Source organism: Oncorhynchus nerka, linkage group LG5 (genome assembly GCF_034236695.1).
Source record: "Oncorhynchus nerka isolate Pitt River linkage group LG5, Oner_Uvic_2.0, whole genome shotgun sequence".
Lineage (NCBI taxonomy): Eukaryota > Metazoa > Chordata > Actinopteri > Salmoniformes > Salmonidae > Oncorhynchus > Oncorhynchus nerka.
In genome coordinates, this window is record NC_088400.1 from 2,202,766 (window position 1) to 2,319,216 (window position 116,451).

General features: G+C 45.1%; 3 protein-coding genes and 1 pseudogene across 8 annotated transcripts; 3 read left to right on the forward strand and 1 right to left on the reverse strand.

Annotated features, from left to right (window-relative positions):
* Positions 1 to 8,859: 8,859 nt before the first annotated feature.
* LOC135571746 (tumor necrosis factor ligand superfamily member 13B-like) lies at positions 8,860 to 24,525 on the forward strand. Of its 6 annotated transcripts, none has more exons than XM_065018269.1 (6): positions 8,860 to 10,400; positions 10,597 to 10,732; positions 12,867 to 12,929; positions 13,158 to 13,270; positions 22,652 to 22,787; positions 23,941 to 24,525. In XM_065018269.1, the coding sequence occupies exons 1-6, from the start codon at positions 10,218 to 10,220 to the stop codon at positions 24,054 to 24,056; spliced, it is 747 nt and encodes a 248-aa protein (XP_064874341.1). In that variant the 5' UTR covers positions 8,860 to 10,217; the 3' UTR covers positions 24,057 to 24,525. The 6 variants fall into 6 exon arrangements, with proteins under 6 accessions (XP_064874341.1, XP_064874343.1, XP_064874345.1 ...); XM_065018271.1 differs by having other exon boundaries at positions 8,861 to 10,400; positions 10,597 to 10,723; XM_065018270.1 differs by having other exon boundaries at positions 8,862 to 10,400; positions 12,870 to 12,929.
* A 726-nt stretch (positions 24,526 to 25,251) lies between these two features.
* Positions 25,252 to 28,435, forward strand: LOC115125080 (transforming growth factor beta activator LRRC32-like; annotated as a pseudogene).
* Positions 28,436 to 35,761: 7,326 nt separating this feature from the next.
* On the reverse strand, positions 35,762 to 38,784 carry LOC115117516 (transforming growth factor beta activator LRRC32-like). Its single transcript, XM_029645989.2, has 2 exons — positions 38,624 to 38,784; positions 35,762 to 38,123 (listed from the first exon to the last, which is right to left on the reverse strand). The coding sequence occupies exons 1-2, from the start codon at positions 38,729 to 38,731 to the stop codon at positions 36,216 to 36,218; spliced, it is 2,016 nt and encodes a 671-aa protein (XP_029501849.1). The 5' UTR covers positions 38,732 to 38,784; the 3' UTR covers positions 35,762 to 36,215.
* Positions 38,785 to 53,860: 15,076 nt separating this feature from the next.
* Positions 53,861 to 111,721, forward strand: LOC115125068 (transcriptional regulator ATRX-like). The gene is given in 30 exon segments (XM_065018275.1): positions 53,861 to 54,025; positions 61,672 to 61,775; positions 62,644 to 62,791; positions 64,108 to 64,217; positions 71,954 to 72,021; positions 73,932 to 74,426; positions 74,531 to 76,710; positions 79,833 to 79,902; positions 84,499 to 84,623; positions 84,749 to 84,934; positions 85,933 to 86,168; positions 86,354 to 86,539; positions 87,187 to 87,352; positions 88,422 to 88,491; positions 91,951 to 92,075; positions 92,201 to 92,386; positions 93,384 to 93,619; positions 93,805 to 93,879; positions 93,881 to 93,988; positions 94,831 to 94,996; positions 96,990 to 97,059; positions 99,884 to 100,008; positions 100,134 to 100,319; positions 101,291 to 101,505; positions 101,691 to 101,876; positions 103,098 to 103,239; positions 105,818 to 105,927; positions 106,932 to 107,078; positions 107,412 to 107,589; positions 107,675 to 111,721. Coding segments are annotated over 29 exon segments (6,555 nt in total). The 5' UTR covers positions 53,861 to 54,025; positions 61,672 to 61,712; the 3' UTR covers positions 107,872 to 111,721.
* The last annotated feature ends 4,730 nt before the right edge of the window (positions 111,722 to 116,451 follow it).

Genomic DNA, 116,451 nt, shown 5'->3' on the forward strand with positions numbered 1-116,451 from the left:
ACCACTGCATCTCTATCTGTATTTCAATGTAAAGCATCTCTGTAATAATACTTCCTGTATAATATAAACTGACTTGGGATCATTAACTCTGGGACTACTGCATCTCTGTAATAATACTTCCTGTATAATATAAACTGACTTGGGATCATTAACTCTGGGACTACTGCATCTCTTTAATAATACTCCCTGTATAATATAAACTGACCTGGGATCATTAACTCTGGGACTACTGCATCTCTATCTGTATTTCAATGTAAAGCATCTCTGTAATAATACTCCCTGTTGACCTGACTTTATGCTGAAAAACCTGAACGGACCCAGGAGAACAAACAATATAGCTTAGTTATAGAAATAATGGAGTGTCTTACCATTCTCCATGGTTGATCCTCTTGCCTATTCTTTGAAGGTGGAAGGAGCCACAGTTATACACCTGAGCCTACTTAATGCACAACACCATCCATCAGTCAGATTGATACATGAGTGTGTGGGTTATAGGGTGTCTAATTGTTCTAAACTTTTTCAATATGGGTGATTTAAAATAGCCTGTTTTGTTTTTGCACAGACATCACACCCTTACCTAAACAGCACCCTCACCTGAGAAGTAGATATCAAAGGGAGAGAAACTGAATTGAATAACTGCAGTTATACAAAGAGCCTTTGGTTGTGCATAGCATAATCTATGGTGTTGCCAGGGAACAGCACCCTCTTTGAAGAAGTAGCACACATTGTAGGATTTTTAATGAATTTATTTGCAAATTATGGTGGAAAATAAGTATTTGGTCAATAACAAAAGTTTATCTCAATACTTTGTTATATAACCTTTGTTGGCAATGACAGAGGTCAAATGTTTTCTGTAAGTCTTCACAAGGTTTTCACACCCTGTTGCTGGTATTTTGGCCCATTCCTCCATGCAGATCTCCTCTAGAGCAGTGATGTTTTGGGGCTGTTGCTGGGTAACACGGACTTTCAACTCCCTCCAAAGATTTTCTATGGGGTTGAGATCTGGAGACCTTGAAATGCTTCTTACGAAGCCACTCCTTCGTTGCCCGGGCGGTGTGTTTGGGATCATTGTCATGCTGAAAGACCCAGCCACATTTCATCTTCAATGCCCTTGCTGATGGAAGGAGGTTTTCACTCAAAATCTCACGATACATGGCCCCATTCATTCTTTCCTTTACACGGATCAGTCGTCCTGGTCCCTTTGCAGAAAAACAGCCCCAAAGCATGATGTTTCCACCCCCATGCTTCACAGTAGGTATGGTGTTCTTTGGATGCAACTCAGCATTCTTTGTCCTCCAAACACGACGAGTTGAGTTTTTACCAAAAAGTTATATTTTGGTTTCATCTGACCACATGACATTCTCCCAATCTTCTTCTGGATCATCCAAATGCTCTCTAGCAAACTTCAGACGGGCCTGGACATGTACTGGCTTAAGCAGGGGACACGTCTGGCACTGCAGGATTTGAGTCCCTGGCAGCGTAGTGTGTTACTGATGGTAGGCTTTGTTACTTTGGTCCCAGCTCTCTGCAGGTCATTCACTAGGTCCCCCCGTGTGGTTCTGGGATTTTTGCTCACCGTTCTTGTGATCATTTTGACCCCATGGGGTGAGATCTTGCGTGGATCCCCAGATCGGGGGAGATTATCAGTGGTCTTGTATGTCTTCCGTTTCCTAATAATTGCTCCCACAGTAGATTTCTTCAAACCAAGCTGCTTACCTATTGCAGATTCAGTCTTCCCAGCCTGGTGCAGGTCTACAATTTTGTTTTTGGTGTCCTTTGACAGCTCTTTGGTCTTGGCCATAGTGGAGTTTGGAGTGTGACTGTTTGAGGTTGTGGACAGGTGTCTTTTATACTGATAACAAGTTCAAACAGGTGCCATTAATACAGGTAACGAATGGAGGACAGAGGAGCCTCTTAAAGAAGAAGTTACAGGTATGTGAGAGCCCGAAATCTTGCTTGTAGGTGACCAAATACTTATTTTCCACCATAATGTATGTACATGTGTAGCATGTGACAATAACAGGATCATATCAAGGACAGCATCACAAACAAATACCACTTGAAGCTTGATGATGAGTTGATCATTTGAATCAGCTGTGCTGAGGAAAAAACAACAATGTGCCTCTTTGATATATCATAGCTCTCTTTATCTGAGGACAGAAAATCTCACAAGAAACAGACTTCAAATTACACCACACTGAATATTCGTTAGTATTATCTCTCTCCTCACTTCTAGGAACAGGAACTACACACAAGTACCTGGCCTTTCCAGAATAGCCTCCTCTCTCATTGACAGTTGGGGCTGCTATCCTTTCACCCTCCATGGTCGTTAACTAGCTACCTCCTTTCACCCTCCATGGTCGTTAACTAGCTACCTCCTTTCACCCTCCATGGTCGTTAACTAGCTACCTCCTTTCACCCTCCATGGTCGTTAACTAGCTACCTCCTTTCACCCTCCATGGTCGTTAACTAGCTACCTCCTTTCACCCTCCATGGTCGTTAACTAGCTACCTCCTTTCACCCTCCATGGTCGTTAACTAGCTACCTCCTTTCACCCTCCATGGTCGTTAACTAGCTACCTACAAATGCATTTGGAGTTTGTTTTTTACAGTGATAAATACATCTATCTGCTGATATTTAATTCACTTGGCTAGCTACCTATACAGTATTTGATGTTGGCTAGATAGCTAATTTGAGTTAGCCTGCACTGTAGCTAATAATACATCCGTTTTTGTTTTGTTTTTTCATTGATAAATACATCAAGATCGCTAGCTGGTGATATTTAATTCACTTAGCTAGTGTTAGTTGATGTACTGTTACTAGAGGAGAGAAACCAAGTTGAGACGCTGGACCAAGTGGATAAGGTATGATTCAAGGCAGGTTTATTAACAGGTAGAGATGTCTGATACAAAGCGTGCACGGACCTTGTCATTTGGCTCAGAGGGAGTCAGCTGAAAAGGGTCCCTAAACAGAGTGTGCAAAGGAATTTGTACACAGAATGACTGTAGGTTGATTCTTGTAGTTCTGTCATCTGACTGGTTGGTGGAGGTTGGAGGCAGGTCTTGTCCGACCCTTTGCCGGTGCCCCATTGGTGCTTCTTGAAGACGTCGGATCCTGGCCCCTGCTCAGTTGACTTGAGTGTGGGGTGTGTGTGCGTTGAGATGTCTGTGTGTCTGTGTGTGTCAATGAGTTGAGATAAGGGGAACTGGAACTGACAGTGGTGAAAGAAGGGGTTTGTGTGTCCAGGGATGTCAGTTGAAATGAGTGTGGGGTGTGTGTGCGTTCGTGCGCTATACTGTACGTGCGTGTCAATGTGTGTGTCAAGAGGCCATGAGACAGGGGAAGATAGGGGACTGACAGTTGGCGCTTCAGGCCAGGGAGTTTCCCTGCTTTGGCAGGGATGCATGAGCTAACTTCAGTCAGACAGATGAGTTTGGTACTCTACAGTTGCTTATGCGGTTAGAATCTGCTTTTGACCTGGACAGAATGTGTCTGTGTTAATGCAGAAGTATGTTTTGAGCAATAGCCCCCTAAGTCTCAGTCATGGGATGTGTTTTAGTTATCTGGTTCCAGGCAACTCTGCTAGGCTATGAGTAAATAATATATGTTATGATATACTACACTAGCTAACATTATCTATACAGTATGTGAAGTTGGCTAGATAGCTAGCTAGCCAACTAGCTAACATACACTCACCCCATTCCGCACAAATGTGCGTAACCGCGACATTCATTCGAGGCTGCAAAGAAAACTAATGGGACTGTAGCGACTGTGTTGACTTCAAAATCTGCGGTGTGAACTACATTTCTATTCAAGCGTTGATCGATAATGGCTCTATAGTATTGGAGAAAAGTTGAAAAAACGGACCCCTCCGACGCCATATCGTGACAGGTCATGGCATAACGTACAGCACGCGTAAAGCAACTAATTCTGTCTTATAGCCTCTCTCCACCAGGTGTAGTACTTCTCTCACCGTTTAAAAACAAGACAGGGACAGGGTAAGGGGGGGTACCTAGTCATGTTTTGCGTCATCACTGCAAGCAATCAGGACTCTCAAATGACAATGTTTACTTCTGAAGATCACTTTAGCACCGCCCTAAAAACCTGATTCAAATTCGACACAAACCTTCAAATAGGTATGTAATGACACATTATATCAACTCTTTATAGTGATTTATTTACATTTTAGAGCCGATAATGTCACGCCCTGGTCTAAGTATTTAGTGTTTTCTTCATGTATTGGGTCAGGCCAGGGTGTGGCATAGAGTTTTTGTATTGTGGTGTGTTTTGTCTTGGGATTTTGGAATGTGTGTATAGTGGGATTGTAGCTTAGTGGGGTGTTCTAGGAGAGTCTATGGCTGTCTGAAGTGGTTCTCAATCAGAGGCAGGTGTTTACCGTTGTCTCTGATTGGGAACCATATTTAGGCAGCCATATTCTTTGGTTGTATTGTGGGTGATTGTCCTGTGTGTCTTGATGTCCTGGTTAGAGGTTAGTAGACACTTGTATAGGCTGTTTTCGGTTTTCGTTTTGTAGTGTTAGTGTTTTGTTGTGTGTTACGTTTGTTTATTAAAGATGAATCACAATAGACACGCTGCAGTTTGGTCCGACTCTCCTTCACCATTAGAAAGCCGTTACAGATAAGGTGAAAAGTTGGACAGATCGAGTGAAAAAAAAGCCGTTTTCCCACACTACTTATAGCTAACATTTTGGTTAAATTTAGCTACTTCTGTGGCTTGAGACTGCCAGCTAACAGTAAACGGACAGGGGGGAGTATGCCAAACCACCCTAAAAGAGGGTTAGCCCCCCCTATCCATGAATCTCTAGAGACGTCCCTGGTTGTTAGTATTGTAATGAAACAGGCAGGAAGCTTCTAGCCTGAAGTACTACAGTGCTACAGACCGTACTACTACTACTACAGTACTACAGACCGTACTACTACTACTACAGTACTACAGACCGTACTACTACTACTACAGTACTACAGATCGTACTACTACTACTACAGTACTACAGACCGTACTACTACTACTACAGTACTACAGACCGTACTACTACTACTACAGATCGTCCTACTACTACTACAGTACTACAGACCGTACTACTACTACTACAGTACTACAGACCGTACTACTACTACAGTACTACAGATCGTACTACTACTACTACAGTACTACAGACCGTACTACTACTACTACTACAGACCGTACTACTACTACTACTACAGTACTACAGACCGTACTACTACTACTACAGTACTACAGATCGTACTACTACTACAGTACTACAGATCGTACTACTACAGTACTACAGATCGTACTACTACAGTACTACAGATCGTACTACTACTACTACAGTACTACAGACGTACTACTACAGTACTACAGACCGTACTACTACTACTACAGTACTACAGCAGATCGTACTACTACTACTACAGTACTACAGACCGTACTACTACTACTACAGTACTACAGACCGTACTACTACTACTACAGACCGTACTACTACTACTACAGTACTACAGACCGTACTACTACTACTACAGTACTACAGCCCGTACTACTACTACTACAGTACTACAGCAGATCGTACTACTACAGTACTACAGATCGTACTACTACTACTACAGTACTACAGACCGTACTACTACTACTACAGTACTACAGACCGTACTACTACTACTACAGACCGTACTACTACTACTACAGTACTACAGACCATACTACTACTACTACAGACCGTACTACTACTACTACAGTACTACAGACCGTACTACTACTACAGACCGTACTACTACTACTACAGTACTACAGACCGTACTACTACTACTACAGTACTACAGACCGTACTACTACTACAGTACTACAGATCGTACTACTACTACTACAGTACTACAGACTGTACTACTACTACTACAGTACTACAGACCGTACTACTACTACTACAGTACTACAGACCGTACTACTACTACTACAGTACTACAGATCGTACTACTACTACTACAGTACTACAGACCGTACTACTACTACTACAGTACTACAGACCGTACTACTACTACTACTACAGTACTACAGCAGATCATACTACTACAGTACTACAGACCGTACTACTACTACTACAGACCGTACTACTACTACTACAGTACTACAGACCGTACTACTACTACTACAGTACTACAGACCGTACTACTACTACTACTACTACAGTACTACAGCAGATCATACTACTACAGTACTACAGACCGTACTACTACTACTACAGGCCGTACTACTACTACAGTACTACAGACCGTACTACTACAGTACTACTACAGACCGTACTACTACAGTACTACTACAGACCGTACTACTACTACAGTACTACAGACTGTACTACTACTACTACTACAGTACTACAGACCGTACTACTACTACTACAGTACTACAGACCGTACTACTACTACTACAGTACTACAGATCGTACTACTACTACTACAGTACTACTACAGATCGTACTACTACTACTACAGACCGTACTACTACTACTACTACTACAGACCGTACTACTACTACTACAGTACTACTACAGATCGTACTACTACTACTACAGTACTACTACAGATCGTACTACTACTACTACAGTACTACAGACCGTACTACTACTACTACAGTACTACTACAGATCGTACTACTACAGTACTACAGCAGATCGTTGTCCCCACTCTGCCGTGAAACACCTGATTCAGATCATCATAGTGCCGAAGACCAGTTGATTACTTTCACTTTTCCCAAAATAATGCTTTCCTGAGCCCCCTGATAAAGACAGGAGGCCATTTTAGCCAGTTCTTGTTCTAGCCAGTCAAATGTTTTTATTCACTGTAGCCTTGGTTCTCTAATCTGAAAGATGAACACGTCTTTATAAACAGGAAGGATACTGCGCTGACACATACTGTGTGTATTAGCAATGTATTTATTCACACTGCGTTTGAACACAGCTGCACCATGTCACACATGCATCAGAGTAACGGGCCTTTCGTTCCGTTATCATGCTGATGTTGTTCTGAGTTACTGTGTGAATGGGTACCCATTGAAGTCATTCAATTCATTTGTTTATATGTCTCTGTACACATCAAATGGGATATTCTTTTGGAAAACAACATCTGTAGGGTGCCTGAATTCTCCCAGCCTGTGGTATTGATTGGTAGAGGTTAGCAAAGGGTCTGAATACTTATGTAAATAAGGAATACCTATATTTCTAAAAACCTGTTTTCTCTTTGTCATTATGGGGTATTGTGATGTCATTATGGGGTATTGTGATGTCATTATGGGGTATTGTGATGTCATTATGGGGTATTGTGATGTCATTATGGGGTATTGTGATGTCATTATGGGGTGTTGTGATGTCATTATGGGGTGTTGTGATGTCATTATGGGGTATTGTGATGTCATTATGGGGTGTTGTGATGTCATTATGGGGTATTGTGATGTCATTATGGGGTATTGTGATGTCATTATGGGGTATTGTGATGTCATTATGGGGTATTGTGATGTCATTATGGGGTGTTGTGATGTCATTATGGGGTGTTGTGATGTCATTATGGGGTATTGTGATGTCATTATGGGGTATTGTGATGTCATTATGGGGTGTTGTGATGTCATTATGGGGTATTGTGATGTCATTATGGGGTATTGTGATGTCATTATGGGGTGTTGTGGTGTCATTATGGGGTATTGTGATGTCATTATGGGGTGTTGTGATGTCATTATGGGGTATTGTGATGTCATTATGGGGTGTTGTGATGTCATTATGGGGTGTTGTGATGTCATTATGGGGTGTTGTGGTGTCATTATGGGGTATTGTGATGTCATTATGGGGTGTTGTGATGTCATTATGGGGTATTGTGATGTCATTATGGGGTGTTGTGGTGTCATTATGGGGTATTGTGATGTCATTATGGGGTGTTGTGATGTCATTATGGGGTATTGTGATGTCATTATGGGGTGTTGTGGTGTCATTATGGGGTATTGTGATGTCATTATGGGGTGTTGTGATGTCATTATGGGGTATTGTGATGTCATTATGGGGTATTGTGATGTCATTATGGGGTGTTGTGATGTCATTATGGGGTATTGTGATGTCATTATGGGGTGTTGTGATGTCATTATGGGGTGTTGTGATGTCATTATGGGGTGTTGTGATGTCATTATGGGGTGTTGTGATGTCATGGGGTATTGTGATGTCATTATGGGGTGTTGTGATGTCATTATGGGGTGTTGTGATGTCATTATGGGGTGTTGTGATGTCATTATGGGGTATTGTGATGTCATTATGGGGTGTTGTGATGTCATTATGGGGTATTGTGATGTCATTATGGGGTGTTGTGATGTCATTATGGGGTGTTGTGATGTCATTATGGGGTATTGTGATGTCATTATGGGGTGTTGTGATGTCATTATGGGGTATTGTGATGTCATTATGGGGTATTGTAATGTCATTATGGGGTATTGTGATGTCATTATGGGGTGTTGTGATGTCATTATGGGGTGTTGTGATGTCATTATGGGGTATTGTGATGTCATTATGGGGTATTGTGATGTCATTATGGGGTATTGTGATGTCATTATGGGGTATTGTGATGTCATTATGGGGTATTGTGATGTCATTATGGGGTGTTGTGATGTCATTATGGGGTATTGTGATGTCATTATGGGGTGTTGTGATGTCATTATGGGGTATTGTGATGTCATTATGGGGTGTTGTGATGTCATTATGGGGTATTGTGATGTCATTATGGGGTATTGTAATGTCATTATGGGGTATTGTGATGTCATTATGGGGTGTTGTGATGTCATTATGGGGTATTGTGATGTCATTATGGGGTATTGTGATGTCATTATGGGGTATTGTGATGTCATTATGGGGTGTTGTGATGTCATTATGGGGTGTTGTGATGTCATTATGGGGTGTTGTGTGTAGATTAATGAGGATTCATTTTTATTTAATCCATTTTAGAATAAGGCTGTAACATTTTGAAAAAAACAGAATGGGTCTGAATACTTTCTGGATGTGAGTCTGGGAGTTTCACAATCAACTGCAAACTCACTCTGCTGTCTGCCCTAATCTGAACTCTGCTGTCTGCCCTAATCTGAACTCGCTCTGCTGTCTGCCCTAATCTGAACTCGCTCTGCTGTCTGCCCTAATCTGAACTCTGCTGTCTGCCCTAATCTGAACTCGCTCTGCTGTCTGCCCTAATCTGAACTCACTCTGCTGTCTGCCCTAATCTGAACTCTGCTGTCAGCCCTAATCTGAACTCTGCTGTCAGCCCTAATCTGAACTCTGCTGTCAGCCCTAATCTGAACTCTGCTGTCTGCCCTAATCTGAACTCTGCTGTCAGCCCTAATCTGAACTCTGCTGTCAGCCCTAATCTGAACTCTGCTGTCAGCCCTAATCTGAACTCTGCTGTCAGCCCTAATCTTAACTCACTCTGCTGTCTGCCCTAATCTGAACTCACTCTGCTGTCTGCCCTAATCTGAACTCTGCTGTCAGCCCTAATCTGAACTCTGCTGTCTGCCCTAATCTGAACTCTGCTGTCAGCCCTAATCTGAACTCACTCTGCTGTCTGCCCTAATCTGAACTCACTCTGCTGTCTGCCCTAATCTGAACTCTGCTGTCAGCCCTAATCTGAACTCTGCTGTCTGCCCTAATCTGAACTCTGCTGTCAGCCCTAATCTGAACTCTGCTGTCAGCCCTAATCTGAACTCTGCTGTCAGCCCTAATCTGAACTCTGCTGTCTGCCCTAATCTGAACTCTGCTGTCAACCCTAATCTGAACTCTCTGCTGTCTGCCCTAATCTGAACTCTGCTGTCTGCCCTAATCTGAACTCTCTGCTGTCAGCCCTAATCTGAACTCTGCTGTCAGCCCTAATCTGAACTCCCTCTGAACAGGATATAGAGGGTGCCTCCCCGATGCACCCTTCACACTTTATAGTTCACTACTTTTGACCAGAGCCAATTCTACAGAAACAATAACAGTGGCTGTCTTAAAAAAATACTTCCTCATTTATGTTTTGATTCTGAAACGGAAACACATTCTAAGCTTCCGGGGTCAACAAAATGTTAGTATGCTTCCCAAATGCCTATAGGCCCTGAGCAAAAGTAGTGCGCTAAATAGGGAATAGAGTTCCATTGGGAACTACACCCTGTCAGTGTGTTGTGAGGGCATATCTCTATGCCTAACCATGCTGTACCATGCTTTACTATTAGTCTCCACATTAACTGTGTCGTTTAGCTTCTTCCTTGTATACAAAGTAGCAGTTCTAGAAGACGACATCAACAAACTCAGAGGAGATATTTCAAACCTAAAGCCACATTCTAAAGAATCCCCAGACGGGATGATAACTGGTATGTCCAGAACATGGGAGGTATGTGATTTTAAATTCTATATTGGGTATCAGTTACTCCACAGTCTTATGTTCTGAGGATAGCTTGTATAACATAGGGATCAGTTACTCCCACTGTTGTTTATAAACTCTAAGGAACATAATGTTTATTACATTGTCTTATGTTCTGAGGATGACATGTAAAAATGAGATACTTTGCCTTCTGTTTTCTTGTCAGAGATCAAAGCAAGTGGCTTCCCTAAATTCCCAGCAACAGAGACAGACAGCGAAAGACTCTCAGACTCTGTGTTCCTCGACAGCATCCTCTCTGAGAATGAAACGGGAGCAGGCCGGCTGTAGTGGAGGTACAGTAGGTATGAGTTAGTGTCATTGAGCATTTAGGTCGTTGAGGACGGTTCATGTTTTTATTTTTACATTTACATTTAAGTCATTTAGCAGACGCTCTTATCCAGAGCGACTTACAAATTGGTGCATTCACCTTATGACCTCCAGTGGAACAGTAGTGCATCTAAATCTTTTCAGGGGGAGGGGGGGGTGAGAGGGATTACTTTATCCTATCCTAGGTATTCCTTAAAGAGGTGGGGTTTCAGGTGTCTCCGGAAGGTGGTGATTGACTCCGCTGTCCTGGCGTCGTGAGGGAGTTTGTTCCACCATTGGGGGGCCAGAGCAGCGAACAGTTTTGACTGGGCTGAGCGGGAACTGTACTTCCTCAGTGGTAGGGAGGCGAGCAGGCCAGAGGTGGATGAACGCAGTGCCCTTGTTTGGGTGTAGGGCCTGATCAGAGCCTGGAGGTACTGAGGTGCCGTTCCCCTCACAGCTCCGTAGGCAAGCACCATGGTCTTGTAGCGGATGCGAGCTTCAACTGGAAGCCAGTGGAGGGAGCGGAGGAGCGGGGTGACGTGAGAGAACTTGGGAAGGTTGAACACCAGACGGGCTGCGGCGTTCTGGATGAGTTGTAGGGGTTTAATGGCACAGGCAGGGAGCCCAGCCAACAGCGAGTTGCAGTAATCCAGACGGGAGATGACAAGTGCCTGGATTAGGACCTGCGCCGCTTCCTGTGTGAGGCAGGGTCGTACTCTGCGGATGTTGTAGAGCATGAACCTACAGGAACGGGCCACCGCCTTGATGTTAGTTGAGAACGACAGGGTGTTGTCAGGATCACGCCAAGGTTCTTAGCGCTCTGGGAGGAGGACACAATGGAGTTGTCAACCGTGATGGCGAGATCATGGAGCGGGCAGTCCTTCCCGGGAGGAAGAGCAGCTCCGTCTTGCCGAGGTTCAGCTTGAGGTGGTGATCCGTCATCCACACGGATATGTCTGCCAGACATGCAGAGATGCGATTCGCCACCTGGTCATCAGAAGGGGAAAGGAGAAGATTAATTGTGTGTCGTCTGCATAGCAATGATAGGAGAGACCATGTGAGGTTATGACAGAGCCAAGTGACTTGGTGTATAGCGAGAATAGGAGAGGGCCTAGAACAGAGCCCTGGGGTACACCAGTGGTGAGAGCACGTGGTGTGGAGACGGATTCTCGCCACGCCACCTGGTAGGAGCGACCTGTCAGGTAGGACGCAATCAGCGTGGGCCGCGCCGGAGATGCCCAACTCGGAGAGGGTGGAGAGGAGGATCTGATGGTTCACAGTATCGAAGGCAGCCGATAGGTCTAGAAGGATGAGAGCAGAGGAGAGAGAGTTAGCTTTAGCAGTGCGGAGCGCCTCCGTGATACAGAGAAGAGCAGTCTCAGTTGAATGACTAGTCTTGAAACCTGACTGATTTGGATCAAGAAGGTCATTCTGAGAGAGATAGCGGGAGAGCTGGCCAAGGACGGCACGTTCAAGAGTTTTGGAGAGAAAAGAAAGAAGGGATACTGGTCTGTAGTTGTTGACATCGGAGGGATCGAGTGTAGGTTTTTCAGAAGGGGTGCAACTCTCGCTCTCTTGAAGACGGAAGGGACGTAGCCAGCGGTCAGGGATGAGTTGATGAGCGAGGTGAGGTAAGGAGGAGGTCTCCGGAAATGGTCTGGAGAAGAGAGGAGGGGATAGGGTCAAGCGGGCAGGTTGTGGGGCGACCGGCCGTCACAAGACGCGAGATTTCATCTGGAGAGAGAGGGAGAAGAGGTCAGAGCACAGGGTAGGGCAGTGTGAGCAGAACCAGCGGTGTCGTTTGACTTAGCAAACGAGGATCGGATGTCATCGACCTTCTTTTCAAAATGGTTGACGAAGTCATCTGCAGAGAGGGAGGAGGGGGGGGGGAGGAGGATTCAGGAGGGAGGAGAAGGTTGCAAAGAGCTTCCTAGGGTTAGAGGCAGATGCTTGGAATTTAGAGTGGTAGAAAGTGGCTTTAGCAGCAGAGAGAGAAGAGGAAAATGTAGAGAGGAGGGAGTGAAAGGATGTCAGGTCCGCAGGGAGGCGAGTTTTCCTCCATTTCCGCTCGGCTGCCCGGAGCCCTGTTTTATGCCACCTTAAGTGACTCACTAACTTTTCTGTCAGTAGTTCAGCAGTCGTCGTTTCTGCAGCTGTCAGCCAACACAAAGGAACAGCCATTTGTTAGAGGTAAATACTTTACTCATTTTTCAGTTTTTGTTTCAATCTCCATCACAAGCTAGACGTGTTCTAACAACCTTAACAAAACAACAACAAAACAACAAACAACCTCAGCAAGGAGTTAGGATCTCTTGGTGTAACAGATAATTGTGTTGGGTTGTTAGTCGCTGGTTCATGTCCCAGATGCCCCCCCCCCCCCCCAACAAATTTGTGACTTATGTTATTTTTCTTCCCCAGGAAATGTGACAGTGATTCCTTGGATAGTTGCCTTGCATCAAGGGGAGGCCATCTCTTCCACTGGAGACAGAATCATCATCCAACAAGGAGGCTTCTTCATAGTGTTTGGCCAGGTATATTGTCACCCCTTTGTCTTGCATATCAATGTACTTAATGCAAGGGAGATGGTTCGGTCACCATGCTAACCTTGAGGCCCTGGGCTTGGGAGATGGTTCGGTCACCATGCTAACCTTGAGGCCCTGGGCTTGGGAGATGGTTCGGTCACCATGCTAACCTTGAGGCCCTGGGCTTGGGAGATGGTTCGGTCACCATGCTAACCTTGCTTGAGGCCCTGGGCTTGGGAGATGGTTCGGTCACCATGCTAACCTTGCTTGAGGCCCTGGGCTTGGGAGATGGTTCGGTCACCATGCTAACCTTGCTTGAGGCCTTAGGCTTGGGAGATGGTTCGGTCACCATGCTAACCTTGCTTGAGGCCCTGGGTGTGGGAGTTGGTTCGGTCACCATGCTAACCTTGCTTGAGGCCTTAGGCTTGGGAGATGGTTCGGTCACCATGCTAACGTTGCTTGAGGCCTTAGGCTTGGGAGATGGTTCGGTCACCATGCTAACCTTGCTTGAGGCCTTGGGTTTGGGAGGTGGTTCGGTCACCATGCTAACCTTGCTTGAGGCCTTAGGCTTGGGAGATGGTTCGGTCACCATGCTAACCTTGCTTGAGGCCTTAGGCTTGGGAGATGGTTCGGTCACCATGCTAACCTTGCTTGAGGCCTTAGGCTTGGGAGTTGGTTCGGTCACCATGCTAACCTTGCTTGAGGCCTTAGGCTTGGGAGTTGGTTCGGTCACCATGCTAACCTTGCTTGAGGCCTTAGGCTTGGGAGATGGCTTGAGGGCTTGGGAGATGGTTCGGTCACCATGCTAACCTTGCCTTAGGCTTGGGAGATGGTTCGGTCACCATGCTAACCTTGCTTGAGGCCTTAGGCTTGGGAGATGGTTCGGTCACCATGCTAACCTTGCTTGAGGCCTTAGGCTTGGGAGATGGTTCGGTCACCATGCTAACCTTGCTTGAGGCCTTAGGCTTGGGAGATGGTTCGGTCACCATGCTAACCTTGCTTGAGGCCTTAGGCTTGGGAGAGTTGGTTCGGTCACCATGCTAACCTTGCTTGAGGCCTTAGGCTTGGGAGTTGGTTCGGTCACCATGCTAACCTTGCTTGAGGCCTTAGGCTTGGGAGTTGGTTCGGTCACCATGCTAACCTTGCTTGAGGCCTTAGGCTTGGGAGATGGTTCGGTCACCATGCTAACCTTGCTTGAGGCCTTAGGCTTGGGAGATGGTTCGGTCACCATGCTAACCTTGCTTGAGGCCTTAGGCTTGGGAGATGGTTCGGTCACCATGCTAACCTTGCTTGAGGCCTTAGGCTTGGGAGATGGTTCGGTCACCATGCTAACCTTGCTTGAGGCCTTAGGCTTGGGAGATGGTTCGGTCACCATGCTAACCTTGCTTGAGGCCTTAGGCTTGGGAGATGGTTCGGTCACCATGCTAACCTTGCTTGAGGCCTTAGGCTTGGGAGATGGTTCGGTCACCATGCTAACCTTGCTTGAGGCCTTAGGCTTGGGAGATGGTTCGGTCACCATGCTAACCTTGCTTGAGGCCTTAGGCTTGGGAGATGGTTCGGTCACCATGCTAACCTTGCTTGAGGCCTTAGGCTTGGGAGATGGTTCGGTCACCATGCTAACCTTGCTTGAGGCCTTAGGGTTTGGGAGATGGTTCGGTCACCATGCTAACCTTGCTTGAGGCCTTAGGTTTGGGAGATGGTTCGGTCACCATGCTAACCTTGCTTGAGGCCTTAGGCTTGGGAGATGGTTCGGTCACCATGCTAACCTTGCTTGAGGCCTTAGGCTTGGGAGATGGTTCGGTCACCATGCTAACCTTGCTTGAAGAGGCCTTGGGTTTGGGAGATGGTTCGGTCACCATGCTAACGTTGCTTGAGGCCCTGGGTTGGGAGTTGGTTCGGTCACCATGCTAACCTTGCTTGAGGCCTTAGGCTTGGGAGATGGTTCGGTCACCATGCTAACCTTGCTTGAGGCCCTGGGCTTGGGAGATGGTTCGGTCACCATGCTAACCTTGCTTGAGGCCCTGGGCTTGGGAGGTGGTTCGGTCACCATGCTAACCTTGCTTGAGAACCTGGGCTTGGGAGATGGTTCGGTCACCATGCTAACCTTGCTTGAGGCCTTAGGCTTGGGAGATGGTTCGGTCACCATGCTAACCTTGCTTGAGGCCCTGGGCTTGGGAGTGGTTCGGTCACCATGCTAACCTTGCTTGAGGCCCTGGGCTTGGGAGTTGGTTCTGTCACCATGCTAACCTTGCTTGAGAACCTGGGCTTGGGAGATGGTTCGGTCACCATGCTAACCTTGCTTGAGAACCTGGGCTTGGGAGATGGTTCGGTCACCATGCTAACCTTGCTTGAGGCCTTAGGCTTGGGAGATGGTTTGGTCACCATGCTAACCTTGCTTGAGGCCCTGGGAGGCCTTGGGAGATGGTTCGGTCACCATGCTAACCTTGCTTAAGGCCCTGGGCTTGGGAGATGGTTTGGTCACCATGCTAACCTTGCTTGAGGCCTTAGGCTTGGGAGATGGTTCGGTCACCATGCTAACCTTGCTTGAGGCCCTGGGTTTGGGAGATGGTTCGGTCACCATGCTAACCTTGCTTGAGGCCTTAGGCTTGGGAGATGGTTCGGTCACCATGCTAACCTTGCTTGAGGCCTTAGGTTTGGGAGATGGTTCGGTCACCATGCTAACCTTGCTTGAGGCCTTAGGCTTGGGAGATGGTTCGGTCACCATGCTAACCTTGCTTGAGGCCTTAGGCTTGGGAGATGGTTCGGTCACCATGCTAACCTTGCTTGAGGCCTTGGGTTTGGGAGGTGGTTCGGTCACCATGCTATGCTAACCTTGCTTGAGGCCTTAGGAGGCCTTAGGCTTGGGAGATGGTTCGGTCACCATGCTAACCTTGCTTGAGGCCTTAGGTTTGGGAGATGGTTCGGTCACCATGCTAACCTTGCTTGAGGCCTTAGGCTTGGGAGATGGTTCGGTCACCATGCTTGCTTGAGGCCTTAGGCTTGGGAGATGGTTCGGTCACCATGCTAACCTTGCTTGAGGGCTTGGGAGATGGTTCGGTCACCATGCTAACCTTGCTTGAGGCCTTAGGCTTGGGAGATGGTTCGGTCACCATGCTAACCTTGCTTGAGGCCTTAGGCTTGGGAGATGGTTCGGTCACCATGCTAACCTTGCTTGAGGCCTTAGGCTTGGGAGATGGTTCGGTCACCATGCTAACCTTGCTTGAGGCCTTAGGCTTGGGAGATGGTTCGGTCACCATGCTAACCTTGCTTGAGGCCTTAGGCTTGGGAGATGGTTCGGTCACCATGCTAACCTTGCTTGAGGCCTTAGGCTTGGGAGATGGTTCGGTCACCATGCTAACCTTGCTTGAGGCCTTAGGCTTGGGAGTTGGTTCGGTCACCATGCTAACCTTGCTTGAGGCCTTAGGCTTGGGAGATGGTTCGGTCACCATGCTAACCTTGCTTGAGGCCTTAGGCTTGGGAGATGGTTCGGTCACCATGCTAACCTTGCTTGAGGCCTTAGGCTTGGGAGATGGTTCGGTCACCATGCTAACCTTGCTTGAGGCCTTAGGCTTGGGAGATGGTTCGGTCACCATGCTAACCTTGCTTGAGGCCTTAGGCTTGGGAGATGGTTCGGTCACCATGCTAACCTTGCTTGAGGCCTTAGGCTTGGGAGATGGTTCGGTCACCATGCTAACCTTGCTTGAGGCCTTAGGCTTGGGAGATGGTTCGGTCACCATGCTAACCTTGCTTGAGGCCTTAGGCTTGGGAGATGGTTCGGTCACCATGCTAACCTTGCTTGAGGCCTTAGGCTTGGGAGATGGTTCGGTCACCATGCTAACCTTGCTTGAGGCCTTAGGCTTGGGAGTTGGTTCGGTCACCATGCTAACCTTGCTTGAGGCCTTAGGCTTGGGAGATGGTTCGGTCACCATGCTAACCTTGCTTGAGGCCTTAGGCTTGGGAGATGGTTCGGTCACCATGCTAACCTTGCTTGAGGCCTTAGGCTTGGGAGATGGTTCGGTCACCATGCTAACCTTGCTTGAGGCCTTAGGCTTGGGAGATGGTTCGGTCACCATGCTAACCTTGCTTGAGGCCTTAGGCTTGGGAGATGGTTCGGTCACCATGCTAACCTTTGCTTGAGGCCTTAGGCTTGGGAGATGGTTCGGTCACCATGCTAACCTTGCTTGAGGCCTTAGGCTTGGGAGATGGTTCGGTCACCATGCTAACCTTGCTTGAGGCCTTAGGCTTGGGAGATGGTTCGGTCACCATGCTAACCTTGCTTGAGGCCTTGGGTTTGGGAGATGGTTCGGTCACCATGCTAACCTTGCTTGAGGCCTTAGGCTTGGGAGATGGTTCGGTCACCATGCTAACCTTGCTTGAGGCCTTAGGCTTGGGAGATGGTTCGGTCACCATGCTAACCTTGCTTGAGGCCTTAGGCTTGGGAGATGGTTCGGTCACCATGCTAACCTTGCTTGAGGCCTTGGGGCCTTGGGAGAGATGGTTCGGTCACCATGCTAACCTTGCTTGAGGCCTTAGGCTTGGGAGATGGTTCGGTCACCATGCTAACCTTGCTTGAGGCCTTAGGCTTGGGAGATGGTTCGGTCACCATGCTAACCTTGCTTGAGGCCTTAGGCTTGGGAGATGGTTCGGTCACCATGCTAACCTTGCTTGAGGCCTTAGGCTTGGGAGATGGTTCGGTCACCATGCTAACCTTGCTTGAGGCCTTGGGTTTGGGAGATGGTTCGGTCACCATGCTAACGTTGCTTGAGGCCTTAGGCTTGGGAGATGGTTCGGTCACCATGCTAACCTTGCTTGAGGCCCTGGGCTTGGGAGATGGTTCGGTCACCATGCTAACCTTGCTTGAGGCCCTGGGCTTGGGAGGTGGTTCGGTCACCATGCTAACCTTGCTTGAGAACCTGGGCTTGGGAGATGGTTCGGTCACCATGCTAACCTTGCTTGAGGCCTTAGGCTTGGGAGATGGTTTGGTCACCATGCTAACCTTGCTTGAGGCCCTGGGTTTGGGAGATGGTTCGGTCACCATGCTAACCTTGCTTAAGGCCCTGGGCTTGGGAGATGGTTTGGTCACCATGCTAACCTTGCTTGAGGCCTTAGGCTTGGGAGATGGTTCGGTCACCATGCTAACCTTGCTTGAGGCCCTGGGTTTGGGAGATGGTTCGGTCACCATGCTAACCTTGCTTGAGGCCTTAGGCTTGGGAGATGGTTCGGTCACCATGCTAACCTTGCTTGAGGCCCTGGGTTTGGGAGATGGTTCGGTCACCATGCTAACCTTGCTTGAGGCCTTAGGCTTGGGAGATGGTTCGGTCACCATGCTAACCTTGCTTGAGGCCTTAGGCTTGGGAGATGGTTCGGTCACCATGCTAACCTTGCTTGAGGCCTTGGGTTTGGGAGATGGTTCGGTCACCATGCTAACCTTGCTTGAGGCCTTAGGCTTGGGAGATGGTTCGGTCACCATGCTAACCTTGCTTGAGGCCCTGGGCTTGGGAGATGGTTCGGTCACCATGCTAACCTTGCTTGAGGCCTTAGGCTTGGGAGATGGTTCGGTCACCATGCTAACCTTGCTTGAGGCCTTAGGCTTGGGAGATGGTTCGGTCACCATGCTAACCTTGCTTGAGGCCTTAGGCTTGGGAGATGGTTCGGTCACCATGCTAACCTTGCTTGAGGCCTTAGGGGGAGATGGTTCGGTCACCATGCTAACCTTGCTTGAGGCCTTAGGTTTGGGAGATGGTTCGGTCACCATGCTAACCTTGCTTGAGGCCTTAGGCTTGGGAGATGGTTCGGTCACCATTAACCTTGAGGCCTTAGGCTTGGGAGATGGTTCGGTCACCATGCTAACCTTGCTTGAGGCCTTAGGTTTGGGAGATGGTTCGGTCACCATGCTAACCTTGCTTGCTTGAGGCCTTAGGCTTGGGAGATGGTTCGGTCACCATGCTAACCTTGCTTGAGGCCTTAGGCTTGGGAGATGGTTCGGTCACCATGCTAACCTTGCTTGAGGCCTTAGGCTTGGGAGATGGTTCGGTCACCATGCTAACCTTGCTTGAGGCCTTAGGCTTGGGAGATGGTTCGGTCACCATGCTAACCTTGCTTGAGGCCTTGGGCACCATGCTAACCTTGCTTGAGGCCTTAGGCTTGGGAGATGGTTCGGTCACCATGCTAACCTTGCTTGAGGCCTTAGGCCTTGGGAGATGGTTCGGTCACCATGCTAACCTTGCTTGAGGCCTTAGGCTTGGGAGATGGTTCGGTCACCATGCTAACCTTGCTTGAGGCCTTAGGCTTGGGAGATGGTTCGGTCACCATGCTAACCTTGCTTGAGGCCTTAGGCTTGGGAGATGGTTCGGTCACCATGCTAACCTTGCTTGAGGCCTTAGGCTTGGGAGATGGTTCGGTCACCATGCTAACCTTGCTTGAGGCCTTAGGCTTGGGAGATGGTTCGGTCACCATGCTAACCTTGCTTGAGGCCTTAGGCTTGGGAGATGGTTCGGTCACCATGCTAACCTTGCTTGAGGCCTTAGGCTTGGGAGATGGTTCGGTCACCATGCTAACCTTGCTTGAGGCCTTAGGCTTGGGAGATGGTTCGGTCACCATGCTAACCTTGCTTGAGGCCTTAGGCTTGGGAGATGGTTCGGTCACCATGCTAACCTTGCTTGAGGCCTTAGGCTTGGGAGATGGTTCGGTCACCATGCTAACCTTGCTTGAGGCCTTAGGCTTGGGAGATGGTTCGGTCACCATGCTAACCTTGCTTGAGGCCTTAGGCTTGGGAGATGGTTCGGTCACCATGCTAACCTTGCTTGAGGCCTTAGGCTTGGGAGATGGTTCGGTCACCATGCTAACCTTGCTTGAGGCCTTAGGCTTGGGAGATGGTTCGGTCACCATGCTAACCTTGCTTGAGGCCTTGGGTTTGGGAGATGGTTCGGTCACCATGCTAACCTTGCTTGAGGCCCTGGGTTTGGGAGATGGTTCGGTCACCATGCTAACCTTGCTTGAGGCCTTAGGCTTGGGAGATGGTTCGGTCACCATGCTAACCTTGCTTGAGGCCTTAGGCTTGGGAGATGGTTCGGTCACCATGCTAACCTTGCTTGAGGCCTTAGGCTTGGGAGATGGTTCGGTCACCATGCTAACCTTGCTTGAGGCCTTAGGCTTGGGAGATGGTTCGGTCACCATGCTAACCTTGCTTGAGGCCTTAGGCTTGGGAGATGGTTCGGTCACCATGCTAACCTTGCTTGAGGCCTTAGGCTTGGGAGATGGTTCGGTCACCATGCTAACCTTGCTTGAGGCCTTAGGCTTGGGAGATGGTTCGGTCACCATGCTAACCTTGCTTGAGGCCTTAGGGTTTGGGAGATGGTTCGGTCACCATGCTAACCTTGCTTGAGGCCTTGGCTTGGGAGATGGTTCGGTCACCATGCTAACCTTGCTTGAGGCCCTGGGTTTGGGAGATGGTTCGGTCACCATGCTAACCTTGCTTGAGGCCTTAGGCTTGGGAGATGGTTCGGTCACCATGCTAACCTTGCTTGAGGCCTTAGGCTTGGGAGGTGGTTCGGTCACCATGCTAACCTTGCTTGAGGCCTTAGGCTTGGGAGATGGTTCGGTCACCATGCTAACCTTGCTTGAGGCCTTAGGCTTGGGAGATGGTTCGGTCACCATGCTAACCTTGCTTGAGGCCTTAGGCTTGGGAGATGGTTCGGTCACCATGCTAACCTTGCTTGAGGCCTTAGGCTTGGGAGATGGTTCGGTCACCATGCTAACCTTGCTTGAGGCCTTAGGCTTGGGAGATGGTTCGGTCACCATGCTAACCTTGCTTGAGGCCTTAGGCTTGGGAGATGGTTCGGTCACCATGCTAACCTTGCTTGAGGCCTTAGGCTTGGGAGATGGTTCGGTCACCATGCTAACCTTGCTTGAGGCCTTGGGTTTGGGAGATGGTTCGGTCACCATGCTAACGTTGCTTGAGGCCCTGGGTGTGGGAGTTGGTTCGGTCACCATGCTAACCTTGCTTGAGGCCTTAGGCTTGGGAGATGGTTCGGTCACCATGCTAACCTTGCTTGAGGCCCTGGGCTTGGGAGATGGTTCGGTCACCATGCTAACCTTGCTTGAGGCCCTGGGCTTGGGAGGTGGTTCGGTCACCATGCTAACCTTGCTTGAGAACCTGGGCTTGGGAGATGGTTCGGTCACCATGCTAACCTTGCTTGAGGCCTTAGGCTTGGGAGATGGTTCGGTCACCATGCTAACCTTGCTTGAGGCCCTGGGCTTGGGAGTTGGTTCGGTCACCATGCTAACCTTGCTTGAGGCCCTGGGCTTGGGAGTTGGTTCTGTCACCATGCTAACCTTGCTTGAGAACCTGGGCTTGGGAGATGGTTCGGTCACCATGCTAACCTTGCTTGAGAACCTGGGCTTGGGAGATGGTTCGGTCACCATGCTAACCTTGCTTGAGGCCTTAGGCTTGGGAGATGGTTTGGTCACCATGCTAACCTTGCTTGAGGCCCTGGGTTTGGGAGATGGTTCGGTCACCATGCTAACCTTGCTTGAGGCCCTGGGCTTGGGAGATGGTTCGGTCACCATGCTAACCTTGCTTAAGGCCCTGGGCTTGGGAGATGGTTTGGTCACCATGCTAACCTTGCTTGAGGCCTTAGGCTTGGGAGATGGTTCGGTCACCATGCTAACCTTGCTTGAGGCCCTGGGTTTGGGAGATGGTTCGGTCACCATGCTAACCTTGCTTGAGGCCCTGGGTTTGGGAGATGGTTCGGTCACCATGCTAACCTTGCTTGAGGCCTTAGGCTTGGGAGATGGTTCGGTCACCATGCTAACCTTGCTTGAGGCCTTAGGCTTGGGAGATGGTTCGGTCACCATGCTAACCTTGCTTGAGGCCTTAGGCTTGGGAGATGGTTCGGTCACCATGCTAACCTTGCTTGAGGCCTTAGGCTTGGGAGATGGTTCGGTCACCATGCTAACCTTGCTTGAGGCCTTAGGCTTGGGAGATCGTTTGATTCCATAAAGTGGGCCACAACTGGGTAAGTAAAGTTTTTACACCTAATGGTGCTACGACGCTCTGAGATACGTACTTTTAATTCACGCTTTGTTTTACCCACATCATTTTTACCACAAGGACAAGTTATAAGATAAATAACTGCCTTAGTGGAGCATGTAATAACACTAATAACACAATTGGGATCTGTTTCCCTGTTTGTGGGTGTTTGAAGGATCGACGTTTATAAGTGCCATTGCATTGAGCACAGCCTTTACACTTGTAGTTCCCATCCAGTAGAGGCGCAAATAGACGTTGTGCAGGGATATCGTAGGGGTGGTAAATCAGAGTTTACCAATTGATCTCTGAGGGTTCTGCCCCATTACGATGACTTCATGGTTCGTCCTGTTGTTTCCCAGGTGTTGTTCCAGAGTCCAGGCACCATCATGGGTCACATAGTGCGTAGTCGAGGAACCGATCAGAGATCCACAGAGCTGCTCCGCTGTCTACAGGAGATGCCCCAGACCAACTGTGCCAATACCTGCCACACTGGAGGTGAACCCAACACCTGTGGTGTTTCCACTAGTGGGATACCCTTTGGTGGTACTTCCATCAACATTGTGAAAATGGGAGTTGAGTTGTAGTGGACAAAAATATTTATCATGTATGATACTATAAATACCTCAAGTGACTCGTAATGAGACTCAACAATTTGCATATTAAAATGTTGATCTGACTACATTAAGAAAATAAGCAATATATAAGAGACTGTAGTTGAGTTACAGTAATAGAACACTATAGTTACAGTAATAGAACACTATAGTTACAGTAATATAACACTATAGTTACAATAATAGAACACTATAGTTACAGTAACAGAACACTATAGTTACAGTAATAGAACACTATAGTTACAGTAATAGAACACTATAGTTACAGTAATAGAACACTATAGTTACAATAATAGAACACTATAGTTACAGTAATATAACACTATAGTTACAATAATAGAACACTATAGTTACAGTAACAGAACACTATAGTTACAGTAATAGAACACTATAGTTACAGTACTAGAACACTATAGTAGAGATACAGTAATAGAACACTATAGTTACAATAATAGAACACTATAGTTACAGTAATAGAACACTATAGTTACAGTAATAGAACACTATAGTTATAATAAAATAACACTATAGTTACAGTAATAGAACACTATAGTTACAGTAACAGAACACTATAGTTACAGTAACAGAACACTATAGTTACAGTAATAGAACACTATAGTTACAGTAACAGAACACTATAGTTACAGTAACAGAACACTATAGTTACAGTAACAGAACACTATAGTTACAGTAATAGAACACTATAGTTACAGTAATAGAACACTATAGTTACAGTAACAGAACACTATAGTTACAGTAACAGAACACTATAGTAGAGATACAGTAATAGAACACTATAGTTACAGTAATAGAACAATATAGTTACAGTAATACAACACTATAGTTACAGTAATAGGACACTATAGTTGAGTTACAGTAATTGGACACTATAGTTACAGTAATAGCAGATTATTGAATGCAGTTGGTACGAAGAGACACTTCTGGGGCTGTGCTGTCCTGCAGAGTTACGTCCATGACTCTCTGTGTACAGTGTCTCTATGAGGTCTTCTTGTGTATGATTGTCTGTCCTGTCTCAGGCATGGTGAAGCTGGAGAGAGAAGACGAGCTGGAGCTGGTGATCCCAGATCGACCCCAAGCCCAGGTCTCCATGGACGCAGACTCAACCTTCTTTGGCATCATACGGCTGAACTGACAACCAGGAGACAGAAGTCACCAGCAGGAGGTGTGGGACTTGATGTCATGAACAGGATGATGTCCTCCTCTGACAGGATGATGTCCTCCTCTGACAGGATAATGTCCTCTTCTGACAGGATGATGTCCTCCTCTGACAGGATGATGTCCTCCTCTGACAGGATGATGTCCTCCTCTGACAGGATGATGTCTTATTGTTGTAACAACTTTCATCCATGGAGAGTTTCATCCATGGAGAGTTTCATCCATGGAGAGTTTCATCCATGGAGAGTTTCATCCATGGAGTGTGGAAGATGGCTGGGAGCAGAAATGTTATTTTTCTGAACTACTTTTACCTGATTAATCTGACAATATGAAATCGATCTTGAATGCTGTTGTGCTGAGTACAGGTGGTGTCCAGCGGACATTAAATGTTTGGTTTCCATATGTGTCAATAGTTGAAGTGTAATAAAGTATTCTGGTTGTCCTGATCCACCAGGTTGGTTGTGTACCACGCATCATCAACGTAGGGGTCTTCCTCTGTGTGTGTGTGTGTGTGTGTGTGTGTGTGCTGTCATCACAGAGTATTTCTGTGTGTGTGTGTGCGCTCTGTCATCACAGAGTATTTCTGTGTGTGTGTGTGTGTGTGTGTGTGTGTGTGTGTGTGTGTGTGTGTGTGCGTGCGCTCTGTCATCACAGAGATTTCTGTGTGTTTGTTGATACCTTTCAGGGTTTCCTTCCTCCCACTCTCCTTTCGTTTATTTATTCTTCCTTTCTATTTCAGAAAGGCTTCTGTTTTCCCAGGACTATAGCAGGAACAAACAGAGGATAAATATACCTGGCTCGGAGGGCAGATGTTCCACACCGGTTGACATAATATCTAATCTAATGACACGCTCATTTGGATGATCAATCATGTGATGTGTCTAAATCATGTTTAATGGTTATTTTGAATGCCACAGCCCATTTGTATTGTATTTAAAAATATATATATATTCTATAAAAGAGCTTATTTTTCTACACTAAATAACAAACGTGTCAATAATAAGATGTGTAATTTGTGTCCGTCTCCAGACTTGTAGATGTGTATCTCTGTGGTTTAACAACGTGTCATGAGTAATGAGTTCGTTGACTTAACAGAAGGTCCACAAAGCGTATCTGGTGTCCACAGCCTTTTTCGTCTCCTCTCTTTTTTTTATGACCGTCAGCTATAAATGGCTGAGAGGGGTGTTTGAGGACTGATGTAGCTCAGTGTCGTGTCGTTAGGACAGAGACAGGAGAATGAGCAGACCTACAACATTCAGCTTAGTGCTACTGCTGTACTGCTCTCTGTCTCACAGTCTCACACAGTTCAACACCGTGACTGGAAGGATACCTGATGACCAACAGGTAGGCGGGAGACAATCCTTTCAATATAAAAGTCAGAGAAGTTGATTTAATGGAGCTGATTCAATTAACCATCTCACCTGATGAGTAACCTTGCCTGAGACCTGAACACTTGTGTTCGCTCTCTGAGTAAATGTGAAGGGTTTAACTCAGAGGAATAACATGTTCTTGTGGCAGGCGGGAGACCAGTGTTTAAACCCAGTTGGTCTCACCTCTGACACGTGAACACAGAGCTCAGTAACACTGTACTGTCATGGCGTCTTAGGCTGATATTACATCTGTGGAATTCAACTGTTGAGTGACAGGTTTTGGTCACTGGAAGGCTTTTGGTTTGCTGAAATAGCGTGTCAAACAGACATTGTTATTTTGACGATGGATAGTACATTTCTGCTTCATTTTTATACATCAAAACACTTTATATTTCTGCTTCATTTTTATACATCAAAACACTTTATCGACGGTGTTGAAAGCTTTGTAGTTTCTCTCATCTTTCTCGTTTCAAGGAGACGACTTCCTGGAGGTTCAGGAAGCTATCATCTGTTCCTGAGGGGCTGGACGTGAGGCTGAGGGAGCTGGATCTGTCCAACAACGTTATAAGACATATAAACAGCCAGAGTCTGGCTCTTCCATCCCTACTGAGACTGGACCTCAGCTACAACCAGCTAGAGATCATATCTGAAGGGGCTTTCAGAGATGTGGCCCAGCTTCAAGAGCTGAACTTGGCCAGGAATGCATTGAGCCACAATGTGGACAGTACCAGCCGAGCTCTTGGGTCTCTCCACAGACTGAGGAGGTTGGATCTCTCTCTGAACGGTCTGGATGATGAGACGGCGGGCCTTTACCTTCGTGACAAATCAATTCTAGAACGCCTAGATCTCACGGGCAACGGTTTGACGCGACTCACACCCAAGCTGTTTGCAGAGAGCCTGAGCGTGAGAAGCATTCGCATCGAGAACAATCTGATCACGGCAATAGAGGAGGGAACGTTTGAACCGTTGAAGAAACTCAAGATCTTAAATTTAGCCAGAAATAATCTAGTCTACATCTGTGATTTTAAACTCCATCAGGTGAAACTCTTGAATCTTAGCAGGAATTCCATAGAGTTCTTTGTCACCCGTGAAGACGGTCACCCCTACGAGCTGGAGATCTTAGATCTGAGCTTCAACAACCTCCTCTATTTCCCCATGGTCCCCAAGACCAACCGGTTGAGATACCTCCACCTACAGAGCAACATGGTAGGGACCTTAGAGACAGACACCTTAATATCACAGGCAGACTCGCTGTACAGAGAACTAACAAGTGGAGATGAGGTAAATGATGCTGTAGACAACAACAACATATACTCTAACTGGAAACTGATGCCGTTAGTTTACATGGACCTCAGTAGTAACCACTTCAGGTCTCTACCTGTGGAGACTCTGAGCCATCTGACGTCTTTGGTGACGCTGAACCTCAGCAAGAACTGTCTACAGGACATCAGCTATAACACAACGAAGGGCAGCCATGTTGGAGGCCACCACCAACCTTCCTTGACCTTTCCGTCTCTACGCTACTTCGACCTGCAGAACAACGGTCTTCGACAACTCTCCACCTTCTTCCTGGAAGCCCTACCAAACATAGAGACATTAAACCTGAAGGAGAACTCTGTGAGGCCTTGCGATCCAAAGGACCAACTGGGACCATCTGAGACAACGAGAGTTAGTCTTAATAGGATGTCCCCTTGTGTTTCCTTCTGGAATATCAAAACTCTGACAAGTCTAGATCTCCAAGACAACGGGATCAAAACACTCCATCAGAACACATTTGAAGGAACCCTTTGGTTTCTCTCAACCTGGCCAGTAATGTAGATATACTCTTTGATATTGGCGCTCTAGAAGGGTTGCAGAGTAGTCTCCAGTCTCTGAGTATCAGTGGGAACAGCATGACAACCTCTGCCTTGTCTCTGCCTTGTCTGAAAGCATTGAGACGACTCAACATGTCCAACAACAACGTGACGTCCTCCCAGGCATCATCAGCTGTTCTCCTTTGACGGAGCTTGACCTGAGAAATAACGGGCTAACGTCTATGAATGAATCTGTGGTTGATCGTTTGTCTCTATATCTTGATGTGTTGTATGTCAGTGGCAACTCTTTCAACTGCTGTGACACCAACTGGCTCAAAGCCCTAAACAAAGAGAAAGTGAATATTCCGGACCTTGACCATGCTGTGTGCCTCAGTGTCAATGGTACTCTGTTGACTGGCCTTCTGCCTAACCATTCACTGCACTGTTCATTGGAACTTAGCCCAAAGATAACAGAACCAAACCTTGGGCAAATAATAATAATACTTTTGTTTGTGTCGACAGTATTGATAACATTAGTTGTATTTGTGAAGAAGGTTTGTTGCAACACGGGGTCATTAATTGTGTAATGATTGTGCATGTAAAACCAAGAGCTGTGTTCGAATACCCATACTAACATACTGTATACTACATACTTAATGTGTATATACGACATATTATTAGTTCATGTTAGTATACTGGAAATTACATACTTAGTGTGTATATTATATACTATTTGTTCATTTTAGTATACTGTATATTACATACTTGTGATATACTATTAGTTCATGTTAGTATACTGGAAATTACATACTTAGTGTGTATATTATATACTATTAGTTCATTTTAGTATACTCTTGCTCCCGTGACATATTACTAGTTCGACCTACTGAAGATGGAGGGGACTACCTGAGAGTGTGCTCTTGGTGTAAATTCAGAGGGGACACTGGACGCTCTTGCCGAGGAGTAGGCTTGCTGGTTGACGTTGGCTAGCTACTTCCAGAAACAAATGAGAGCACCTCACTCTGACCGTTTTACCCACCCTAGCAGAGCTGCTTTCATGTTATCCAGAGCGTTGGTGACTGTAACTGTGCTGCTGGCAACAATTTAATTATGCTTTTTTCTCGCCAACGTTTATCGTAACGTAACTTCTTTGAAAAGTCATGACTTTATTAAATTGCTCAACATTTCCGCTCTCCTATGACATCGGCTGCATACTTTCCACTTTCATTTTCTGAAGAATTACATTACGGGACCAAAAAGCACGGAAATAGTGTCCACTGCTTGTATACCATGACCAATAAGCATACTACATACTCAAATGCCGTCACAAATAGTATGGTTAGTTTGTATGAGTATTCGAACACAGCTGTTTCGTTGTTGTTGGAAGTTATCTGCAGCTATTCAGCTATTAGGTTTACTCCAGGTTATAACATCACTGTTTTAGACTATTAGGTTCCAGGTTATAACATCACTGTATTAGACTATTAGGTTTACTCCAGGTTATAACATCACTGTATTAGACTATTAGGTTCCAGGTTATACCATCACTGCATTAGACTAATGCCCACATCTCAGAGGTTGTTGTGGCTAAATATGCCACGCTAACATGTGTCCACTGATAGCCTAGGGATACATTCTGATCCATAGACACCATACTTCCTTAATGTCAGTCTTTCAACCACACATCAAGTCATGTCACTCTGATAGTAATGAGCTCGTCTCCAGGCTGAGAGAGAGAGAGAGAGAGAGAGAGAGAGAGAGAAGTTTATCATCTACTTCACTTGCTTTGGCCATGTTAACATATGTTTCCCATGCCAAAGTTGAGGATGAGAAGCTGAAGTTGCACATGCTGGTCCCTTTTCACGGTGCATTTCTCCTCTCCTGTCTGTTGGTTTTTAGTAATGAAGCCCCGAGTATGTCACAGAAACGTCCATTGATATGCTCAAGGACTGGTGGGTTCTGAAAAATGTGGATGTTTTCAAACAGGAGCTGCTGGTAGTAAATGCTGCACATGCATGGGCAACCATCATAACATGCCCCATTAACCAATCAACCATCATAACATGCCCCATTAACCAATCAACCATCATAACATGCAACCTAGAAGCTGAGGAAGGAGCAAAACACCATAAATACACAGAGGAATGTATATACTTTTTCAAAAAGCATTCTCTGAATTTGGGGCACGGCCCCATTAACCAATCACCTCTGGTTCAGTTCTCATAACATCTTTGGTTGAGTTGAGTGGCGACCTTCAGGGCAGGTGAGACAGAGCTGTTTAGCTAACAAAAATATACACTGCTCAACAAAATAAAGGGAACACTTAAACAACACAATGTAACTCCAACCTGTTAGTCCTCTAGCGTTATGGTAATGAGCTGCATGCGGGACTATGAGGTTAAACAACACAATGTAACTCCAAGTCAAATCAAACTGTCCACTTAGGAAGCAACACTGATTGACAATACATTTCACATGCTGTTGTGCAAATGGAATAGACAACAGGTGGAAATTATAGGCAATTAGCAAGACACCCCCAATAAAGGAGTGGTTCTACAGGTGGTGACCACAGACCACTTCTCTGTTCCTATGCTTCCTGGCTGATGTTTTGGTCACTTTTGAGTGCTGGCTGTGCTTTCACTCTAATGGTAGCATGAGACGGAGTCTACAACCCACACAAGTGGCTCAGGTAGTGCAGCTCATCCAGGATGGCACATCAATGCGAGCTGTGGCAAGAAAGTTTGCTGTGTCTGTCAGCGTAGTGTCCAGAGCATGGAGGCGCTACCAGGAGACAGGCCAGTACATCAGGAGACGTGGAGGAGGCCGTAGGAGGGCAACAACCCAGCAGCAGGACCGCTACCTCCACCTTTGTGCAAGGAGGAGCAGGAGGAGCACTGCCAGAGCCCTGCAAAATGACCTCCAGCAGGCCACAAATGTGCATGTGTCTGCTCAAACGGCCAGAAACAGACTCCATGAGGGTGGTATGAGGGCCCGACGTCCACAGGTGGGGGTTGTGCTTACAGCCCAACACCGTGCAGGACGTTTGGCATTTGCCAGAGAACACCAAGATTGTCAAATTCGCCACTGGCGCCCTGTGCTCTTCACAGATGAAAGCAGGTTCACACTGAGCACATGTGACAGATGTGACAGAGTCTGGAGACGCCGTGGAGAACGTTCTGCTGCCTGCAACATCCTCCAACATGACCGGTTTGGCGGTGGGTCAGTCATGGTGTGGGGTGGCATTTCTTTGGGGGGCCGCACAGCCCTCCATGTGCTCGCCAGAGGTAGCCTGACTGCCATTAGGTACCGAGATGAGATCCTCAGACCCCTTGTGAGACCATATGCTGGTGCGGTTGGCCCTGGGTTCCTCCTAATGCAAGACAATGCTAGACCTCATGTGGCTGGAGTGTGTCAGCAGTTCCTGCAAGAGGAAGGCATTGATGCTATGGACTGGCCCGCCCGTTCCCCAGACCTGAATCCAATTGAGCACATCTGGGACATCATGTCTCGCTCCATCCACCAACGCCATGTTACACCACAGACTGTCCAGGAGTTGGCGGATGCTTTAGTCCAGGTCTGGGAGGAGATCCCTCAGGAGACCATCCGCCACCTCATCAGGAGCATGCCCAGGCGTTGTAGGGAGGTCATACAGGCACGTGGAGGCCACACACACTACTGAGCCTCATTTTGACTTGTTTTAAGGACATTACATCAAAGTTGGATCAGCCTGTAGTGTGGTTTTCCACTTTAATTTTGAGTGTGACTCCAAATCCAGACCTCCATGGGTTGATACATTTGATTTCCATTGATAATTTTTGTGTGATTTTGTTGTCAGCACATTCAACTATGTAAAGAAACAAGTATTTAATAAGAATATTTCATTCATTCAGATCTAGGATGTGTTATTTTAGTGTTCCCTTTATTTTTTTGAGCAGTGTATAGAGAGGGTTAAATAGGGCCGGACCACTGGAATGTGTGTTTTGATGTTTCTATTGGATCTGGTTTTAATTGGGATTTCCCAGCATCCCTTGAGATAGGCTGGGGCAGAAACGTTACCCTTTCCTATGTCTGTAGGAGTTGATCAACCAGGGCCGTCAGAAGGTGATGGAGTATATATATTTTTCTTTCTTTTTGTTTGTTTGTTTTGTTGTTGCCTGTTTTGAATGTTATTTTTATTTTATTTATTTATTTATTTTATTTTAATACGTTTCAGTGTCATATCAGTTTGCAAACAATGTAAAAAAAAGGGGGGGAAAGACTTACTACACATATGAACATCTTCTTGTTTTCTAGAGTAAGGCAGCTCCAAAACGCAGGTGTTCCAGCTCAGTGATCTCTATAGAGGTGGGGCAGATAGAGGAAAATACGGAGCGTAGGGGGTTTGGTAATGTTCTCTAGTTGCGTCGTGATTGGCTCAGTGTTCTGTCACTCATGGGGACACTACGTCGCCGCAAAATCTACAGGGAGAGTTTGAAAATTCAAGCCTCTTGGGTGCTGCCATAGATTTACATTAGAAGGGCCCATCCAAGAAGACTCGATGTCATTGGCCACAGATAAAATGATGTCAAATCACATTATATCTACAGTAGCTTTGATTGGACTGATCATGTCAACATCATACTTTCCAAATCTTAGCTTGCAGTCCTCATCATCAATCATGTAGACAATCTTCTGGCAAATCCTCTTCAATCCTTGTCATATGAAGATAAATTATTTTTGTTCCTTCCGCCAGTTTTGATCCTTTATATTGGGCAGACAGACACCTCCTCCCGCTGCCACCTGCCTCCTCCAGTATTGATCCTTTATATTGGGCAGACAGACACCTCCTTCCGCTGCCACCTGCCTCCTCCAGTATTGATCCTTTATATTGGGCAGACAGACACCACCTCCCGCTGCCACCTGCCTCCTCCAGTATTGATCCTTTATATTGGGCAGACAGACACCACCTCCCGCTGCCACCTGCCTCCTCCAGTATTGATCCTTTATATTGGGCAGACAGACCAGTTTCCTACTTCCTCCCGCTACCACCTGCCTCCTCCATTTTGGGGTAATGCTGTAATCAATTGGTTGTACTCTTGGATTGAGCAGACCTTCCCGTATAATTCTGATAACTCCATGAAAGACATAACTCTACCATTCCAATTTACAATATAATTGAACTGTTAAGACAAATGAGTGAAGAGGTGTGGAGTCAGGCGCAGAGAGCAAAAGATGTGGGAAAAACACGCTTTAATGTCCAGGAAAAATAACATGAACAAAAGTAGGAAAACAAATTATCAGAAATAATAACGGACAGCGCGAAACCCGGAAATACAAAATACACTCAAACACAGAACAGACGAACAAGCCCGCACGAAACAGATGCGGGCTGAACAAACTTATATAACCCCACCCTAACAACCAAACAAGAAACAGGTGATACCAATCAGACAAAACCAAAGGAACACAGAACAACGGATCGGTGATAGCTAGTAGACCGGCGACGACGACCGCCGAGCGCCACCCGAACAAGAAGGGGAGTCACCTTCGGTAATATTCGTGACATTAACAACAAAATACCTTATTCAAACATATTTGTTCTATCTTTTCAGGGGGATGAAATTGAAACTGTAGCCAGCTCTGCAATGCTTGTTTGAAAAAGAGAGATACTTTGAAAAAAGCATAATTTTCAATTAATTCGAAAATGAGACATGGCAATCTGCCTTTAGCCAGTTTTAGATACATGTAATCATCAAATATTGTAAGAGCATTTATTGTTTGCTTATATGCACCCTTTATTTATCCTACAGTTCTGACTTGGTGTACAGGGAGAAGACTAATAATGGCCCATGTTCTTAATTCTGTCGCTGTACATTTCAGAAGTGCTTGAACAAATAGTTATATTGACTACGTCCATCCTAGCGTGCTCATTAATGTCTTCATTGAAATTCAGCCTCATCTGCTCGTCATCTCCTTATGCCATAGTTCATACATCTCAATTGTCAGTAGAAACCACATTTGTTTAAGCAAGTCAGCCATATCAGCTATGTTTTTTTAAAGGCAGTAAATGAGGCTGAAGGAACTGTTTCACTGCCAGACGAGGCTCCGCTGAGGCTCATAGGGTAGCAGTGGTAAGGATTCACTCCATGGTGCTGAAAACAAGGCTCCACTGATAGCCAGGTGTAGCGGTGGTAGGGATTCACTGCATGGTGCTGAAAACAAGGCTCCACTGAGGCTCATGGGGTAGCAGTGGTAAGGAGTCACTGCATGGTGCTGAAAACAAGGCTCCACTGAGGCTCATGGGGTAGCAGTGGTAAGGAGTCACTGCATGGTGCTGAAAACAAGGCTCCACTGAGGCTCATGGGGTAGCAGTGGTAAGGATCCCCTCCAAGGTGCTGAAAACAAGGCTCCGCTGATAGCCAGGTGTAGCGGTGGTAGGGATTCACTGCATTGTGCTGAAAACAAGGCTCCGCTGATAGCCAGGTGTAGCGGTGGTAAGGAGTCACTCCATGGTGCTGAAAACAAGGCTCCACTGATAGCCAGGTGTAGCGGTGGTAAGGAGTCACTCCATGGTGCTGAAAACAAGGCTCCACTGATAGCCAGGTGTAGCGGTGGTAAGGAGTCACTCCATGGTGCTGAAAACAAGGCTCCACTGATAGCCAGGTGTAGCGGTGGTAAGGAGTCACTCCATGGTGCTGAAAACAAGGCTCTGCTGTTGTGACAGCTTTATGTAGATCCTAACAGTTTGTGGGCACCGTTTGTTAAAGTTATAGTGTAATTAATGTATTGTTTAGTGTTGTGCAGTGGCTTTTGGGGATTGTGCCCCACCAAGATTTATAAGCTAAAATCGCCCCTGAGTGAGTCTGATCAGTCACCATAATGCAGCTGCCGTTGAGTCCTGTGTGGCTTCCCACTGATCTCTGTAGCTTGGTTTCCATGCCGACAAATTTTCATGGGAATATTATAAAATCCGCATAAAGAAAAGATGCACTTTTTCCCAACAGTGGTGTGTTTCCAAAACCAGTGCGTGATGACAGTATGGGGATGAGGTAGTTGGATGGGCTAATTACAGATGGGCTGTGTACAGGTGCAGTGATCTGTGAGCTGCTCTGACAGCTGGTGCTTAAAGCTAGTGAGGGAGATGTGAGTCTCCAGCTTCAGAGATTTTTGCAGTTCGTTCCAGTCGTTGGCAGCAGAGAACTGGAAGGCAATGCGGCCGAAGAAGGAATTGGCTTTGGGGGTGACTAGTGAAATATACCTGCTGGAGCGCGTGCTACAGGTGGGTGCTGCTATGGTGACCAGTGAGCTGAGATGAGGCGGGGCTTTACCAAGCAAAGACTTATAGATGACCTGGAGCCAGTGGGTTTGGCGACGAGTATGAAGCGAGGGCCAGCCAACGAGAGCGTACGGGTTGCAGTGGTGGGTGGTATAAGGTGCTTTAGTGACAAAACGGATGGCACTGTGATAAACTGCATCCAATTTGCCGAGTAGAGTGTTGGAGGCTATTTTGTAAATGACATTGCCGAAGTCAAGGATCAGTAGGATGGTCAGTTTTACGAGGGTATGTTTGGCAGCACGAGTGAAGGATGCTTTGTTGTGAAATAAGAAGGCGATTCTAGGTTTAATTTTGGATTGGAGATGTTTAATGTGAGTCTGGAAGGAGAGTTTACAGTCTAACCAGACACAGAATATGTGGACAACTTCAAATACCTAGATCAAAACCGTCCAGAGTAGTGAGGCAAGATGGGCGGGCAGCGATCGGTTGAAGAGCGTGCATTAAGTTTTACTTGCGTTTAAGAGCAGTTGGAGGCCACGGAAGGAGAGTTGTATGGCATTGAAGCTCGTCTGGAGGTTAGTTAACAGTGTCCAAAGAAGGGCCAGACGTATACAGAATGGTGTCGTCTGCGTAGAGGTGGATCAGAGAATCACCAGCAGCAAGAGCGACATCATTGATGTATACAGAGAAAAGAGTTGGTAGGCCTAATAATAGAGATGATATGATTATAATAATTTCTATCTGAACTTTCGACAATGTTGTTCTCTACTGAACACAACCCGGGTCAGACACACTTTACAATGACAGAGAGAGGTGAGATAGAACAAGATAACCAAACCAGGTTATCCCAGTCCTGTGGTGTGTGAATAATGGAGGAGGTAAAACAGAACCACTTCTAGCACTCTCACCTGTTTAATAAGGATCCCACCTTTTTTAGGGTGAGTAAAACGGTCAGAGTGAGGTGCTCTCATTTGTTTCTGGAAGTAGCTAGCCAACGTCAACCAGCAAGCCTACTCCTCGGCAAGAGCGTCCAGTGTCCCCTCTGAATTTACACCAAGAGCAAACTCTCAGGTAGTCCCCTCCCTCTCCGGTAGTCCCCTCCCTCTCCGGTAGTCCCCTCCCTCTCAGGTAGTCCCCTCCCTCTCAGGTAGTCCCCTCCCTCTCCGGTAGTCCCCTCCCTCTCCGGTAGTCCCCTCCCTCTCAGGTAGTCCCCTCCCTCTCCGGTAGTCCCCTCCCTCTCCGGTAGTCCCCTCCCTTTCCGGTAGTCCCCTCCCTCTCCGGTAGTCCCCTCCCTCTTCAGTAGGTCGAACTAGTAATATGTCACGGGAGCAAGAGTATACTAAAATGAACTAATAGTATATAATATACACACTAAGTATGTAATTTCCAGTATACTAAAATGAACTAATAGTATATAATATACACACTAAGTATGTAATTTCCAGTATACTAAAATGAACTAATAGTATATAATATACACACTAAGTATGTAATTTCCAGTATACTAAAATGAACTAATAGTATATAATATACACACTAAGTATGTAATTTCCAGTATACTAAAATGAACTAATAATATATAATATACACACTAAGTATGTAATTTCCAGTATACTAACATGAACTAATAATATGTAGTATATACACATTAAGTATGTAGTATACAGTATGTTAGTATGGGTATTCGAACACAGCTCTTGGTTTTACATGCACAATCATTACACAATTAATGACCCCGTGTTGCAACAAACCTTCTTCACAAATACAACTAATGTTATCAATACTGTCGACACAAACAAAAGTATTATTATTATTTGCCCAAGGTTTGGTTCTGTTATCTTTGGGCTAAGTTCCAATGAACAGTGCAGTGAATGGTTAGGCAGAAGGCCAGTCAACAGAGTACCATTGACACTGAGGCACACAGCATGGTCAAGGTCCGGAATATTCACTTTCTCTTTGTTTAGGGCTTTGAGCCAGTTGGTGTCACAGCAGTTGAAAGAGTTGCCACTGACATACAACACATCAAGATATAGAGACAAACGATCAACCACAGATTCATTCATAGACGTTAGCCCGTTATTTCTCAGGTCAAGCTCCGTCAAAGGAGAACAGCTGATGATGCCTGGGAGGACGTCTACGTTGTTGTTGGACATGTTGAGTCGTCTCAATGCTTTCAGACAAGGCAGAGACAAGGCAGAGGTTGTCATGCTGTTCCCACTGATACTCAGAGACTGGAGACTACTCTGCAACCCTTCTAGAGCGCCAATATCAAAGAGTATATCTACATTACTGGCCAGGTTGAGAGAAACCAAAGGGGTTCCTTCAAATGTGTTCTGATGGAGTGTTTTGATCCCGTTGTCTTGGAGATCTAGACTTGTCAGAGTTTTGATATTCCAGAAGGAAACACAAGGGGACATCCTATTAAGACTAACTCTCGTTGTCTCAGATGGTCCCAGTTGGTCCTTTGGATCGCAAGGCCTCACAGAGTTCTCCTTCAGGTTTAATGTCTCTATGTTTGGTAGGGCTTCCAGGAAGAAGGTGGAGAGTTGTCGAAGACCGTTGTTCTGCAGGTCGAAGTAGCGTAGAGACGGAAAGGTCAAGGAAGGTTGGTGGTGGCCTCCAACATGGCTGCCCTTCGTTGTGTTATAGCTGATGTCCTGTAGACAGTTCTTGCTGAGGTTCAGCGTCACCAAAGACGTCAGATGGCTCAGAGTCTCCACAGGTAGAGACCTGAAGTGGTTACTACTGAGGTCCATGTAAACTAACGGCATCAGTTTCCAGTTAGAGTATATGTTGTTGTTGTCTACAGCATCATTTACCTCATCTCCACTTGTTAGTTCTCTGTACAGAGAGTCTGCCTGTGATATTAAGGTGTCTGTCTCTAAGGTCCCTACCATGTTGCTCTGTAGGTGGAGGTATCTCAACCGGTTGGTCTTGGGGACCATGGGGAAATAGAGGAGGTTGTTGAAGCTCAGATCTAAGATCTCCAGCTCGTAGGGGTGACCGTCTTCACGGGTGACAAAGAACTCTATGGAATTCCTGCTAAGATTCAAGAGTTTCACCTGATGGAGTTTAAAATCACAGATGTAGACTAGATTATTTCTGGCTAAATTTAAGATCTTGAGTTTCTTCAACGGTTCAAACGTTCCCTCCTCTATTGCCGTGATCAGATTGTTCTCGATGCGAATGCTTCTCACGCTCAGGCTCTCTGCAAACAGCTTGGGTGTGAGTCGCGTCAAACCGTTGCCCGTGAGATCTAGGCGTTCTAGAATTGATTTGTCACGAAGGTAAAGGCCCGCCGTCTCATCATCCAGACCGTTCAGAGAGAGATCCAACCTCCTCAGTCTGTGGAGAGACCCAAGAGCTCGGCTGGTACTGTCCACATTGTGGCTCAATGCATTCCTGGCCAAGTTCAGCTCTTGAAGCTGGGCCACATCTCTGAAAGCCCCTTCAGATATGATCTCTAGCTGGTTGTAGCTGAGGTCCAGTCTCAGTAGGGATGGAAGAGCCAGACTCTGGCTGTTTATATGTCTTATAACGTTGTTGGACAGATCCAGCTCCCTCAGCCTCACGTCCAGCCCCTCAGGAACAGATGATAGCTTCCTGAACCTCCAGGAAGTCGTCTCCTTGAAACGAGAAAGATGAGAGAAACTACAAAGCTTTCAACACCGTCGATAAAGTGTTTTGATGTATAAAAATGAAGCAGAAATATAAAGTGTTTTGATGTATAAAAATGAAGCAGAAATGTACTATCCATCGTCAAAATAACAATGTCTGTTTGACACGCTATTTCAGCAAACCAAAAGCCTTCCAGTGACCAAAACCTGTCACTCAACAGTTGAATTCCACAGATGTAATATCAGCCTAAGACGCCATGACAGTACAGTGTTACTGAGCTCTGTGTTCACGTGTCAGAGGTGAGACCAACTGGGTTTAAACACTGGTCTCCCGCCTGCCACAAGAACATGTTATTCCTCTGAGTTAAACCCTTCACATTTACTCAGAGAGCGAACACAAGTGTTCAGGTCTCAGGCAAGGTTACTCATCAGGTGAGATGGTTAATTGAATCAGCTCCATTAAATCAACTTCTCTGACTTTTATATTGAAAGGATTGTCTCCCGCCTACCTGTTGGTCATCAGGTATCCTTCCAGTCACGGTGTTGAACTGTGTGAGACTGTGAGACAGAGAGCAGTACAGCAGTAGCACTAAGCTGAATGTTGTAGGTCTGCTCATTCTCCTGTCTCTGTCCTAACGACACGACACTGAGCTACATCAGTCCTCAAACACCCCTCTCAGCCATTTATAGCTGACGGTCATAAAAAAAAGAGAGGAGACGAAAAAGGCTGTGGACACCAGATACGCTTTGTGGACCTTCTGTTAAGTCAACGAACTCATTACTCATGACACGTTGTTAAACCACAGAGATACACATCTACAAGTCTGGAGACGGACACAAATTACACATCTTATTATTGACACGTTTGTTATTTAGTGTAGAAAAATAAGCTCTTTTATAGAATATATATATATTTTTTAAATACAATACAAATGGGCTGTGGCATTCAAAATAACCATTAAACATGATTTAGACACATCACATGATTGATCATCCAAATGAGCGTGTCATTAGATTAGATATTATGTCAACCGGTGTGGAACATCTGCCCTCCGAGCCAGGTATATTTATCCTCTGTTTGTTCCTGCTATAGTCCTGGGAAAACAGAAGCCTTTCTGAAATAGAAAGGAAGAATAAATAAACGAAAGGAGAGTGGGAGGAAGGAAACCCTGAAAGGTATCAACAAACACACAGAAATACTCTGTGATGACAGAGCGCACGCACACACACACACACACACACACGCACACACACACACACACACACACACACACACACACACACACAGAGGAGGACATCATCCTGTCAGAGGAGGACATCATCCTGTCAGAGGAGGACATCCACTAGAGACAGCATCCTGTCAGAGGAGGACATCATCCTGTCAGGGGAGGACATCATCCTGTCAGAGGAGGACATCATCCTGTCAGAGGAGGACATCATCCTGTCAGAGGAGGACATCATCCTGTCAGAAGAGGACATCATCCTGTCAGAGGAGGACATCATCCTGTCAGAGGAGGACATCATCCTGTCAGAGGAGGACATCATCCTGTCAGAGGAGGACATCATCCTGTCAGAGGAGGACATCATCCTGTCAGGGGAGGACATCATCCTGTCAGAGGAGGACATCATCCTGTCAGAGGAGGACATCATCCTGTCAGAGGAGGACATCATCCTGTCAGATGAGGACATCATCCTGTCAGAGGAGGACATCATCCTGTCAGGGGAGGACATCCACTAGAGACATCATCCTGTCAGAGGAGGACATCATCCTGTCAGAGGAGGACATCATCATCATCATCATGTTTCACGGCAGAGTGGGGACAACGATCTGCTGTAGTACTGTAGTAGTACGGTCTGTAGTAGTACTGTAGTAGTAGTACGGTCTGTAGTAGTAGTAGTAGTAGTACGGTCTGTAGTACTGTAGTAGTACGATCTGCTGTAGTACTGTAGTAGTACGATCTGTAGTACTGTAGTAGTAGTAGTAGTAGTACGATCTGTAGTACTGTAGTAGTAGTAGTACGATCTGTAGTACTGTAGTAGTAGTAGTAGTACGATCTGTAGTAGTAGTAGTAGTAGTACGATCTGCTGTAGTACTGTAGTAGTACGATCTGTAGTACTGTAGTAGTAGTAGTACGGTCTGTAGTAGTAGTATTACTGTAGTACTGTAGTAGTACGATCTGTAGTACTGTAGTACTGTAGTAGTACGATCTGTAGTACTGTAGTAGTAGTAGTACGGTCTGTAGTACTGTAGTAGTAGTTGTACGGTCTGTAGTAGTAGTAGTGCGGTCTGTAGTACTGTAGTAGTAGTAGTACGGTCTGTAGTACTGTAGTAGTAGTAGTACGGTCTGTAGTACTGTAGTAGTAGTAGTACGGTCTGTAGTACTGTAGTAGTAGTAGTACGGTCTGTCGTACTGTAGTAGTATGTACAGTCATGGCCCTGATTAAGCGAGTTAAGCGTGAAAATGGAATGTTATTCTTTTTTTATTTTCTCCCCAGTTTCATGGTATCCAACTGTTAGTAGTTACTGTCTGGTCTCATCGCTACAACTCCCGTACGGGCTCGGGAGAGACGAATCGAGAGCTACTGTATATATATATAATAAAACACACACATTATATATATATATAACACCGTAACATTTTAACTGTACATTTCTAGTCAGGTAACAATCTACAGGCTCTATATAATTGTATTTCTATACCTTCCTCCTGTGGCTCCGCCCGGTTGCGGCTGGAGGGGTCTCCCCCTCGGGAGCTGGTGTTCCACTCCTTAATCACCTCGAGAGCGTCACTGTCTGAGTCACTGTCCTTCTTCCTGGCCTTCCCCCGCGTCTTCTTCCTACAGGGGGGCAGAGCAACGTTGTATATTACAGTATGATAAGACAGTCAGGATGTATATTACAGTACGATAAGACAGTCAGGTTGTACATTACAGTACGATAAGACAGTCAGGTTGTATATTACAGTACGATAAGACAGTCAGGTTGTATATTACAGTACGATAAGACAGTCAGGTTGTATATTACAGTACGATAAGACAGTCAGGTTGTATATTACAGTACGATAAGACAGTCAGGTTGTACATTACAGTACGATAAGACAGTCAGGTTGTATATTACAGTACGATAAGACAGTCAGGTTGTATATTACAGTACGATAAGACAGCCAGGTTGTATATTACAGTGCGATAAGACAGTCAGGTTGTATATTACAGTACGATAAGACAGTCAGGTTGTATATTACAGTACGATAAGACAGTCAGGTTGTATATTACAGTACGATAAGACAGTCAGGTTGTATATTACAGTACGATAAGACAGTCAGGTTGTATATTACAGTACGATAAGACAGTCAGGTTGTATATTACAGTACGATAAGACAGTCAGGTTGTACATTACAGTACGATAAGACAGTCAGGTTGTATATTGCAGTATGATAAGACAGTCAGGTTGTATATTACAGTACGATAAGACAGTCAACAGTGAAAGGTTGTATATTACAGTATGATAAGACAGTCAACAGTACAAGGTTGTATATTGCAGTATGATAAGACAGTCAGGTTGTATATTACAGTACGATAAGACAGTCAGGTTGTATATTACAGTATGATAAGACAGTCAGGTTGTATATTACAGTATGATAAGACAGTCAGGTTGTATATTGCAGTATGATAAGACAGTCAGGTTGTATATTACAGTACGATAAGACAGTCAGGTTGTATTTTACAGTACGATAAGACAGTCAGGTTGTATATTACAGTATGATAAGACAGTCAGGTTGTATATTGCAGTATGATAAGACAGTCAGGTTGTATATTACAGTACGATAAGACAGTCAGGTTGTATATTACAGTACGATAAGACAGTCAGGTTGTATATTACAGTACGATAAGACAGTCAGGTTGTATATTACAGTACGATAAGACAGTCAGGTTGTATATTACAGTACGATAAGACAGTCAGGTTGTATATTACAGTATGATAAGACAGTCAGGTTGTATATTACAGTACGATAAGACAGTCAACAGTGAAAGGTTGTATATTACAGAGGTCGACCGATTATGATTTTTCAACGCCGATACCGATACCGATTATTGGAGGACCAAAAAAAGACGATAACGATTAATCGGACGATTTTTAAAAGATTTATTTGTAATAATGACAATTACAACAATCCTGAATGAACACTTATTTTAACTTAATATAATACATCAATAAAAATCCATTTAGCCTGAAATAAATCATGAAACATGTTCAATTTGGTTTAAATAATGCAAAAACAAAGTGTTGGAGAAGAAAGTAAAAGTGCAATATGTGCCATGTAAAAAAGCTAACGTTTAAGTTCCTTGCTCAGAACATGAGAACATATGAAAGCTGGTGGTTCCTTTTAACATGAGTCTTCAATATTCCCAGGTAAGAAGTTTTAGGTTGTAGTTATTATAGGAATTAAAGGACTATTTCCCTCTATACCATTTGTATTTCATATACTTTTGACTATTGGATGTTCTTATAGGCTCTTTAGCATTGCCAGTGTAACAGTATAGCTTCCGTCCCTCTCCTCGCCCCTACCTGGGCTCGAACCAGGAACACAACAGCCACCCTCGAAGCATCATTATCCATTGTTCTACAAAAGCTGCGGCCCTTACAGAGCAAGGGGAACTACTTCAAGGTCTCAGAGTGAGTGACGTCACCGATTGAAATGCTATTAGCGTGCACCCCGCTAACTAGCTAGCCATTTCACATTGGTTATACCAGCCTAATCTCGGGAGTTGATAGGCTTGGAGTCATAAACAGCTCAATGTTCTGAAAGAGCTGCAAAACCTGGACCCGTATAAATCAGCTGGGCTTGACAATCTGGACCCTCTATTTCTGAAACTATCCGCCGCCATTGTCGCAACCCCTATTACCAGCCTGTTCAACCTCTCTTTCATATCGTCTGAGATCCCCAAGGATTGGAAAGCTGCCGCAGTCATCCCCCTCTTCAAAGGGGGAGACACCCTGGACCCAAACTGTTACAGACCTATATCCATCCTGCCCTGCCTATCTAAGGTCTTCGAAAGCCAAGTCAACAAACAGGTCACTGACCATCTCGAATCCCACCGTACCTTCTCCGCTATGCAATCTGGTTTCCGAGCCGGTCACGGGTGCACCTCAGCCACACTCAAGGTACTAAACGACATCATAACCGCCATCGATAAAAGACAGTACTGTGCAGCCGTCTTCATCGACCTTGCCAAGGCTTTCGACTCTGTCAATCACCATATTCTTATCGGCAGACTCAGTAGCCTCGGTTTTTCGGATGACTGCCTTGCCTGGTTCACCAATTACTTTGCAGACAGAGTTCAGTGTGTCAAATCGGAGGGCATGTTGTCCGGTCCTCTGGCAGTCTCTATGGGGTGCCAGAGGGTTCAATTCTCGGGCCGACTCTTTTCTCTGTGTATATCAATGATGTTGCTCTTGCTGCGGGCGATTCCCTGATCCACCTCTACGCAGACGACACCATTCTATACACTTTCGGCCCGTCATTGGACACTGTGCTATCTAACCTCCAATCGAGCTTCAATGCCATACAACACTCCTTCCGTGGCCTCCAACTGCTCTTAAACGCTAGTAAAACCAAATGCATGCTTTTCAACCGATCGCTGCCTGCACCCGCTTGCCCGACTAGCATCACCACACTGGATGGTTCCGACCTTGAATATGTGGACACCTATAAGTACCTAGGTGTCTGGCTAGACTGCAAACTCTCCTTCCAGACCCATATCAAACATCTCCAATCGAAAATCAAATCAAGAGTCGGCTTTCTATTCCGCAACAAAGCCTCCTTCACTCACGCTGCCAAGCTTACCCTAGTAAAACTGACTATCCTACCGATCCTCGACTTCAGGCGATGTCATCTACAAAATTGCTTCCAACACTCTTCTCAGCAAACTGGATGCAGTTTATCACAGTGCCATCCGTTTTGTCACTAAAGCACCTTATACTACCCACCACTGCGGTTGTATGCTCTAGTCGGCTGGCCCTCGCTACATATTCGACAGTCGCCAGATCCACTGGCTCCAGGTCATCTACAAGTCCATGCTAGGTAAAGCTCCGCCTTATCTCAGTTCACTGGTCACGATGGCAACACCCATCCGTAGCACGCGCTCCAGCAGGTGTATCTCACTGATCATCCCTAAAGCCAACACCTCATTAATCGGACCGCCTTTCGTTCCAGTACTCTGCTGCCTGTGACTGGAACAATTGCAAAAATCGCTGAAGTTGGAGACTTTTATCTCCCTCACCAACTTCAAACATCAGCTATCTGAGCAGCTAACCGATCGCTGCAGCTGTACATAATCTATTGGTAAATAGCCCACCCATTTTCACCTACCTCATCCCCACAGTTTTTATTTATTTACTTTTCTGCTCTTTTGCACACCAATATCTCTACCTGTACATGATCATCTGATCATTTATCCTCCAGTGTTAATCTGCAATATTGTAATTATTAGCCTACCTCCTCATGCCTTTTGCACAGCCTAATTGTATATAGACTCCCTTTTTCTCTACTGTGTTATTGACTTGTTAATTGTTTACTCCATGTGTAACTCTGTGTTGTCTGTTCACACTGCTATGCTTTATCTTGGCCAGGTCATTGCAAATGAGAACCTGTTCTCAACTATATATCCTGGTTAAATAAAGGTGTTCTCAACTAGCCTACCTGGTTAAATAAAGGTGTTCTCAACCGGTAGTTACCTGGTTAAAGTGTCAGCCACACTAAGGTACTAAACGACATCTCAACTAGCCTACCTGGTTAAATAAAGGTGTTCTCAACTTAGCCTACCTGGTTAAATAAAGGTGTTCTCAACTAGCCTACCTGGTTAAATAAAGGTGTTCTCAACTAGCCTACCTGGTTAAATAAAGGTGTTCTCAACTAGCCTACCTGGTTAAATAAAGGTGTTCTCAACTAGCCTACCTGGTTAAATAAAGGTGTTCTCAACTAGCCTACCTGGTTAAATAAACACTCCTTCTCCTCCAACTAGCCTACCTGGTTAAATAAATGTGTTCTCAACTAGCCTACCTGGTTAAATAAAGGTGTTCTCAACTTGCCTACCTGGTTAAATAAAGGTGTTCTCAACTAGCCTACCTGGTTAAATAAAACATGTTCTCAACTAGCCTACCTGGTTAAATAAAGGTGTTCTCAACTAGCCTACCTGGTTAAATAAAGGTGTTCTCAACTAGCCTACCTGGTTAAATAAAGGTGTTCTCAACTAGCCTACCTGGTTAAAATAAGGTGTTCTCAACTAGCCTACCTGGTTAAATAAAGGTGTTCTCAACTAGCCTACCTGGTTAAATAAAGGTGTTCTCAACTAGCCTACCTGGTTAAATAAAGGTGTTCTCAACTAGCCTACCTGGTTAAATAAAGGTGTTCTCAACTAGCCTACCTGGTTAAATAAAGGTGTTCTCAACTAGCCTACCTGGTTAAAAAAGCTGTTCTCAACTGGCCTACCTGGTTAAATAAAGGTTTCTCAACTAGCCTACCTGGTTAAATAAAGGTGTCTCTACCTCAACTAGCCTACCTGGTTAAATAAAGGTGTTCTCAAGCCTACCTGGTTAAATAAAGGTGTTCTCAACTAGCCTACCTGGTTAAATAAAGGTGTTCTCAACTAGCCTACCTGGTTAAATAAAGGTGTTCTCAACTAGCCTACCTGGTTAAATAAAGATGAAATTTAAAAAAATGAAAATTTAAAATAAAAATGCTTGAAGCGAAGAAGAGCTGCTGGCAAAACACACGAAAGTGCTGTTTGAATGAATGCTTACGAGCCTAATGGTGCCTACCATCGCTCAGTCCGACTGCTCTATCAAATATCAAATAATAGACTTAATTATAACATAACACACAGAAATACGAGCCTTAGGTCATTAATATGGTCGAATCCGTAAACTATCATTTCGAAAACAAGACGTTTATTCTTTCAGTGAAATACGGAACTGTTTCGTATTTTATCTAAAGGGTGGCATCCACAAGTCTAAATATTCCTGTTACATTGTACAACCTTCAATGTTATGTTATAATTATGTAAAATTCCGGCAAATTAGTTACGGTCTTTGTTAGGAAGATGGTCTTCACACAGTTCGCAACGAACCAAAATATTGTATTTTTTATTTTGTATTTAATAAAATGCAAATTAATTACTTAAAAATCATACAATGTGATTTTCTGGATTTTTGTTTTAGATTCCGTCTCTCACAGTTGAAGTGTACCTATGACAAAAAAAATGACAGACCTCTACATGCTTTGTAAGTAGGAAAACCTACAAAATCAGCAGTGTATCAAATACCTGTTCTCCCCACTGTATAGTGCATATTGAAAAGTATTCAGAACCCTTGACTTTTCCCACATTTTATTACATTACAGACTTTTCTAAAAACTATAAGAATCCCTCACTCTGAGACCTTGAATTACATAACAATAACCAGGTTATATACAGGTTAATGTGCAGTGGTACAGGTTAGTCAAGGTCATTTGTACATGTAGGTACGGGTAGATGATAGATGATAAACAGCGAGTAGCAGCAGGGTAAAAACAAAGGGGGGGGGTATGTAAATAGTCTCTGTGTTCATTTGATTAATTGTTCAGCAGTCTTATAGCTTGGTTGTCGAAGCTGTTAAGGAGCCTCTTGGACCAAGACTTGTCTTGCCGTGCGGATGCAGATACAACAGTCTATGACTTCGGTGACTGGAGTCTTTGACAATGTTTTGGGTCTGCCTCTGACACCGCCTGGTATAGAGGTCCTGGATGGCAGGAAGCTTGTTCCCAGTAATGTACTGTAATGCACACTACCCTCTGTAGTGCCTTATGGTCGGAGGCCGAGCAGTTGCCATACCAGCCAGTGGTTCAACCATGCTCTCGTTGGTGCAGCTATAGAACCTTTTGAGGATCTGGGGATCCACGGCAAATCTTTTCAGTCTCCTGAGGGGAAATAGGTTTTGTCGTGCCCTCTTCCCAACTGTCTTGGCGTGCTTGGACCATGTCGGTTTGATGGTGATGTGGACACTAAGGAACTTGAAGCTCTCAACCTGCTCCACTACAGCCCTATCCATGAGAATGGGGGTGTTCTCGGTCCTCCTTTTCCTGTAGTCCACAACCATCTCCTTTGTCTTGATCACGTTGAGGGAGAGGTTGTTGTCCTGGCACCACCCAGCCAGGTCTCTGACCTCCTCCATATTGGCTGTCTCATCATTGTTGGTGATCAGGCCTACCACTGTTGTGTCATTGGCAAACTTGACGATGGTGTTGGAGTCGTGCCTGGCCATGCAGTCATGAGTGAACAGGGAGTACAGGAGGGGGCTGAGCACGCACCCCTGATGAGCCTGTGTATTGAGGATCAGCGTGGCGGATGTGTTGTTACCTACCCATACCACATGGGGGCGGCCCATCAGGAAGTCCAGGATCCAGTTGCAGAGGGAGGTGCAGAGGGAGGCTGTAGTCAATGAATAGTATTCTCACGTAGGTGTTCCTTTTGTCCAGGTGGGAAAGGGCAGTGTGGAGTGCGATTGAAATTGAGTCATCTGTGGATCTGTTGGGGCGGTATGCAGATTGGAGTGGGTCTAGTGTTTCTGGGATAATGGTGCTAATGTGAGCCAATATCAGCCTTTCAAAGCACTTCATGGTTTCCAATGTGAGTGCTACGGGTTTGTAATCATTTAGGCAGGTTGCCTTAGTGTTCTTGGGCACAGGGACTATGGTGGTCTGCTTGAAACATGTTGGTATTACAGACTCAATCAGGGACATGTTGAAAATGTCAGTGAAGACATCTGCCAGTTGGTCAGCACATGCCCGGTGGATGTGACTATGACTAACAGGGACTATGTTCAGGGCAGGGTACTGGGCCCCGTGGCCCGAGTGGCTGAGGTCCTTGATGATCTTCTTGCCCCCGATGATGCATTGGGTTGACCGGACCAGCCTCTGGAGATCCCGGAGGTTGCTCTCAATGGTGCATCTACTAGAAGTTCTTGAGGGTCTTAGGGGCCTCCAAGGGTGTCGGGGGGGAAACGCATTTCCAATTCACACATGCTTATAATACACATGGGAACATGTGTGAAATAGGATGAATATAAGCATCCATCTAATTATTATTGGGGGGAAAACTAAAGGCTGATCGGGGAGGATCATGTAGAACACTAGTAGAGATATAGGTGCCAGGGGATAGAACACTAGTAGAGATATAGGTGTCAGGGGATAGAACACTAGTAGAGATATAGGTGCCAGTGGATAGAACACTAGTAGAGATATAGGTGCCAGTGGCTAGAACACTAGTAGAGATATAGGTGCCAGTGGCTAGAACACTAGTAGAGATATAGGTGCCAGTGGCTAGAACACTAGTAGAGAGATATAGGTGCCTGTGGATAGAACACTAGTAGAGATATAGGTGCCAGTGGCTAGAACACTAGTAGAGAGATATAGGTGCCTGTGGATAGAACACTAGTAGAGATATAGGTGCCAGTGGCTAGAACACTAGTAGAGATATAGGTGCCTGTGGATAGAACACTAGTAGAGATATAGGTGCCTGTGGATAGAACACTAGTAGAGATATAGGTGTCAGGGGATAGAACACTAGTAGAGATATAGGTGCCAGGGACAGAACACTAGTAGAGATATAGGTGCCTGTGGATAAAACACTAGTAGAGATATAGGTGTCAGGGGATAGAACACTAGTAGAGATATAGGTGCCAGGGGATAGAACACTAGTAGAGATATAGGTGCCTGTGGATAAAACACTAGTAGAGATATATGTGCCTGTGGATAGAACACTAGTAGAGATATAGGTGCCAGTGGCTAGAACACTAGTAGAGATATAGGTGCCTGTGGATAGAACACTAGTAGAGATATAGGTGCCTGTGGATAGAACACTAGTAGAGATATAGGTGACAGGGGATAGAACACTAGTAGAGATATAGGTGCCAGGGTGTCAGGGGATAGAACACTAGTAGAGATATAGGTGCCTGTGGATAGAACACTAGTAGAGATATAGGTGCCAGGGTGTCAGGGGATAGAACACTAGTAGAGATATAGGTGCCTGTGGATAGAACACTAGTAGAGATATAGGTGCCAGGGTGTCAGGGGATAGAACACTAGTAGAGATATAGGTGCCAGGGTGTCAGGGGATAGAACACTAGTAGAGATATAGGTGCCAGGGGATAGAACACTAGTAGAGATATAGGTGCCAGGGTGTCAGGGGATAGAACACTAGTAGAGATATAGGTGCCTGTGGATAGAACACTAGTAGAGATATAGGTGCCTGTGGATAGAACACTAGTAGAGATATAGGTGCCAGTGGATAGAACACTAGTAGAGATATAGGTGCCTGGGGACAGAACACTAGTAGAGATATAGGTGCCAGTGGCTAGAACACTAGTAGAGATATAGGTGCCTGTGGATAGAACACTAGTAGAGATATAGGTGCCAGTGGCTAGAACACTAGTAGAGATATAGGTGCCTGTGGATAGAACACTAGTAGAGATATAGGTGCCAGGGGATAGAACACTAGTAGAGATATAGGTGCCAGGGTGTCAGGGGATAGAACACTAGTAGAGATATAGGTGCCAGTGGATAGAACACTAGTAGAGATATAGGTGCCAGGGTGTCAGGGGATAGAACACTAGTAGAGATATAGGTGCCAGTGGATAGAACACTAGTAGAGATATAGGTGCCAGTGGCTAGAACACTAGTAGAGATATAGGTGCCTGTGGATAGAACACTAGTAGAGATATAGGTGCCAGTGGCTAGAACACTAGTAGAGATATAGGTGCCTGTGGATAGAACACTAGTAGAGATATAGGTGCCTATGGATAGAACACTAGTAGAGAGATATAGGTGCCTGTGGATAGAACACTAGTAGAGATATAGGTGCCTGTGGCTAGAACACTAGTAGAGATATAGGTGCCTGTGGATAGAACACTAGTAGAGATATAGGTGCCTATGGATAGAACACTAGTAGAGAGATATAGGTGCCTGTGGATAGAACACTAGTAGAGATATAGGTGCCTGTGGATAGAACACTAGTAGAGATATAGGTGCTAGTGGATAGAACACTAGTAGATATATAGGTGCCTATGGATAGAACACTAGTAGAGATATAGGTGCCTGTGGATAGAACACTAGTAGAGATATAGGTGCCAGTGGATAGAACACTAGTAGAGATATAGGTGCTAGGGGATAGAACACTAGTAGATATATAGGTGCCTATGGATAGAACACTAGTAGAGATATAGGTGCCTGTGGATAGAACACTAGTAGAGATATAGGTGCCTGTGGATAGAACACTAGTAGAGATATAGATGCCTGTGGATAGAACACTAGTAGAGATATAGGTGCCGGCAAGAACAAGTCCAAGATATCTTCAGAGAGGTTTATTAAAGATAAATGTTCACCACAGCACACTCCTCTGTAATGATGGCTCACAGTGAGAGTGAAGAAAATAATAACCATTACATGTGGGAGAGAATTAGGCACTCAAACTATTCATTATGCCAGGTGTTAATGCAACAGGGCTGTAATAACTGAGGACAGCTCTGATTGGGCACTGGGAATACGGTGGATGATTTCCACTGAGCTGATACAGTGTTCTCCCTCAGTGAGCGACAGAACACACCGACAGGATTTCTCAGAACATGGTTGTTGATGTTATCTGGGCCAATGACTTTGTTGACTGATATCCGTTTTAATACCCTGCCAACATTTGCTTCCTATATTCCTATATAACCTTTACCTTGTGATAAAGATAACAGTTTACACAACTCCGTACTGAAGTCCAGACTCATTTTTATATATTTGTTATTTCCCTCCATCTTGTTTATTGTTTTTATTTTATTTTTTTGGTACATTTGACCCTTTTTTCTCCCCAATTTCGTGATATGCAATTGGATATAGTTACAGTCCCATCGCTGCAACTCCCGTACCAACTCGGGAGAGGTCGAAGGTCGAGAACTATGCGTCCTCCGAAAACACGACCCCGCCAAGCCGCACTGCTTCTTGACACACTGCTTAACCCGGAAACCAGTTGCACCAAACACCGCACAGCTGGCAACTGAAGTTTGCGTGCATGCGCCCGGTCCGCCACAAGGAGTCGCTAGAGAGCGATGGAACGAGGACATCCCAACCGGCCAAACCCTCCCATAACCAGGACGACGCTGGGCCATTTGTGCTTCATGGATCTCCCATTTGCGACACAGCCTGTGATTGAACCCGGGTCTGTAGTGACGCCTCCAGCTCTGCGATGCAGTGCCTTAGACCTCTGCACGACTCTGGAGGCCAGCCAGAATCTCAAATCTGCAATGAAAATAGTTCAGTCTCTCTGCAAACTCAATGCAATTTTATTTTGAATGGACATTGAGCTCAGTGTGGTTGGTTGCTAGTCCAGAGTAGGTTTTTAGGCTTTCCAAGCATCTCTCTCAATAGTGTGTCCTGGTTTTATAACATACTTTTTGTAGGCCTACCTGAGGGGACAGGACAGGCTCTGAGTGAGGAATACGTAGGCCTACCTGAGGGGACAGGACAGGCTCTGAGTGAGGAATACGTAGGCCTACCTGAGGGGACAGGACAGGCTCTGAGTGGGGAATATGTTGGCCTACCTGAGGGGACAGGACAGGCTCTGAGTGAGGAATATGTAGGCCTACATGAGGGGACAGGACAGGCTCTGAGTGAGGAATACGTAGGCCTACCTGAGGGGACAGGACAGGCTCTGAGTGGGGAATACGTAGGCCTACCTGAGGGGACAGGACAGGCTCTGAGTGGGGAATACGTAGGCCTACCTGAGGGGACAGGACAGGCTCTGAGTGAGGAATATGTAGACCTACCTGAGGGGACAGGACAGGCTCTGAGTGAGGAATATTGTGCTGCCATCCTGTTAGAAGGTAACAGATTATTTTATTACAATGGTTAAATTGGATTTTCATTGTGTTCAATGGTGTTATTTGCCCCCTAGTGGCGCTTTCTGGTACTTAGAAAGACAACGCAAACGGGAAGTTCAGAATTTGTTTTGCACGCATAGAAGCAGCTACAAACAACGCTACGGTGCAGGTCTTTCAATGTAGTTATTTCTTGTCACGCTTCAGCCTTGGAAAAATATTTGTTTGTAAGTTCGATTCAAGCATTTAGCTAATGATGATAATCTTGTTATTGATAGAGTTGCTTACATATCAATGTTGGTTGCATTTACTCACAAATTGCAATGCCTTTAATGTATGTCGTTAGCTGTATTACTTTGCTCATGCGTCATGCAAACGAATTGTAAAATATACAATACTGTAGTTTTGTTACTGTTTCTAGTGTAATATGCTTTGTTATTCTACATAGATGGTTATACATTATTTGAGTAATAAAAGGAGCAATTACCATATGGTTAACAATTAGCTATATGGTTTGGCATCATGCCAGATGCATGGTACCTTAGCGCGTGCTTTGTATTTATGCAACTTCAAATGTTTAATGTACAGCTACAGTATGTCGGTGTGAATTGAACACTAAAGTATATTCTTTTCTGTATTTTGCAGTTTCACAACATAAACGTTTTCAATATATTCATTCAAGAAAAGTCACGCCTTGGGAGTTTTATTGAAGACTTAGTTGTTAGCTATCTGTCTAGTTTTGCATGGGAACGCAACTCAAGGGCAGAATAAATATGTTTGGCCTACCTGAGGGGACAGGACAGGCTCTGAGTGGGGAATATGTTGGCCTACCTGAGGGGACAGGACAGGCTCTGAGTGGGGAATATGTTGGCCTACCTGAGGGGACAGGACAGGCTCTGAGTGGGGAATATGTTGGCCTACCTGAGGGGACAGGACAGGCTCTGAGTGAGGAATATGTTTGGCCTACCTGAGGGGACAGGCTCTGAGTGAGGAATATGTTTGGCTACCTGAGGGGACAGGACAGGCTCTGAGTGGGGAATACGTAGGCCTACCTGAGGGGACAGGCTCTGAGTGAGGAATATGTTTGGCCTACCTGAGGGGACAGGACAGGCTCTGAGTGAGGAATACGTAGGCCTACCTGAGGGGACAGGCTCTGAGTGAGGAATATGTTGGCCTACCTGAGGGGACAGGCTCTGAGTGAGGAATATGTTTGGCCTACCTGAGGGGACAGGACAGGCTCTGAGTGAGGAATACGTAGGCCTACCTGAGGGGACAGGACAGGCTCTGAGTGGGGAATATGTTTGGCAGCGCAATAGACTAAAGTTTAGAGTCTAGTACAATAGAGTTTACTAAGCAATAGAGTTTAGAGTCTAGTGCAATAGAGTTTACTAAGCAATAGAGTTTAGAGTCTAGTGCAATAGAGTTTACTAAGCAATAGAGTTTAGAGTCTAGTGCAATAGAGTTTAGAATTCAAGGCAGACTAGAATGCAGCCTGCCTCTATTTATTTTATTTATTTCACCTTTATTTAACCAGGTAGGCTAGTTGAGAACAAGTTCTCATTTGCAACTGCGACCTGGCGGGAGGGTCGGGTATGGGAGGCTCAGATTATCAGAGAAAACAGTGTCATTTCCATGTGGCATTTCCATTGTGGAACGTGTGAATTAATCAAAAATAAAACCAGCGCAAAGAGGTGGGACACAAAAAAAATCGCCAGTAGATTGAGAGAATACGATTCACACTAAGCCTATGGAAACGCTCACATTTATTTGGCCAATCAGAAAGTCATAATTTCCTCACTCAACAACCAATAGGACAACAGATAGGATTTGGGCTAGATGCGCCATTTTAGTGCGTCTCAAACCATCCGGTAAAATGGCGCCTTTGCTTTGTCTCCACTATTCAATATTTTAAAATTTTTCTAAAATACAAATTACTGAGAATTATCTGTTTTACATCTCCGGGACGACGTGCCAAGAACTACACGTGTCTCAGTCATTTAAGAAATGACAAAAGAGTACAGTAGGTATTATCTTTTCCTCAAAGCAGTTACGCAGCGGAACCTGCTCGGTTTCCCACGGTACCAACGTAGCTAGCTACACTATGAAAACGGCTACTGCTGTTATAACGGAGGATTTATAACCTAGCTAGCTAACTCAACCACTATTACTAAGTTAGTATTTTTTTTGTGGAAAAGGTTGTAAAACAAAACATGTCAGCGGGTTTTGGTCGATTTCCACTTGTGTTTTGGCCCGGAATGTATAAGCTAGCTACCTAGCATGCTAACTAATGTGGGATCTGACATATCTGGCGAGGGGGATAAACTGATGCATTTCGTTGCATGTCTCTGAATGCTCTGGACCATTGAAACGGTATTGCAGGGTTGTCCGGGAATCTGATGTCTGAAATGTGGACATAGTGCAGAGATGTTGGATTTGTATATATGCAGTTTGATCACATTTTTCTATTGTGTTATTGACTATGTTTATTACATGTGTGTCTCACTGCTTTGCTTTATCTTGACCAGGTCCCAGTTGTAAATGAGAATTTGTTCTCAACTGGCCAACCTGGTTAAATAAAGGTGAAATCAGATAATAAATGTTTGTTTACCTCGACTAACCTGCACCCCCCCACATGGACTCGATACCTGTACACCTTGTATATCGCCTGGTTCTTGTTGTTTCACTTTTTTTTAGGTGGTTTATTTAGTAGATATTTTGTTTAACTCTTATTTTCTTAAAACGTTGTTAACCAAAACATTGTTGGTTAATGGTTTGTAAGTCAGCATTTCTCGGTAAGGGTCTAAACTGTTTTGATAAGAGTCAGGTTGACTTAGTGCACAGACACTCCGGTTAGTTAGTTCGCCTTTGATGGGAAGATGCCCAGTTTTTGTAGTATGTTTTTCTTCCGGTTTGCCTGATTTTTGTACTCTGTTCATGTCAGAAAGCAGACAAGGTCCAGGTTAGTTCATTCGCACCAGACAGGAAACCGATGCTCAACAGAAACGCACGATGGAGATGAAAAACGTCCATAAATAATGTTGGACTTAAACCTTTAGGTCGCACACACACGGGCCTTTTCTCTTTACAGCGAGCTGTTGTAACTGCATTTTTAGCCCAAATAGCTACCTAACATTAGTTGGTTTTAGTAATAATATGAATAGTTTAAAAAAAAATCACTTAGGCTACTGTTCATCAGTCACTTTATTCTTATGTTTTGGGATCCTGAGTGGTGCAGCGGTCTAACATGCGCTTCCGCATGAGACATCGTCCCCTTGAGACACCGTCCACATGTTGAGGTTTTCCACCCACACAGGTTGAAATATCAAAATGAACTCTGAATCAACTATATTAATTTGTGGACGGGTCGAAAAGCATTAAAAAAAAGCATGAAACATTTATGGAAATGTAGCTAGCTAGCTAATTTGTCCTGGGATATAAACATTGGGTTGTTATTTTACACAAGGTCCTCTACTCCGACATAAAAGGGTAAAACAAGTTTGTTTCTAGTCATCTCTCCTCCATCAGGCTTCTTCTTTGAACTTTATATGGCAGTAGTCAGGTTACTCATTGATTCAGTACTGGTACTCTGTGTATATAGTCAGGTTACTCATTGACTCAGTACTGGTACTCTGTGTATATAGTCAGGTTACTCATTGACTCAGTACTGGTACTCTGTGTATATAGTCAGGGTACTCACTCAGTACTGGTACTCTGTGTAATAGTCAGGTTACTCATTGACTCAGTACTGGTACTCTGTGTATATAGTCAGGTTACTCAACTGGTACTCTGTGTATATAGTCAGGTTACTCATTGACTCATACTGGTACTCTGTGTATATAGTCAGGTTACTCATTGATTCAGTACTGGTACTCTGTGTATTAGTGAGGTTACTCATTGACTCAGTACTGGTACTCTGTGTATATAGTCAGGTTACTCATTGACTCAGTACTGGTACTCTGTGTATAGTCAGGTTACTCATTGACTCAGTACTGGTACTCTGTGTATATAGTCAGGTTACTCATTGACTCAGTACTGGTATCCTGTGTATATAGTCAGGTTACTCATTGACTCAGACACTGGTACTCTGTGTATATAGTCAGGTTACTCATTGACTCAGTACTGGTACTCTGTGTATATAGTCAGGGTACTCTGTGTATATCTGTGTATATAGTCAGGTTACTTTGACTCAGTACTGGTACTCTGTGTATATAGTCAGGTTACTCATTGACTCAGTACTGGTACTCTGTGTATATAAAACTCATTGACTCAGTACTGGTACTCTGTGTATATAGTCAGGTTACTCATTGACTCAGTACTGGTACTCTGTGTATATAGTCAGTTACTCATTGACTCAGTACTGGTACTCTGTGTATATAGTCAGGTTACTCATGTACTTACTCTGTGTATATAGTCAGGTTACTCATTGACTCAGTACTGGTACTCTGTGTATATAGTCAGGTTACTAATTGACTCAGTACTGGTACTCTGTGTATATAGTCAGGTTACTAATTGACTAGTCAGGTTACCCTGTGTACTAGTCAGGTTACTCTGTGTATATAGTCAGGTTACTCATTGACTTCAGTACTGGTACTCTGTGTATATAGTCAGGTTACTCATTGATTCAGTACTGGTACTCTGTGTATATAGTCAGGTTACTCATTGACTCAATATAGTCAGGTTGTTATTAGTACTGGTACTCTTGTACTAGTCTGGTACTCTGTGTATATAGTCAGGTTACTCATTGATTCAGTACTGGTACTCTGTGTATATAGTCAGGTTACTCATTGATTCAGTACTGGTACTTGTGTATATAGTCAGGTTACTCATTGACTCAGTACTGGTACTCTGTGTATATAGTCAGGTTAAACTCAGTACTGGTACTCTGTGTATATAGTCAGGTTACTCATTGACTCAGTACTGGTACTCTGTGTATATAGTCAGGTTACTCATTGACTCAGTACTGGTACTCTGTGTATATAGTCAGGTTACTCATTGACTCAGTACTGGTACTCTGTGTATATAGTCAGGTTACTCATTGACTCAGTACTGGTACTCTGTGTATATAGTTGACTCAGTACTGGTACTCTGTGTATATAGTCAGGTTACTCATTGACTCAGTACTGGTACTCTGTGTATATAGTCAGGTTACTCATTGACTCAGTACTGGTACTCTGTGTATATAGTCAGGTTACTCATTGATTCAGTACTGGTACTCTGTGTATATAGTCAGGTTACTCATTGACTCAGTACTGGTACTCTGTGTATATAGTCAGGTTACTCATTGACTCAGTACTGGTACTCTGTGTATATAGTCAGGTTACTCATTGACTCAGTACTGGTACTCTGTGTATATAGTCAGGTTACTCATTGACTCAGTACTGTGTATATAGTCAGGTTACTCATTGACTCAGTATACTCTGTGTATATAGTCAGGTTACTCATTGACTCAGTACTGGTACTCTGTGTATATAGTCAGGTTACTCATTGACTAGTACTCTGTGTATATAGTCAGGTTACTCATTGACTCAGTACTGGTACTCTGTGTATATAGTCAGGTTACTCATTGACTCAGTACTGGTACTCTGTGTATATAGTCAGGTTACTCATTGACTCAGTACTGGTACTCTGTGTATATAGTCAGGTTACTCTGTACTCTGTATATAGTCAGGTTACTCAGGTACTCTGTGTATATAGTCAGGTTACTCATTGACTCAGTACTGGTACTCTGTGTATATAGTCAGGTTACTCATTGACTCAGTACTGGTACTCTGTGTATATAGTCAGGTTACTCATTGACTCAGTACTGGTACCCTGTGTATGTAGTATTATAGACTCAGTACTGGTTCTGTGTATATAGTCAGGTTACTCATTGACTCAGTACTGGTACTCTGTGTATATAGTCAGGTTACTCATTGACTCAGTACTGGTACTCTGTGTATATAGTCAGGGTCAGGTTACTCATTGACTCAGTACTGGTACTCTGTGTATATAGTCAGGTTACTCATTGACTCAGTACTGGTACTCTGTGTATATAGTCAGGTTACTCATTGATTCAGTACTGGTACTCTGTGTATATAGTCAGGTTACTCATTGACTCAGTACTGGTACTCTGTGTATATAGTCAGGTTACTCATTGACTCAGTACTGGTACTCTGTGTATATAGTCAGGGTACTCTGTGTATATAGTCAGGTTACTCATTGACTCAGTACTGGTACTCTGTGTATATAGTCAGGTTACTCATTGACTCAGTACTGGTACTCTGTGTATATAGTATATATTGACTCAGTCAGGTTACTCATTGACTCAGTATTACTCTGTGTATATAGTCAGGTTACTCATTGACTCAGTACTGTGTATATAGTCAGGTTACTCATTGACTCAGTACTGGTACTCTGTGTATATAGTCAGGTTACTCATTGACTCAGTACTGGTACTCTGTGTATATAGTCAGGTTAGTCATTGACTCAGTACTGGTATCCTGTGTATATAGTCAGGTTAGTCATTGACTCAGTACTGGTATCCTGTGTATATAGTCAGGTTAGTCATTGACTCAGTACTGGTACTCTGTGTATATAGTCAGGTTACTCATTGACTCAGTACTGGTATCCTGTGTATATAGTCAGGTTACTCATTGACTCAGTACTGGTATCCTGTGTATATAGTCAGGTTACTCATTGACTCAGTACTGGTACTCTGTGTATATAGTCAGGGTACTCTGTGTATATAGTCAGGTTACTCATTGACTCAGTACTGGTACTCTGTGTATATAGTCAGGTTACTCATTGATTCAGTACTGGTACTCTGTGTATATAGTCAGGTTACTCATTGACTCAGTACTGGTACTCTGTGTATATAGTCAGGTTACTCATTGACTCAGTACTGGTACTCTGTGTATATAGTCAGGTTACTCATTGACTCAGTACTGGTACTCTGTGTATATAGTCAGGTTAGTCATTGACTCAGTACTGGTATCCTGTGTATATAGTCAGGTTAGTCATTGACTCAGTACTGGTATCCTGTGTATATAGTCAGGTTAGTCATTGACTCAGTACTGGTACTCTGTGTATATAGTCAGGTTACTCATTGACTCAGTACTGGTATCCTGTGTATATAGTCAGGTTACTCATTGACTCAGTACTGGTACTCTGTGTATATAGTCAGGTTAGTCATTGACTCAGTACTGGTATCCTGTGTATATAGTCAGGTTACTCATTGACTCAGTACTGGTACTCTGTGTATATAGTCAGGTTACTCATTGACTCAGTACTGGTATCCTGTGTATATAGTCAGGTTACTCATTGACTCAGTACTGGTACTCTGTGTATATAGTCAGGTTACTCATTGACTCAGTACTGGTATCCTGTGTATATAGTCAGGTTACTCATTGACTCAGTACTGGTATCCTGTGTATATAGTCAGGTTACTCATTGTGTATTTATTATTACTTTTATTATGTTTTTTTCCCTTTTCTATTATTTCTCTTTTCTTTCTCTTCATTGTTGGGAAGGGCCGTCAGCCAGCATGTCACTGTTAGTCTAAATCAAATCAAATTTATTTGTCACATACACATGGTTAGCAGATGTTAATGCGAGTGTAGCAAAATGCTTCTACACCTGTTGTTGATGAAGCATTTCACTGTTAGTCTTCACCTGTTGTTTAGGAAGCATTTCACTGTTAGTCTACACCTGTTGTTGATGAAGCATTTCACTGTTAGTCTACACCTGTTGTTGATGAAGCATTTCACTGTTAGTCTACACCTGTTGTTGATGAAGCATTTCACTGTTACTCTACACCTGTTGTTGATGAAGCATTTCACTGTTAGTCTACACCTGTTGTTCACGAAAGCATGTGACAAATAACATCTGATTTTAACTATCTAGTTACTGCCCATGGTTGCTAATTTCACATGTTCACACTATAGAAACAATGGCGGAAGCCCGATTTTTGTTGAAACAGTAGGCCTAGCTAATCTGGTTTATTTAGGTCCCGTGTAATAGAGCCAAAGTTCCACTCAAACTCCCATTAGTGCTGCTGGGCTGCTCCATTAGTGCTGCTCCATTAGTGCTGCTGGGCTGCTCCATTAGTGCTGCTAGGCTGCTCCATTAGTGCTGCTGGGCTGCTCCATTAGTGCTGCTGGGCTGCTCCATTAGTGCTGCTCCATTAGTGCTGCTGGGCTGCTCCATTAGTGCTGCTGGGCTGCTCCATTAGTGCTGCTGGGCTGCTCCATTAGTGCTGCTGGGCTGCTCCAATAGTGCTGCTCCATTAGTGCTGCTGGGCTGCTCCATTAGTGCTGCTGGGCTGCTCCATTGGTGCTGCTCCATTAGTGCTGCTGGGCTGCTCCATTAGTGCTGCTCCATTAGTGCTGCTGGGCTGCTCCATTGGTGCTGCTGGGCTGCTCCATTAGTGCTGCTGGGCTGCTCCATTAGTGCTGCTCCATTAGTGCTGCTGGGCTGCTCCATTGGTGCTGCTGGGCTGCTCCATTGGTGCTGATGGGCTGCTCCATTAGTGCTGCTGGGCTGCTCCATTAGTGCTGCTGGGCTGCTCCATTGGTGCTGCTGGGCTGCTCCATTGGTGCTGCTGGGCTGCTCCATTAGTGCTGCTCCATTAGTGCTGCTGGGCTGCTCCATTAGTGCTGCTGGGCTGCTCCATTGGTGCTGCTGGGCTGCTCCATTAGTGCTGCTGGGCTGCTCCATTAGTGCTGCTCCATTAGTGCTGCTGGGCTGCTCCATTAGTGCTGCTGGGCTGCTCCATTAGTGCTGCTCCATTAGTGCTGCTGGGCTGCTCCATTAGTGCTGCTCCATTAGTGCTGCTGGGCTGCTCCATTAGTGCTGCTGGGCTGCTCCATTGGTGCTGCTGGGCTGCTCCATTAGTGCTGCTGGGCTGCTCCATTAGTGCTGCTCCATTAGTGCTGCTGGGCTGCTCCATTGGTGCTGCTGGGCTGCTCCATTGGTGCTGATGGGCTGCTCCATTAGTGCTGCTGGGCTGCTCCATTAGTGCTGCTGGGCTGCTCCATTGGTGCTGCTGGGCTGCTCCATTGGTGCTGCTGGGCTGCTCCATTAGTGCTGCTCCATTAGTGCTGCTGGGCTGCTCCATTAGTGCTGCTGGGCTGCTCCATTGGTGCTGCTGGGCTGCTCCATTAGTGCTGCTGGGCTGCTCCATTAGTGCTGCTCCATTAGTGCTGCTGGGCTGCTCCATTAGTGCTGCTGGGCTGCTCCATTAGTGCTGCTCCATTAGTGCTGCTGGGCTGCTCCATTAGTGCTGCTCCATTAGTGCTGCTGGGCTGCTCCATTAGTGCTGCTGGGCTGCTCCATTGGTGCTGCTGGGCTGCTTGTTGAGTACTGTACTCAACAGTTAACAGTAGTTATAATTTAGATTCTAGCCTTGCTGTTAGTGAACTTAGTTTCTAACAGCCAACATTATATCTAGTGTTGCATCTGAATTCGCACCCTATTCCCTAAATAGTGCACTACATTTGTCCAGGGCCATAGGGAACAGGGTGTCATTTGGGACAAAGCCCTAGATCTTGATTAAGATCAGGCTGTTTTGCTTTTACTTACAAAAAGGAAAGAGCCTCTAACCTGGTAATTTAGTCCGCTCTTCATCTCCCCCGTCCTTTTAAATGGTCTAATTTCCGACCTAATAGTGGGATTTCTTGTTGTTGGCAGGTTAAATGAGTAGAACCTCAGCTGAATCTACAGACCAAATGATGGAGCGGGAAGTAGGTCAACTTCCCATTACAGACCAGATGGAGGAGGAGGAGGAGGTGGAGGTAGGTCAACTTCCCATTACAGACCAGATGGAGGAGGAGGAGGAGGTAGGTCAACATCAGATTACAGACCAGATGGAGGAGGAGGAAGATGAGGAGGAGGAGGAGGAGGTAGGTCAACTTCCCATTACAGACCAGATGGAGGAGGAGGTAGGTCAACTTCCCATTACAGACCAGATGGAGGAGGAGGAGGTAGGTCAACATCAGATTACAGACCAGATGGAGGAGGTGGAGGTAGGTCAACTTCCTATTACAGACCAGATGGAGGAGGAGGTAGGTCAACTTCCCATTACAGACCAGATGGAGGAGGAGGAAGAGGAGGAGGTAGGTCAACTTCCCATTACAGACCAGATGGAGGAGGAGGAAGTAGGTCAACTTCCCAATACAGACCAGATGGAGGAGGAGGAGGTAGGTCAACATCAGATTACAGACCAGATGGAGGAGGAGGAGGTAGGTCATCAGATTACAGACCAGATGGAGGATGGAGGATGAGGAAGAGGAGGAGGAGGTAGGTCAACATCAGATTACAGACCAGATGGAGGAGGAGGAGGTGGAGGAGGTAGGTCAACATCAGATTACAGACCAGATGGAGGAGGAGGAGGAAGGTCAACATCAGATTACAGACCAGATGGAGGAGGAGGAGGAGGTAGGTCAACATCAGATTGTCTATTTACCTGCTCACCTTTTCAGATGTATCCACCTGTGAACTTCATGAATGTCTTACCAGAGCTGGTTGAACGTAGTGCACTAGATAGGGTGCCATTTGGGACACAGCTGGACTGTAGCTTCTGTAGCAGATAACAGGACGATCACTCAGGGTCTATTCTGAGGTTTTTCATTAGACTCATGTTGACTCTTGTTTACTCCTCAGCCTGGGAGCTCAGCAGAGACTGAGAGACCCTCCTCTTCTCACACCAAGAGGAAGCCTGCTGTTACAGCCAAGCACACCGGAGGGAATGAGTCTGACACCTCGGACGAGAGTGGACAGGAAGATGGCGCCTCTGACAACCCCTCAGATGGTAAGGTCTTCCACGACCTGGGGCCAGCACGTGTTTTAATGCCTCTTCATATCATTGTGGAGCCAGAAGGTGCATTTCTACACTTTGTGGATAATACTGTTGCTGGTCTATTCTGAGTTGATGTTCAAGGTAGATAATACTGTTGCTGGTCTATTCTGAGTTGATGTTCAAGGTAGATAATACTGTTGCTGGTCTATTCTGAGTTGATGTTCAAGGTAGATAATACTGTTGCTGGTCTATTCTGAGTTGATGCTCAAGGTAGATAATACTGTTGCTGGTCTATTCTGAGTTGATGCTCAAGGTAGATAATACTGTTGCTGGTCTATTCTGAGTTGATGTTCAAGGTAGATAATACTGTTTCTGGTCTATTCTGAGTTGATGTTCAAGGTAGATAATACTGTTGCTGGTCTATTCTGAGTTGATGTTCAAGGTAGATAATACTGTTGCTGGTCTATTCTGAGTTGATGCTCAAGGTAGATAATACTGTTGCTGGTCTATTCTGAGTTGATGTTCAAGGTAGATAATACTGTTGCTGGTCTATTCTGAGTTGATGTTCAAGGTAGATAATACTGTTGCTGGTCTATTCTGAGTTGATGTTCAAGGTAGATAATACTGTTGGTCTATTCTGAGTTGATGTTCAAGGTAGATGATACTGTTGGTCTATTCTGAGTTGATGTTCAAGGTGGATGATACTGTTGGTCTATTCTGAGTTGATGTTCAAGGTAGATAATACTGTTGCTGGTCTATTCTGAGTTGATGTTCAAGGTAGATGATACTGTTGTTCATATATGTTTTTAAAAATGTTTTGAGTTCATATTCAAGGTTTATGTGGTGGTGAAAGAGCACTTGTTGAGAGTTATGAGTCCTGGTCTAAAGTAGTGCACTATATAGGGAATAGGGCCCTGGTCTAAAGTAGTGCACTATATAGGGAATAGGGCTCTGGTCTATAGTAGTGCATTATATAGGGAGCCATAGGGCTCTGGTCTAAAGTAGTGCACTATATAGGGCTCTGGTCTAAAGTAGTGCACTATATAGGGCTCTGGTCTAAAGTAGTGCACTATATAGGGCTCTGGTCTAAAGTAGTGCACTATATAGGGAATAGGGCTCTGGTCTAAAGTAGTGCACTATATAGGGAATAGTCAGATAAACGGTTTGAATCCTCCCAACGTTTAATAAAAGGTTTTGACCAGGAATGTGTCTTCCTTCAGCCTAATATCCAGACCCGCTGCCAGTTTAATGAAATCATTCAGTTTGGGATTGATATTGGATGTAAACTAAACCTGTTGGTCTCTCGGTCTTCCTCTGTTTATATCCAGATACCACTTTGCAGGAGAGGATAGACTGCACCGCCTGTGGACAGCAGGTCAACCACTTCCAGCGCCACTCAGTGTTTGAACACCCGATGCTCCATGTGCTCCTCTGCAAGGTAGATACACCTGCAACACCCTCTCTGTCTATCTTCCATCTGTCTATTTGTGTCCTATCGGGCTCTACATCTATCTGTCTCTCTATCAAATTCTGTCTGTCTCTATCAAATTCTGTCTCTCCATCTGTCTGTCTGTCTCTCTATCAAATTCTGTCTCTCCATCTGTCTGTCTTTCTCACATACCCTTTCCTCTCTAGTCTGTGATTGTGGCATGATTGTCTCTGTCTGTCTCTCTCCCTCTCTGTCTGTCTGTCAAGCTTAGGACCAAAATACGCCATTAGAAACACATTGGGATGATTTTGAACAGATTTGGGCGAGAGTGAAACCTCTCACTTCGTTTCCTCCTCTGTTTACACACTCACACTAAGCCCCTGCCACTCACACCAAGCCCCTCCCCCTGCCACTCACACCAAGCCCCTGCCACTCACACCAAGCCCCTCCCCCTCACACCAAGCCCCTGGCTACTCACACCAAGCCCCTCCCCTCACACCAAGCCCCTCCCCTCACACCAAGCCCCTGGCCCTCACACCAAGCCCCTGGCCACTCACACCAAGCCCCTCCCCACTCACACCAAGCCCCTGGCCACTCACACCAAGCCCCTGGCCACTCACACCAAGCCCCTGGCCACTCACACCAAGCCCCTGGCCACTCACACCAAGCCCCTGGCCACTCACACCAAGCCCCTGGCCACTCACACCAAGCCCCTGGCCTATCACACCAAGCCCCTGGCCTATCACACCAAGCCCCTGGCCTATCACATCAAGCCCCTCCCCCTCACACCAAGCCCCTGCCACTCACACCAAGCCCCTGCCACTCACACCAAGCCCCTGGCCTATCACACCAAGCCCCTGACACCAAGCCCCTGGCCTATCACACCAAGCCCCTCCCCCTCACACCAAGCCCCTGGCCTATCACACCAAGCCCCTCCCCTCACACCAAGCCCCTGGCCTATCACACCAAGCCCCTGCCACTCACACCAAGCCCCTGGTTACTCACACCAAGCCCCTGGTTACTCACACCAAGCCCCTCCCCCTCACACCAAGCCCCTGGCTACTCACTAACACGTGGGCTTGTTCTTGAGAGATTGTTTATGAGACCGGTGTTCATTTACTACAACAGTGCATCATGCATTGTTCTGGTTCAATTTACGATATATCGTTGAACACATCGGAATCGACCGATATTAGCTAACCGATGTCTAGTTTAACGCCGATGTGCTGAACCGATGTCAAAGCTGAAGTGCGTACCTATATAACGTAGAGGACGGTGGTACCTATATAACGTAGAGGACGGTGCGTACCTATATAACGTAGAGGACGGTGCGTACCTATATAACGTAGAGGACGGTGAGTACCTATATAACGTACCTAGAGGACGGTGCGTACCTAGAGGACGGTGCGTACCTATATAACGTAGGTAGAGGACGGTGCGTACCTAGAGGACGGCGCGTACCTATATAATGTACCTAGAGGACGGTGCGTACCTAGAGGGCGGTGCGTACCTATATAACGTAGGTAGAGGACGGTGCATACCTATATAACGCAGGTAGAGGACGGTGGTGCGTACCTATATAACGCAGGTAGAGGACGGTGGTGCGTACCTATATAACGCAGGTAGAGGACGGTGGTGCGTACCTATATAACGCAGGTAGAGGACGGTGGTGCGTACCTATATAACGTAGGTAGAGGACGGTGCGTACCTATATAACGTAGGTAGAGGACGGCGCGTACCTATATAACGCAGGTAGAGGACGGTGGTGCGTACCTAGAGGACGGTGCGTACCTATATAACGTAGGTAGAGGACGGCGCGTACCTATATAACGCAGGTAGAGGACGGTGGTGCGTACCTATATAACGTAGGTAGAGGACGGTGGTGCGTACCTATATAACGTAGGTAGAGGACGGTGCGTACCTATATAACGTAGGTAGAGGACGGCGCGTACCTATATAACGTAGGTAGAGGACGGTGCGTACCTATATAACGTAGGTAGAGGACGGTGCGTACCTATATAACGTAGGTAGAGGACGGTGGTGCGTACCTATATAACGTAGGTAGAGGACGTAATGACGCCATGTAAAATGTTCTATACGTTCAACACAGCATTCCTGAACTAGCCCACAATGTCTGCTGTGTGGATCAAGCCGTCAACATGTTGAACCCTCATTTGAAAGACTAACAACTCAAAGGCGAAATCCATTCAAGCCAAGATAATGGAATTCATTGCCCTTGACAATCAACCGTTCTCTGTCGTGGTTGGTGTTGTCTTTCGCTGACTCTTCGTCACCGGTACACACTACCAAGTGCGCTATTTTTTCAGATGTTGCTCTACCGGAGTTACACATTAATAGCGTCACATACTATGGAACGCCGTTTGGGTCTTTGCGTGTCAAAAAAGATCCAGTAGCTCTGTCAAAGCTGTACTAAAAAGATCCAGTAGCTCTGTCAAAGCTGTACTAAAAAGATCCAGTAGCTCTGTCAAAGCTGTACTAAAAAGATCCAGTAGCTCTGTCAAAGCTGTACTAAAAAGATCCAGTAGCTCTGTCAAAGCTGTACTAAAAGATCCAGTAGCTCTGTCAAAGCTGTACTAAAAGATCCAGTAGCTCTGTCAAAGCTGTACTAAAAGATCCAGTAGCTCTGTCAAAGCTGTACTAAAAGATCCAGTAGCTCTGTCAAAGCTGTACTAAAAGATCCAGTAGCTCTGTCAAAGCTGTACTAAAAAGATCCAGTAGCTCTGTCAAAGCTGTACTAAAAGATCCAGTAGCTCTGTCAAAGCTGTACTAAAAGATCCAGTAGCTCTGTCAAAGCTGTACTAAAAGATCCAGTAGCTCTGTCAAAGCTGTACTAAAAAGATCCAGTAGCTCTGTCAAAGCTGTACTAAAAAGATCCAGTAGCTCTGTCAAAGCTGTACTAAAAAGATCCAGTAGCTCTGTCAAAGCTGTACTAAAAAGATCCAGTAGCTCTGTCAAAGCTGTACTAAAAAGATCCAGTAGCTCTGTCAAAGCTGTACTAAAAAGATCCAGTAGCTCTGTCAAAGCTGTACTAAAAAGATCCAGTAGCTCTGTCAAAGCTGTACTAAAAAGATCCAGTAGCTCTGTCAAAGCTGTACTAAAAAGATCCAGTAGCTCTGTCAAAGCTGTACTAAGAAGTCTGCGAACACTCTGTAAACACCGGCCACGAACGATGTGTTTACAACACCACGCTGGTAATAAAGCATTATTTGTTCAACCACAACTTCTGGGGTAGCTAGCTTTAGCTTGGTACCTAGCTAGCTTTAGCTTGGTACCTAGCTAGCTTTAGCTTGGTACCTAGCTAGCTTTAGCTTGGTACCTAGCTAGCTTTAGCTTGGTGCCTAGCTAGCTTTAGCTTGGTACCTAGCTAGCTTTAGCTTGGTACCTAGCTAGCTTTAGCTTGGTACCTAGCTAGCTTTAGCTTGGTACCTAGCTAGCTTTAGCTTGGTGCCTAGCTAGCTTTAGCTTGGTGCCTAGCTAGCTTTAGCTTGGTACCTAGCTAGCTTTAGCTTAGTACCTAGCTAGCTTTAGCTTGGTAGCTAGCTTTAGCTTGGTGCCTAGCTAGCTTTAGCTTAGTACCTAGCTAGATTTAGCTTGGTGCCTAGCTAGCTTTAGCTTGGTGCCTAGCTAGCTTTAGCTTGGTGCCTAGCTAGCTTTAGCTTGGTACCTAGCTAGCACCAATACAACCAGCCTGACAACAATGACCAGTAGGAACTGCAGTCATTTTCATTATTCTTACCAATGATTTAGGTATTGTTGTTCGCCTATTGAAATTGAATTTCAGTTCGTGGAAAGATATAACGTTATAAACAGCCAGCTAGCGAGGCTCTGCTAGTCTGGGTTATGTGTTGTGAAGCTAGCCCCAATAAGGATTATGCAAAATAGTGGGATTTGTGTTTTGACTTCGCAATAAAAGTATGTAAATGACAGTGATGCAAATGAATACAAATAGTAGAATTATGCCATACTCTTATTTTGAAGGCTAACCGCAAATTCCACTTGTGGCTAATCTTTATTGTGGCTAGCTTCACATAGATGGGTCCAAACCACCATTAATCAAATAAGAACTGTCTCATAAATTAGGGTTATTTTAGATGACACCTAGCTATATAGTCACCTAGCTATATAGTCACCTGTCTATATAGTCACCTATCAATATAGTCACCTAGTTATATAGTCACCAAGCTATATAGTCACCTATCAATATAGTCACCTAGCTATATAGTCACCTAGCTATATAGTCACCTAGCTTATATAGTCACCTAGCTATATAGTCACCTAGCTATATAGTCACCTAGCTATATAGTCACCAAGCTATATAGTCACCAAGCTATATAGTCACCAAGCTATATAGTCACCTGCTTATATAGTCACCTAGCTATATAGTCACCTAGCTATATAGTCACCTAGCTATATAGTCACCTAGCTATATAGTCACCTGTCTATATAGTCACCTGTCTATATAGTCACCTGTTTATATAGTCACCTGTCTATATAGTCAACTAGTTATATAGTCACCTGTTTATATAGTCACCTAGCTATATAGTCACCTAGCTATATAGTCACCTAGCTATATAGTCACCTGTCTATATAGTCACCTGTTTATATAGTCACCTGTCTATATAGTCACCTGTTTATATAGTCACCTGTCTATATAGTCACCTGTTTATATAGTCACCTGTCTATATAGGCACCTGTCTATATAGTCACCTGTCTATATAGTCACCTGTCTATATAGTCACCTAGCTATATAGTCACCTGTTTATATAGTCACCAAGCTATATAGTCACCTGTCTATATAGTCACCTAGCTATATAGTCACCTAGCTATATAGTCACCTAGCTATATAGTCACCTGTCTATATAGTCACCTAGCTATATAGTCACCTGTTTATATAGTCACCAAGCTATATAGTCACCTGTCTATATAGTCACCTGTTTATATAGTCACCTAGCTATATAGTCACCTAGCTATATAGTCACCTAGTTATATAGTCAGACCACCATCTAAATACATTTGGGTTATTTTATACCTAGAACGTTGTTTGCCTCCATCAGCTAGCTAGCTTTCTTTATGACCATCACTGTAGGTGCAAGAGACAACTTTACCAGCATCATAGCATACAGTACGTATCGATGAATCGTTGTGACACACGAGTGATAATCAATAACCACGTATTAAATAATAATCAATAACCACGTATTAAATAATAATCAATAACCACGTATTAAATAATAATCAATAATCAATAACCACATATTAAATAATAATCAATAACCACGTATTAAATAATAATCAATAATCAATAACCACATATTAAATAATAATCAATAACCACGTATTAAATAATAATCAATAACCAATAACCACGTATTAAATAATAATCAATAACCACGTATTAAATAATAATCAATAACCAATAACCACGTATTAAATAATAATCAATAACCACGTATTAAATAATAATCAATAACCACGTATTAAATAATAATCAATAACCAATAACCACGTATTAAATAATAATCAATAACCACGTATTAAATAATAATCAATAACCACGTATTAAATAATAATCAATAACCACGTATTAAATAATAATCAATAATCAATAACTACATATTAAATAATAATCAATAACCACATATTAAATAATAATCAATAATCAATAACCACGTATTAAATAATAATCAATAACCACGTATTAAATAATAATCAATAACCACATATTAAATAATAATCAATAACCACGTATTAAATAATGATCAATAACCACGTATTAAATAATGATCAATAACCACGTATTAAATAATAATCAATAACCACGTATTAAATAATAATCAATAACCACGTATTAAATAATAATCAATAACCACGTATTAAATAATGATCAATAACCACGTATTAAATAATAATCAATAACCACGTATTACATTTACATTTACATTTAAGTCATTTAGCAGACGCTCTTATCCAGAGCGACTTACAAATTGGTGCTTTCACCTTATGACATCCAGTGGAACAGCCACTTTATAATAGTGCATCTAGGTCTTTTAAGGGGGGAGGGGGAGAAGGATTACTTTATCCTATCCTAGGTATTCCTTAAAGAGGTGTGGTTTCAGGTGTCTCCGGAAGGTGGTGATTGACTCCGCTGTCCTGGCGTCGTGAGGGAGTTTGTTCCACCATTGGGGGGCCAGAGCAGCGAACAGTTTTGACTGGGCTGAGCGGGAACTGTACTTCCTCAGTGGTAGGGAGGCGAGCAGGCCAGAGGTGGATGAACGCAGTGCCCTTGTTTGGGTGTAGGGCCTGATCAGAGCCTGGAGGTACTGAGGTGCCGTTCCCCTCACAGCTCCGTAGGCAAGCACCATGGTCTTGTAGCGGATGCGAGCTTCAACTGGAAGCCAGTGGAGGGAGCGGAGGAGCGGGGTGACGTGAGAGAACTTGGGAAGGTTGAACACCAGACGGGCTGCGGCGTTCTGGATGAGTTGTAGGGGTTTAATGGCACAGGCAGGGAGCCCAGCCAACAGCGAGTTGCAGTAATCCAGACGGGAGATGACAAGTGCCTGGATTAGGACCTGCGCCGCTTCCTGTGTGAGGCAGGGTCGTACTCTGCGGATGTTGTAGAGCATGAACCTACAGGAACGGGCCACCGCCTTGATGTTAGTATTAAATAATAATCAATAACCACGTATTAAATAATGATCAATAACCACGTATTAAATAATGATCAATAACCACGTATTAAATAATAATCAATAACCACGTATTAAATAATGATCAATAACCACGTATTAAATAATAATCAATAACCACATATTAAATAATAATCAATAATCAATAACCACGTATTAAATAATAATCAATAACCACGTATTAAATAATGATCAATAATCAATAACCACGTATTAAATAATAATCAATAATCAATAACCACGTATTAAATAATGATCAATAACCACGTATTAAATAATAATCAATAACCACGTATTAAATAATAATCAATAACCACGTATTAAATAATAATCAATAACCACGTATTAAATAATAATCAATAACCACGTATTAAATAATAATCAATAACCACGTATTAAATAATAATCAATAACCACGTATTAAATAATGATCAATAACCACGTATTAAATAATGATCAATAACCACGTATTAAATAATGATCAATAATCAATAACCACATATTAAATAATAATCAATAACCACGTATTAAATAATAATCAATAACCACGTATTAAATAATAATCAATAACTACATATCTTTATGAACATGTTAAATTATTAGATAACGCCGAGATTCATATTCAGGTCCTGATTGGTCAACAAGCTTATTTAACACGTCAAATAGTGTATATTTTGTTTGTGTGTGTAACCTTTATTTAACTAGGCAAGTCAGTTAAGAACTAATTATTATTTGCAAAGACGACCTACACCGGGCCAAACCTGGATGACGCCAGGGCCAATTGTGCGCCGCCCTATGGGACTCCCAATCACAGCCGGATGTGATACAGCCTGGATTCAAACCAGGGACTGTAGTGACGCCTCTTGCACTGAGATGCAGTGCCTTAGACTGCATCCAAACTATTTAACTGTACTAAAATGCTTCAAAGGCTGCTAAAACTTTATCGGTTATCGGTATTGCTTTATTTTGACAAGGACAATATCGGTATCAGCCAAAAACGTAATATCTGTGCATCACTGTTGTTTCCTCTTCCTCTAGTCGTGTTATAAGTATTACACCAGCGATGACATCAGTAAAGACGAGGACGGCATGGACGAACAGTGCAGGTAGGTCCCCTCACAGAAACATGGACGAACAGTGCAGGTAGGTCCCCTCACAGAACACAGAAACATGGACGAACAGTGCAGGCAGGTCCCCTCACAGAAACATGGACGAACAGTGCAGGTAGGTCCCCTCACAGAACACAGAAACATGGACGAACAGTGCAGGTAGGTCCCCTCACAGAACACAAACATGGACGAACAGTGCAGGTAGTTCCCCTCACAGAACACAGAAACATGGACGAACAGTGCAGGTAGGTCCCCTCACAGAACACAGAAACATGGACGAACAGTGCAGGTAGTTCCCCTCACAGAACACAGAAACATGGACGAACAGTGCAGGTAGTTCCCCTCACAGAACACAGAAACATGGACGAACAGTGCAGGCAGGTCCCCTCACAGAACACAGAAACATGGACGAACAGTGCAGACAGGTCCCCTCACAGAAACATGGACGAACAGTGCAGGTAGGTCCCCTCACAGAAACATGGACAAACAGTGCAGGCAGGTCCCCTCACAGAAACATGGACGAACAGTGCAGGCAGGTCCCCTCACAGAAACATGGACGAACAGTGCAGGCAGGTCCCCTCACAGAAACATGGACGAGCAGTGCAGGCAGGTCCCCTCACAGAAACATGGACGAACAGTGCAGACAGGTCCCCTCACAGAAACATGGACGAACAGTGCAGACAGGTCCCCTCACAGAACACAGAAACATGGACGAACAGTGCAGGTAGGTCCCCTCACAGAAACATGGACGAACAGTGCAGGCAGGTCCCCTCACAGAACACAGAAACATGGACGAACAGTGCAGACAGGTCCCCTCACAGAAACATGGACGAACAGTGCAGGTAGGTCCCCTCACAGAACACAGAAACATGGACGAACAGTGCAGGTAGGTCCCCTCACAGAACACAGAAACATGGACGAACAGTGCAGGCAGGTCCCCTCACAGAAACATGGACGAACAGTGCAGGCAGGTCCCCTCACAGAAACATGGACGAACAGTGCAGGCAGGTCCCCTCACAGAACACAGAAACATGGACGAACAGTGCAGACAGGTCCCCTCACAGAAACATGGACGAGCAGTGCAGGCAGGTCCCCTCACAGAAACATGGACGAACAGTGCAGACAGGTCCCCTCACAGAACACAGAAACATGGACGAACAGTGCAGGTAGGTCCCCTCACAGAAACATGGACGAACAGTGCAGGCAGGTCCCCTCACAGAACACAGAAACATGGACGAACAGTGCAGACAGGTCCCCTCACAGAAACATGGACGAACAGTGCAGGTAGGTCCCCTCACAGAAACATGGACGAACAGTGCAGGTAGGTCCCCTCACAGAAACATGGACGAACAGTGCAGGTAGGTCCCCTCACAGAACACAGAAACATGGACGAACAGTGCAGGTAGGTCCCCTCACAGAACACAGAAACATGGACGAACAGTGCAGACAGGTCCCCTCACAGAAACATGGACGAACAGTGCAGGTAGGTCCCCTCACAGAACACAGAAACATGGACGAACAGTGCAGACAGGTCCCCTCACAGAAACATGGACGAACAGTGCAGGTAGGTCCCCTCACAGAAACATGGACGAACAGTGCAGGCAGGTCTCCTCAAACGGTCGCCATTGTTCTAGCTGCCGTAAGGTCCCTGTTCTACTGCTTGAGTATTGCCACCTCTTGTACAATATTGGCTCTCGATTATGAGTACCTACTTTCGAAGAGTCCCGGCACCTATTTTAGTCCACGCCAAGGGCTACGTCCCAACTGCCACCCTATTCCCTATATAGTGCACTATTTTTGTCATTTTTTAGAATGATTCATTGCTTCCCAACAACAGCTGCAAATCCCAATTAAGATACGTCACGTTTTGAAGTTGACTTTCCTCGCTATCTTAACTACGCCCCAAGGTGGTGTGCTGAAGGTGGCAACCTGATCTGCTGTGACTACTGCCACAACGCCTTCTGTAAGAAGTGTGTCCTGCGTAACCTGGGGCGCAAGGAGCTGTCCATGATCACCGATGACGACAGTAAATGGTCCTGCTATATCTGCAGCCCTCAGCCTCTCTCAGACATCGCCTCCAACTGCGCCAACATCTTGACCAAGCTGGAGAGCTTCTGGCGCACGGGATGCAAGAAAGAGAGGAAGGAGGTGAAAGGGCACAGTAAGGGTAAAGGTCACCACCACCATGGTAAAGCTGTGGTGAACGGTAAGGAACATTCAGACGGGTCAGGGACCCTCACCTTCTCCTTTAAGACCCTGAAGGTCCTCAAGGAGCTGGTGAAGAGGACCAAGAAGCTGATTGAGACGACCACAGGGCTCAACAGCACCTTCATCCAGCAGGCTGAGGAGGAGCAGGGAGCAGGAGGAGGTGGCAGCGGGACCAGACACCTCAAGGCCTTCAGGTATCCTAACACATGTTAATATTATGACTGCTACAAAGTAAGTGAGGCAACCCAATTCTGTTCTTTTGCCTAATCTATCCATTCATCCATCTATCGCTCTCTAGGTCTGTTCTGGCTGATATGAAGAAGGCCCATGCTGCCCTAGAGGAGGACTTGGAGTCACGGTTCACTTCCCAGGACCAGGGGATGCAGAACGGGGATGCTGTTTCCAACACCCATGATGGCCACGATCAGATTGACAACATGGTTGAGGATGGACAGGAGGCAGAAGAGGATAAAATGGCCGACACTGAGGATGGGGAGGAGCTAGAGGAGGATGGGGGCTTGTCAGAGGACGCAGAGATGGAGGGGAGCCCCGCCCCCGCACCTCAGGACCACTCGGACACAGAGACAGACAGCCAGGCCAAAGACCAGACAGCAGTGGAGGAGGATGAAGAAGAAGAGGAGGAGGAGGGTGACCGGGATAAAGACATTGTGTCCGTCGGTCCGGCCGTCCCTGACGAGCTCTTCCAAATGGTAGAGAGTCTGGCGGACTCCGCAGCGTTAAAGCCCAGCAACGACGCCATGGAAACCACCGCTGCTAGCCAATCCGAGAGCCCCGCCGCCGACTCAAACAGGAAGTCACTTAAAACCCATAAGGAGAAAGCCATGCCCAAGGTGAAGAACCTGATCGTGAAGCTGACGCCCGTTCCAGTGGTTACCACACGCACCACCAGGTCTATGAGCAAGGATGGAGGGAAGGAGAAGGAGAAGAGTAAGGATGGAGGCAAGGAGAAGAGTAAGGATGGAGGCAAGGAGAAGAGTAAGGATGGAGGCAAGGAGAAGAGTAAGGATGGAGGCAAGGAGAAGAGTAAGGATGGAGGCAAGGAGAAGAGTAAGGAGGAGGTGGAGGAAGGTGGGGGCTCTGAGGAGAGGAGTAAGGATGGAGGCAAGGAGAAGAGTAAGGAGGAGGTGGAGGAAGGTGGGGGCTCTGAGGAGAAGAGTAAGGAGGAGGTGGAGGAAGTTGGGGGCTCTGAGGAGAAGAGTAAGGAGGAGGTGGAGGAAGGTGGGGGCTCTGAGGAGAAGAGTAAGGAGGAGGTGGAGGAAGTTGGGGGCTCTGAGGAGAAGAGTAAGGAGGAGGAAGGTGGGGGCTCTGAGGAGAAGAGTAAGGAGGAGGTGGAGGAAGGTGGGGGCTCTGAGGAGAAGAGTAAGGAGGAGGTGGAGGAATGTGGGGGCTCTGAGGAGAAGAGTAAGGAGGAGGTGGAGGAAGGTGGGGGCTCTGAGGAGAAGAGTAAGGAGGAAGGTGGGGGCTCTGAGGAGAAGAGTAAGGAGGAGGTGGAGGAAGGTGGGGGCTCTGAGGAGAGGAGTAAGGAGGAGGAAGGTGGGGGCTCTGAGGAGAAGAGTAAGGAGGAGGTGGAGGAAGGTGGGGGCTCTGAGGAGAAGAGTAAGGAGGAGGTGGAGGAAGGTGGGGGCTCTGAGGAGGACAGCCGCCGATCCAGCCGCACAAAGACCACACCCCTCAGGAAGTCACCGGACGGGAAGAACAAGATGGCCGAATCCTCTCCGGAGAACAGTGACTCAGAGGGCAAGAGTCCCAGCAGGCTGAAGAGTAGAGCCAAAGGCAGCTCGGAGAAGGAACGTGAGGAGGAGGTGCAGCAGAGCAATGCCTCATCCAAGGTGACCGCTGACCCTGACTCTGACGAGGTTCTGGACATCCTGCTCCAGACTGCAGCGGCAGAACACAGCTCGGACGAGGATCCGCAGCAGGACGCCGATGGTAACCAGGGCAACAGGAGCTTCAAAAGGTGCCTGTTCAAACTCAGCAAGAAAGATGGAGAGGAGGAGGAGAATGACAAGGTGAAGACTGACAAGAAGCTGGCGGCCAAACGCAAACTGAAAGCTGACGATTCAGACAACTCAGAGTCCGACTCAGACGAAGACGCGAAGAAGAAGAAGAAAAAGAAGTCCTCAGCTTCTGCCAAAAAGACATCCAAGAAGAAGGGCTCGGACGGCTCCTCCGACTCGGACCTGGAGATGAAGGGACTCAGCAAACTGGCGACGGGGAAACGGAGGAGCAGCCGTGTGAAGAAGGAAAGAGAGGAGAAGGAGAACAAGGGCGGAGATCGGAGGCGGTCATACGAACTGAAACGCAAAGCCAGAAGTAGAGGAGCCAAGCAGCAAGATTCATCGTCTGATGACGAGGAGGGAGGAGGGTCTGGAGAGGAGAGTGGAGACCAGCAGAAGATTAAACCCATCGTGGAGGAGACGGTGGTAGCAGGGAGGGGAACCTTCCACCAGTCCTCAGGTGAGTAGAGCTGTTGTTTCTGGAAGCGGTATATTGAGCTCTCTGTTTCTACAAGGCAGACGGTACACTGTGTTGTCCATACAACTCGACCTAAACTCTACTGATTTAACACCTGACCTCTGCAGTGTTTTCCACAAGTACATAGAGTAGCCAGCCAGGCGCCCCCGGGGTCTGAGGCTTGACCCCCCGGGGTGTGAGGCTTGACCCCCGGGGTCTGAGGTTTGACCCCCAGGGTTTGACATTTTTTGGCCAAAGAGTTTATTTCTGAAGATTCCATCCGAAATAGACAGTGAAATGATTTCATACCTTATCGAGTTTACCTCCCAGATTGGAAACATTAGTTGTGGTTTTGTGCAGAACAGGGCTCTCCAACCTTGATTCCTGGAGAGATACCCTCCTGTAGGTTGTAACTCGAACAGGATTCAGATTATCAACCAGTTCATTATTAGTCAGTTGCGCTTGATTCGGGTTTGAGTGAAAACCTACAGGCCTGTAGCTCTCCAGGAACAGAGATAGAGAGCTCTGGTAAAGAAAGACTATAATTTAAATGAATTCAGTTTATTGTTAGTTGTTTTGAATATGATCTGGGCCTATATGATCAGGATTATTTTCTAAATTAGACTCAATTAAACCTTCTCTTGAGTTTAAGTGTCTTTAATTCATATCTTGTAGTAAAAGTTGCCCACATCATAAAAATAATTAATTAATTTGAAATGATCATTAGTTTGGACCCTATAAAATGTTTATTTTTTATTTTTGTCGGATTCCATTTAGTTATTTCCCAAATTCCGTTTTCTGGTGTCCGTTTTCTGGTTACTGTTTAACCTCTTGAAACTAGGGGGCACTATTTTCAGTTTTGGAAAAATAACGTTCCCAAAGTAAACGGGCAATTTTTCAGGACCAGATAATAGAATATGATTGACAGATTAGGATAGGAAATACTCTAAAGTTTCCAAAACTATAAAAATATTGTCTGTGAGAATAACAGAACTGAACTGATATTGCAGGCGAAAGCCTCCTGAAAAATCCAATCAGGAAGTGACTCTTATTTAGAAACCTCTGCGTCCCTATTGAGCAGTGAAAGGGATATCAACCAGATTCATTTTTCTATGGCTTCCCTAATGTTCCCTAACTGTTAGTTTAATGAACAATGTATTAAATTAGAAATGAATTAAGTAGCCCACATCATAAAAAATAAAACAATTAAGGTTTCATCATTTTCAGTGTTATCATTCTGATTTTTCCTAATTCATGTGATGATAGTAAAATGTGTTTTTTATTTTGTCTGATTCCATTTTATTTTCCAGGTTTCTGTTTTTTTAAATCACGCTTTTAAAAATAGAAAAACAACAAATTGGATGTTTTAAGTCCACAACAATGAACCTCATCAGGAGATATCTGGGAAAAACCTGATCCATTCAAATGTTTGGGTGGTGTTGGCCTCAAATTCAATGGTACAGGAGGCTGTTTATGGAGAATCTAGTTAGAGGCTGTTTATGGTGAATCTAGCTAGAGGCTGTTTATGATGAATCTAGCTAGAGGCTGTTTATGATGAATCTAGTTAGAGGCTGTTTATGGTGAATCTAGCTAGAGGCTGTTTATGGTGAATCTAGTTAGAGGCTGTTTATGATGAATCTAGTTAGAGGCTGTTTAGCGGCGAGCCTAGCGAGAGGCTGTTTATGGAGAATCTAGCTAGAGGCTGTTTATGGTGAATCTAGTTAGAGGCTGTTTATGATGAATCTAGTTAGAGGCTGTTTAGCGGCGAGCCTAGCGAGAGGCTGTTTATGGTGAATCTAGTGAGAGGCTGTTTAGCGGCGAGCCTAGCGAGAGGCTGTTTAGCGGCGAGCCTAGCGAGAGGCTGTTTAGCGGCGAGCCTAGCGAGAGGCTGTTTAGCGGCGAGCCTAGTGAGAGGCTGTTTAGCGGCGAGCCTAGCGAGAGGCTGTTTATGGTGAATCTAGCGAGAGGCTGTTTAGCGGCGAATCTAGCGAGAGGTAGCGAGAGCCTGTTAAGCGGCGGGCCTAGCGAGAGGCTGTTTAGCGGCGAGCCTAGCGAGGGGCTGTTTAGCGGCGAGCCTAGCGAGGGGCTGTTTAGCGGCGGGCCTAGCGAGGGGCTGTTTAGCGGCGGGCCTAGCGAGGGGCTGTTTAGCGGCGGGCCTAGCGAGGGGCTGTTTAGCGGCGGGCCTAGCGAGGGGCTGTTTAGCGGCGGGCCTAGCGAGGGGCTGTTTAGCGGCGGGCCTAGCGAGGGGCTGTTTAGCGGCGAGCCTAGCGAGGGGCTGTTTAGCGGCGGGCCTAGCGAGGGGCTGTTTAGCGGCGGGCCTAGCGAGGGGCTGTTTAGCGGCGGGCCTAGCGAGGGGCTGTTTAGCGGCGGGCTAGCGAGGGGCTGTTTAGCGGCGGGCCTGCGAGGGCTGTTTAGCGGCGGGCCTAGCGAGGGGCTGTTTAGCGGCGGGCCTAGCGAGGGGCTGTTTAGCGGCGGGCCTAGCGAGGGGCTGTTTAGCGGCGGGCCTAGCGAGGGGCTGTTTAGCGGCGGGCCTAGCGAGGGGCTGTTTAGCGGCGGGCCTAGCGAGAGGCTGTTTAGCGGCGGGCCTAGCGAGAGGCTGTTTAGCGGCGGGCCTAGCGAGAGGCTGTTTAGCGGCGGGCCTAGCGAGAGGCTGTTTAGCGGCGGGCCTAGCGAGAGGCTGTTTAGCGGCGGGCCTAGCGAGAGGCTGTTTAGCGGCGGGCCTAGCGAGAGGCTGTTTAGCGGCTATGTGAAACAGGATAAAGAAAATAAATGTGCCAGAAAACAAGTGGATTTTCACTCGTCATGACCATTTACGTTACATTCTAATTCACCAGCATGCTCTGTAAGGAAATTAAACTGCAACCACAGTGTGCAGAAATTGTACCCGGGGGCGGGACGTCTCATCTCTCGCTTTGTGACGGACAGGACTATTCTATCAATAGATGGCTAGCAGATGCATATTGTTCTATATAGCAGGAGACGGTCTGACAGACTGGCAAACTACGACTTTTAAATGAAAAGTATCCTAGTTTATCTGAAGTGGAAAATGTAGCTGATTAACTGACGTCCGTCTCTTATGGGAAAACACGGTCTCTAACCCCTGACCCTTCTCTGTGTGTCTGAAGGAGATGAAGGTAACCATGACGCTTCTCAGATGGCCGACGAGGAGGACGATGATGATGAGCCTGAGAACAGGTATTTAAAAGTATTTTCATTCAAGACAAACCAAATATGTCCTGAACTGCATGCTTCTCAACCAGCTGACGAACGTCCTTCAATCCTTTTTCTTATTTCCTTTACTTACTTACGGGATGGCTGCTGTTTTACAGGCTCCTAACCAGTTGTGTTTTTTCACATTGTAACTTATTTCTCTTATGATCGAAAAGAGCTTCTGGATATCAGAAGAGCGATTACATTCCTCGACTGGACAAAGACTTTTTAATGAGTCCGACGCAAAGGATATACTGCTTTTCCGAGAACGGCCCAAATCCTCATAATTCGTGTTAAGAAAAGATGGAGGTACAGGGGGTGAAGATCTGGGTGCCTTGTGAGAATTCGTCTGCGAGTGGTTAATCCGCCTCTACCATCCTTCCTATTGGCCAACGTGTAATCACTGGAGAATAAACTGGATGAGCTCCGTTCAAGACTAGCCTACCAACGGGACATTCAAAACTGTACCGTAATTTCCGGACTATAAGCCGCTACTTTATTCCCACACTTTGAACCTCGCGGTTTATACAATGACGCGGCTAATTTATGGAGTTTTCCCGCTTTCACAAGATTCATGCCGCCGCCAAAAAACTAAGCACCGTCACATAATGTGACGTAAATCGAGCTCAAACTTCCCATCATTCTGATTACGGTAGTAATTTTGTCACCCTCATCATGGCAAAGACACGGAGAAATGCATATGATGCAGCTTTCAAGTTGAAGGCGATCGATCTGGCTGTTGGAAAAGGAAATAGAGCTGCTGCTTAGCCTTAACCTCTTCAACCTATGGGGGCGCTATGTCATTATTGGATTAAAAAAACGTGCCCGTTTTAAGCGCAATATTTCGTCACGAAAAGATACTCGACTATGCATATAATTGGCAGCTTTGGAAAGAAAACTGCAAAGATATTATCTGTGAGTGCCACAGAACTACATGCGAAACCAAGATGAAACCTCAAACAGGAAATGAGCAGCATTTTTGAGGCTCTGTTTCCCATCGTCTCCTTATATGGCTGTGAATGTGCCATGAATGAACCTGAGCTCTCTGCCGTTCGTCCAAGATGTCTGCAGCATTGTGACGTATTTGTAGGCATATCATTGGAAGATTGACCATAAGAGACTACATTTACCAGGGGTCCGCCCGGTGTCCTGTGTCGAAATTATTGCGTAATCTCTAGGTCCATGTGGGTTCCATTTCTTCAGAAGAGAAAGTAAAATGCCACGATGGATTTATCGTCGATAGATATGTGAAAAACACCTTGAGGATTGATTCTAAACATCGGTTTGCCATGTTTCTGTCGATATTATGGAGTTAATTTGGAAAAAAGTTCACGTTTTAATGACTTAATTTTCGTTTTTTTTCTTACCCAAACGTGATGGAGAAAACGGAGCGATTTGTCAACACAAATAATCTTTTTGTATAAATTGAACATTTGCAATCTAACTGAGTCTCCTCATTGAAAACATTGAAGTTCTTCAAAGGTAAATTATTTTATTTGAATGTTTTTCTGGTTTTTGTGAAAATGTTGCTTGCTGAATGTCGGGCATAATACTATGCTAGGCTATCAATAGTGTTACACAAATGCTTGTTTTGCAATGGTTGAGAAGCATATTTTTGAAAATCTGAGATGACAGTGTTGTTAACAAAAGGCTAAGCTTGAGAGCAAATAGATTTTTTTCATTTCATTTGCGATTTTCATGAATAGTTAACGTTGCGTTATGCTAATGAGCTTGCGGATATACAGCCTTGTTAGAATAACCTGCACCCTGCATATTGACTCGGTACCGGCACCCCCTGTATACAGCCCTGTTAGAATAACCTGCACCCTGCATATTGACTCGGTACCGGCACCCCCTGTATACAGCCCTGTTAGAATAACCTGCACCCTGCATATTGACTCGGTTCCGGCACCCCCTGTATATAGCCCTGTTAGAATAACCTGCACCCTGCATATTGACTCGGTACCGGCACCCCCTGTATATTGACTCGGTACCGGCACCCCCTGTATACAGCCCTGTTAGAATAACCTGCACCCTGCATATTGACTCGGTACCGGCACCCCCTGTATACAGCCTTGTTAGAATAACCTGCACCCTGCATATTGACTCGGTACCGGCACCCCCTGTATACAGCCCTGTTAGAATAACCTGCACCCTGCATATTGACTCGGTACCGGCACCCCTTGTATATAGCCTTGTTAGAATAACCTGCACCCCCTGTATACAGCCCTGTTAGAATAACCTGCACCCCCTGTATACAGCCTTGTTAGAATAACCTGCACCCTGCATATTGACTCGGTACCGGCACCCCCTGTATATAGCCCTGTTAGAATAACCTGCACCCTGCATATTGACTCGGTACCGGCACCCCTTGTATATAGCCTTGTTAGAATAACCTGCACCCCCTGTATACAGCCCTGTTAGAATAACCTGCACCCCCTGTATACAGCCTTGTTAGAATAACCTGCACCCCCTGTATACAGCCTTGTTAGAATAACCTGCACCCCCTGTATACAGCCTTGTTAGAATAACCTGCACCCCCTGTATACAGCCTTGTTAGAATAACCTGCACCCCCTGTATACAGCCTTGTTAGAATAACCTGCACCCCCTGTATACAGCCTTGTTAGAATTGTTTTTTTTAGTAAATATCTTAACAAACAATGCAATTCAAGACAGAGTTAAGGGCTTGTAAGTAAGCATTTCACTACACCTGTTGTATTCAGCATTTCACTGAGGTCTACTACCCCTGTTGTATTCAGCATTTCACTAAGGTCTACTACACCTGTTGTATTCAGCATTTCACTAAGGTCTACTACACCTGTTGTATTCAGCATTTCACTGTAAGGTCTACTACACCTGTTGTATTCAGCATTTCACTGTAAGGTCTACTACACCTGTTGTATTCAGCATTTCACTGTAAGGTCTACTACACCTGTTGTATTCAGCATTTCACTAAGGTCTACTACACCTGTTGTATTCAGCATTTCACTAAGGTCTACTACACCTGTTGTATTCAGCATTTCACTGTGAGGTCTACTACACCTGTTGTATTCAGCATTTCACTGTAAGGTCTACTACACCTGTTGTATTTAGCATTTCACTGTGAGGTCTACTACACCTGTTGTATTCAGCATTTCACTGTAAGGTCTACTACACCTGTTGTATTCAGCATTTCACTAAGGTCCACTACACCTGTTGTATTCAGCATTTCACTAAGGTCCACTACACCTGTTGTATTCAGCATTTCACTGTGAGGTCCACTACACCTGTTGTATTCGGCATTTCACTGTGAGGTCTACTACACCTGTTGTATTCAGCATTTCACTGTAAGGTCTACTACACCTGTTGTATTCAGCATTTCACTAAGGTCTACTACACCTGTTGTATTCAGCATTTCACTAAGGTCTACTACACATGTTGTATTCAGCATTTCACTAAGGTCTACTACACCTGTTGTATTCAGCATTTCACTAAGGTCTACTACACCTGTTGTATTCAGCATTTCACTGTAAGGTCTACTACACCTGTTGTATTCAGCATTTCACTGTAAGGTCTACTACACCTGTTGTATTCAGCATTTCACTGTAAGGTCTACTACACCTGTTGTATTCAGCATTTCACTGTAAGGTCTACTACACATGTTGTAGTCAGCATTTCACTGTAAGGTCTACTACACCTGTTGTATTCAGCATTTCACTGTAAGGTCTACTACACCTGTTGTATTCAGCATTTCACTGTAAGGTCTACTACACCTGTTGTATTTAGCATTTCACTGTGAGGTCTACTACACCTGTTGTATTCAGCATTTCACTGTGAGGTCTACTACACCTGTTGTATTCAGCATTTCACTAAGGTCCACTACACCTGTTGTATTCAGCATTTCACTAAGGTCCACTACACCTGTTGTATTCAGCATTTCACTGTGAGGTCCACTACACCTGTTGTATTCGGCATTTCACTGTGAGGTCTACTACACCTGTTGTATTCAGCATTTCACTGTAAGGTCTACTACACCTGTTGTATTCAGCATTTCACTAAGGTCTACTACACCTGTTGTATTCAGCATTTCACTAAGGTCTACTACACATGTTGTATTCAGCATTTCACTAAGGTCTACTACACCTGTTGTATTCAGCATTTCACTAAGGTCTACTACACATGTTGTATTCAGCATTTCACTAAGGTCTACTACACCTGTTGTATTCAGCATTTCACTAAGGTCTACTACACCTGTTGTATTCAGCATTTCACTGTAAGGTCTACTACACCTGTTGTATTCAGCATTTCACTGTAAGGTCTACTACACCTGTTGTATTCAGCATTTCACTGTAAGGTCTACTACACCTGTTGTATTCAGCATTTCACTAAGGTCTACTACACCTGTTGTATTCAGCATTTCACTAAGGTCTACTACACCTGTTGTATTCAGCATTTCACTAAGGTCCACTACACCTGTTGTATTCAGCATTTCACTAAGGTCTACTACACCTGTTGTATTCAGCATTTCACTAAGGTCCACTACACCTGTTGTATTCGGAGCATGTGACCAATAACATTGATTTAAATTTCTTCCTCGATAGAATTGCCAAGAAGATGCTGGCCCAGATCAAGGCTAACTACTCTTCAGGAGCAGAGGAGAGCTCTGACGAGGACGGAGAAGAGAAGCAACAGAAGAAGGGGAAGGGAGGAGAGGAGCAGGAGGAGGGTGAGCTACATTCACTTTTTCATTTCATACTCGTTGATACAGTGATTCTGCAGTGCCTCTTTCCACCACTAATGGTTTATGGCACTAGACTAGATGTAGAAATAACTGCTTGTTCCCCTCAACAGACGACGATGATGATGATTATGAAGGGGGCTCTGGCTCTGATGTGGACGTGAAGACGAGTGTGGGGCGTCGCCACCGGCTGCTCCGCCACAAACTGACGCTGTACGAAGTGGAGTCGGGACAGGAGAAGGAGAAACCAGCCAGCAAGGGGAAGAAGAAGAAGGAGACCAAGAGGACCAGACGGAAAGGTATGAGGGCTGTCTGGCTGGCTGGCCTGGTCTCTAGCTGGCCTGGTCTCTAGCTGGCCTGTCTAGGCATACCTATGGAACAGAATGAAAGTCCTACTCTGCAATCTGATGACTGTTTTCAATCAACTCTACCTCCAGCCTTTCTCTCTATCCCCCTCTTTCTCCCTCTCCCCTTAACTTCTTGACGCTACCTTTAACGGGATAATTGTCATCAACAACCACATAGTGCCACATTCTAATAATATTACTAAAAAGATTTATATTCATGAAATCACAAGTGCAATATAGAAAAACACAGTTTAGCCTTTTGTTAATCCACCTGTCGTGTCAGATTTTGAAAATATGCTTTACAGCGAAAGTAATCCAAGTGTTTGTGTATCGATCGCTCGACAAAACATTATGAACACCTAGCTTGGTCACGAAAATCAGAAAAGTTAATCGTTTACCTTTGATGATCTTCGGATGTTTTCACTCAAGAGACTCCCAGTTACACAATAAATGTTCCTCTTGTTCCATAAAGATTATTTTTACATCCAAAATACCTCAGTTTGTCTGGCACTAGCTATACAATGAAGCGATGTTATCTTTATCGCAAATTTTTCAAAATACAAGCCTGAAACTAAACACTGTTGACACTCGAGGAAGCGATAGGAAAAGGAATCTGGTTGATATCTCTTTAAAATGGAGCAAAGGCAGGCTATTTAAAATGGAATTTTCAAAATAGAAGCCACTTCCTGGTTTGATTTTCCTCAGGGTTTCACCTGCAATATCAGTTCTGTTATACTCACAGACAATATTTGGACAGTTTTGGAAAATGTAGTGTTTTTTCTATCCTAATGTGTCAATTATATGCATATTCTAGCATCTGGTCCTGAGAAATAGGCCGTTTACTTTGGGAACGTTATTTTTCCAAACATAAAAATGGTGCCCCCTAGCTTCAAGAGGTTAATTAACCTCTCCCTGTCTTCTCTTCCCTCTTCCTCCCTCCACCTCTCCAGTGGGTAGTGATGACTCAGCAGACCCAGACTTTAAGGAGTCAGCTAGCAGCAGTGAGTCAGGAGTTAGTGAGGAGATCAGTGAGAAGGAATTGTCGTCAGAGGAGGAGTCTGAGAAGGAAGGCAGTAGACACAGGAGGACCACGCGCTCCTCCGTGAAGAAGAAGGAGGAGAGGAGCTACGCCCAGAAGAAGAAACGGCGCCGCGTCAAGGCCCAGGATTCTTCATCCGACGACAAGGTATAGGGAAGGAGAGGATTTTCTCCTTACTCCTAAACAATTCTATATTTGTGAATTTGGTCTGGAATTCATTGATTGGTCGATGTTTGATTGTTACCACATCATAGGTCACAATGTGTGATTGGATTGGTCAGTTGACCCCTGGGGGTTGAAGTTGAGAGGTTAACCCTCATTCTCTCCTCCAGAGCGGGTCAGGAGAGGACGGCTCGGGGAAGGAGGATGGAGACACTCCTAAAGGACAGAGGAAGAAGATCAGAAAAATCCTCAAGTACGACGAGCTGAGGACGGAGACGAGGGATGCCCTGAAGGAGGAGGAGGAGAGGAGGAGACGCATCGCTGAGAGGGAACAGCTCAGGGAGAAACTCAGAGAGGTAAAAAGTCAACTGTGTGTGCGTTGTTGTCATGGCATCTGCTAATGGGATGGAAATGAAGATGGACTCAGTCTATCAATGAGTCAACTACTACTTCTGCCCGATGGTTCGCTAAGGAGCCAGATGGATGTGTGGTCCAATGTGGTTCAGATAAGAGCATGGTACCAGCTATGCCATGTTTCCACGGTGATCACATAGATGTACTGAATGGGCTCTTTGAATAGAGTGGAAGTCGCTTAGCATTTCCTTAGTATTACGGTTTTAATGCTTGTGGACTAGAAGATCAGCTGCCCTAAACTCCTAGGAACATAACCTGTCCCAACCAGCAGAACAGTCTCCCAGCTGCCCTAAACTCCTTGGAACATAACCTGTCCCAACCAGCAGAACAGTTTCCCAGCTGCCCTATACTCCTAGGAACATAACCTGTCCCAACCAGCAGAACAGTCTCTCAGCTGCCCTAAACTCCTAGGAACATAACCTGTCCCAACCAGCAGAACAGTCTCTCAGCTGCCCTATACTCCTAGGAACATAACCTGTCCCAACCAGCAGAACAGTCTCCCAACTGCCCTATACTCCTAGGAACATAACCTGTCCCAACCAGCAGAATAAATGTATGTATTTGTATGTGCAGACTGTAATGCTTTTAGACTCTACATGTCCCTCCCGATCAGGTACTCGTGGTGGAGGAGGCGTCCGCCGTGGCTCGTCCAATCACAACCAAGCTGGTGCTGGATGAAGACGAGGAGACCAAGGAGCCCATGGTGCAGGTTCACCACAATCTGGTCACTAAGCTCAAACCACACCAGGTCGACGGTGAGAGACGTGTTGTTGTAGTAGTGGAGCCCATGGTGAAGGTGGAATAGTAGTAGTAGTAGCAGCAGTAGCCTGGCGAGAGGCTGTTTAGCGGCGAGCCTAGCGAGAGGCTGTTTATGGTGAACCTAGCGAGAGGCTGTTTATGGCGAACCTAGCGAGAGGCTGTTTATGGCGAGCCTAGCGAGAGGCTGTTTAGGGGCGAGCCTAGCGAGAGGCTGTTTAGCGGCGAGCCAAGCGAGATGCTGTTTATGGCGAACCTAGCGAGAGGCTGTTTAGCGGCGAACCTAGTTAGAGGTTGTTTAGCGGCGAACCTAGCGAGAGGCTGTTTAGCGGCGAGCCTAGCGAGAGGCTGTTTAGCGGCGAGCCTAGCGAGAGGCTGTTTAGCGGCGAGCCTAGCGAGAGGCTGTTTAGCGAGCCTAGCGAGCCTAGCGAGAGGCTGTTTAGCGGCGAGCCTAGCGAGAGGCTGTTTAGCGGCGAGCCTAGCGAGAGGCTGTTTAGCCGCGAGCGTAGCAATACCATGGACATATAATCACGCTGTATGATTTATAAACGGCAAAGGCGTATAGGAGATCAACTTTATTCAGTTCTACACCTTTTATAAAAGAGTCAACACTTGCTGGTCAGTTGTCAAATCACAAATAGACTACCGTGACGCCGTGACTCCGAGTGGTTTGCTATGTGAAACAGGACAAGTGGATTTTCACTCGTCATGACCATTTACGTTACATTCTAATTCACCAGCATGCTCTGTAAGGAAATTAAACTGCAAGTCAGTGTGCAGAAATTGTACCCGTGGGCGGGACGTGTTACCGTGGGCGGGATGTGTTACCGTGGGCGGGACGTCTCATCTCTCGCTTTGTGACGGACAGGACTATCCTATCAATAGATGGCTAGCAGATGCATATTATTCTATATAGCAGGAGACGGTCTGACAGACTGGCAAACTAAGACTTTTAAATGAAAAGTATCCTAGTTTATCTGAAGTGGAAAATGTAGCTCATTAACTGATGTCCGTCTCTTATGGGAAAACACGGTCTCTAACCCCTGACCCTTCTCTGTGCGTCTGAAGGAGATGAAGGTAACCATGACGCTTCTCAGATGGCCAATGAGGAGGACGATGATGATGAACCTGAGAACAGGTATTTAAAAGTATTTTCATTCAAGACAAACCAAATATGTCCTGAACTGCATACTTCTCAACCAGCTGACGAACGTCCTTCAATCCTTTTTCTTATTTCCTTTACTTACTTACGGGATGGCTGCTGTTTTAGGGGCTCCTAACCAGTTGTGTTTTTTCACATTGTAACTTATTTCTCTTATGATCGAAAAGAGCTTCTGGATATCAGAAGAGCGATTACATTCCTCGACTGGACAAAGACTTTTTAATGAGTCCGACGCAAAGGATATACTGCTTTTCCGAGAACGGCCCAAATCCTCATAATTCGTGTTAAGAAAAGATGGAGGTACAGGGGGTGAAGATCTGGGTGCCTTGTGAGAATTCGTCTGCGAGTGGTTAATCCGCCTCTACCATCCTTCCTATTGGCCAACGTGTAATCACTGGAGAATAAACTGGATGAGCTCCGTTCAAGACTAGCCTACCAACGGGACATTCAAAACTATACCGTAATTTCCGGACTATAAGCCGCTACTTTATTCCCACACTTTGAACCTCGCGGTTTATACAATGACGCGGCTAATTTATGGAGTTTTCCCGCTTTCACAAGATTCATGCCGCCGCCAAAAAACTAAGCACCGTCACATAATGTGACGTAAATCGAGCACGCTCAAACTTCCCATCATTCTGATTACGGTAGTAATCATGGCAAAGACACGGAGAAATGCATATGATGCAGCTTTCAAGTTGAAGGCGATCGATCTGGCTGTTGGAAAAGGAAATAGAGCTGCTGCTTAGCCTTAACCTCTTCAACCTATGGGGGCGCTATGTTATTATTGGATAAAAAAAACGTGCCCGTTTTAAGCGCAATATTTCGTCACGAAAAGATACTTGACTATGCATATAATTGGCAGCTTTGGAAAGAAAACTGCAAAGATATTATCTGTGAGTGCCACAGAACTACAGGCGAAACCAAGATGAAACCTCAAACAGGAAATGAGCAGCATTTTTGAGGCTCTGTTTCCCATCGTCTCCTTATATGGCTGTGAATGTGCCATGAATGAACCTGAGCTCTCTGCCGTTCGTCCAAGATGTCTGCAGCATTGTGACGTATTTGTAGGCATATCATTGGAAGATTGACCATAAGAGACTACATTTACCAGGGGTCCGCCCGGTGTCCTGTGTCGAAATTATTGCGTAATCTCTAGGTCCATGTGGGTTCCATTTCTTCAGAAGAGAAAGTAAAATGCCACGATGGATTTATCGTCGATAGATATGTGAAAAACACCTTGAGGATTGATTCTAAACATCGGTTTGCCATGTTTCTGTCGATATTATGGAGTTAATTTGGAAAAAAGTTCACGTTTTAATGACTTAATTTTCGTTTTTTTTCTTACCCAAACGTGATGGAGAAAACGGAGCGATTTGTCAACACAAATAATCTTTTTGTAAAAATTGAACATTTGCAATCTAACTGAGTCTCCTCATTGAAAACATTGAAGTTCTTCAAAGGTAAATTATTTTATTTGAATGTTTTTCTGGTTTTTGTGAAAATGTTGCTTGCTGAATGTCGGGCATAATACTATGCTAGGCTATCAATAGTGTTACACAAATGCTTGTTTTGCAATGGTTGAGAAGCATATTTTTGAAAATCTGAGATGACAGTGTTGTTAACAAAAGGCTAAGCTTGAGAGCAAATAGATTTTTTTCATTTCATTTGCGATTTTCATGAATAGTTAACGTTGCGTTATGCTAATGAGCTTGCGGATATACAGCCTTGTTAGAATAACCTGCACCCTGCATATTGACTCGGTACCGGCACCCCCTGTATACAGCCCTGTTAGAATAACCTGCACCCTGCATATTGACTCGGTACCGGCACCCCCTGTATACAGCCCTGTTAGAATAACCTGCATATTGACTCGGTACCGGCACCCCCTGTATATAGCCCTGTTAGAATAACCTGCACCCTGCATATTGACTCGGTACCGGCACCCCCTGCATATTGACTCGGTACCGGCACCCCCTGTATATAGCCTTGTTAGAATAACCTGCACCCTGCATATTGACTCTGTACCGGCACCCCCTGTATATAGCCTTGTTAGAATAACCTGCACCCTGCATATTGACTCTGTACCGGCACCCCCTGTATACAGCCCTGTTAGAATAACCTGCACCCTGCATATTGACTCGGTACCTGCACCCCCTGTATACAGCCCTGTTAGAATAACCTGCACCCTGCATATTGACTCGGTACCGGCACCCCCTGTATACAGCCCTGTTAGAATAACCTGCACCCTGCATATTGACTCGGTACCGGCACCCCCTGTATATAGCCTTGTTAGAATAACCTGCACCCCCTGTATACAGCCTTGTTAGAATAACCTACAGCCTTGTTAGAATTGTTTTTTTTAGTAAATATCTTAACTCTGTCTTGAATTGCATTGTTTGTTAAGGGCTTGTAAGTAAGCATTTCACTACACCTGTTGTATTCAGCATTTCACTGAGGTCTACTACCCCTGTTGTATTCAGCATTTCACTACACCTGTTGTATTCAGCATTTCACTGAGGTCTACTACCCCTGTTGTATTCAGCATTTCACTGTGAGGTCTACTACACCTGTTGTATTCAGCATTTCACTGTAAGGTCTACTACTGTTGTATTCAGCATTTCACTGTAAGGTCTACTGCACCTGTTGTATTCAGCATTTCACTGTGAGGTCTACTACACCTGTTGTATTCAGCATTTCACTGTAAGGTCTACTACACCTGTTGTATTCAGCATTTCACTAAGGTCCACTACACCTGTTGTATTCAGCATTTCACTAAGGTCTACTACACCTGTTGTATTCAGCATTTCACTAAGGTCTACTACACCTGTTGTATTCAGCATTTCACTAAGGTCTACTACACCTGTTGTATTCAGCATTTCACTAAGGTCTACTACACCTGTTTTATTCAGCATTTCACTGTGAGGTCTACTACACCTGTTGTATTCAGCATTTCACTAAGGTCCACTACACCTGTTGTATTCAGCATTTCACTAAGGTCTACTACACCTGTTGTATTCAGCATTTCACTGTAAGGTCTACTACACCTGTTGTATTCAGCATTTCACTAAGGTCTACTACACCTGTTGTATTCAGCATTTCACTAAGGTCTACTACACCTGTTGTATTCAGCATTTCACTAAGGTCTACTACACCTGTTGTATTCAGCATTTCACTGTAAGGTCTACTACACCTGTTGTATTCAGCATTTCACTGTAAGGTCAACTACACCTGTTGTATTCAGCATTTCACTGTAAGGTCTACTACACCTGTTGTATTCAGCATTTCACTGTAAGGTCTACTACACCTGTTGTATTCAGCACTTCACTAAGGTCTACTACACCTGTTGTATTCAGCATTTCACTAAGGTCTACTACACCTGTTGTATTCGGAGCATGTGACCAATAACATAGATTTAAATTTCTTCCTCGATAGAATTGCCAAGAAGATTCTGGCCCAGATCAAGGCTAACTACTCTTCAGGAGCAGAGGAGAGCTCTGACGAGGACGGAGAAGAGAAGCAACAGAAGAAGGGGAAGGGAGGAGAGGAGCAGGAGGAGGGTGAGCTACATTCACTTTTTCATTTCATACTCGTTGATACAGTGATTCTGCAGTGCCTCTTTCCACCACTAATGGTTTATGGCACTAGACTAGATGTAGAAATAACTGCTTGTTCCCCTCAACAGACGACGATGATGATGATGATGAATGGTGCTCTGGCTCTGATGAGGACGTGAAGACGAGTGTGGGGCGTTACCACCGGCTGCTCCGCAACAAACTGACGCTGTACGAAGTGGAGTCGGGAGAGGAGAAGGAGAAACCAGCCAGCAAGGGGAAGAAGAAGAAGGAGACCAAGAGGACCAGACGGAAAGGTACGAGGGCTGTCTGGCTGGCTGGCCTGGTCTCTAGCTGGCCTGGTCTGTCTAGGCCTGTGTATTAATACCTATGGAACAGAATGAAAGTCCTACTCTGCAATCTGATGACTGTTTTCAATCAACTCTACCTCCAGCCTTTCTCTCTATCCCCCTCTTTCTCCCTCTCCCCTTAACTTCTTGACGCTACCTTTAACGGGATAATTGTCATCAACAACCACATAGTGCCACATTCTAATAATATTACTAAAAATATTTATATTCATGAAATCACAAGTGCAATATAGAAAAACACAGTTTAGCCTTTTGTTAATCCACCTGTCGTGTCAGATTTTGAAAATATGCTTTACAGCGAAAGTAATCCAAGTGTTTGTGTATCGATCGCTCGACAAAACATTATGAACACCTAGCTTGGTCACGAAAATCAGAAAAGTTAATCGTTTACCTTTGATGATCTTCGGATGTTTTCACTCAAGAGACTCCCAGTTACACAATAAATGTTCCTCTTGTTCCATAAAGATTATTTTTACATCCAAAATACCTCCGTTTGTCTGGCACTAGCTATACAATGAAGCGATGTTATCTTTATCGCAAATTTTTCAAAATACAAGCCTGAAACTAAACACTGTTGACACTCGAGGAAGCGATAGGAAAAGGAATCTGGTTGATATCTCTTTAAAATGGAGCAAAGGCAGGCTATTTAACATGGAATTTTCAAAATAGAAGCCACTTCCTGGTTTGATTTTCCTCAGGGTTTCACCTGCAATATCAGTTCTGTTATACTCACAGACAATATTTGGACAGTTTTGGAAAATGTAGTGTTTTTTCTATCCTAATGTGTCAATTATATGCATATTCTAGCATCTGGTCCTGAGAAATAGGCCGTTTACTTTGGGAACGTTATTTTTCCAAACATAAAAATGGTGCCCCCTAGCTTCAAGAGGTTAATTAACCTCTCCCTGTCTTCTCTTCCCTCTTCCTCCCTCCACCTCTCCAGTGGGTAGTGATGACTCAGCAGACCCAGACTTTAAGGAGTCAGCTAGCAGCAGTGAGTCAGGAGTTAGTGAGGAGATCAGTGAGAAGGAATTGTCGTCAGAGGAGGAGTCTGAGAAGGAAGGCAGTAGACACAGGAGGACCACGCGCTCCTCCGTGAAGAAGAAGGAGGAGAGGAGCTACGCCCAGAAGAAGAAACGGCGCCGCGTCAAGGCCCAGGATTCTTCATCTGACGACAAGGTATAGGGAAGGAGAGGATTTTCTCCTTACTCCTAAACAATTCTATATTTGTGAATTTGGTCTGGAATTCATTGATTGGTCGATGTTTGATTGTTACCACATCATAGGTCACAATGTGTGATTGGATTGGTCAGTTGACCCCTGGGGGTTGAAGTTGAGAGGTTAACCCTCATTCTCTCCTCCAGAGCGGGTCAGGAGAGGACGGCTCGGGAAGGAGGATGGAGACACTCCTAAAGGACAGAGGAAGAAGATCAGAAAAATCCTCAAGTACGACGAGCTGAGGACGGAGACGAGGGATGCCCTGAAGGAGGAGGAGGAGAGGAGGAGACGATCGCTGAGAGGGAACAGCTCAGGGAGAAACTCAGAGAGGTAAAAAGTCAACTGTGTGTGCGTTGTTGTCATGGCATCTGCTAATGGGATGGAAATGAAGATGGACTCAGTCTATCAATGAGTCAACTACTACTTCTGCCCGATGGTTCGCTAAGGAGCCAGATGGATGTGTGGTCCAATGTGGTTCAGATAAGAGCATGGTACCAGCTATGCCATGTTTCCACGGTGATCACATAGATGTACTGAATGGGCTCTTTGAATAGAGTGGAAGTCGCTTAGCATTTCCTTAGTATTACGGTTTTAATGCTTGTGGACTAGAAGATCAGCTGCCCTAAACTCCTAGGAACATAACCTGTCCCAACCAGCAGAACAGTCTCCCAGCTGCCCTAAACTCCTAGGAACATAACCTGTCCCAACCAGCAGAACAGTCTCCCAGCTGCCCTAAACTCCTTGGAACATAACCTGTCCCAACCAGCAGAACAGTTTCTCAGCTGCCCTATACTCCTAGGAACATAACCTGTCCCAACCAGCAGAACAGTCTCTCAGCTGCCCTAAACTCCTAGGAACATAACCTGTCCCAACCAGCAGAACAGTCTCCCAGCTGCCCTATAGCATAACCTGCCCTCTCTCAGCTGCCCTAAACCCTAGGAACATAACCTGTCTCAACCAGCAGAACAGTCTCTCAGCTGCCCTAAACTCCTAGGAACATAACCTGTCCCAACCAGCAGCACAGTCTCTCAGCTGCCCTAAACTCCTAGGAACACAACCTGTCCCAACCAGCAGAACAGTCTCCCAGCTGCCCTAAACTCCTTGGAACATAACCTGTCCCAACCAGCAGAATAAATGTATGTATTTGTATGTGCAGACTGTAATGCTTTTAGACTCTACATGTCCCTCCCGACCAGGTACTCGTGGTGGAGGAGGCGTCCGCCGTGGCTCGTCCAATCACAACCAAGCTGGTGCTGGATGAAGACGAGGAGACCAAGGAGCCCATGGTGCAGGTTCACCGCAATCTGGTCACTAAGCTCAAACCACACCAGGTCGACGGTGAGAGACGTGTTGTTGTAGTAGTGGAGCCCATGGTGAAGGTGGAGTAGTAGTAGTAGTAGTAGCAGTAGCAGCAGTAACAGTAGTAGTAGAGCCCATTGTGAAGGTGGAATAGTAGGAGTAGTAGTAGTAGTAGTAACAGTAGTAGTAGTAGTAACAGCAGTAGTAGAGCCCATTGTGAAGGTGGAATAGTAGGAGTAGTAGTAGTAGTAGTAGTAGAGCCCATTGTGAAGGTGGAATAGTAGGAGTAGTAGTAACAGTAGTAGTAGTAGTAACAGCAGTAGTAGAGCCCATTGTGAAGGTGGAATAGTAGGAGTAGTAGTAACAGTAGTAGTAGAGCCCATTGTGAAGGTGGAATAGTAGGAGTAGTAACAGTAGTAGTAACAGTAGTAGTAGTAACAGTAGTAGTAGAGCCCATTGTGAAGGTGGAATAGTAGGAGTAGTAGTAGTAGTAGTAACAGCAGTAGTAGAGCCCATTGTGAAGGTGGAATAGTAGTAGTAGTAGCAGTAGTAGTAGAGCCCATTGTGAAGGTGGAATAGTAGCAGTAGTAGTAACAGCAGTAACAGTAGTAGAGCCCATTGTGAAGGTGGAATAGTAGTAGTAGTAGCAGTAGTAGTAGCAGTAGAGCCCATTGTGAAGGTGGAATAGTAGGAGTAGTAGTAGTAGTAGTAGTAGTAGTAGTAGTAACAGTAGTAGTAGTAGTAACAGCAGTAGTAGTAGTAACAGCAGTAGTAGAGCCCATTGTGAAGGTGGAATAGTAGTAGTAGAGCCCATTGTGAAGGTGGAATAGTAGTAGTAGTAACAGCAGTAGTAGAGCCCATTGTGAAGGTGGAATAGTAGTAGTAGTAGTAACAGTAGCAGTAGCCTGGCAAGAGGCTGTTTACGCTGAATCTAGCTAGAGGCTGTGTATGATGAATCTGGCAAGAGGCTGTTTACGCTGAATCTAGCTAGAGGCTGTTTATGATGAATCTAGTTAGAGGCTGTTTATGGTGAATCTAGCTAGAGGCTGTTTATGGTGAATCTAGCTAGAGGCTGTTTATGGAGAATCTAGCTAGAGGCTGTTTATGGTGAATCTAGCGAGAGGCTGTTTATGGAGAATCTAGCTAGAGGCTGTTTATGGTGAACCTAGCGAGAGGCTGTTTATGGTGAATCTAGCTAGAGGCTGTTTATGGAGAATCTAGTTAGAGGCTGTTTATGGAGAATCTAGTTAGAGGCTGTTTATGGTGAATCTAGCGAGAGGCTGTTTATGGTGAATCTAGCTAGAGGCTGTTTATGGTGAATCTAGCTAGAGGCTGTTTATGGAGAATCTAGTTAGAGGCTGTTTATGGTGAATCTAGCGAGAGGCTGTTTAGCGGCGAGCCTAGCGAGAGGCTGTTTAGCGGCGAGCCTAGCGAGAGGCTGTTTAGCGGCGAGCCTAGCGAGAGGCTGTTTAGCGGCGAGCCTAGCGAGAGGCTGTTTAGCGGCGAGCCTAGCGAGAGGCTGTTTAGCGGCGAGCCTAGCGAGAGGCTGTTTAGCGGCGAGCCTAGCGAGAGGCTGTTTAGCGGCGAGCCTAGCGAGAGGCTGTTTAGCGGCTATGTGAAACAGGATAAAGAAAATAAATGTGCCAGAAAACAAGTGGATTTTCACTCGTCATGACCATTTACGTTACATTCTAATTCACCAGCATGCTCTGTAAGGAAATTAAACTGCAACCACAGTGTGCAGAAATTGTACCTGGGGGCGGGACGTGTTACCGTGGGCGGGACGTTTTACCGGGGGCGGGACGTGTCATCTCTCGCTTTGTGACGGACAGGACTATCCTATCAATAGATGGCTAGCAGATGCATATTATTCAATATAGCAGGAGACGGTCTGACAGACTGGCAAACTAAGACTTTTAAATGAAAAGTATCCTAGTTTATCTGAAGTGGAAAATGTAGCTCATTAACTGATGTCCGTCTCTTATGGGAAAACACGGTCTCTAACCCCTGACCCTTCTCTGTGCGTCTGAAGGAGATGAAGGTAACCATGACGCTTCTCAGATGGCCAATGAGGAGGACGATGATGATGAACCTGAGAACAGGTATTTAAAAGTATTTTCATTCAAGACAAACCAAATATGTCCTGAACTGCATGCTTCTCAACCAGCTGACGAACGTCCTTCAATCCTTTTTCTTATTTCCTTTACTTACTTACGGGATGGCTGCTGTTTTAGGGGCTCCTAACCAGTTGTGTTTTTTCACATTGTAACTTATTTCTCTTATGATCGAAAAGAGCTGCTGGATATCAGAAGAGCGATTACATTCCTCGACTGGACAAAGACTTTTTAATGAGTCCGACGCAAAGGATATACTGCTTTTCCGAGAACGGCCCAAATCCTCATAATTCGTGTTAAGAAAAGATGGAGGTACAGGGGGTGAAGATCTGGGTGCCTTGTGAGAATTCGTCTGCGAGTGGTTAATCCGCCTCTACCATCCTTCCTATTGGCCAACGTGTAATCACTGGAGAATAAACTGGATGAGCTCCGTTCAAGACTAGCCTACCAACGGGACATTCAAAACTGTACCGTAATTTCCGGACTATAAGCCGCTACTTTATTCCCACACTTTGAACCTCGCGGTTTATACAATGACGCGGCTAATTTATGGAGTTTTCCCGCTTTCACAAGATTCATGCCGCCGCCAAAAAACTAAGCACCGTCACATAATGTGACGTAAATCGAGCACGCTCAAACTTCCCATCATTCTGATTACGGTAGTAATCATGGCAAAGACACGGAGAAATGCATATGATGCGGCTTTCAAGTTGAAGGCGATCGATCTGGCTGTTGGAAAAGGAAATAGAGGTGCTGCTTAGCCTTAACCTCTTCAACCTATGGGGGCGCTATGTCATTATTGGATAAAAAAAAACGTGCCCGTTTTAAGCGCAATATTTTGTCACGAAAAGATACTCGACTATGCATATAATTGGCAGCTTTGGAAAGAAAACACTGACGTTTTCAAAACTGCAAAGATATTATCTGTGAGTGCCACAGAACTCATGCTACAGGCAAAACCAAGATGAAACCTCAAACAGGAAATGAGCAGAATTTTTGAGGCTCTGTTTCCCATCGTCTCCTTATATGGCTGTGAATGTGCCATGAATGAACCTGAGCTCTCTGCCGTTCGTCCGCAGCATTGTGACGTATTTGTAGGCATATCATTGGAAGATTGACCATAAGAGACTACATTTACCAGGGGTCCGCCCGGTGTCCTGTGTCGAAATTATTGCGTAATCTCTAGGTCCATGTGGGTTCCATTTCTTCAGAAGAGAAAGTAAAATGCCACGATGGATTTATCGTCGATAGATATGTGAAAAACACCTTGAGGATTGATTCTAAACATCGGTTTGCCATGTTTCTGTCGATATTATGGAGTTAATTTGGAAAAAAGTTCACGTTTTAATGACTTAATTTTCGTTTTTTTTCTTACCCAAACGTGATGGAGAAAACGGAGCGATTTGTCAACACAAATAATCTTTTTGTAAAAATTGAACATTTGCAATCTAACTGAGTCTCCTCATTGAAAACATTGAAGTTCTTCAAAGGTAAATTATTTTATTTGAATGTTTTTCTGGTTTTTGTGAAAATGTTGCTTGCTGAATGTCGGGCATAATACTATGCTAGGCTATCAATAGTGTTACACAAATGCTTGTTTTGCAATGGTTGAGAAGCATATTTTTGAAAATCTGAGATGACAGTGTTGTTAACAAAAGGCTAAGCTTGAGAGCAAATAGATTTTTTTCATTTCATTTGCGATTTTCATGAATAGTTAACGTTGCGTTATGCTAATGAGCTTGCGGATATACAGCCTTGTTAGAATAACCTGCACCCTGCATATTGACTCGGTACCGGCACCCCCTGTATACAGCCCTGTTAGAATAACCTGCACCCTGCATATTGACTCGGTACCGGCACCCCCTGTATACAGCCCTGTTAGAATAACCTGCACCCTGCATATTGACTCGGTACCTGCACCCCCTGTATACAGCCCTGTTAGAATAACCTGCACCCTGCATATTGACTCGGTACCGGCACCCCCTGTATACAGCCCTGTTAGAATAACCTGCACCCTGCATATTGACTCGGTACCTGCACCCCCTGTATACAGCCCTGTTAGAATAACCTGCACCCTGCATATTGACTCGGTACCTGCACCCCCTGTATATAGCCTTGTTAGAATAACCTGCACCCCCTGTATACAGCCTTGTTAGAATAACCTACAGCCTTGTTAGAATTGTTTTTTTTAGTAAATATCTTAACTCTGTCTTGAATTGCATTGTTTGTTAAGGGCTTGTAAGTAAGCATTTCACTGAGGTCTACTACCCCTGTTGTATTCAGCATTTCACTGTAAGGTCTACTACACCTGTTGTATTCAGCATTTCACTAAGGTCTACTACACCTGTTGTATTCAGCATTTCACTAAGGTCTACTACACCTGTTGTATTCAGCATTTCACTGTAAGGTCTACTACACCTGTTGTATTCAGCATTTCACTGTAAGGTTTACTACACCTGTTGTATTCAGCATTTCACTGTAAGGTCTACTACACCTGTTGTATTCAGCATTTCACTGTAAGGTCTACTACACCTGTTGTATTCAGCATTTCACTGTAAGGTCTACTACACCTGTTGTATTCAGCATTTCACTGTAAGGTCTACTACACCTGTTGTATTCAGCATTTCACTGTGAGGTCTACTACACCTGTGGTATTCAGCATTTCACTGTGAGGTCTACTACACCTGTTGTATTCAGCATTTCACTAAGGTCTACTACACCTGTTGTATTCAGCATTTCACTAAGGTCTACTACACCTGTTGTATTCGGAGCATGTGACCAATAACATCGATTTAAATTTCTTCCTCGATAGAATTGCCAAGAAGATTCTGGCCCAGATCAAGGCTAACTACTCTTCAGGAGCAGAGGAGAGCTCTGACGAGGACGGAGAAGAGAAGCAACAGAAGAAGGGGAAGGGAGGAGAGGAGCAGGAGGAGGGTGAGCTACATTCACTTTTTCATTTCATACTCGTTGATACAGTGATTCTGCAGTGCCTCTTTCCACCACTAATGGTTTATGGCACTAGACTAGATGTAGAAATAACTGCTTGTTCCCCTCAACAGACGACGATGATGATGATGATGAATGGTGCTCTGGCTCTGATGTGGACGTGAAGACGAGTGTGGGGCGTCGCCACCGGCTGCTCCGCCACAAACTGACGCTGTACGAAGTGGAGTCGGGAGAGGAGAAGGAGAAACCAGCCAGCAAGGGGAAGAAGAAGAAGGAGACCAAGAGGACCAGACGGAAAGGTACGAGGGCTGTCTGGCTGGCTGGCCTGGTCTCTAGCTGGCCTGGTCTGTCTAGGCCTGTGTATTAATACCTATGGAACAGAATGAAAGTCCTACTCTGCAATCTGATGACTGTTTTCAATCAACTCTACCTCCAGCCTTTCTCTCTATCCCCCTCTTTCTCCCTCTCCCCTTAACTTCTTGACGCTACCTTTAACGGGATAATTGTCATCAACAACCACATAGTGCCACATTCTAATAATATTACTAAAAATATTTATATTCATGAAATCACAAGTGCAATATAGAAAAACACAGTTTAGCCTTTTGTTAATCCACCTGTCGTGTCAGATTTTGAAAATATGCTTTACAGCGAAAGTAATCCAAGTGTTTGTGTAAGTTTATCGATCGCTCGACAAAACATTATGAACACCTAGCTTGGTCACGAAAATCAGAAAAGTTAATCGTTTACCTTTGATCTTCACTCAAGAGACTCCCAGTTACACAATAAATGTTCCTCTTGTTCCATAAAGATTATTTTTACATCCAAAATACCTCCGTTTGTCTGGCACTAGCTATACAATGAAGCGATGTTATCTTTATCGCAAATTTTTCAAAATACAAGCCTGAAACTAAACACTGTTGACACTCGAGGAAGCGATAGGAAAAGGAATCTGGTTGATATCTCTTTAAAATGGAGCAAAGGCAGGCTATTTAACATGGAATTTTCAAAATAGAAGCCACTTCCTGGTTTGATTTTCCTCAGGGTTTCACCTGCAATATCAGTTCTGTTATACTCACAGACAATATTTGGACAGTTTTGGAAAATGTAGTGTTTTTTTCTATCCTAATGTGTCAATTATATGCATATTCTAGCATCTGGTCCTGAGAAATAGGCTGTTTACTTTGGGAACGTTATTTTTCCAAACATAAAAATGGTGCCCCCTAGCTTCAAGAGGTTAATTAACCTCTTCCTCCCTCCACCTCTCCAGTAGGTAGTGATGACTCAGCAGATCCAGACTTTAAGGAGTCAGGAGTTAGTGAGGAGATCAGTGAGAAGGAATTGTCGTCAGAGGAGTCTGAGAAGGAAGGCAGTAGACACAGGAGGACCACGCGCTCCTCCGTGAAGAAGAAGGAGGAGAGGAGCTACGCCCAGAAGAAGAAACGGCGCCGCATCAAGGCCCAGGATTCTTCATCCGACGACAAGGTATAGGGAAGGAGAGGATTTTCTCCTTACTCCTAAACAATTCTATATTTGTGAATTTGGTCTGGAATTCATTGATTGGTCGATGTTTGATTGTTACCACATCATAGGTCACAATGTGTGATTGGATTGGTCAGTTGACCCCTGGGGGTTGAAGTTGAGAGGTTAACCCTCATTCTCTCCTCCAGAGCGGGTCAGGAGAGGACGGCTCGGGGAAGGAGGATGGAGACACTCCTAAAGGACAGAGAAAGAAGATCAGAAAAATCCTCAAGTACGACGAGCTGAGGACGGAGACGAGGGATGCCCTGAAGGAGGAGGAGGAGAGGAGGAGACGCATCGCTGAGAGGGAACAGCTCAGGGAGAAACTCAGAGAGGTAAAAAGTCAACTGTGTGTGCGTTGTTGTCATGGCATCTGCTAATGGGATGGAAATGAAGATGGACTCAGTCTATCAATGAGTCAACTACTACTTCTGCCCGATGGTTCGCTAAGGAGCCAGATGGATGTGTGGTCCATTGTGGTTCAGATAAGAGCATGGTACCAGCTATGCCATGTTTCCACGGTGATCACATAGATGTACTGAATGTGCTCTTTGAATAGAGTGGAAGTCGCTTAGCATTTCCTTAGTATTACGGTTTTAATGCTTGTGGACTAGAAGATCAGCTGCCCTATACTCCTAGGAACATAACCTGTCCCAACCAGCAGAACAGTCTCTCAGCTGCCCTAAACTCCTAGGAACATAACCTGTCCCAAACAGCAGAACAGTCTCCCAGCTGCCCTAAACTCATAGGAACATAACCTGTCCCAACCAGCAGAACAGTCTCCCAGCTGCCCTAAACTCATAGGAACATAACCTGTCCCAACCAGCAGAACAGTCTCCCAGCTGCCCTAAACTCCTAGGAACACATCCTGTCCCAACCAGCAGAACAGTCTCTCAGCTGCCCTATACTCCTAGGAACATAACCTGTCCCAACCAGCAGCACAGTCTCTCAGCTGCCCTAAACTCCTAGGAACACAACCTGTCCCAACCAGCAGAACAGTCTCCCAGCTGCCCTATACTCCTAGGAACACAACCTGTCCCAACCAGCAGAACAGTCTCTCAGCTGCCCTAAACTCCTAGGAACATAACCTGTCCCAAACAGCAGAACAGTCTCTCAGCTGCCCTAAACTCCTAGGAACATAACCTGTCCCAACCAGCAGAACAGTCTCTCAGCTGCCCTATACTCCTAGGAACATAACCTGTCCCAAACAGCAGAACAGTCTCTCAGCTGCCCTAAACTCCTAGGAACATAACCTGTCCCAACCAGCAGAACAGTCTCTCAGCTGCCCTAAACTCCTAGGAACATAACCTGTCCCAAACAGCAGAACAGTCTCTCAGCTGCCCTAAACTCCTAGGAACATAACCTGTCCCAACCAGCAGAACAGTCTCCCAGCTGCCCTATACTCCTAGGAACATAACCTGTCCCAACCAGCAGAACAGTCTCTCAGCTGCCCTAAACTCCTAGGAACATAACCTGTCCCAACCAGCAGAATAAATGTATGTATTTGTATGTGCAGACTGTAATGCTTTTAGACTCTACATGTCCCTCCCGACCAGGTACTCGTGGTGGAGGAGGCGTCCGCCGTGGCTCGTCCAATCACAACCAAGCTGGTGCTGGATGAAGACGAGGAGACCAAGGAGCCCATGGTGCAGGTTCACCGCAATCTGGTCACTAATCTCAAACCACACCAGGTCGACGGTGAGAGACATGTTGTAGTAGTAGTGGAGCCCATAGTGGAGTAGTAGTAGTAGTAGTAGTGGTAGTAGTAGCAGCATTAGTAGTAGTAGTAGTAGTAGTAGTAGTAGTAGTAGTAGTAGCAGCATTAGTAGTAGTAGCAGTAGTGGTAGTAGTAGTAGTAGTAGTAACAGTAGTAGTAGCAGTAGTAGTAGTAACAGTAGTAGTAGTAGTAGTAACAGTAGTAGTAGTAGTAATAACAGTAGTAGTAGTAGTAGTAATAGTAGTAGTAATAACAGTAGTAGTAGTAGTAGTAACAGTAGTAGTAGTAACAGTAGTAGCAGTAGTAGTAGTAACAGTAGTAGTAACAGTAGTAGTAGTAACAGTAGTAGTAGTAGTAACAGTAGTAGTAGTAGTAGTAACAGTAGTAGTAGTAACAGTAGTAGCAGTAGTAGTAGTAACAGTAGTAGTAGCAGTAGTAGTAGTAACAGTAGTAGTAGTAGTAATAACAGTAGTAGTAGTAGTAATAACAGTAGTAGTAGTAGTAATAACAGTAGTAGTAGTAGTAGTAATAACAGTAGTAGTAGTAGTATCAAATCAAATCAAATTTATTTATATAGCCCTTCGTACATCAGCTGATATCTCAAAGTGCTGTACAGAAACCCAGCCTAAAACCCCAAACAGCAAACAATGCAGGTGTAAAAGCACGGTGGCTAGGAAAAACTCCCTAGAAAGGCCAAAACCTAGGAAGAAACCTAGAGAGGAACCAGGCTATGTGGGGTGGCCAGTCCCCTTCTGGCTGTGCCGGGTAGAGATTATAACAGAACATGACCAAGATGTTCAAATGTTCATAAATGACCAGCATGGTCGAATAATAATAAGGCAGAACAGTTGAAACTGGAGCAGCAGCACAGTCAGGTGGACTGGGGACAGCAAGGAGTCATCATGTCAGGTAGTCCTGGGGCACGGTCCTAGGGCTCAGGTCCTCCGAGAGAGAGAGAAAGAAAGAGAGAATTAGAGAGAGCATATGTGGGGTGGCCAGTCCTCTTCTGGCTGTGCCGGGTGGAGATTATAACAGAACGTGGCCAAGATGTTCAAATGTTCATAAATGACCAGCATGGTTGAATAATAGTAAGGCAGAACAGTTGAAACTGGAGCAGCAGCATGGCCAGGTGGACTGGGGACAGCAAGGAGTCATCATGTCAGGTAGTCCTGGGACATGGTCCTAGGGCTCAGGTCCTCCGAGAGAGAAAGAAAGAGAGAAGGAGAGAATTAGAGAACGCACACTTAGATTCACACAGGACACCGAATAGGACAGGAGAAGTACTCCAGATATAACAAACTGACCCTAGCCCCCCGACACATAAACTAATGCAGCATAAATACTGGAGGCTGAGACAGGAGGGGTCAGGAGACACATGTAGTAGTAATAACAGTAGTAGTAGTAGTAGTAATAACAGTAGTAGTAGTAGTAATAACAGTAGTAGTAGTAGTAATAATAACAGTAGTAGTAGTAGTAGTAGCAGTAAGAGTAGTAGTAGTAGTAGTAGTAGCAGTAAGAGTAGTAGTAGTAACAGTAGTAGCAGTAACAGTAGTAGTACTAACAGTAGTAACAGTAGTAGCAGTAACAGTAGTAGTAGTAACAGTAGTAGTAGTAGTAACAGTAGTAGTAGTAGTAACAGTAGTAACAGTAGTAGTAACAGTAGTAGTAGTAGTACTAGTAGTAGTAACAGTAGTAGTAGTAGTACTAGTAACAGTAGTAGTAGTAGTACTAGTAACAGTAGTAGTAACAGTAGTAGTAGTAGTAGTAGTAGTAGTAGTAGTAACAGTAGTAACAGTAGTAACAGTAGTAGTAGTAGTAGTAACAGTAGTAGCAGTAACAGTAGTAGTAGTAACAGTAGTAGCAGTAACAGTAGTAGCAGTAACAGTAGTAGTAACAGTAGTAGTAGTAGTAGCAGTAGTAACAGTAGTAGTAACAGTAGTAGTAACAGTAGTAGTAGTAGTACTAGTAACAGTAGTAGTAACAGTAGTAGTAGTAGTACTAGTAACAGTAGTAGTAACAGTAGTAGTAGTAGTACTAGTAACAGTAGTAGTAGTAGTAGTAGTAGTAGTAACAGTAGTAGTAGTAGTAGTAACAGTAGTAGTAACAGTAGTAGTAACAGTAGTAGTAACAGTAGTAGTATTAGCAGTAGTAGTAGTAGTAGTAGAGCCCATGGTGAAGTAGTAGTAGTAGTAGTAACAATAGTAGTAACAGTAGTAGTAGTAGTAGTAGTAACAGTAGTAGTAACAGTAGTAGTAGTAGTAGTAGTAGAGCCCATGGTGAAGTAGTAGTAGTAGTAGTAACAGTAGTAGTAGAGCCCATGGTGAAGTAGTAGTAGTAGTAACAGTAGTAGTAGTAGTAGTAGTAGTAACAGTAGTAGTAACAGTAGTAGTAGTTGTTTTAGTAGTAGTATCAATGTTTGTCTTTAATCATGTTGATTGTTTATGGTGAAAACAAGGGTGTTCGTCTTTTACTCACTTATCAAGTCAATGCCATGCTTCATGGGTTCAGTGCTGCCAACAATGGTAGGATTTCTGTAGTCTGAGCTTTCTGTCTCTCTAGGGGTCCAGTTCATGTGGGACTGCTGTTGTGAGTCGGTGAAGAAAACCAACAAGAACTCTGGTTCTGGATGTATCCTGGCTCACTGTATGGGCCTGGGAAAAACATTGCAGGTCTGTACCACTCATTCCTTTACTTGTTTTTCTGGCCGGTAGACTCTGGTCTCTGGCCGGTAGACTCTGGTAGACTGGGGTCTCTGGCCGGTAGACTCTGGTAGACTGGGGTCTCTGGCCGGTAGACTCTGGTAGACTGGGGTCTCTGGCCGGTAGACTCTGGTAGACTGGGGTCTCTGGCCGGTAGACTCTGGTAGACTGGGGTCTCTGGCCGGTAGACTCTGGTAGACTGGGGTCTCTGGCCGGTAGACTCTGGTAGACTGGGGTCTCTGGCCGGTAGACTCTGGTAGACTGGGGTCTCTGGCCGGTAGACTCTGGTAGACTGGGGTCTCTGGCCGGTAGACTGGGGTCTCTGGCCGGTAGACTGCTGGGGTCTCTGGCCGGTAGACTGCTGGGTTCCCTGGCCGGTAGACTGCTGGGTTCCCTGGCCGGTAGACTGCTGGGTTCCCTGGCCGGTAGACTGCTGGGTTCCCTGGCCGGTAGACTGCTGGGTTCCCTGGCCGGTAGACTGCTGGGTTCCCTGTCCGGTGGACTGCTGGGGTCTCTGGCCGGTGGACTGCTGGGGTCTCTGGCCGGTGGACTGCTGGGTTCCCTGGCCGGTAGACTGCTGGGGTCCCTGGCCGGTAGACTGCTGGGGTCCCTGGCCGGTAGACTGCTGGGGTCCCTGGCCGGTAGACTGCTGGGTTCCCTGGCCAGTTGTCTTCCTATAGAACGGGATGTTTCTGGGTTGTGGGAGGAGCATAATGTTTCCCTCCAATCCCAACCATTTATCTCATCTGACCCTCATTACGTACTTTGACCACTAGATGGTAACCCTACTCCACACTACTGCTGTATGACAAGTTACACCTCTCTCTCTATGTGTATATATCTATACTGTATCTAACCCTGTCTATATCACTAGGTGGTAACCCTACTCCACACACTACTGCTCTGTGACAAGTTAGACTTCTCTCTCTATGTGTATATATCTATACTGTATCTAACCCTGTCTATATCACTAGGTGGTAACCCTACTCCACACACTACTGCTGTGTGAAAAGTTAGACTTCTCCACGGCTCTGATCGTCTGTCCCCTCAACACCGTTCTCAACTGGCTCAATGAGTTTGAGAAGTGGCAGTACGGCTTCAAGGACAAGGAGAGTTTAAAGGTACACACTTACTCTGATATATCTGTGTGTGTCTTTACGCTGTCTGTGTCTTTACGCTGTCTGTGTGTCTTTACGCTGTCTGTGTGTCTTTACGCTGTCTGTCACTAGGTGACGGAGCTGTCTGTGTGTCTTTACGCTGTCTGTCACTAGGTGACGGATCTGTCTGTGTGCCTTTACGCTGTCTGTGTGCCTTTACGCTGTCTGTGTGTCTTTACGCTGTCTGTGTGTCTTTACGCTGTCTGTCACTAGGTGACGGAGCTGTCTGTGTGTCTTTACGCTGTCTGTCACTAGGTGACGGAGCTGTCTGTGTATCTTTACGCTGTCTGTCACTAGGTGACGGAGCTGGCCACGGTGAAGCGTCCTCAGGAGAGAGCGTCTGCTCTGCAGCAGTGGCAGGAGGATGGAGGAATCATGATCATTGGCTATGAGATGTACCGTAACCTCACACAGGGTAGAGACACCGAGAGCAAGAAACTCAAAGAGACCTTCCAGAAGACCCTGGTTGACCCAGGTAGGTAGAGGACACACACACACACGGTTATGTATTGTATCCAGTTTCTTCTCAACTCTCTGTTCTGTGTTGTCTCCCTCCCCAGGCCCAGACTTTGTGATCTGTGATGAGGGCCACATCTTGAAGAACGAGGCGTCGGCCATCTCTAAAGCCATGAACTCCATCAAGACCCGACGGAGAGTGGTGCTCACCGGCACTCCGCTGCAGAACAACCTCATAGAGTGTATGTCCGTTACTTCCTGTTATATCCAGACCGCTGGCCTACAGGGCATTCGGAAATAATTCAGGCCCCTGGACTTTTAACACATTTTGTTACGTTACAGCCTTACTCTAAAATGGATTTTTAAAAAGTCCCCCCCCCTCATCAATCTACACATAATGACTAAGCAAAAACAGGTTTAGACATTTTTGCTAATTCATAAAAAAATACAAAACTGAAAAATCACAAGTACATTTAGTATTCAGACCCTTTACTCAGTACTTTGTTGTAGCACCTTTGGCAGCGATTACAGCCTCCAGTCTTCTTGGGTATGACGCTACAAGCTTGGCACACCTGTATTTGGGGAGTTTCTCCCATTCTTCTCTGCAGATCCTCTTTGGTTGGTGGAGGGCCTAAAAGCCCTCCCAGGTCCACCCATTGACTGTGCCCCTGCCCAGTCAAGTGAAATCCATGGATTAGGGCCTAATTAATTAATTTAAATTCACAGATTTTCTTTCTCAGTAAAATATTAGAAATTGTTGCATGTTGATTTTGTTCAATATAGTAAGTTATATGGACTCTTGTGTTAAATAGCAGGGGTTGACCATTTTTTTCATGACTACCTCTGTCCCCCATACATACAGTTGAAGTTAGCATTGCCTATAAATTGTTTAACTTGGGCCAAAAGCTTCAGGTAGCCTTCCACAAGCTTCCCACAATAAATTAGGTGAATTTTGGCCTGCTCCTCCTGACAGGGCTGATGTAACGGAGTCAGGTTTGTAGGCCTACTTGCTCGCACGCTTTTTCAGTTCTGCTCACAAATGACCTATAGGATTGAGGTCAGGGCTTTGTGATGGCCACTCCAATACCTTGACTTTGTTGTCCTTTGTTGTCCTTAAGCTATTTTGCCACAACTTTGGAAGTATGCTTGGGGTCATTGTCCATTTGGAAGACCCATTTGCGACCAAGCTTTAACTTCCTGACTGATGTCTTGAGATGTTGCTTCAATATATCCACGGAATTTTCCCTCCCTCATGATGCCATCTATTTTGTGAAGTGCACCAGTCTCTCCTGCAGCAAAGCACCCCCACAACATGATGCTCCCACCCCGTGCTTCATGGTTGGGATGGTGTTCTTTGGCTTGCAAGCCTCCCCCTTTTTCCTCCAAACATAACAATGGTCATTATGACCAAACAGTTCTATTTTTGTTTCATCAGACCAGAAGACATTTCTCCTAAAAGTATGATCTTTGTCCCCATGTGCAGTTGCAAACCGTAGTCTGGCTTTTTAATGGTGGTTTTGGAGCAGTTGATTCTTCCTTGCTGAGCGTCGATATAGGACTCGTTTTACTGTGATTATAGATACTTTTGTACCTGCATCTTCACAAGGTCCTTTGCTGTTGTTCAATGACAGCCTAGGAACAGTGGGTTAACTGCCTTGTTCAGGGGCAGAACAACAGATTTTTACCTTGATCAGCTCAGGGATTCGATCCAGCAACCTTTCAGTTACTAGTCCAACGCTCTAACCACTAGGATACCTGCTGTACATATCATTCATAGTATATCTTGTGTAGATACCTATGGATTACTGTTAGTGTTATTTGGGTTGTTAATTAGATTCTTTCTGACATTTCTTTTTTAAATTGATTATTTGTGTGCCAGTTTGACATTTTAATGCATTGTTAGGCGCTGTAACATAAGCATTTCGCAGCCCCGCTATAACATCTGCTGAACTGTTTAGGTGACCTTTGATTTGACCTTAGGACAAAACCTCAATACAACCACACAGCCCTTGACCGCTCTGTCAGCCTACACCCGGGACACACAACATCAACACAACCCTCATTTGACTGCCCCTGGGGACACAGACAACACTGACCCCCAGTAGACTGCTATCTAAAGGACAGGTTGGTGTACAGTCAACCTCGGTGCAGGTTAGTTAGCGACTCTCAAACCCAAGATAACTGGAACACAGCATGGATTACACGGAACCCAAACCGGCTGCTCGCGTGCGTCTTCATGCATTTATTTTGTCCCCCCCCCACACCAAACGCGATCACGACACACGCAGGTTAAAATATCAAAACAAACGGAACCAATGACATTCATTTGGGGACAGGTAGAAAAGCATTAACCATGTATGGCTATTTAGCTAGTTAGCTTGCACTTGCTAGCTAGCTTGCTGTTGCTAGCTAATTTGTCCTGGGATATAAACATTGAGTTGTCATTTTACCTGAAATGCACAAGGACCTCTACTACGAATATTAATCCACACATAAAACGGCCAACCGAATCATTTCTAGTCATCTCTCCGTCTTCCAGGCTTTTATGGTTTATGGTGATCGCATCAAAACTTTTGTATTACCACGACTAACGGCAAAAAAAAAAGTTAATCTTTCATTCACCCACGTGGGTATAACCAATGAGGAGATGAGACGTGGGTACCTGCTTCTATAAACCAATGAGGAGATGGGAGAGCTAGGACTTTCAGCGCGATCTGCGTCAGAAATAGGAATGAGTTCTATTTTAGCCGTTGGCGTCGCAGACGCTCTTTGGCGCGCGCGAGCAGTGTGGATGCAATAATTGAATAACATGGATTTCTACATTTATTTTGCGACGCTCGCGCACGCGACGTGTCCGGTCTGGTCAGCATGTTAGGCTGCATTCAAATCAGCGACGTCACTACAGATTCATGGAAAGGGGTGGTTTGGCATACTTCCTGTCAGTTTACTGTTAGCTAGCAGGCTCAAGCCACAGAAGTAGCTAACATTAACTTGAATATTAGCGGTACATTTTCGAGTGTGCATCAACAATTCAGCAGAGCAAGTTTGTATGAAGGTCTAGTTCTTAAATGGGTACATAGTTCAATAGTAATATCCTCTAAAACGCTCTGGTGACAAACAAACTTTGCTGCCCTGTTTTCAATTGTCCCCATGGCTGGGAGAACCTATTCAAGTAAATATATTTCAGAAATGAAAAAAACAAAACAAAAACGGATGTATTATTAGCTACAGTGCAGGCGAACTCAAATTAGCTATCTAGCCAACTTCAAATACTGCATAGATAATGTTAGCAGCTAGATGTATTTATCACTGTAAAAAAACAAACTCCAAATGCATTTGTAGGTAGCTAGTTAACGACCATGGAGGGTGAAAGGAGGTAGCTAGTTAACGACCATGGAGGGTGAAAGGAGGTAGCTAGTTAACGACCATGGAGGGTGAAAGGAGGTAGCTAGTTAACGACCATGGAGGGTGAAAGGAGGTAGCTAGTTAACGACCATGGAGGGTGAAAGGAGGTAGCTAGTTAACGACCATGGAGGGTGAAAGGAGGTAGCTAGTTAACGACCATGGAGGGTGAAAGGATAGCAGCCCCAACTGTCAGTGAGAGAGGAGGCTATTCTGGAAAGGTCAGGTACTTGTGTGTAGTTCCTGTTCCTAGAAGTGAGGAGAGAGATAATACTAACTAATATTCAGTGTGGTGTAATTTGACTATAATGAAGTGTGTTTCTTGTGAGGTTTTCTGTCCTCAGACAAAGAGAGCTATGAAAGCCTGTCGCCATATGAAGAGCAGTGGTTCTCAGTCCTGGGGACTCAAGAGGGGCACATTGTTGTTTTTGCCTTAGTACTTCACAGCTGATTCAGTTGATCAACTCAGGATGCCAACCCCCAGTCCTATCATCGGCCACCTCACCCGCTTTTAAGAACCTTTGTGCTGTCGAGAAATGCTTATGTAATTGTGATAAACTAAGAGAATATTTATGTAGCACTGTGATTCATTAATCATATGCTGCCCTCCCTGCTCCTGTGTTTGACCTCTTTCCTTTGGTGTTTTTACACCTCTTTCTTCCTCTGTTTTCTAATGAAGTACAGATCCAACTTGTATTTATAACACTTGGATAATGAGCTTATTTCAATAAAGCATTTTACATTCTCTACTGGTTGACATTAAGTCTCTAATTTGATGAAATACTTCCAGCTATCCTGTGTTTATCAGATCAATGCAGATGAAGGGCATTAGATGTTGAGATGAACTGGTTTTTAGGGTATTTACATGCATAGGAAGTGTAGTGTACCGTTTAAATTATATCTGTATAAAACTATTACAAATCAGAGTTCAATCCTATTAGTTCCAATGTGTAACCATTGATGTCCCAAGTGCAGGAGAGGTAAACACTGTTGAAGAGTATAACTGTAATACATACATGCAGACACAGAGTCATTCAAAGACTGGAGTTTGATACTCCTGGTATTGGATATGACTGAAAAATAATCTCAAAAGACTTTCATACCTGAACAGCACGTTTATTTGCCAAGGTAGAGTCATTGATCAGTGAATATATTAAATGTACAGGCTACAATGTGGGGATCTCATGCATGGTAATAACTACATGTATATACTTCCATTCTTGGCACAAAGTTATATTATATTCTACTCAATTCATAGGCTTCATTAATGTCATTCAGACTGTTTTGAAGTTGATACATGATAGCTGAGGTTCATAGCTCAGTTCTGAACTAATATGTATACCAAACGTTTGGGTCCACACACAGATCGGCTCGATAGCTAGCTACACATCCATAGGCATACAGGTATTGATTCACAATATACACACAGCAGTATGTGGAGACCCCTTCAAATTAGCGGATTCGGCTATTTAAGCCACACCCGTTGCTGACAGGTGTGTAAAATCAAGCACACCATGCAATCTCCATAGACAAACATTGGCAGTAGAATGGCCTTACTGAAGAGCTCAGTGACTCTCAACGTCATAAGATGCCACCTTTCCAACAAGTCAGTTCGTCAAATTTCTGCCCTGCTCGAGCTGCACCAGTCAACTGTAAGTGGAAACGTCTAGGAGCAACAACGGCTCAGCCGTGAAGTGGTAGGCCAAACGAGCTCGCAGAACGGGACCACTGAAGTGTGTAGTGCATAAAAATTGTCTGTCCTCAAATGCAACTCACTGAGTTCCAAACTGCCACAGCAACGTCATTGGGGTCATGAAAGGAGTGTTAGACTGAAACAAGAAGTAGAATATGGAAGTGCCTACCTTGTTAGTCAACTGTCCCCAGAAGAGTAGCTCCCTGTGGTACTGAGACCATGTGGGCCCCTCCTCCTCAGTCCCCCTCCAACCCAGTGAGGCCTCTGTGGCATTCCTCTCCAGGCCCCAGCAATGCCCTTGAATTAACAGGAAACACTAGACCAGCCCACCGCTGGCCACAAGACCATTCCACACTATGGGACACACCAACACACTCCTGTTTTCACTCTTCAATCAGTCAAGGCTTCTCTCAGTCTTCCCTCCTAGAGTTCCTCTCCGACCCTCTCTCCCCATCTTCCCTCCTAGAGTTCCTCTCCGACCCTCCTAGAGTTCCTCTCCGACCCTCTCTCCCCGTCTTCCCTCCTAGAGTTCCTCTCCGACCCTCCTAGAGTTCCTCTCCGACCCTCTCTCCCCGTCTTCCCTCCTAGAGTTCCTCTCCGACCCTCTCTCCCAGTCTTCCCTCCTAGGGTTCCTCTCCGACCCTCTCCCAGTCTTCCCTCCTAGAGTTCCTCTCCGACCCTCTCTCCCCTCCTAGAGTTCCTCTCCGACCCTCTCTCCCAGTCTTCCCTCCTAGAGTTCCTCTCCGACCCTCTCTCCCAGTCTTCCCTCCTAGAGTTCCTCTCCGACCCTCTCTCCCAGTCTTCCCTCCTAGAGTTCCTCTCCGACCCTCTCTCCCAGTCTTCCCTCCTAGAGTTCCTCTCCGACCCTCTCTCCCAGTCTTCCCTCCTAGAGTTCCTCTCCGACCCTCTCTCCCCATCTTCCCTCCTAGAGTTCCTCTCCGACCCTCTCTCCCCGTCTTCCCTCCTAGAGTTCCTCTCCGACCCTCCTAGAGTTCCTCTCCGACCCTCTCTCCCCGTCTTCCCTCCTAGAGTTCCTCTCCGACCCTCTCTCCCCGTCGTCCCTCTCCGACCCTCTCTCCCTTCCAACAAGCTGAACACCGCTGCTGCTAGCCAAGACCAACTCATTGCTAAAATAGAGGGAGATGGTGTCTCTATCACTGTGGTGGAGGGGGGAATGATTAAGATTGTGTCCCAAATGTCACCCTAGTCCCTACAGAGTGCACAACTTTTGACTAGAGCCCTATGAGCCTCCTGGTCAAAAGTAGTGCACTACATTTGGAACAGGGTGCCATTTGGGACAAAGCTTTGGAGAAGAGCAGCCGTTTAGGTCCTGAAGTCACCAATGACGGGAGTGGAACAGAAGAAAGGCTGGTAGACACACACGGTATCAACATGGATTTACTGCACACTAAGACGTGAAACCAGAGGTTTGGAACTATAACATACCGCTACTGACACTTTGCAATGTCAGTCAACATTATAAAACATGTCAACACATTGGAGTTGTTCAAATCATTATGTATTTTGTTCCAATAATATATACATATATACTGTTACAACCTGTCTTTATATACACCATGGACTGGATTAGGGTTGCAAAACTCTTGTTTACTTTCCCCCCCAAAAAAGCAAGAAATCCATAATCATCCAACTAGGAGTTCTGGAAACAAGGACATTTTAGGAAAGTAACCCAAAGACTTGAATGGTTTACCTACGGGAGACAGACATTAATACTGCAACTAAAGCAGAAATAAAGAGCTGTTGTACAGCTGAATGACAAGCACAGGTTCAATTCATTATCTTTATCATTTTACTGTACAACAATGTGTAAATTGTAAACTGACGAACTGGAAGAGAGAGAGAGATGGAGTAGTATTATATTACAGTACAATAACTTTCCTACATTAAATATGCAAATAAATTATATTATGCAAATAAAATGACTGTAGGTAAATATAAAATGGCAACAGCCTGTTTTCAACCAATCAAAAACCAGGAGGTTATTGGTTAATCTACTTTGCCTGGCAACGCCCAAGCCTGAAATAATTAATTCTTGCCTCTTCATAGGTTCCACTGCACATCATGTGACTTGTCAACAATGCCACAATTTCTGGACAGATCCTCAAGAATGTGTTGAGAAGCCTGTGATTAACATGTCAGAGCTTTTTAAACACCATGAGACTATATAGTACCATCAGAGAGCCTAGAAACACCATGAGACTATATAGTACCATCAGAGAGCCTAGAAACACCATGACAGACTATATAGTACCATCAGAGAGCCTAGAAACACCACGAGACTATATAGTACCATCAGAGAGCCTAGAAACACCACGAGACTATATAGTACCATCAGAGAGCCTAGAAACACCATGACACTATATAGTACCATCTGAGAGCCTAGAAACACCATGAGACTATATAGTACCATCAGAGAGCCTAGAAACACCATGAGACTATATAGTACCATCAGAGAGCCTAGAAACACCATGAGACTATATAGTACCATCTGAGAGCCTAGAAACACCATGAGACTATATAGTACCATCTGAGAGCCTAGAAACACCATGAGACTATATAGTACCATCAGAGAGCCTAGAAACACCACGATACTATATAGTACCATCAGAGAGCCTAGAAACACCATGATACTATATAGTACCATCTGAGAGCCTAGAAACATCATGAGACTATATAGTACCATCTGAGAGCCTAGAAACACCATGACACTATATAGTACCATCTGAGAGCCTAGAAACACCATGAGACTGTATAGTACCATCAGAGAGCCTAGAAACACCATGACACTATATAGTACCATCTGAGAGCCTAGAAACACCATGAGACTATATAGTACCATCTGAGAGCCTAGAAACACCATGAGACTATATAGTACCATCTGAGAGTCTAGAAACACCATGAGACTATATAGTACCATCTGAGAGCCTAGAAACACCATGAGACTATATAGTACCATCTGAGAGCCTAGAAACACCATGAGACTATATAGTACCATCTGAGAGCCTAGAAACACCATGAGACTATATAGTACCATCTGAGAGCCTAGAAACACCAACGCCTATTAATAACTAAGATGTGTATCCATCAATCAATCCTTTGGTTGTGAGCAATAACCTCAATAAATAAGGTTTACTTTGCAGCTAAGGATGTTGTTGTGTAAAGAACCTCATTCGTCAGTACTGCAGTATGTACTGTAATACTATAATGTGGGATATGAGATATGAACATATAACAGTATAATGTGAGATGCAGTATATACTGTAATACTATAATGTGGGATATGAGATGTGAACATATCCTTTTGTACTGGTTAATGGAAGTTGTCAGTAATCCATTTTAGGACATCCAGTTTTCCACGTCGCTGCTGCTAACCCTCTTGGTGCTGATAGTCCTAAAACAACGTAGTAAAGTGCCATCGTTTGCTGTGCACCATTAAAAAGACCTTAAATGTCTTAATGAGTGATTTGTTCCTGCTGTAGGAGTAGTCTCCCCGCTGTAGGAACAGTGTCTCGGCTGTAGGAGTAGTCTCCCCGCTGTAGGAGCAGTCTCCCTGCTGTAGGAGCAGCCGCAGTAGGAGCAGTCTCCCCGCTGTAGGAGTAGTCTCCCCACTGTAGGAGCAGTCTCCCCACTGTAGGAGCAGCCGCAGTAGGAGCAGTCTCCCCGCTGTAGGAGTAGTCTCCCCGCTGTAGGAGCAGTCTCCCCGCTGTAGGAGCAGTCTCTCCGCTGTAGGAGCAGTCTCCCCGCTGTAGGAGCAGTCTCCCCGCT

What these genes read in the sequence shown, in the direction of transcription:
- LOC135571746 (XM_065018269.1), top strand. Translation starts at nt 10,218, where the DNA reads ATGCTGTACCATGCTTTACTATTAGTCTCCACATTAACTGTGTCGTTT. An exon ending in GTATGTCCAGAACATGGGAG is followed by an intron (nt 10,401 to 10,596) that starts GTATGTGATTTT and finishes TTTTCTTGTCAG; the next exon opens with AGATCAAAGCAAGTGGCTTC. An exon ending in TCTTCATAGTGTTTGGCCAG is followed by an intron (nt 13,271 to 22,651) that starts GTATATTGTCAC and finishes GTTGTTTCCCAG; the next exon opens with GTGTTGTTCCAGAGTCCAGG.
- LOC115117516 (XM_029645989.2), bottom strand. Translation starts at nt 38,731, where the DNA reads ATGAGCAGACCTACAACATTCAGCTTAGTGCTACTGCTGTACTGCTCT. An exon ending in GGATACCTGATGACCAACAG is followed by an intron (nt 38,124 to 38,623) that starts GTAGGCGGGAGA and finishes TCTCGTTTCAAG; the next exon opens with GAGACGACTTCCTGGAGGTT.